Source organism: Trichosurus vulpecula, chromosome 3 (assembly GCF_011100635.1).
Source record: "Trichosurus vulpecula isolate mTriVul1 chromosome 3, mTriVul1.pri, whole genome shotgun sequence".
NCBI classification, from domain to species: Eukaryota; Metazoa; Chordata; class Mammalia; order Diprotodontia; family Phalangeridae; genus Trichosurus; species Trichosurus vulpecula.
This window is the reverse complement of record NC_050575.1, coordinates 259,246,498-259,383,712: the sequence shown is the minus strand read 5'-3', so window position 1 is coordinate 259,383,712 and position 137,215 is coordinate 259,246,498. Positions and strand designations below refer to the sequence as shown.

The window sequence follows — 137,215 nt, the reverse complement described above, 5'->3', positions numbered from 1 at the left end:
TTTGAACATTTGTATACAACCTTTTGGAAATACAGTTCTTATATTAAGGAGAAAAATGAACTGGATTGCATTTGAATCCCAAGCTACTCCCTGAAATAGCACATCTGATTAACATCTAATGACACTATATCCAACTGCTATCCAACATTATATCCAAAGAATCAAAATTTTACATTACCCAAAAAGCAATATTGGTGGATATAAATAGGCTACAATATATTACCAACTCAGACTTGCATGTAGAAAATAGAAGAGAAATATATGATTAGAAAAGGAGTTAAGCATTTTTTTTGGCTGCATTTTTGGTGGACCTGTAGGAGTCCCCACTCAGAGACTGGTGAGAGAATATGCTGTAAAGGGAGAGAGGCCTTGGGCCTTTTTTCTGAGACCAAAATGTGGCTCCCTAAAAAATGGGACTCAGTCCTTTCCCCTCTGCATTTATTCTTTCCTGCTAAGTGAAGATTAATCTGTACATTTCAAAAGGTCAAGTGAGTGAGCCTACAGGTGTCTGGAAATCTTGTGGTTAGTCTGGGCCTGCTTCTGCAGATAGTCCAGATCAATGCTCTCCAAGATACAAAGGGTGACTTTCTAGACTTAGGACACTGAGATTGCTACATCTGAACGTGAATTTGGTAAGATCAGTGTTGTAGGAACTGAGCTAAGTTGAATCTACTCCCGGTAAGACTAAGGTGGTTCAGAGAAGGGGGTGGAGGTGGGGAAGGAAGATGGTATTTTTGAATTAAATATCCCTTTGTAAAAGCTTTAATAAAGGGATGTGGAGCTGGTCATACAGTAAAATCAAGGGATAACTTGTATAGCACAAATGCTACACTGCTATCCACAGAATATTGTTATTTTTAAGAGGTTAAAAAATTATCAAGTATATCTTTACTGATCTCTTCACCACATATAAACTTCAAAAAGAAAATCACCAAATACATAAAAGAACATTTTTTTGGTGTTTTTGGACTCATATTTTGGAGCTTATAATGGGGAGACTAGATAAGAAGTGAAAAGCCTGATTTTAGGTAGCTAGGTGAAATGATGAATAGAGAGCATTGGGGTTGGAGTCAGAGAGAGTGTACAATTCGTGTCTCAGACACTTACTAGCTGTGTGACCTCTGAGCAAGTCATTTAACCTCTATTAGCCTCGGTTTCCTCATTTGTGAAATGGGGATAATAAGAGCACTTCCCGCCAAAGGTTGTTGTGAGGGTCAGATGAGATAATACATGTACAGCACTTTTGCAAACCTTAAAGTGCTATCTAAATGCTGGTTTTGTTTCCCAAGATATATAGATAATGATATAAATATGTGACACTAAAAGCCATTCCCCCACGGATAAGTGGTCAAAGGATATGAAATGTTTTTATATGAATAACTGCAAGCTAAAAGTGATCAAATAAAAACATGCTCCAAATTACAAAGAAAATGCAAATTAGAATAACTCTGAGGTTTCTCCCTACACCATTCAAATTGGCAAAGTTGATGAAAATACTTAATATTGAGGAACTACCAGAAAGTAGGCACACTAATGTACCTGTGAATTGAAAATTATTCAAGAAAAGTGTCCAAATAATTCATAACTTTCGACCCATTAATCCCACTATTGGGAAGTCCAAGATAATAATTTAATCAATATGTGCCAGGGATCCTGTTAAGGACTTACAATAAAGAAAAAGGAAAAATAACTCCTTTCAAGGAGCTTATGTTTAAATGGCAGAGAGAACTTATACCTATGTAGACACATATGACACACATATAGTAGATACAAAATTGCCTTAAAAAGAAGCACAATAGCCCTTGGGGGGATCAGGAATGGCTCCCATTTGAGCTGAGTCTTGAAAGAAGCTAGGGACTCAGAGGGGCAAAAGTACATTGAAGGTCCAAAACATATGAAAATATTCTTGGCAACATACTTTGTGGTAGCAAAAAACTGAAAACAAAGCTATCTGTTGATCAGACAATGGCAGCCCAAGTTAAAATGTCAACTTCTACAGGGAGCCTTTCCTGTTCACCTTTAATTCTACAGCTTTCCTTCTGATGATTATCTACAACTCATCCTGTATGTATCTTCTTTGTACATAGGTGTTTACTTGTCTCCCCATTAGACTGTGAACTCCTGGAGGGCAGGGACCGTTTTATTTTTACCTTTCTTGCATCCCCACCACTTGGTATGGAGCCTGGTAGACAGTAGGTGCTTAATAAATACTTATTGACTGATTCATTGATGGTATGTGGACGTAATAAAACATTAATGTGCAGTAAGAGATGATGGTTATAAAGAATTCAGGGTACATATCAAAGGAAGATTCGCATCAATTGAAAGAGAGCGAAATGAACAGAGCCGACAAAACAATATACATAACAATTAGACAAGATCATAAAGAAGAGATCGGACTAATTTTTTTAAAGAAAGCAGAGAAGAGAACAGATAATGAGATATTTTTATCAACTTAAGAAGAGATAGGGAATGACTAAGAGACCACACAGTATACACTGTCAAATGTAGTGACTGTATATATGTTTTTGCTGAGCTGATTTTCATTGTCATAGGGAAAGGTTCAATTTAGAAGGGGGAGCATTGAAATGACTATATTTTAAAGACAACAAGCATAGATAAAACATATCTGAGCCATTTCCTAATAGATAAGTGGTCAAAGGATATATACAAAGAGTTCTCAAAAGAAGAATTGCAAACTATCAATAATCAGAAGAAAGAATGCTCCAAATCAAAGTTGACAGAAGATGGGAATAGTCACATAAATGAAACACGTCACTGACAAGAAGAAATGGAGGGTGTTTTAATAACTTCAGAAGTATAAATGCTACAAACACAAAAATATTTAAATATCTAATTGTTTAAACTTCTTTTACACTCATTTAGTTTTGTGATTTTTGAATAATACATTTAAAATTTTAATTTCAGTATGAGTGGTATCATGCATTGCTTCTGTGACAGTTTCTGGATTGCATTTTTTCAAACCAGTGGATCAGTACGGGAGGTTCTTTTCTTTGGCCACCTCAGTTACCTGATCAATCTCTATTAGACTTTTTCTTGGGGAGTCACATCAAAACTGTCATGAATTCATCAAAACCTCATATTGGAAGGTTTGACCCTTTTCACCAAATGCTCGTTAAGGGATAAGAGCGGGGAAGGGGAGCTGGGCCCAGTGTGACTTTAAGAAGAAAGTCTGTTAGAAGCTAAACAGGAGGAACAATGAAAGCTAAAGGAGAAAGCCTTTCGGTTCAAAATAGGTGTTCCCCTCCCTAAAAAGGGGGATGGGCTGCAATACCTTGATTGCTAATGAAGAAGCCAGCAAGAAAATGAACATCTCCAAAACATAGAGTGCATTCACATAATTTTCCCTAATCACTCATCTATATAAGATTTCCAAAGAGGTATTGGGAGGGTGTGTGTGAAAAATACTGCTCACCCTAAGGAAACATGGTCTTCTTTAAGGAAGGAAGGAGCTTTTGAATTATCAAAAAGCAAAGACATTTTCTTCTATCACCTTCGCAAAAGGGATAGGCCCAGAGCTGAGGCCCTGAGAGTCAAAGAAGCTTCTGTGGATACTCAACTAAGGGTCACAGCTCTATTTGAAAGAACTTTGGTAGCATTCCAGCTGAAAAGATCCCAATAATATTAACTGAAGAAGACATAACCTATCCAGAGGCTGAAGAAGGAAAAGGATTGTAGCTGCCTATGGAAGAGGGAGCACAGGCTGAGCTGAGTGGCCTATCTAACCCTGGAAACAAGCTTCCAGATATAAGCTATGTATATTTGTGAGAAAATGTACCCTTGATGTTGGGGGAAATTAGTTGTAGTTACTATTCTTCCTATGCCATTTGAGTAAATTGCCTTTGCTAAAGATGTAACTCAACCCATCAATAAACATTTACTAACCACCTATTATGTTCCAGATACTGTGCTAAGCTTTGAGGATACAAAAGGGGGGAAAGGAATAAGTATTTGGGTATGCCTACTATGTACCTTCAAGCACTGCTCTAAGTGCTTTCAAAAGACATTCTCAGGGCTTGGAATATGATATTCTGGAGGTCAAAGGAGCAAGGATTAAATCCAAGAATCACCTATCTGGCAAAACTGAGTGTAATACTTCAGGGGAAAAAATGGACATTCAATAAAATAGAGGACTTTCAAGCATCTTGATGAAAAGACCAGAGCTGAACAGAAAATTTGACTTTCAAATACAAGAATCAAGAGAAGCATAAAAAGGTAAACAGGAAAGAGAAATGATAAGAGACTTATTAAAGTTGAACTATTTACATTCTTACATGGAAAGATGATATTTGTAACTCATGTGACTTTTCTCAGTATTAGGGGAATTGAAGGGAATATATATGTATATATAGACAGAGGGCACAGGGTGAGTTGAATATGAAGGGATGATATCTAAAAAATAAAATTAAGGGGTGAGATAAGGATATTGGGAGGAGAAAGGGAGAGATAGAATAGGGTAAATTATCTCACATAAAAAAGGCAAGAAAAAGCTGATATAATGAAGGGGGATGGGTGGGGGTGGTGAAAGGGAATGAGTCAACCTTACTCTCATCAGATTTAGCTTAAGGCCATAATAACATACACACTCAATTGAGTATCTTACCCTACAGGAAAGTAGGGGGGAAGGGGATAAGAAGGGAGGATGACAGAAGGGAGGGCAGACTGGGGGAGGAGGTAGTCAAAAGCAAACAGTTTTGAAAAGGGTCAAGGTCAAAGGAGAAAATAGAATAAATGGGGGTGGGATAGGATGGAGGGAAATATAGTGAGTCTTTCACAATATGACTATTTTACATAACTACACATAACAACCTACATTGAATTGCTTGCCTTCTCAATTAGGGTGGGTGGGGAGGGAAGAAGGGAGAGAATCTGGAGCTCAAAGTTTTAAAAACAAATGTTAAAAATTGTTTTTACATGCAATTGGGAAATAAGATACATAGTGCATGCCATCTTGGGGTGGGGGTAGGGCATAGGTGGGGGAAAAATTTGGAAATCAAAATCTTGTGGAAATGAATGTTGAAAACTAAAAACTAATAAATAATTTTTTTAAAAAAGGCATTCTCTGTCCCCAAGGAACTCACAATCTAATGGGGAGCAAACCAATATGTTCAAACAAGCTATATACAAGATAAATAGGAAATTAATAACACAGGAAAGCATTAGAATTAAGAGAAGTTGGAAAAGGCTTCATGTAGAAGATGAGACAGTAAATTGGCTGATTTTTACATCAGTAGGCGCTTGTGAGTTAGTGTTTGGGGGGATGGTCCCTCTAGAACTCTGCAGTACCCTATTCAGACTCAGCTAGTAAGTGGGTTTGTGAGTTCAGTGAGTGAGCCGTAAGGGGGGCGTCACACTAGTTTCACAAAATACCATCACAAATGGAGAATAAATCTATTTATCCAAGTAGATAGCAAACAGAAATCAGATAAGTTATCCACATTAGACCATGCCTGACACAAAATGAATGAGTTCTCCACTAGAAATGCAACATCTCAGCTCAACCAAGAAAAAGTACCTAACCTTACTGAAGGTGAAATTCAACAAAGCCTCTAGAGAGACAAAATGGAAATCACAGGCATGTTGAGGTGCCAATTCCTCTACATGTCTGCTGCTTTTCAAAGTCTTTTCTTCTCTCCAGGTTTCTCCCAAAAGTGGGTCTGGAATCCAGAAATGCACTCTCTCAAAGCTGGAAGAAAAGAAAAAAGATTATTTCCCTCTCCCAAACTCTTATCGCTGAAACACCAGTGTGGTCTAGGGGAAAGAGCTTCGGACTCAGACTCAAAGCAACTTAGTCAATCTTAGCTCTGTTACTAATAATCTTTGTGATCTTGGGCAAGTCATTACACCTAGGAATGTGCTGGTAAATATTTATTTATGGCTCTTCAAAAATGCATGATACACTTTTAAGTTTAACCTGCATTATGAATTCTCCATTTTGTTGAGTCTAGACAACCAATAAAACAATAACTCAAACTCCAATTTGTAGCATATGCCAATTTCCAAGGTGTAAGGACTCACATTGAAAAGTTTGCAATCTGATATTGATGGGGATGGGATCTGAAAAGGAAAAGCCTCTGGACTTTCCCACGTGGCCCAGGTCCCTGGGGTTCAGCTGGGGCAATCAGCCCTTCCCAGTTAATTTACTGCCCTTTGATTGTCTGCACCTGGCCCCACCCTAGACCACCCCTCTCTTAATTCCATCTAGACCCCTTCTCTGTTTCCACAGTCTTCTATATATAAGATCCAACTTGCCTACATGGAGGTGCTCGGATTCCTTAAGAGTCTGGCCGATATTGTAGATTTTTAGAATTATGCCCGCCCTCTATCAGTGTTGTAATAAACTTTGTCTTTGGCTGAAAGAAGCCTTGGGTTGAATTCATCTGGGCAAGACCTGCATGTCGCTATTTTGGGGTCCCAGCACCCCTAAACCTCAGCAATATGATCTGGCTCCAGCATACCCCTGAATTTTACTGGGACTTAGTTTGCTCATTGGTACAAGATGACTAGACATACTAGATGACTTTGAAAGCCCCTTTTAGCTTTAAATCTATGATCCTATTTAATCAGCAGAGAAATTAATATAAAGCCAATTGTAACAGTATCAGCCCAATTCCTGAATAAATACAGTGTTTTTCTATTTCTCGCCAAAGTTTAGGAAACAAGTCTCACACTGATAAAAGAAGGCAAAGGTTCAGTATCTCTCTTTACAGCTGAATCTGTATCTATCTTTCCACGTTTCCCCTGCTGCCATCCCTGTCTGCTCATTCAGCAACCAGTCTCTCCTCCAGACTCCCAAATGTACATCTCAAGGCAGGTCTGGCATTTCTTGCCTCAGGGTGGATTTCCCATTTCTTTTTTCCACATCCAGTTTATCTCATCTCTTAGCTGTGTTTCATGTGGTCACTACTACCACTTGAGGGACCAGAATGAGGCACAAAATTTCTTTAGTATCTGAGATCTGTAGCCAATAAAAAAAAGCAGTCACTGAGGCTTCTCCACTGCTAAGACTACGTGGATGGGTTAGAAAGTGTCTTCCCATAATAGAATGTTACAAGAGGTCACTTTGCTCTCCTCAGAGAGAGGGGGATATTGGGCTAGAATTGTATCTTTCTGCTCCCTTAAATATTCTTAGTTTAGTAATTATGATTTTCAGCTTCAATTTAACTTCTGATGGCCGTTTCCTTAATGGGGGAGCTGGACCCCAAGCTTTACATCTAAGGCTTGACCCCTTTCCTGACAAATAACCAATTCCACCATGAACACACATAGCATTTAGCAAGAAACCCATGAATCCAATTTGTAGCAAAACAGAAACCAAAGAAGGTATATGTAGGAGAAAATATGCCAGGAAAAAAAAACAAAACAGTAAAGGAGTTTTCTCATTGGTTCTGAGGTAACTCAGCTGAACCAGTCCTGTATCTTACCAAAGAGGAAGCTCTCAAAATCTTTAGTGTAGTGGATATAGGGACATGTTGGAGACTGCCAGCTTCTCTTACGCTGGCTTCTTTCCAGTTTTTTTCTTCAGCCACCTGAAGTGGTGTTGGCATCTTCTATCTTCTCTTTCAAAGCCTGAAGTCCAATATGCCCAGAACACACAGTGTTCACACATTCATTTCCATCAGTGAGGGGAGAATATCATGCCAGTGGCTTTGGGACTAGGGTTACACAAATACTAAACCATTTTATCCTTACGACAACCCTGGCACATAGGTACTGTCATTACAATTTTACATGTGAGAAAACTGAGGTAGCTAGTGATTAAGTGACTTGCCCAGGATCACAGCTATAGGCTGAGGCAGGTCTTGAGCTCAAGTCTTCCTGACTCTAGGTCCAGATCCATTGGCATACCTAGCTGCCTCTATTTCGTGCTTTATGAGCAGAAAGTAATTTTTAAATGGTCTAAATCAGCAGTTCTCAAAATTTTTGGTCTCGGTACCTCTATATGCTCTTTAAAACTACTGAGGATGCCAAAGAGCTCTTGTTTATGTGGGTTATATCTGTCAACATTTATCATAATAGACATTAGAACTAATACTTTTAAAAGATATGAATTAAAAATAACAGTAACCCCATTGTATATTAACATTAATAACATATTTTAATGAAAAATGACTGTATTTCCCAAAACAAAATATTTAGTGAGAATGGCATTGTTTTATAATTTTGCAAATCTCTTCAAAGTATTGAATCTGTGGTGGTAGGTATGTTGCTTTGGTTGAAGTATATGAAGAAAATCTAGTTTCACACAGATAAATAGAAAAGGTAGGAGTATTTTAATAGCCTTTTTAGAGAATTGTAGATATTCTTTGGTACTACAACAAAGTGACAAATGATGGTTTTATAATGGTTAATTGCAATAAGGAATCTGAATCCCTATCAATAAACTTTTGGTGCTCTGTTACATTAAAATTCATTGTATAGACCTATCGGCAAGATTTCTATTACGCAGAGGGGTACAATGGATAGAGTGCTGGGCTTGGAGTCAGGAAAGTCAGATCTGGATTCAGACACTTCTTAGCTGTGAGACCTTTGGCAAGTCCTATTAACTTCTGTTTGCCTCAGTTTCCTCATCTGCAAAATAGGGAGAAGAACAGCACCCACCTCCCAAGTTGTTATTAGGATCAAAAGAGATAATATTTGTCAAGCACTTAACATAGTGCCTGGCCATAGTAAGTGCTACATAAATATTAACTATTATTATCATATTGAACTTTGAATGGATCTTTTTTTTTTTTTATTTTATTTTTTATTTATTTATTTTTTTTTGAATGGATCTTTTAGCCATGCATGATTTAGTAACATCATCCAATGATTATTTGGAAAATATTGATTCACTGTGTTATAGAGATCTTCTAAATGATGATATATTTCCTTTTATAAATATCTATGTCCATATACATATACTAATATAAAGCATGATATCAAAACAATTCAAAATCCAGAAATCACATTTGTTAATATCACCGCCTGTCTATTCAGGAAAGTCTTTAAGTGTTAAAAAGCTATCAAACTTAATGAAGCAGATACAAGTTTTTCCAAAATTCTAATTTTCCCTTGAAAGCTCACATTTTTTATCACTGGCAACAAACACTGTCAGTTGTTTTCTCTGCAGTGACAGACTTATTTTTCATTTTCAAGAAAACATCTGCCAAATCCTCAAGTCTGAATAACCATAGTCAGTTGTACATGTAGAAAGGTTGGCTTTAGCAAGGAGAAAGACCATCTCTTCATTGGACACCAAAACGAAGGAAGGTATAGTGGAGGATGATGTGAAGAGGTTGTGAAATGAAGAGAGGAGGCATCTTGAATAGCCTCGGTTTTCTCAGTCTAAGTGGTGTTGTGGGATTCTGGAGGAAAGAACATTGGAACAGCTACTGTGGTGAATGGGATAATTAGAAAGAAATAAAAAGACTGCCTTGCTGAAGTGAGGGTCCAGTGGATCTAGTTAGCACAGTTATGTGTCCTTTTCTAGATTGACTTAGTAAGGTGACTTCTTTCTTCTTCCCTGAGTTGAGGCACAAGATTAAATTAATCCAGGGTTGAGATTCAGCAAGGCATGAATGCTAAGTGCCTATATGTTCAGATCCTTTTGCTTAGATGGCTTAGACACTTACTAGCTATATTACTCTGGGTAAGTCACTCAGCCTTGGTTTGTGTCAGTTTCTTCAACTGTGAAATGGGGATCATAACAGCACCTACTTCAAATGGTTCTTGTGAGGATAGAATGAGCTATTATTTATAAGTACTTAACATAGTGCCACATATTTACTTCCTTCCTCTTCCTATGGCTTTGCACATGCCTAGAATGTACTCTCACCTCTGCCACCCAGTACTTCTAGTTCCTTCAAAGTCCATCTCAAGCACCACTTCCATCATCAAGCCTTTCCAGATCCTTCAAGCTGCCAGGGCCTCCTTCCTCCCCCATTCAAACTACTTTGTATTTATTTTGTATCTTCCTACATGTCTCCCTGATAGACAATTCTTTGACAGTTGAGACTATTTCCTGTCCCATCCCCCTCTCCCCAAAACAAACAAAACTGTGCCTACTGCCTGGCACATACTAGGGTTTCATAAATGCTTGTTGATTAAGAGGGCCTGATACCTATGAGAAGGCGGAGTACCTTCCATTCCTTCCCTTCTCCTTGTCCTAGATTTATAGAAAGTCAAATCTGAAAAGGACCTTCGGAATCACAGGATCATAGATATATAAGTTATTACATAGCCCCTGGTTTTACAAACGAGGGAATGAACCCCAGAGAGGTTAAGTAGTTTTCCCAACAGGACACAGTATGTCTCAGAGGTGGAATTTGAACCCAGGTCATCTAACTAGATCACTCTTTCCATTGTCCAGCTACCTTAGTTTGCAAAGGAGAAAACGGAGATCGAGAGGATGAAATGTCTTGCCCAGAGTGGGGACACCAAGCAGTCCAGATCTCTGCAGATCAGATAACATCTGGAACACTGCGTTCAGTCCTAAATCCCGGTAAACTGATAAGTAGCAAAACATCCGGCTGCAGACGAGGAGGACAGAGTAGGTCTATGCACGCCAGGCGAGGATTAGTGGAAGAAACCAGGGATGCTTGGGCTTCGCAACTGATGAACTCTCGTGAACTGGAGCCTCTTCAAGCACGTGAAAACGAAGAGGGATTGAGCTTGATTTGGTCCCAGACGGCAGAATTGGGAACAATGGGTGGAATAGGACAAAGGACGATTTAGGCAGGAGGAAAGGGAAACACTTCTCTCCACTTAAAGGTATCCCCAAGAGGAACCTTTGGCCTCTGGAAGTGCCTAAATTTCCCCTCTTGGGGAGGCTTCCCGCCGAGGCTTGAATGATCACTAGAGGAGTAGGTAGCAGAGAGGATTTTCAGGGATGACCTGGAGATGCCTGGCAACCATCACGAGTCCCTGATTGCGGCTTTGCTCCCTATCTTCTCCTTGGGTCTCTTCTTCTGCCCAGTTCTTTGGTTATAAAGGCGGGAGGAGAGAGCTTGGTTTAGTGTCCCGCCCCACCCTAACTAATCCCACCAGCTGCCCCTCTTTTTTTCCTTCCCAGCTCCGCACCTGCGTCCTCTCTCTCCCTCCGCCCCTTCTTCCACGCACCTCCGCCTTCCTCTTAGCCCCACCCCTCTACTCTCTTCTCCAACGGCCAGGTCCTTCGTCACCCCACCCTCCTCTGTGATTTGATGAACTCATCCCACGGAGCTTCACATTTGAGGCTGGGAGCCAAACGCAGCTGGAGCGTTAACTTTCCACGCTGCTTTTTCCACCTGTGCTCGAACTTTCCCCTCCTCTCATTCTTCGCACTCCCGTGTAAGGGTCGGGGACCCGGGGTTAGTTGGGTTCCTTCAGTTTTTCCCCCACACTCTTCATTCCCTCTCCTAAGGTACCTTCCCCGCTCCCGTTAGCCGAGGGTGGGGACTGCGTGCTCTGGGGAAATCCTTGGAGGGGGTTACCGCTTCCTGGGGACTGGGGGGGTGGGGGGAAGGGAGGGCGGTGAGGGGCTACGGGCGGGCCGAGCCTCTTCCGCCCCCTGAGCGCCCCGTCTTCTTTTCCAGCATCCTCTTAGGTCCAGCCGCGTTTTGCAGGTTCTGGGACCCTGGACCCTCCAGAGGCCCCTCTGGGATCTCGAGTGGACTTCTGTAAGGGTCAGTAGAGGTCTCCGCCCCCACCTAGTTCATTAATAGACCTACCTCTCCTGGGGTGCTGTTCTCTAGTAGTTTGCTTCGTATGTGTCGTTTGCATGTTGTCTTGGCCATTCGATTGTAACCTCTTTGAGGGCAGGGACTGACTTTTGCCTTTTTTTACATCACTCAGTGCTTAGCATAATGTATAGCACACAAACGCTTAATGTTTGCTGAATTGAATTATTGAAATACGGATAATTTGGGAAAATATATGGTCAGAGGCCTAGGGTTCCAGGCGATGTTGTACGACCATGTTGTGGGCATGTTTCCTGTCAAACGAGTCCTTTACAACAAGTATGATTATGTAAATTAATACATACATATAAAATAACATAGTCATACTTGTACCAATTAGTTTTAATGACTGCTTTTTTTATAATAATAGTTCAAAGTCTAGTAGTGCTAGTTCCCTTTTAGTGCTGTCTTTTTTCTTTATTTACTTTGATATTCTAGGTCTTTTGTTCCTTCAAATCAACATTATCATTTATCTTGCTCTGTAAAAATATCCCTTTGGTAGTTTGTTCGGTATAGCATTAAATCTGCAATAAACTTAAGCCATTTTTATTATGCTATAACAGCCCAACCATGAGCATGGACTATTCATTCAGCTATTTAAATTTTCTTTACTTTTTCCCCCCATGCCTCTTTTTAATATAAAAATTTTTTACTTTTCTCAATAAAATCAACCCCTTTTCCTCTTACACCCCACTTCCACCTTTGGGGAGGGAAAAAAGGATATTCTTGTAACAAATATACATAACCAATCTGATCATATTCCCTCGATTATGGCTACCCCCAAAAATGTTTTATTTATTTTTATTTTACCCCCTTAGTAGACTGTAAGCTCTATGGGGGCAGAGAGTATCTTATTACTTTTGATCTTACTGTGCCCTTTACCCTATCCATTAATTAGAATCTTGAGATACGTTGTATCTTGTCTTAAGTACATTTAGAAGAAAGCACTGGGCTAGCAAGAAGCTCTGCCACCAGTAGGAAATTAGGCATCAGTTTAACCATTTTAGGTGCTCTCTAAAGCTCTATAATAGGGAATTGACTGTTACTGACTAGTGGTCTCTCCTTTTCTGCTGACAGGAATGCCAGAAGGGCCTTCTCTGAGGAAGTTCCACCAGTTGGTGGCTCCATTTGTGGGACAGCTGGTGGTCAATGTAGGGGGCAACAGTAAGAAGATAAACCTTAACATGCTAGAGATGCTTCGGCTCCAGGACTCACAGGTAGGTGGGTTTATAGGACAAATGTTTGATGTCATTCTGATACCTCATGCTGTCAGACTAATTGGCACAAGTACTTGTCTGCCAAACTGTTTTAACCTTAAAGGCTACTCTATTCCTACAAGTAAGTGCTCATTAATTGTTGGACACTTTGCTAGGGATACAAAACTGAAATGAAACACAGCTCTTGACCTTACATTCTACTGTAAATTCATAGGCTATTATCTCCCTAGTCATCACCTCTATTCTCATGTTTTCGCTTCATTTGGGAAAAGATAGTTGTAAAAATATTTCATACAGTATTATTTCTTTTAAACCTAGATTTTTATTACCTATTTCATTTGGCTGCCCTGTTCCCATTTATAACTCAGGTTAAAAGCTCACCAGGATGTCATGGTGAAGCAGTTTATACATGTATCCTGTCTTCTTGACTTCTGCAGCATTTGGCAGTGATGACCACTATCTTTTCTTTGAGTTTTCTTGTCGAGATTCTCTCTTGGTTCTCCTCTTATCTTTATCTTATTCCCTAGTTTCCTTTAGGACACACCTTGGGTACCACCTCCTACATAAGGCCTTTCCTCCAACTGATAAGGTCTTCCCCTCCCCCCATCAACTTTTATGACTTTCTATATGTATGTGTTCTTTTCTGTAGCTAAACTGCAAGTATCTTGAGGGTGGGAGTGTTTTCACACTTTTCTTGGTTTGCTCAGTGCCTGACACATAGGTACTTAATATAATGCTAGCTGGTTTTTAAAATGTGTTGTATATAGCTTAGGACTTTGTTTTCTTTCTACACATGGGGAGGATAAAAGTACCATGTTTCTTTGGAACTTGTGGGGTTCCTTCAGCATGAATCCTCTGTATCCACATACCTGCTACCCTTAGAAAGAAGAGGAGCATTCCTCTAACCCTTTTACCTCCTTGAAGACAGAGGCTAACTGGTACTTTGTGCATACGTAGGTACCAAAAGTACATGTTATATGGGTCACCACAAACCTCTCCTTGCCTTTCATACTTGCTTGAAGGCATGTTCTCAGTCTTTTTCTCTTTTAATAGTTCTCTTGGCTAATCCTTTTGCCTAATTTCTGTGTTGATATGTTTCTCATCGTTGTGCTAAGGTCTCATTACCTGGAGTTTTCTGACATAATTGTATTTTTGGTAGGCTTTTATCTTTTCATTAAAATGGAGAGGGAAATCTTCAAATTTACTTTTAATTGGCAGGCTATATATTCTTCTTTAAATAGTAGTTTATTTTTTCCCCAATTATATGTAAAGACAATTTTTTTAGTATTCATTTTTACAAAATTGAGTTCCACATTTTTCTCCTTCCCTTCCCTTCTTCCTAAAATGGCAAGTAATTTGATAGAGATTTTATCATGTGCAATCATTTAAACATTTCCATATTAATCATATTTGTGAAAGAAGAAACAGACTGAAAGGAAAATAGTATGCTTCGATCTGCATTCATAGTTAATCAGTTTTTTCTCTGGGTGTTGATAACATTTACCATCATGAGTCCTTTGAAATTGTCTTCAATCATTGTATTGCTGAGAAGAGCTAAGTCATTCATAGGTGATCATCACACAATGTTGCTGTTATTGTGTACAATGTTCTCCCGGTTTTGCTCATGTCACTTTGTATCAGTTTATATATGTCTTTCCAGGTTTTTCTGAAATCTGGCAGGCTATGTATACTTGTTGTACCCTAATAAAAACAGAAGCTCACCACAACAAGGAATTCATTTATTTAACTTAGCCCATCTTATATCCTTGCCACTTGTCTCTAGCTATTTTGTTGTATTTACCTGATCCTTTGATCCTGAAAATTTTAGGAATAATTGGATTATTGTCAGTAGGGAAATGTTATCAAGTGGTAAGACTCAGCATGGCAGGGTTTAGAGAAGGGGGGTCATACCAGGGGTAACTGAAGAAACTGAGGTGGCAATAAGCTGGCTTAAGTGTGGACTTATAGTGAACACACTAATCTGAAGTCTCTTAATAAGCATTTGTTGATTTTCCATGATGTTAGGCATGGCCAGGGCAAAATACAAATGAAATGTAAGAGAGTTACTGAAATAGTAATTTAAAGGCAGTTCTGACTGTAAGTAGAACATTCATAAACACATTGATAAAGCAGGCTATCAAATGCTGATTGTTACATTACTAGGAGCTGAGGAGACTCAAAGAAATGATAGTTGGGTTAATCTACAAAGAATTTCTGGATTGAGGAATTATTTTAATTGTGAAGTCAAATTTAAACAAACCCTATCCAACTCATATTTCAACTTTTTAAAAGTTTTTAAAAGACTTATGTGAACCTATAAGTTACAGATGTCACAGCTTTAGCAGTTGCTTCCCATTTCCTTATCCATTTGTATTTTTTTTTCCTTTTTGTATAGTTATAATCCATGAATAAACTGTTTTTCTGTTTTTTCTTGATAATTATCTAGTAGCCTGTGTTACACATAACTTTAAATTTACTTATATTTTATTTGATCCTCATAACCCTGTGAAGTAAATGCTATTAATATCCCCATTTTGCAGATGAGGAAATTGAGGCTGAGATATGTCTTGTTTGGGGTTATTCAGCTACAAAGTGTTTCACGCTGGATTTAAATTTAGGTCTTGACTCCAAATTCATTGCTTTATCCACTATGCCACCTAGCTGCCTCAACAGAGACTTATTTTACATAAATGTCTTTGCACAATAATATTCATAGGATCATATGTTTATAACTGACTGAGGAGGAACTTTGAGCTTTCCTAGGCCAACTCCTTTATTTTACAAATAAAGGAACTGAGTCTCCAGAGGTAAAGTAGCGTGCTCAAGGTTATGTAAGAATTAAGGGGCAGAATCAAGATTTTGAACCTAGGGCAAAATAAATTTCTCTTTATCACAATTCTTTCTATTCTTAATTAAATTGTAATATTACATTACCAGTTTCTTTAGCTGTTCTGTGTTTGTTAGGCATTTAGATGGTTTTTCACCTCTTTCCATGACAAGAACTGAATGATGGGTATAAGCAGACCACAGCATGGTACCAATAATAACTTGGATGCCAGAAGTGGTGTAAAACTTAAAATTAGGCCCGTAAAGGTTCATACCCTTTCGACCCAGTAATGGAAGAAAGAGAGGTCCCATGTATGTAATGCAATATTTATAACTGTACTCTGTAGTAGCAAAACAAGAAATGGAAACTCACTGTCTAGAGGGAAGCTGAACATATTGTGATATGTGAATGTTATTCGTTGAGAAATTTATAAATACAAAACAGTCAAAGAAATATGGGGAGACTTAGATGAACTGGTAAAGAGTGAAGTAAGCAGAACTTCTATTCCAAAACTCCTTAAGATCATCTCTTTTATTCCATTTTGTGATAATGAGGGAATCCCTGTTGTCTTGTGGAATGATTGCTTTCTCTTTGGCCCATTCTAGTTTTCAAGAAGTCATCCAGTTCGTGGGTAAAGTTTATTATCTTCTGTTCTAAGGCATTTTCCTTTCCATTTTTGTTTCTTAGCTTTGATTTAACATTCTATTTGAATTTTTTGCTTCATTTCTTTCAGGTACTATCTTAGTCCTTGTGTTCAAGTCATTCTTTTCTCTGAAGCTATGCTTGGACTTTTTGTGGTATTATTTTCTTCTGGGTTTACCACTTGGGCTGCTCTCGATACTTAGTTGTACTTCTGTTTATTCACTCATATCTCCAGCCTTAGTTTCTATGCTGGGGCTGTGTGACTGGGTCCAACTCTTCTACCTCTTGGATGGTGAAGGCAGGCCTTGCTTGCTCCTGGATGTGGTAGTGGCCAAGACTAAGTTGCCCCACCCTCTATAGGAATTCTGGGTTTTGGCTCAGTGTCCTAGTGGCTCAACTTAGGTTTTGGCCCTTGCCCCTTCTCAGCATAAATGCTTGCTGTTTGAATATGCACTGGGCAGCTGACCTAATTATGATCAGTTTTGGTGTCAGAGAACAGGTAATAAAACATAGCTTTCTCATGTTGGTAGAGAGTTAGGAAACTAAGTGTGGAATGTTGCATTTGCTGCATTGCTTGGTTTACTTAATTGTCTTTGTTGCATGGTAAAGATTCATTGGGGTTACAGTTTTATTGGTGAAATGATCATGGTGTTTAAAAAAACCCCAAAGCATAAAATTTAAGTAGTAATGTGAAAAACATTGTTAGACTTGTATAAACCAGAAAGGAGTTGGGCTGGTCATGTCTGTAAAACAGTACTGTTAAGATTTGATAACCTCTAAGAGTCCTACCAGCTCTAGATAACAGATGGAGTTAACCATAAAATAGTCATAAATTTAGCCTTTAATTGCATTATTAAATCCTCCATGGAGAATTTAGGGAAAGATGTAGACAGGAAAGAGCGCACAGGAAGGGAATCTGGCTATCTTGCCAGCTACACCTATGGAAGATGTACCTACACCAGTGTAATACTAGATATGGTAAAGAAAACAGTGCTGCTGGAAATACTTTGAACAGGTAACTCTTGTATTCTTTTTTGATAATATCCCAACAATAGGACTTTGGGCTCAAAATGCTGTTTTTTTTTTTTGGAGGGGGGAGGGCAGGGCATTTGGGGTTAAGTGACTAGCCCAAGATGCTAGTAAGCATGTCAAGTGTCTGGGGCTGAATTCAGGTCCTCCTGACTCCAGGGCCATTGCTCTACTCACTGCACCACCTAGCTGCCCCCAAATGACCTTTTAAATATAGTTCTTACAACATACTACCAAACTGCTAGAATCCTTTTGGAGAAAAATCTGCCTAATGTTAATGCATGAGAACATCCTTGTAGTTTTATTGTTAGGTGGAGGAGGACTGTATGGGTAATGTGAAGTCTCTCACTGATGAGGTGAACTTTAAATAAGGTTTTACAAAAGAGGTATAGGGAATGGCACATACACTGGTGCTGATAGGGAATTTCAGTTCAACAAATATTTTTCAAGTTCAAACTAGTATCTCTTTAGTGCAGTGCCTGGAACATAGTAAGTGCCATCTCTTGTAACAAAGCTAAAAAAAGCAGGAGGGTTAGCAAAACTTAAAGTACATGCCATGTTCTCAGCTCCCCCCTTCCAAAGTGGCCCCTCTTTACTCATCTCCTTATGTTCTTGCTGAAATGTTTTTCTAGCCACAACTACCCATTTTTACCTCTTTATTCCAAATGAGGCTCTCTTTTCAGTCCTGCATACTTAACCTCTCAAACTTGTCTACCCACTCCAACCTTGCTCTTCTTTGATGATTCATGAACTGTGGCCTCATGTTAATTCTGTTAATACATAGATCATTCCAGTTGAAAATGGACTTCAAATGTGTTTTCATTGGTCTCCTTCCCTGTAAGCAAAAGTGATTTACGATTTAAATCGTGTAGATCTCTTAATTGATATGTAGATGGCCCACAATTCTTTAAGCTACAGTCTTAAAATCCTGGTGGTATACATTAAACTTCCATCTCCCCGCCCCGCCCCCCCTTCCATCAGTGGAAATTGAGAACAGCTTGCTCACCATTCTCCATGTAATATCCTGTTATTATTTCTCCTAAACCAACTAATCCATTTTCCTTTATCTTTACCCATCCTGTTTTTCACAATTTAGACACATTTTTTGCTTTCTCCTGTAGTCTGTACAAGTTGTCTGATGAATTGAAAACACAGTTTTCTCTTTCATATTTTAATGGATCTGTGATTCTATTTCTGTAGGTGCTGAACTCACTCCATCGTTGCAGATTGCAACCCATCTTCATTTTGCTGTTGCTAAAAATTTGATCATCCTGTGGCTCAATCTCTTCATACCTAGTTGGGCTGCTGCTTAAATTTTAAGACATAAGCCTGTGTTCAAAGCCTTTCCAATTCATCACCTGTTAGAATTTTGAAGGCTGCAGCCTTCAATAACCCAGAGTTACCTTCATACTATTATTGAGTACTTCTTAAAGACCTTCCAATCTCAAGTACAAGTGGACAGATTAACTTGTTAGACTTTTCTTTCTATGCTCTGGTGTTGCCCTCTCTGTTGTATTGCTGAAGTCTGTTTGAGTTGTACCAGTTGATCAGCCAGCCAATATTGATCGATTGAACCTTCAGTAGAAAGGACCTGGGCAGAGTGAAAGATCATCCCTTCCCTTAGAATTAATCCTTGTTTAATTCAACTGCTTAGTAAGAATCTAAAGTAAAAAACAGAATGATAATTCCCAGAAGACCTAATCAGGGGAGCAAGGAAGGAATGATACTACTATTCCAAATTCAGACTATAACTTTTCCCCTAAATCTAGCTTTTACAAATCCTAGATATGTACTATAGTATATTGATTTTATTTTGGGTGCAGCCTACATTTGGACATATGTCTACCAATACAACTGCTTTGGTTCCCATATAGAATTGGGAGGGAAGGGGCACATGGTCTTCTGATCATACTTCTCTTCTGAGCAGCAGTTAGGACATGGGTGGCTAAATGGAGAATCCTGAGAGGAAAAGGAAGGTCCTTGTTTTGAGTGTAGGAACCTGATATAGCCATACATTCTAAAAATGCAAGAAATAAATAGTATTTCATTGCAATAACAGAAGGCAGTATTTGATTAGTTCCAAAATAAGCAGAAAAGGCAGTATCTGCTGCAGGAACTCAGAGTAAGAGTGAGACAGAGGATGCTACAAGATGTGGGAAAACAAAAATTCCACTGGGATACATTCCCCAGACATATCATCTCTAGAGTGTTGCAAGTTATGGCTAGTGAATTTCGACTGTTCTTCCTCCGAGGTCCACGGAAAGAATTTGTATCTTAACTTTGGCCTAGCTGAAGATCTGGGACTTCCTGACAGTTTCCTATTGCCAAAGCATCTCCAAAAGGAAGTGAACCTCCCGAAAGAGACTAGTGACCATAAACTTGAATCTACCTCAGAGCTAGATGGACAAGAAGTTCCTGGCTCATCTTCACCCATTAAAGCCCTCGAGCTTGGGGAAGAACAAAAGGATCCTGTTAATAAGCCTTGGTGGCTAAATACTTCTGAAAATTCTGGGCCTTGGCTTTGCTTCCATTTTGGTATGTTTGGTAGTGTTCGGGCAAGTGAATTCTCCAGAGCCACAAAAGCCAACAAGAGGGGAGACTGGAAGGACCCCTTGCCCAGGTATTAGTTTAGTCAAAGTGTTCTCAAAACTAAGAGGGCATGAGATGTCTGAGTGTCTGACTTTTGTCTGTATGTAAGTATATGTTTTATTTCCTTTCACAGAGGAGGCACTTTTTTCTGGGTAGTTTGAAATGAGGTGCTGTGATTCTTTATCCTCACAATGTTTTTAGGTGTGGGAGAACAGATATGTATCCTGGGGCCAGTTGAAGTTAGTGGCAGAGCTGAATCTAGACTTTAGGTCCCTCTTTGGTCCGATGGAAAGAGCACTGGCCTAGCAGGGCAGACAAAGTGGGGTTGTCTCAGAGAGCAGTAGCAGGATCTCAGCTTTTAAGAAGGCCTAAGTGCTCCTGTGGCTAGCACTCCCAAAGCCAGGCCTTTTCCTACAGCATTCCTCTGCCTGTTTTAATTTTTAATGTTTGTTTTGATTAACAGACATCAACAAATACGAACAAGAAAAATTGCACGTGAAATGTCCTGTGTTTGTTACATAAAGTTTTTGAGTAACAAAATTGCCTTCTTTGTGTCCCCTTCTGAACTTTTTGTTTTTTTTTCTGTGTGTTTTTAATGTTTAACTGATTTTATTTTTTCTGCCCATGGTTCCTTGTTTCATTCTTGTATCCCTCCACCAGACCCTTTTGTATGTAGTAAGTCTCCAACAAATACTGCTCTGTTTTGAGCTCAGCTCTGTTGATGGTCTGCCTTCTACTGTGCTGATAAATTCTCTCTTGTCATCTTCTAGGTTGGTTCTGCACTTTGCAAAGGGTTTCCTGGCATTTTATAATTGTCGGATATACTGGTGCTTGGGACCCATGGTCAAACCAACTTCAGATATCCTCTCTGAGGAGTTCGATCGAAAGCAAGCCTTGGAAGCTTTGAAGCAGGCTAACCCTGTCTGCTATACTCTCCTGGACCAAAGATACTTCGCAGGCCTGGGTATGGCTGGCCAGAAGGGATTTGTGTGTTTTAAAATGTTTAACTTTTTTATGCCATGTTCCCTTTTGACAATTTGGTGAAGCCTTATGGGTCCATTCTCAGAGTAATATTTCTAAATGCATAAAATAGGATTACCAAGGAAACATGTGCCCTAGAACAAGATGTAATAAACCATTGCAGAAGAAGAAAAGGCTGTCATGGGAATGAAGGGAGGAAGAGTGCTCCGGGAGCATAATGTGATTTGCCACATTCTGGTGGCATGTGCTTAGAGCTAATCATTATGCTGCTAATGGGAGCAGACTTGCCTGGTTGCAGCCACAGCCAATGTTTTTTTTTTTTTATTTCATTCTTATTCTCCTGTTATTAATAACTTGTTTTGGGGCTGAATCTATGCTATCATGATACCTCTGAATAAAGAAACCTCCTCTAATTCTGCAATTTAAATCTGAGGTGTCTAGGGGCACTGAGGTTAAGAGACCTGCCTGTTGTCCAATGTACTGTATCAGAGGCAGGAATTGGATTCAGGTGGATTTTGAATTTGGCCCTCTCCACTAGGCCATGCTGCTTCTCTCTGTGTTAAGTATTATAATCTCATATGGGCAGCTCACTACTAACTAGCCCTTATATTTTAAAAATTGCTTAGCTGATCTCTCCTTCCCTCCATGAGTTCAGAGCATCAGTGCTCTAGTTTCAAGGCAAGAGTCTTCCTCAGGAGAGGGGCTTCTGCTGATCACTCCAAGCAGTTCTCATTGGGAGGTGAGATGAATTAGCAAGTCCAATACCCTTCTACTACTATAATTTGTAAATTTATTTGTATACCTGTGTTTCCTCATATTTGTCTTTTTTTTTTCTCCTTTCATCTTCTTGGTCTGTAGGAAACATCATAAAGAATGAAGTTTTATACTTGGCCAGAATCCATCCCCTCTCTTTAGGTTCTTGCTTAACTGCTTTGAACCTTGAGTGCTTGCTGGATCATGTTGTGAGTTTCAGTGTTGGTTGGCTTCAGAAAAAATTGGAGGGGAAATCACAGCACCATCTGATCTACCAGAAAGAGCAGTGCCCTGCTGGACACCAGGTCATGAAGGATAGCTTTGGGTCTCCAAATGGTTTTCAGAGACTCACCTGGTGGTGCCCCCATTGCCAACCCAAGGTGACACCAGAAGAGCCTAATGTAGTTCAGATCACTCAGGAACAGCTTCCCTAATGTACTTTGTATACCTGTAAAAAGGCATTCCTTTCCTCCCTTTTCTTTGGTGCTAATTGATCTATATGTTAAATTGGGTGGGTCTTGCACAAAAGGGAATGAAAGAAAGTTCAGACAAGATGATGACAGTTTTGAAGGTAAAATGTGGAATTATATACTTTTTTTTTTAAAGCAAGCAGTCTGAAATGTTGATTTACATTTTCATACAGTTCTTTTTTTTGTGCCCTTTCTACATGGAAATACTTCTTTTTTGGTATTTAAGTTCAAAATAAAAAGATAAATGGGGTAGGGCTTATTCAAGAAGTTTCTAAGGTGTTTGTTTGGATCTCCTTTTCTTGAGAGGCTCCCCTTTTTGAAATGTCAGTGATTAATAAGAGGTGCAGGCAACTGGCTCCAAAAATAATGCCTTTTGCATGTAGGAGTTTTTTGTTAAGAAAGAGATACCTAGTTAATTTTTCATATTTCATTTTTACCCTTGAAAGAGGAAAAGGATATATTTTGACAAGTAGTTAAAAGAAAAATCTCCTAGGGTCAAAGTTCTGCAATTAAAATACAGACATTTGAAAAATCATCTGTGAATATAATGGATGTATTTGTGAGAAGCATTTTCTTTTTAAGCATTCGAGGCACAACAATGAGAGGTAGTGACTTGAAGCTGTTGGTTCCAGGAGCTCTGGAGTTGAAGATGGGGGCAGCACGCCATAGACAGAGCTCCCATTCCTTTGAGGGTTTTTTTTTGTCCTGATTGATGTTATTTAAAAATTGAAATGTTAATATTTACAAAGCCCCAGTCAAGTTCTAGTGCCTATCTGATATTGATGCTGAAAGACAAAAATAAAACTTAACCCTTTGCCATTGACTATCTTGTTTTTTCTCCGGTAAAACTTGAAGGTAATGTTGTGTACAACTTGAATTCCAAAGTGACCTGTGTTCTAAGCTTATTTTAACCTTAAGTCCCTTATCCTGAAAGCCTTTTCTCATTTTAAAAATGAATTTAATACATGTACTACCTTCTCAGCATTGCTGAACAAATGGAACTAATGCATGGGACTTTATAGTTAGTTAACCAAGAGTGTATGAAAGAGTAAGGCAGTAATAATAATGTAGATGATAATTGTTAAAATGCCTATGTAGTTCTGTATCACAAAGTATATGAGACTCTCCACATAGAAGGTAGAAGTAGTAAACCATTTATTCAGACACCAGAAAATCATATCCCATAACCAAATGTTCAGCTCTCACAGCCAGTCAGCCCACTTTATCATAACAGCAAGGAACTTAAAACACCATATCAGCCTGGAGGCTCGCCATCCCAAAACCTCTCTGACCCCCTGCTACGGTCTTCCCCAAAACAAGCTAAGTCAGCCTGTTCAGTTCTAACCATCACGATGGCGGCCATAAGCAGCAATTAGCAGCCATAACTGCTCTCTCTCTCTCAACATTTCCTTTGACATAACTTCCTTTTCTTGTCAGGAAGCTCCTCCCACCACATCTTAGGCTTCCTGTGCCATAAGCAGGTAACATGGCCTATTAATGGGTGGGAAAGATCTTCAAATACAAATTGCTACTACGGTATATTATAAAGATTCCCTATTAAGGCTTGCATGGAAACCTCTAAGCCTGAGTTACCCTATCCGCTTAGTAAGTATGTAGGGCTTGGTCATATCAAGAAGGGAGTCTGGTTACTTAAACTACACCTCCATTTGAAGAAGCGGGACTGAAGTCAGCTATTCTCATTAAATGATCCGGTTGATAAAAAGTCAATTCCTGCTTAAAATCTCTGAATTTCCTATATTATTATCTGATTGTTATTGGTGAGTAATGTAAAGACTTCTTGTTGTTCGATTCTTGTTAAGACCATAAATGTCCTTTGGAGGTCAAACCTAGTATGAGCTGCCTGGTACTATCCTTGATAGGAGTGCCAGAGAGTACTATCTTTTCTGACCTTAAAAATTAGGGTTACAAAGCACTAAATAATCTAGATTTCCTTAGCTCATGTATCCAGGCATTCATCAAAACCGTTTTTGAATCTTGTGTGAACCCTAGTTCAGGCCCTCTTCTCACCTGGACTATTGCAATAGCTTTTTAACTGGGCTCCCTGCCTCAAGTTTCCACCCACAGCAATAATCCATCTTCCACTCAGTTGCCAAAGTGATTTTTTTCTGAATTTTGAATCTGACCTTGTCAGTTCCATTCTCATTGAGCTCTTAGGACTCTCTTTTACTACCAGGATCAAACATAAAGTCTTCTGTTTCGTATTTAAAGTCCTTCATAACTTAGCCCCTTTCTAGAAACCATTCCAGGCTTCTTAGATTTTATACCCTCCACAAACTCTACAGTCTAGTTGCATTAGCCTACTTGTTCCTTAGACATCACCCTCTATTGCTCATCTTTATGCCTTTGTTCTCTCTGTCTCCTAGGCCTGAAATGTTCTGGCTCTTAGTTTCCCTGACTTCCTTCAGATTTGACTCAAATCTCATGTTCAGCAGTTGGTCTTTCCTGGTACCCTGAGCCGCTAGTGTGTCTTCCACTCTGAGACTACCTTCCGTCCACTCTATGTAGCTTGTGTGTGCCTTGTTTTGTCCATGTCTTCCCTTAATGGAATGAGCTTTTTGAAGGAAGAGACAAGTTTTGCCTTTCTTTTTTTCTGTCTGGGTCTTCCTAGAAACATTCCTCTTCAGCCTGTACTCTTGACTCTCACCTTTCACTACTATGCCCCCACCTTCTTTTCTTTCTCCCGCCCATTTTTCACTTCCCTTTTATGTGTTGTCTTCCTTGATTACAATGTAAGGAGCATGAACTTTTTACTTGTCTTCCCGACTCCCAGTAATTTGCACAGTTTTTGGCACATAGTAAGCACTTAATGTCTACCTTGTTGGTTACTCCGTCAGCCTCTTTTTAGAGTATAACCTAGTAGCACAGGCCAGTTTCCTGTATACACACATACGTACATAAGTAATTAAAAAGGATCATATATATCTATCTCCCTTTATAAAGTATTTTCCTCATAACAGCCCTGTGAAGTAGTGGTAGGATCCTAATTTTACAGATGATAAACCAAGGTTAAGTGACCTTCTCAACCAGTAAATGGTTGAACCTTTCCAGGGTTCCTTCTACTACACCACACTGCTACTTCACTAGTCCTCAGTCATGAAATCATGATTAACCCAAGTCCTTCGTGCTACAGGTTAAAGGCCATTTCTTTTTTTTTTAATCCTTTCTTTGTACAATATGCTTAAAACCCTTTAAGTTGAACTTTTGTGTATCTCCTTTGCAATTCTAAAAGTAACTTTCTTTGGCCTTTCCTTGAGACCTTACTTTCTTAACTCTTGAGGTGGTGGTGTTGCTTTTCAATAAATATTCTCCAAATTTTCCCAAATTCAATTACTCAGACATTTGTTAAACCCTTAATGTGTTCCAGGAACTGTGCTAAGTGCTGGAGATACAAAGAAAGGCAAAAACAATGTCCTTACTCTTCAGGAGTAAGGACACATTTTAGTGGGGAAACCAATCTGTAAAAATTTGGTGATTTCAGGATATACAACTGTGGGCTCAAGTGGACAGAGTGTACTCCAGGAACATTTTGACAAGTTCCAAAGAAATCACCTAAGTCCTGAGTATATCTAGGGCCACCCTTGGCTTCCATTTTGAGGGAGTTTGGCCTATAAGACAGTATATTTGATCCATCAAACTTGTGAAAAAGATTCTTCCAGCATTCTTTAAAACAACTTTACTCCCCAACCCCTCAAATCCTTTAGGATTAGCCAATGAAATTGCCACCACATCATTGCTGATCTTGTTAAATGCCCCAATAAACTTTTGTCTCCATATAGATAATATGGAATGTGGCCCTTCCCAAATATTAGTCACACTTTTTATCCTTTAAAAAATAGTTCTTAACTCTGTAATTGTCAGAAACATTTAAATATATTAAAGAAATGAAAAAGCACTTATTAACTGAGTACTGGGGATACAAATAGAAAGGAGACGGTCATTCCTGCCCATAGGGAGTACACATTCTCATGGGAAAGACAACACGTTCATAAAACTGTACATTTTTTAGGCACACAATAAGGTAAGTAACATGGGTCTATGCATTTTTCTGAACTTTGGATTTTGGGAGATTATGTTGCTAATAGTAATAGAACCAGTATCAGGATCAGGAAGGCTTGGGTTCAAGTACTCATCTCCACCCCCCCACCCCCCCAATGCTCTGGCATTGAGGCACTAGGCAAATTACTTAATCTCTCAATGTGTAAGGCAACTCTATAAATTGTCAATAAAGTTCTGATCTGCATTGATAGATCCTTCCTGAGAGTTCTCTATGTCCATGAAATCACAGGCCTTGTTCCAAAAAAGCAGAAAAAACTAACCAAATTATTGACATTTATCAGTGTTTATGTTGGTCAGAGTTTGCTTTCTTTATTGTGTATCATTTCATGTGTCCAAGTCTATTCCTGTTTGTCATCATGGTACAAGTAGCATACCCCTATTTATCTACTTCCTCCTTCCCTCAACTATCATGAGAATCCAGTGAGATTTGAGTACTCAGTACTTACAGGGTGTTTTGCAAATGTGAAGTGGCCTTATTCCTTTGCTTTGTTTAATAACAAAAACTGGAGGTGTCCTCATATCCTTTCTTGGAGAGAGTTCCTTGTGATCTTATTATAGGTGACACTAGGTCTGGAGTCAAGAGGACCCAAGTTAAAATCCAGCCTCAGATACTAGCTGTGTGACCCTGCACAAGTCACTTAACCTTGTTTGCTTCAGTTTCCTCAGCTGTAAAATGTGAAATAACAGTACTTGTCTTGCAGGGTTGTAAGGATCAAATGAGATCACATGGCACACAGTATGTGCTATATAAATGCTTATCCTGCCCTATCAAAGAGAATATGCTTTTCCTTCAAATCATTATCCAAAGTTTAAAGAAAAAAATAATCAGTGTGACCCAGTGGATAAAGGTCTGACCCCAAAGGAACATCTGGGATCAAGGGTAGCCATCCCCTGACACAAACTGGCATTGTGACCCTTGGCAAGTCTCTTAAATGTTTCAGTGCCCTAGGCAACCCTCTCAAGGGAGGTAGCATAGTATGGTAGAAACTGGATTTGGAGTCAAGTTTTAAAGATCTACAGCTGAAATGGATCTCAAGAAGTCATCTAGATTATTAGCCCCATCATTTTATTTTTTTACATACAAAATTTTTATTTTTTTCTCAATTACATGTAAACAAAATTTTTAACTTTTTAAGTGTGGAGTTTCATATCCTCTCCCTTCCCTCTTTCCTCCTTGAGAAGGCAAGCAACTTGATATAGATTTATACATATACAGTCAGGTAAAACATTACTATATTAGCCGTAATGTGATAGAAAACACAGTCAAAAAAACCCCCAGAATATTAAAGTTTAAAAAGAATGCTTCAATCTTCATTCAGACCCCATCAGTTCTTTCTCTGGTGATAGTATTTTTCAAAGAAAGTCCCTGGGAATTGTCAGATCGCTGTATTGCTGAGAACTAAGTCATTCACAGTTGATTATAATACAGTATTGCTATTACTGTGTATAATGTTCTCCAGGTTCTGCTTACTTCACTTTACATCAGTTCATGTAAGCCTTCCTAGGTTTTTCTGAAAGCATCCCACTCATCATTTTGTAGAGTACAATAGTATTCCATCACAATCACATACCGCAACTTGTTCAGCCATTCCCCAATTGATACGCATACCCTCCATTTCTAAATCTTTGCCTCTATAAAAAGAGTTGCTACAAATATTTTTGTACAGACAGGTTCTTTTCCTTTTTAAAATTTTTTTTTTGGAGTAGAGACCTAGTACTGATATTGCTAGGTCAAAGGGCATGCACAGTTTTATAGCCCTTTGAAAATAGTACCAAATTGCTCTCCAGAATGATTGGATCAATTTACAACTTCACCAACAGTATGTTCATGTTCTAATTTTCCCATATCTCTAACCTTTGTCATTTTCCATTTTTGTCATATTAGCCTGTCTGATAGGTGTGATGTGGTACCTCAGAGTTGTTTCAATCTGCATTTCTCTAATCAATAGTGATTTAGAGCACTTTTTTTCATATGGCCATCTGAAAATTGCCTGTTTATATCCTTTGACCATTTATCATTTGGGGAATGACCTGTATTTTTATAAATTTGACTCAGTTCTCTATTTGAGAAATGAGGCCTTTATCAGGGAAGCTTGCTGTAAAAATTTTTTTCCCCAGTTTTCTGCACTGGTTTTGTTTGTACAAAACCTTTTTAATTTCATGTAATCAAATTATCCATTTTACATTCTGTAATGTTCTCTATCTTTTGTTTGATCACAAATTCTTATTCATAAATCTGACAGGTAAAATATTCCATGCTCCTAAAATTTGTTTATTCTATCACCCTTTATATCTAAATCATGTACCCATTTTGACCTTCTTTTGGTATACGTATGAGATTTTAGTCTATACCTAGTTTCTGCCAAGCTGCTTTCCAGTTTTCCCAGCAATTTTTGTCAAATAATGATTTCTTGCCCCAAAATTTTGGCTATTTGGGTTTGTCAAACACTAGATTACTATGTTCATTTACTACTGTGTATTGTGTACCTAATTTATTCCACTGATCCACCACTGTATTTAATTCCAGATTATTTTGATGATTTCTGCTTTGTAATATAGCTTGAGATCTGATACTGCTAATCCACTTCCTTCATATTTTTTCATTGATTCCTTTGATATTCTTGACCTTCTGTTCTTTCAGATGAATTTTATTATTCTTTATAGCGTCATAAAATAAAATTTTGGTAATTTGGTTGTCATGACACTGAAAAAGTGAATTAATTTAGGTAGAATTGTCATTTTTATTATATTGGCTTGGCCTACCCATAAGCAATTAGTATTTCTCTAATTGTTTAGAGCTGACTTTGTGTGAAAACTGTTTTCCCCCCACCTAACAGTATTTTATTTTTCCAATTACATGTAAAGATATTTTTCAACATTCACTTATAAGATTTTGAGTTTCAAATTTTTTTCTCCCTCCTCTCCCATCCCCCTCCCCCATTCCCAAGATAGCAAGCAATCTGATATAGGCTATACATGTACAATCATATTAAATATACTTCCACATTAGTCATGTTGTGAAAGAAGAATTAGGGCAAAAAGGAAAAACCATGACAAAGAAAACAAAAAAAGAGAAAACGGTACGCTTTGATCTGCATTCATACTCCATAGTTCTTTCTCTGCATGTGGATAGCATTTTCCATCATGAGTCGTTTGGAATTGTCTTAGATGGTTGTATTGCCAAGAAGAGCTAAGTCTATCAAAGTTGGTTTGCTGTTAACGTGTTTAATGTTCTCCTGGTTCTACTCACTTCACTCAGCATCAGTTCATGTAAGTCTTTCCAGGTTTGTGAAAAGTATTTTGCAATTGTGTTTATATTGGGTTTGTATTAGCAAGTAGACTCCCCAATATTTTATGTTTGAAGTTATTTTAAATGGAATTTTCTCTTTTATCTCTTCTTGCTGTTTTTTTGGTAATATATAGAAATGCTGATGATTTATGTGTAACCCCATCATTTCAGAGATGAATAAGTCCTGGGAGGTTAAGTGAATTGCCCAAGGTTGATCTTGGAGGCAGGATTTGATCAAACCCAGGTCCTTTCTAGAGCCAGTTTGCTTTCTACTTAATGCCTGTGGGCCACAGGATCCTCATCTGCAGAAAGAGGAGGTGACTGATGTCTTATAAGGTCCCTTCTAGTCCTAAATCTTTGATGCTGTGACTATAGTATAACAGTTGCACATGGTATGGTGGAGGGGAAGAGAGAAAATGGGAAAGGTTTTAAGCAGGAGATGGCTCCTTGAGCCCTTGAAACTAGGAATTCTTAAAGGAAAATGTGAAGGTATGTATTCCTTGCATGAGGAGAAACCTGTGTTAAGACATAGTGACTATCCTCTCTCTACTTCCTTTCAAAGCCTATATACTGGATATACCCAACTAGATTTTCAACAGATATCTCAAACTGAAGTCCAAAATAAAACTCATTCCCAGCCCTCTCCCTCCTCAAAGCACGAGAAAACAATAAATCAACCTGCTGCTTATAGTAAACTTTCCTATTTCTGTCAGAAAGTACCACCCTTCTAAATGCTCAGGTTTATAATCCCAGCATTATTTTTTACTACCCCTCTTCACCTCCCCCACTCTTCCTATATCCAATCAGTTGCCAAATCTTCTGGAATCTACCTCTACCACATCTCTTGCATCTACTCAGTCACCACCCTAGTTTTGATTATCACCTTGAACCTGTACTATTGCACAAGCCTCTGAATTGGTCTCTGCCTGAAGTCTTTTCCCCTCTCTGTCGTTCTTCATATAATTTGCCAATGTGATACTCCTATACCATCCCACAGTGTCACTCCCCTGCTCAAATTCCAGTGATGCAGCATCTCCAGAGTCAAATACAAACTCCCTCTTTTGAGTTAAAAGCCCTTCCCAACCTGGCTTCAACTTTTCTTTCCAGAGTTATCATGTGTTGCTCCCCTTCATTTACTCTTCAGTTGCTGTTCTACACACATTACATCTTTTTCACTGAGGCTTTACACAAACTGTCACCCGTGCCTTGAAGGGGTACTCCCTGAGACACTTGCTCTTAACCTTTGGCTTTTGGATTGGAATTCTTATTTTTTTTTCAAACTGAGTTCAAGTGCTACCTACAAGAGGCCTTTCCCTAGTTGTAAGTGCCTCCCCCTGACCCTAAGGACTCTTCTTGCCCTAAAGTTTTATTTTTCTATTTGGGGAATAAGTGAGTCCTTAGGGTCACCTGTTGACTGGCATCATCATTCTTTGGAGGACAAGTTGCTGTTAAGTCCTCAGACTGTTCAGTATCTCTTTCTGTTGGAAGGAGCTCATTCCTTTAGCTTAGCTCCACAGCTCAATTATCTTTCTTCCCTTTCTTTACTGTCACATTCTTCCACTTTGCATATTCCTGAAGCTCATAAAGAAGTCCTGTTTGCTTTTTTTCCTTGTTTTTACCTCTAACCCCTTCTTCTGCTTTTGTTAAAGAAAATTTTACCTAAAAATTGAGGAGGCTTTCCTCTAGTCCATTTACCTTCTCTTTAAAAAGGAAGACCAACCTACACTTTGAGCATAGGGCATTTACTTGTCAATGGAAGAGAGATATTCATGGCAAAATCTGCACAGATAAATGCAAACTATTTCTTGTCCTCCTTAAGAGACTTGCCCATGGTCAGGTGGCTATTAAGCATATGAAACAGGATTTCAACTTGGATCTTGCTGACTACAGGCCTAGCTCCCTATCCAGTGAACTACTTAGCTGCCTCAAATGTAGAATCTTTAGCTTGGCCCTAAAGACCTCCACAAACTTTCTGCAGATTGAGGATGATCCCAATCTACCATTCCAATAGTATTACACATTATTATTTTACAAATGGAAGCAATGATACTTTCATGAAGAGAGATTTTGTTGTTCCTACCATTAGCTCTTGAGTCCTATGATAAACCTTGATCACTGTAATGAGTATAACTTACATTTACATAGCGCTTTAATTTTACAAAGTACTTTTGAAAAATTACTTTAAAAAATTAATCCTGCAAAGTAGGCAGTACAAGTGTTATTTTTCTCATTTTTACAGATGAGGAAAGTGGGGCCTGGAAATTTTAGGTGGCTTGCCAATTGTAAGGGGGGAAATATCAAAGCCAGCACTTGGACCCACATCTCTTTTAGCCCAAGAAACCAATTCAGTCTTTTGACTGCATTTAGAGAGGCAAGATGTCTGCAACAATGGAGGGAACAGTCTCACTCTACTTGTCCCTGGTGATAACACCTCTATAACACTGTGTTCAGTTCTCAGTGCCACATTTTGGGAAAGGTATTAACAAAAAAATGTGTTCAGAGTGGGATTAGCAGGTGGCAAAGATACAGGAAATTGTGCCTTATGTGCATTAGTTAAATGACCTTGGGAACATTTAGTATAGAACAAAGAACAGGTGTCCTGACTTAAGGTACATAATAGCTGTCTTCAATTGCCTTAAAAGCTATAGTATAAAGGAACTATTATAATTGCTCTACTAGTTGAAGGCTGATCTAGAAGCAGTGGGTGGAAATTGAACAGTTAGATTTTGGTTCAGTCTAATAGAAAATTGCCTAATAAAAGCAGAAGAAATTGTCAGGAAGTTTTCCCTTGCTTTTTTCCCCTTCCTATTAAGGAAACTCCACCTATGCAGATCAGTACCTTTGCTGCTTCATCCTTACAAAGGGGCCTGGGGCACTAAGAGGCTAAGCTACTTGCCCTATTACTTCCTTAAATTATACCGCAATTGTACTGGCTTAACTGGAGGTGTGGGAACAAAGATGCCAATGAGGCCTTCTAGTAGTTCCTGGAGTTCTCCTAGTTGACATTTCTGCCATGCTTTTCCTAATCTCCTAGGGACAAGCCACCATTGGCTATAAATAGCCAAACTAGCTAAAAGGCTCTACTTAGTACTCAAGGGTATTTCGGGAATGCTTTGGTTGCTATAGAAAGATGGGTCTGTTTGGATTTCTTGACTTGTGAACTTACATAGTGCAAGGAAGGGTAGTTTGTGGCAGATAAAAAGGGATTTTATGTGTAGTGTCCCCCTTATATACGTCTTTCCTTCAGAAACTCTTTGGCCCAGCCAAACTGGCCTTGCTCTTCTTCACTAATGACATTCCAGCTTTGGCTCAGTGCCTTTGCACAGGCTGTGCCTCCATACCTGGAATGCACTTCCCTCTCAATTTCCCCTTCTTAGGTATCCCATAGTTCTTCCTTCAAAACGCAGCTCAAGCACCATCTCCTCTATATCCTTTCCTGATCATTCTCCTCCAGCTGCAGGCGACTCTCCTCTTCTCCCCATACTTACATATTTATTTTGTGTCTGATCCATATTAAAGGCTAAAAAATGCCTAAAAATATTTTCTGTATTTGTAGATTTGGGCATATATGCAAATTGTATATAATTTGGACAAATTATGTAAATAAATATATATAGAAAAACACATTTGTATACATATACACATGTATATACATATGCACAAATATAGAAAGAATGTATATGAATACACAAACACACTGAAGTGGCTTAAGATCTAGTTTTGAACTGAGAAAAGATCTCAGTTCAAATCCTCCCTCCAAAACCACACATGACCTGGCAAATCACAACTTTTCCGTGTACTAGGGAAACTTTTTAAGATTAGAAATTTAATAGCAATTGGCAGTCTGCACTGAGGAAGTGTCATTTGGGATTTTCATTAAAAAAAAAAACATGCCAAAATGGCTTAACAAATTGTATTGTGAAGGTAATGGAATATTATACTACGCTGTAAGAAATTATATATTCGATGAATACAGAGTGGCATGGAAAGATCTCTCTGAACTGATGCACAGTGAAGTAAGCAAAGCCAAGAAAACATCATATGTAGTAACTACAACTTAAATGTTAAGAACCATCGCAAAACAATCAAAAATGAAAGTTTCTAAAGCACAAAGAATAATTTTGACTCCAAATAAGGGAGAGGAAAAAAGTCTACGAGTAAGGGGCACTGCATATAATTTCAGATTTCTTTCAGATTTTTTGGTAGGGCGAAGGCAAATGTTTTTTTCTCTTTAAAGAATTCGTTAAGAGAGATGGCTCTCTGGGAGGGGCTAGAGAGGGGATACAAAGTCGAATTTAGACTATGTGAAAACAAAAGGTAGCAAGTATTTAGGAAAACAAACTCCGTTTATTCCTTTTTTGCCCCTACTGCTATGCCTGCATCTCCCCTTACATAACGTCTTTGAGGGCAGGGGCCGTTTTCATTTTTGGCTTTTATTTTTCGCGGCATCTAGCATTCACCGTTCCTGACTCCTAGCGAGAACTTAATTAAGGCTGTTTGACTCAGGGCAGCTTGGGGTGATGCCAAGCCATACTGGGCATAAACTGAGTGGCGCTGGTTGCTCGGCCGGTGAATTACGTAGTGGGCAGGGCTGAGCGGGTGCGAGGGAAAGACGTGGAGGGGTGCTGGGGAAGCATCGCCACTCAGCAATAACGAGGTAGCGGGCTTGGAAATAGCTCCAGCTTTCAGTGGTTCAGGGTTACCCGAAGCTCGGCTCTAGGCGGTCCTGATTCGGACGCCCAACCCCCGCCATCGCCACGGAGAAAAAAAGAGGGTGCTGGGAACTCGTTAACACCCTCCCTCCCCGCGAACGTGGAGCTTTAGCGCTGCACCTCGGACAGCCGGGGCTAAGACCCGCGCGGGGAAGGGGATCCAGGCCCGGTTAGGGGGTGGGGAAGCTTCGGAAGCCAGCACAGCGCCTCGAACTACCAGGCTGAGATTAAGCAACTCGCCCGGTACCACTCAGAACATACGTACAGTTCCACCCTCACCCCAGCCTCAGCGCCGAATTCCGCCCCGCCCCGCCCCCCTTCCTCCTCCAATCCGACTCACAAGAGTTCAGACGTAGGACCCCAGAGGCTTCGGGTATAGAAGCACAAGCTGGCGGTCCAATGGGCTTTGGGAAGGCGTCCGTCACACCACACCATCCGGCTTGCCCATTGGCTAGCGTCTTCCTGGTGCGAGCAGCGTGGGCCAATGAGCATGCGTCATGCCACCCGGTGATCTCGGTTGGGGGCGGGACCTCTAGCCTTAGGCACCAGTTGGTGGCTTGGTGATAGAAGGGGAGTGACTAACGGCTTCGAACCTCCTCCGCCCGCGGTTCCTTCCTCGGGGCTCCGCCCCTTTGACTTTAGTGTATTAGTGGTCTGTCAGTCAAGGCGCCGGCGGTAACCAAGGTAGGGAAGGGAAGCCGGCTACTAGGCTGACTGACTGACTGACTGACTGATCGATTGACTAACTGACTGACTGGAAGAGGAGCCCGTTTGCAGCCCCGACATGGAGTTCGTGGAGCTGCTCGGGCACCCGGAGGAGCTTTACAACCTCCTGCGGTTCAAGATGGGGGGAGCCAGGAAGATGATGCCCAAACTGGACCAGGTGAGTGGGGCGTCGCCCAAGGGCCCCGCCGGGCCGCAGCCCAGGTCCATTGGAGCCTTCCCCCTTCCCTCTCTTCCTCACCTCAGACCAGCCCTCACCTCTGGAGCCCCTTAGGCCTGTCAGCCCGCCCTCAGCCCCGGGCAGGTGGAAGATCAATAGCTGCTTCTCCCTAGATGCTTATTGTGCGCGATCCGCGCGCGGTGCAGGGGATGGACCGGTCTGTGCCGCCCCTCCCCCCTCCGCCCCCAGCAGCCCTGGCGTAATCCTGGGGGCGTAGTAGGCGCTTAATCAATGCTGATTGTAGTGAGTCCCTAGCTTTCTTAGTCGGAAAAGGGCTTGGAGACCATTTAACTCCAATTTACCCTCTGCCTCTACATCCCCCACCCTATTTTACCAAGAGGGGAGACAGTAAGCATCGTAGTGCTGCGAAGGTCTTCAGAAATCATCTAGGAATAGGAGGGCCTTCAGACTCAAGGTCAGCTACTCTCATTTTACAGGTGAGGTCAGGAAGTTTTGAAGCCAGGTCCTGACTTCATATCCAGAACTCTGGCCCAGGGTCACTGTAGTAGGAGCAAAAGTCATGATAAAATGAAATTTTGAAAGTGAAATTGAAAATAACTGAAAAATCTTCAGATAAAGTGGGAAAAGCCTTGCAAATGAAGACAAGACCTGTTTTTCCAACACAAGTTCTCCTGAACATTTACCCTGGGTCACAGTTTCTTCCTCTGCAAAATAAATGGTGTGAGCCAATTATTTTTTCTTTTACTTTCTTTTTTTATTTAGCAGTATTTAATTTTTTCCAGTTATAGGTAAAGACAATTTTTAGCATTTAACCAGTTAATTTATAAATCTCTTCCACCTCTAAATACTACTAAGCTAGCAGGTTTAGGGCTGTTGACCTAATACTGGAGCATGAAAATAGAATTAATTATTTCCTATGAATTAGTAGGAGAATTGGTTGTCCTAAGGGATTGGTCACTAGTTGTGTGATCTTGGGCAAATCTTTTTCTCTGTTTCTCCCATCTTCCCTAAAAAGAAAGGGTAGATTTGAGGATGTCCAGAACTGGGTGTTTGAGAGAATTTGCTTTCGAAATGCTAGAGTTGCTCTTGGTTTATTTTACTCATTATTTACTCATTACTAGCTTAGGTTTTTACAGGAATTTTTTGAAAAAGTCTGTCATAGTCAAATGAACTGTAGCAGAAGATTATCCAGAACATGTTTAGCATTTACCCTTTAGGAGTTATCTTCTGGTACGTAAGAGAGTTACCAGAAACAGCCATTTACTCTTTGTCAAACCACAAGATAAGAAATTGCAAGCTTGAGTGGTAAAGATTATGATTACTAAATGAATTAAAAGTGAGGGAAATACTAAGTTGGTTTTAGAGAGCTGGTTTTTATTTGAACCTTAAAAGTTGGGCAAAATTTGGATTGTTGGATAGGAGGGCAAAGGGCATTCCATTAAGAGCATGAGAAAAGATATGGATTGATATTGGCCTGTTTGTGAAAAAATATGGATACCACTGGATTTGTGAGGAAGAGCTCTAGGACTCTTGAGAAGGCTCATAGAACATGAATGGAAGGTGGAAGATTTTTGTGGTAGGCGAAGCAATAAGAAGTTGCCAGTTGGGGAGTGATGTGATGAAAGCAGTTGGTCAGGTTGTTAAAGCACTTACTTTGTACCAGGCATGGTGCTATGCAGTGAAATACAAAAGGAAAAGCAAAAACAATCCTTAGTTTTGATGAGCTTTCATGCTAATGGGGAAGACCACATATATAAAACATAACATAAATGCAGAGTAAATAGAAGCCAACCCCAGAGAGCATGGCACTGGCAGCTGGATATCTAGAATAAGCAGAGCTTGAGATGAGTCTTAAAGGAATCCAGTGATCTAAGAGGGGGAGATTAGTAAAGTGGTGGCACAGGGAACAGACTGAGAAAAGTCACTGAGATAGGGTATGATCAAGGAACTGCAAGTTAAGTTAGTGTTACAAGATAGTAGAGTCTAAGGAGGGAGGAGAATGTAAGAAGATAGGAAAAGTAGGGGCCAGGTTATGGAGAGCTTTAAATGCCAAACAAAGGGGTTTATTTTTGACTCTGCAGGTAATAGGGCACCACTGGAGTGTATGTGACATGATCAGACCTAAACTTGAGAAAATTTACTTTGGCAGTTAAATGGAAAATGAATTGAAATAGGGAAGAGATTTGAGGCAAGGAGACCAATTAGAAAATTACTGTAATAGTATAAAAAAAGGTTATGAGGCTTGAACCATGGTGCCAGCTTTTTGATAGAGAAAAGAGATGAGATGTGAAAGTAGAGACAACATTTGGCAACAGATTGGATACGTGGAGTATTTGAGAGAGGAGGTAGAGATTACATAGAGGTTGTGAATCTGAGTGACTGGAAGGTTGGTGTTTCCTTTCAATAGTAATAGGACAGTTCAGAAGAAGGCTAGGGCTTGGGAGAAAAGATACTGTTCTGTTGTTGAATTTAAGATGCGAAGTGAGAGTTGGGAGTTAATGATATTGAGGTGTTTAAAGCCATAAAAATGGGTGCTTGTTAAGGAATTCTTGAGAAATGCTTACCTCTGGAGAGCAGTGCTAGAGACAGGAAGACTGCAGGATAAGCACTATTACTGAGGCAATTTGTTATTAATGGGGAAATTTACCAAAATACATGTTCTTAGTTTCTGATCCTTAAAGTATTTTTCCCTCATACAGGGTGAACAAAGAGTCAAAAATGATTCCGGTTGCAATCCTGAGTGACTAGAAGGATATTGGTACCCTCAACAGAAATTGAGAATTTAGAAGAAAGAATAGGGGGAAATAATGAGTTATATTTTTCACATGTTGAGTTTGACATGCCAATGGGACATCCAGTTTGAAATGTTCAGTAGGCAGTTAGTGATGTGAGAGTGGAGCTCAGGAGAGAGACTAGGGCTGCATATATAAATCTGAAAGTAATCTACACAAAAATGGTAGCTAAACTACTTTGAGCTGATGATGCTACCAAAAGGGTAGAGAGAAAAGGGCCTAGAACAGAGCCTCGGGGGTAAATCCATATTGCTTTGTAAGTGTTTGAATGGATAGGTGACTTCCATTAGATGACCTGTCTAAAAGACAGATTTTACAGAGTTTTTACTTTTATAATGAAAGGGTCCTCTTCTCCAAAAGAAAAGTTCCACTTGTTGCAGTGGTCCATTAAATAGTGACCACAGCTAGACTGCTCCTTACTTTCGTGCTTTCTGATAGATCATCAGTGTAGCTAACTCCTTCTACTTGTGCTTCTACTCCTTCCCATCCTTTGTGGTTCTTGTCCATGTCCTCCATTTATCCAAGACACTGGAGGCTTTCTGTTAAGTTTTCAAGGAGGACTAGCACCTCTGTTGTGAGGCCTTGCTTTTCAGGGCTACTCATCCACCTTCGTTGTCTGCCTAGCACTTGACTCTCACCTGTGGCTCCAAGAAGCCATAGCATGCGGACACACCTTGGTAAATCATCTCAGAAGACAGGCTAAACCAGGTTGAAGAAAACCAAGGGGCCTCAAACTGGTCATTGAGTTAGAGGTATGTCTACCTCAAGCATGTGAATATTTCCCCTGGTGGGATGGGCAAAAAAGAACAATTTGTTCCAACAGCTATGAAGACTGCTGAAGCAGGCACTCTGGAGCTCCTAGAGCTTGGTCAAGGCGTCAGAGATGCCAAGGTCATTCACTGTATACCCAGCCATTTACTAGTCATCTTGACTTTTCTCTTGCGACTGGTCTTCAGTGACTCTGGAAGAGTCAGTGAGGCACAGAGAGACTGTGCAACTCTGCCTCACTTGAATCCGTTTCTTGAATGAGTCAAGACATCACTCCATGATGTCATTGATCCTCTTCGAAAATGAAGGACAAAAAATATTCTGAAGATGCAGCATTGTCTCTCCATCTTTGTCACTACGTGACCACACAGACCACCTCCTTTTCTAACAATAATATTGTGGTGAAATCTTTTGTTTCATTTCTTTGGTGTTTTCCACTGCCATTTGGGTGACCTACAATTTTGATTCTTTAGAACTTTTGATGTTTCTTGATTTGCAGCCAATAGTTCATCACTGGGGAAATTATTAGAATTAGAAAGATAAGCTTTGGTGGCAATGAGCATCATACTATACTTGAGAACATTGCATATTTTCCAAATGCAGTCCAACCTGTTCTTCTCTTGTTTGATTCTGGGCCTGTCTTGTCCATCTACAGTGCCTGCCCAAAGAATGTACTGTTGGTTTCCTATCCAGTTGTATCTTCTTATCTGGGCAATATCCACTACTTTTCTACTTTGTTTTTTCTATGTGAATTATTAAGCTAAATAGCTGTGGATCTCATTGAAGGATCCTTATAATATTCTGGGACACTGAAGCAATTGGCACAGTATTGTTACAAAAAGGAGCATGTCCTCCCTATTGGATTTTAAAAATTCTCTTCATATAAAATTTTTAGAACTATATTCACTGTGCTGTCTACATTTTTAAGCAGTGAAACTATCAGAACTTTAATAGAGGGGTCTTTTGCTCTTTTTCTTTTCTGATACATAGATCTTGTCTGACAATGCATGCAATATTTAGTCTTAGAAATCCCTCATCTTTCTACACTGAAGATACAGATTTGTCTCATCTATAATAATATCACCTACCACATAGGGTTGTGAGGATCAAATTAGATGACATGTTAAGTGCTTGGTAAACATGCTAAAGCTCAATGTGAATTCTAGGTGCTATCATCATCATTTGTTCTCGAAGACCTACTGTGGTTTCGCATTTACTCGATCTTAACTTCCTTTTAGAGATACTTATGTTATTGTAGCCATTCTATATATTGGTCTTTTTGGGGGGGGGTTGGGTTCTCCTTATTTTGCTTTTTGCCATTTCATAAAGATTTTTTCTATGTTTCTCAGGTGTTGTTTTCTTCAGTGTAGTTTTCAGTATTTTTCTGGGTCTCCTTTAGCAAGTCATTGACTTGTTTTTCATGGTTTTCTCGCATCCTTCTCATTTCTCTTCCCAATTTTTCCTCTACTTCTCTAACTTGCTTTTCCAAATCCTTTTTGAGCTCTTCCATAGCCTGAGACCAGTTCATGTTTTTTTGGAGGCTTTTGTTGTAGGCTCTTTGACTTTGTTAACTTCTTCTGTCTGTATGTTTTGGTCTTCTTTGTCACCAAAAAAGGAATCCAAAGTCTGAGACTAAATCTGGGTGCGTTTTCACTACCTGGCCATATTCCCAGCCAACTAACTTGACCCTTGAGTTTTTCAGTGGGGTATGACTGCTTGTAGAGTTTAGAGAACTATGTTCCACGCCTGAGGGGATGCGCCAGCTCTGCTACACCAGCACTCCTCCTTCCCCAAGAACCCCCAACCTGGACTGGACTTAGAGCTTCAGCAGGCTCTTCACTCCTGCTCTGATCTGCCACTTAATTCCTCCCACTAGGTGGGCTTGGGGCTGGAAGCAACTGCAGCTGTACTTCTGTAGTTGCCCCACCTCTGCTACCCCTGTAGCCGAACTGCGAACTCCTTCCACTCCGGCAGCTTTTCCCTCTAACCTTCTCTGTTGTCCTCGGTATTTGTGTGTTGAGAAGTCTGGTAACTGCTGCAGCTCACTGATTCAGGGCGCTAGGGCACGCTCTGCCCAGCTCCTGGTCTGGTTAGTTCGAGTGCTCATGCTGGGCTCCGCTCTGCTCCCAGCTCCGTGAAGGATAGACCTCACCCAGAGACCATCCAGGCTGTCCTGGGCTGGAGCCCTCCTTCCCTCTGCTGTTTTGTGGGTTCTGCAGTTCTAGAATTGGTTCAGAGCCATTTTTTATAGGTTTTTGGAGGGACTTGGCAGGGAGCTCACGCTAGTCTCTGCTTTCCAGCCGCCATCTTGGCTCCACCCCCCTTTCCATGTTTCTTAGAATTTCGCATATTATTCACTTCTTGCTGCACAAAAATACTTAAACATATTCATGTGTAAAGCCTTCATTCTATCTGCTATTCCTCAGGCAATGAGCACCCTCTTTTGTTTAGTGTTTTTTTTTATTACCTCAAAAAGTGCTTTTATGACTATTCTGGCATATAAAGTGCTTTTCTTTCTTTGATCTTCCTTGGGGTATATGCCCAACAGTGAAATCACTGGGTCAAAGGATAGGAATGGTTAGTGGCTTCTCTCTCACAATTTCGGATTCTTTCCCAGAAGAGTTAGACTACTTCATGACTCCCTTAACATTAGTATAATCATTTTGCTGTGGTCCCTCCAGGATTTGTCATTTTCCATTTTTGTCAATTTTGTTAATCCAGTGTGTATTAGTTGGAATCTCAGAGTTGCTTTAATTTGTATTTTTCAAATTATTTGTGATTTGGAGCATTTTTGTGTATTGTTAACTTGGATTTCTAACTTCAAAAACTGCCTGTTCATATCCTTTGACCATTTATCAGTTAGGGATTATCTCATATTACTGTACATTTGAAGTTCCTATATATATTTTGTTCCCTATATATTTTGGAAATAAGACTTTTACCAGAGAAATTTGCTTCAATTTTACCGTTACCTATTTTCTTTTGTAATATTAGCATCATTGAATTTGTTTTCTTATCTAGCCCTAACCTCTCTTCTGACCTCCATTCTTGTGTTTCAACTATTTGTTAGACATTTTGAACTAGGTGTCTGTTTCAACAATCCAGCTAGCAGCTATTGTGGGGGTGAAAGACCAACACAAGCCCAACAATAAGAACACTACCAGCAAGCTGCAAAAGTACAGGTTCTTTTGATCTGCTTTAGTAAGGAAAGCAACATTAAGGGGTTGACAAGCTTACTTTAATCCAGCATACAAATATCATTCACTTAGTTCAGGGGAAAAAACCAGCACCCTGAACTTCAGAGCAAAATACAAACAAAGTACAAACATCGACAGACCTTGTCTGATTCAAATCCCAATACAGTTACCAGAGTTTAATAAAGTCTCAGCATCCGGGTTACAAGCCGGAGGGCTCTTAGCTACGGCTGCCTGGAGTCTCCGCATCAGCACCACCGCGAGTGAGAGCCCCTGCTCAAATAGCTCTGTCCTCTCTTCTTATACCATTTCAGATGTCATCAAACGTCATCTGAATGACCAGAACTTAGGCTCCTATGATTGGCCCTTGAGTTACCACCTCCCCTTAGTATCCTGGGAGCTTCACACCCACATAGGTTTAGCACCTAATAGGGGTTTGGGCCTGGGGCTTAGCACCTAGTAAGACTAAATGAAATACACTGAATTACTCAAAGGAAACAAAAGCCAAACTCTTCAAGGGCACTTGGTTGAAGTAAGTGCTAAGAGCCCATTTTGCTTACCAACACAGTGTCCCATAGATAACTTAAATTACCATGTCCAAAATTGAGCTAATTTTCTTTTGTCCCAAAACTTCTCTTCTTCCTAACTTTGTAATTAGAGGATACCATTACCTTCCCGGTCACCCAGGCTAGAAACCTAGGTGTTATCCTTGACTTCTCACTCTCTTTCACTTTCCATATCCAATGTTAGTTACCAAGGCCTTAGCACTTTTATCTTTGTAACTTATATTCTATAAGCTTTTGTCTCCCTCTGACATTGCTACCATGATAGTTCAGGCCCTTATCATCTCATAACTGGACTATCAAAATAGCTGAGGCTTCTCCCTGCTACAATTCTCTACCTACTTCAGTCCATCCTTCACTCAGCTGCCAAAGTAATCTTCTCAAAGACAGGTCTGACTACATCACCCTCTTTTCTCCCCCTTACTCAGTTAATTCTGTTGGCTTCCTACTCAATAAATTCTGTTGGCTGGCCCCTGTCACCTCCAGAATCAAATATAAACTCTTACTTGGAATTCAAAGCCCTTTATTACATTCTATTTTTCTAGTTTGCTTATATTTTACTTCTTTTATTATGCTCTACAGTCCAGTGACTTTGACCTCCTAGCTTGCTATTCCTCCAGATTCCCAACTCAAGGTGTTTTCCACTCCTGTATTCCTCTCTCTCCACATGCTTGGAATTCTCTCCCACCTCATCTCCTGACTTCCCTGGTTTCTCTGACTTCCTTCGAGTCCTAGCTAAAATCCTACCTTTTGCAAAAATCCTTCTGGGATCTCCCTTAATGCTAGTACCTTTCTTTTGTTCATTATCTTCAATTTATCTTGATTATATCTTGTTTGTACATAGTTATTTATAGGCTTCTCTCCCATTAGACTATGGTCTTCTTATGAGTAGGGACTTTTTTTTTTTGCCTTTCTTTGTAACCGCAAGCCCCTTAGCACAGTGCTTGATACATGGTAGGTACTTAATAAATGTTTATTGACTGAACAGAAATTTTAAATTTTACACAATCAAAATTTTCCATTTTATTTTGTGTGATCCTCACTGTCAGTTACTTAATCATGACGTCTTCCTTTCTCCAAAGATCCAAAAGGTAATTTCTTCCTTGTTCCTTTAATTTGTTGATGATATGATCTTTTATATCTGTCATGTATCCTTTTAGAGCTTATCTTGGTGTATGGTGTGAGCTGTTGGTCTAAGCCTAATTTCTCCCAGACTGCTGCCCAATTTTTCCCAGCAGTTTTTGTCAGATAGTGAGTCTTTCCTCCAGTAACTTAAGTCTTTAGGTTTATTAAATACTATGCTACTCTGTGTTTGCTTCTGTATATTGTGGACCTTTTTTGTCCCATTGATCAGTCTTTTCCTAATCAATACCAAATGGCTTTGATGCTTTTTAGTATACTTTAAGATCTGGTACTGATACATAGTCCCTTCCTTCCCACTTTTTTTTTTCCATAATTACCCTTTAGATTCTTGACCTTTTGTTCCTCCATTATTTTTTCTAGTTCTATATAAAGTATTCCTTTGGTAGCTTCATTAGTACAGCATTGAATAAGTAAATTTAGGTAGCATTGACATTTGTATGATATTGGCTTGACATAACTGTGAATTATTACTGTTTTTCCAATTATTTAGGTCTGTCTTTATTTCTGCAAAGAACGTTTTATAGTTGGATTCATACAGTTCCTGAGTAAATCTTGGTAGATAGCATTCCCAAATAGTGTATATAGTTTCTGTTAAGTTATTGTCAGCACTATTTTAATCAGTGTTTTCAAATCATCTCATCCATTGTCCTTTAATAAGACATTACAGGCAAGATAAAATCCATCCCCATGTAATTGAATGAACAATGGATTTGGATTTTTAAAAACTATGTATCTTCATTTATTTCATTAAGTATTTCCCAATCATATGGAAAAAATTAGCATTCTTTTTTTTAATTTTGAGTTAAAAATTCTTTCCCTCCCTTCTACCTTTCCCCCCTCCTTAGAAGTCAAGCAATTTGATATTGATTATACATGTGAAATCGTGCAAAACATATTTCTATATTAGCCATGTTGCAAAAGAAAACAGAAAAAAAAATGAGAACAATTAAAAAAATTTAAAAGTATGTTTCAGTCTGCGTTTAGAGTTCATCAGTTCTCTCTATGGATATAGATGGCATTTCCTCATCTTGAGTCCTTTGGATTTGTTTTGGGTTTTCCCAGAGTAGCTAAGTCTTTCACAGTTAATCATCCTTAAAATACTGCTGTTACTGTGTACAATGTTCAACTTGGTTTTTCTAATTCACTTTGTATGATGAACAATGGATTTGAAACCTTGATTTGGGTTCAAATCCTAAGTTAGTAATTTACTACCTGTGTGATCCTGGGAAGTTGCATAGCCTCTCTGGGTCTCAGTTTTTTTTATTTCAAAAATAAGATCACCTCTAAAGTCCCATCTGCCTCTTAATTCATATGATCCTACTGAAAATAAGGGGGAAAGAATAGGCATAAGAGATATAGCAAGAGAAAGAAGTTCAGTCCCTAGTTCTGGAGATGTAAGATATATTATAATGTGGTATAAGGAAAAGTACAGCCTAACATAAGAAAGTGGTTTTTAGATATTCATACCCTGAATCCAAGTGACTATAACTAGATAGAGTTAAGGAATAGGTGAATTTACTATTAAAATAAAAATGAAGACTAGTAGATTGACCTTAATTTGTTTATAGGAAAGTATTATCAAGCTGATTTTTTTAAGTGAATCAGAAGTTGATTTCATTAACATTCCTACCCTTTCTATTCATTCTTCTTTGCACTATTGATATGAGGTAGAAATAGTTGATGCCTGGAATTTTTAAATATCCTAAAAACTAAAGTTACTTTAAAAATGTGTGTATGCATATGCGCACATACATACACACACATACATACATATGTTTCCTAAGACCAAAGTTACTTTGAAAATATGTTTATACATATACATACACACATACATAAATACATACCCCTCCCAGTCTTAATTTTTACTAGGAAAACATTTTGTTTGAGCAGTTAGGGTAGATGGTTTGAAATTCTTTTCAGATTCCTCGCCTCCCCTTATATTTGCGCCAGAAAAATTGATAGAAAATACTTTTTCCTTTGTGCAATTTGCCCTTTTCTTTTTGTCGTTTACTCGTGTCCGACTATTAGTGACCCCATTTGAGGTTTTCTTGGCAAAGATGCTGGAGTGGTTTGCCATTTCCTTCTCCAGCTCATTTTACAGATGAGGAAACTGAGGCAAACAGGGGTAAGTGACTTGCCCAGGGTCACACAACTAGTAAGTGTTTTCCAGATTTGAATTCAGGAAGATGAATCTTCCTGACTTGGAGCCCAGCACTACTGCCACCTAGCTGCCTCTTATTTCTTGTTTAGGAAGGGTAAATAGTCTAGTGATCTACATACAGTTCAGCTAAAAGGCCAGCCTGAATTGTAGTCAGAAAGGGAAGGTAGCTAGATACTATAATGGGAATATCTAGCTTTCCAATAAGTTCAAATCTTATTTTGTAGGGAGTAGCAGCAACCTGGGTTTAAGGAAATGGAAGTATAGACATTTTAATTATTCAACCAAGTACTGAACTTTTTGAGAATAACATGTGGTATTTTTTATTTTATGAGAATAACAGCATGATGTATCATAGATTAATGGAGTTTTGTTTTTGGAGTTGTGAGACCTGGGTTCAAATATGTGACTCTCAGCAAAAATTCACCTATTCTGGTTCTCCTTTTCCTCTTCTGTAAAAGAGGTTGGGTTAGAGAACTATCTCTAAGGACCCATCAAACTCTAAAGTTGTGAATCTCTAATAAGGAGGTAATAGTGTTAAAGTTCAGAGTTAAAGGAACTAGGACTGCTAGGTCCTTCAATGGGTTTTTAGGGGTTAAGGAAGTGGGCACTTGTTATTCCATGTGTGGGGGCGGAGCATGGAGTGGAAGTGGGTGTCCCAGGGGCCCTTGGCTGTTTATCTGGTCGAAACTGGGGAGTGCCGTGTTTGTTTTGGTGCTGGGAAATCAATACCTCCCTACTCCCAATCTGTCGATCTTCTCCCTCGGGCCATGGAAAGGAACTTCTGACTGTCTCTGCACTGAACCCCGCCTCCCATGGCTGCTGCCTGCTGCACTAAGGCTGGGGCTCTTTTCAAGCTCACTTTGGGACTGACTCCTACAGCAGCACCCAGGGCTTCTGGGATAGGGGTCGGGAACTCCCAGCGCTGTTGTGTCTTTACTTTCTTCCCCTGGGCTACTAGGGATTGGTGCAGAGGGGAAGGAGTGTGTTATTGGGCCCCTACTATCCCTCGCCTGCCCCAGTCCCGTGCCGCCTCAACCTCTGCTTCCACCTCCACCTCGGCCTGTCTTCTCTGTCCACAGGATACTCTCAGCGATGGCCTGAAAACTTGTTACAAGTACTTGAACGAGACCAGCCGCAGCTTTGCAGCAGTTATCCAGGCACTCGATAGCGAGCTGCGGTGAGTACTGGCAGCTACAGCGCACTTCTTGGAAGGAGAACCTCCTTTATGGGGTAGTTGACTCATCTGATTTATGTAATATGGAACTGAGATTGTTGTGAAAAGTTGACTTGAATGCAGCCTAATAATATTCCATCTTTTCTGCAAGGTGGCTTGTGTAAATTGTTTTCCAACCCATATAAAATGTCCAGAGTTGAAATTTCTACATTTTAGATGGGAATGCCCCTGGAGGCACCTTAACATTTAATGAAGTTTGAAAAGGGGACTGACAACAGTTCACTTTTAGGGGATAGTGGCAGTTTTATTCCTGCAGGTTTTGTAAATGAATTTTTTTGATCAGTGCCTCTGTGTACATGCCAGATGTTTAAGATCCCTTTCTCTGTGTCCTGACTATAAAATATTTGTAACGTTTTGTAATGCCAACCCTGTATATTTCGCTTTTTAGTTAAATACAACATTCTGTGGGGATAATGGTGACAACCAGTTGTTAGTCTGTTAGAATCAATACACACGAATAAGGAAAACTAATACAGGTCCAGTTAATTATAAAGAAAACTTTAGTTGGATTGTAAATTTTCACATGGTGATCAGAGGGTGTCGTTGCATGTAAAGGTAGGGGTTGTAAGCCAGGAGGTACTCATGACCTTGACTATGTGACATCCAAAGTTTATTTATCTTTTGTTCAGTTTGAAATCTTTCTCTGTAATCTGATTCTTACTATATAAAATGTGCCCATTGGTAAACCAAACACAACTCATGAAGAACGAAGTTCACTGTTGAAGAAGAACTTAACTGCTTTTTTGAGGGAGTGAGTGGTATCTTCTTTTTATGAATTGTCTTTGAGTCATATGAGTATGCTTCTTTAATATTGACATATATGTTTGAAAATTGTATCATTCCGTCGCTCTTTACCTAAAATGATTAAGAAGTTAATTCAATTTGGCAGACACTTGTCGAATAGAGTATGATGTGTAGAGCATTCTGTCTCTACACTGAGGCTGCAAAAAGAAAAAGGAAACAGCCCCTGCCTTAAAGGCGTTTACATTCTAAGTTAATAGTTCAGTTAGCTGAAAGTTGTTCATATCCATCATACATAGATTACCGGTTTTTCAAAACTGAACATTAGTGACTCCTTGATTCAGAAAGCACTTCAAGAATTTTTCAGTACCTCGTCATCCACTTGAACTAATGCAATAGTCTCCTAAAAGATATTCCTACTTCTGTCTTTTTCCTTTTCCAGCCATTTTTTTACACATCTACCAGACTACTTTGCTTTTACGTAGATTTAGTTTTGTTATTCCTTTGTTCAAAGCTTCTCTATCAACTTCTGAGTAAAGTGTTTACTCCACTGTCAGGCATTGGTGGCCCTGGGAATCTGGCCGCCTCCTACTTTTACTGACATTTCTTTTTTGTTAACTTATTTTCTTTTTCTCTTGCTCCTCTCTTTTAAAATTTTAATTGATATATTTTGTTTTAACATCACTCTCATTACCATAACATCCCATCTCCTTTCCCCCAGAGAGGAATCTCTTATAACAAAGAGTGAAAAAAAGAAGGGGGGAAGGGGGTAGCAGGGTAGTGAGTAGTGGTTCACTAAAACTAGAGCATCAATTTAATCTTTTAAGTATATGCAAGGTTCTCCCCCCCACCCCCAGCCTCCATCACTAAAAGAGGGTACATGTCCATTTTTCTGTCTCTTTTTCTGAACATGCTTCGTGGTTATAAATATAATCATTGAGATTTTTTTGTTGTTCTTTCCATTTACATTGTTCTGCTGATTCTATTTATTTCACTTTGTGTTAGTTAATACAAGTTCTACCATGCTTTTCCATATTCTTCATAGCCAGCCTTATTTCATGGTACTCTGCTCTAATCTTCTCTATGCTTCAGTCTAGACACCCAGTACTTCCTCACCTTGATAACCTCTGTTTGCCCTAGTTCTTATTCCTAAAAAGTTCTCCCTTCCTCTCTTTTGGGAATTCTTCCCCTTCTTTGAAAGCCCAGAAGAAAAGGTGGGAGGGGAGAGGTATATAAGAAGTTTCAGGAACATGACTTATCCCAAGGAAATTGCTGGTAAATCCCCTGGTGACAAAGCAGCCGCTCACAAGAATGCTCCCTCTACTGGAGAGGTAAAGAAACCTCATCACTCTATGCTGGGTACTGTGACTTTCTGTGAAATCAGGCATTATCAGAATCCCACTTAACTTAAGATGGATACATTTCTCTTCTGGCCTTTGATGCATGAAATTGCTTAGAACTTCAAAACAAATCTGTGCTTCCAGAGTGCAGCAGTTGGTGCTTTGCAGGAGGCAAGTGAAGCCTCTCCGGCTGGACATTTGAGGATACCTGCCTCACGTGCTTTCCAAACCAAGTGTCACAGTCATGCCAAAAGATAGCCAGCATGCTGCATATGTGAAGAATGTGCTTAATTCCACTACATGGAAACTTTCTACGTTCTCAAAATAGAAAAGAAAGACCTCTTCTTCATGTTATTGGTAGTTTTAAACATTAGATCTTTCCCCCCATGGCATCAAAAGGTCCTTCAGCATATGATTCTAAATGGGAAAAATGGGGGATAGAAATCAAGTATCGGTAAGATTTTTCCGTTTTCATTTTGTGCAAATTTTGAGTATAAATGCAAGGACATAAAGCACTAATGCAGCCAAAAGTGTTTTCATGGAAAGTTTCAACAATTCAACTTTATAACAATTATAAATAAACTTGTTAACTTTTTATGGACAATGCCTGCATGTGGATTTTTTTTAAACAAGTAAATTTCTTATTGGTGGCAACTGAAGGGGATTTGTAGCATTTTTATCATACGATAGATTCGATCCATTCGTTATATTTTTCTGAGCTGTTTTACATGCAAATACATGTTTTTAATATGTCTGACTTCTGTGCTGTTCTTGTAACTTTGCTATTAAAATATATTAAACTACAAAAAAGAAGGATGGAAAGAAAGTCCAAGTCACATGCTTTCCCCTCCATAAAACTTTCCCAGATTTTCCCAGTTAGTAATAACTTTTATTCCCTTAGACCTTATGTAGCACTTGGCACTTCTATAAACTGAAGGTGTCTTTTTATTACAGTTTTTTTCTGTGTGTGTATCATTTCTCCCTACAGGTCTATAAGTATCTTAAAGGCAAGGGACTATGTCTCCTCAAAGTTCTGTCTCTACCCCTAGGCCCTTATAAATGTTCATTGAGTTGAATTTATATAGTGTTTTTACTTTACATACATTATCTCACCTGAGCCTCAGAGCTAGGAGGTAGAGTAAGTATTATTTTTCCCACTTTACAAATTAAAGCTCAAAGAGAGGTTAAGCAAGTTGCTCAAGATTTTATAGGTAGTCAGTAATCATGTCAGATCTCAAACCTTTGCCCCTCTGGGTGCTCTAGTCCAGTACTCTTTCTGCTAAACATGTATAGGTGTAGGACATAGTATAGAATTTGTACTGAATTCCTGATATAGTTTACAGAGGGTAGTGTGGTATGGTAGAAAGAATAGTTAGTTTGGATTTGGGAAAGACCTTGATTGAAATCTTGGCTCTGGCTAAGTCATTTTAACACCCTCTTCCCCCAACTTCAGCTTATTAACCTGTAAAATGGAAAATAATTAAAGCTAAACCAAAAAACAAACCAACTATGACCTGTGACAGTTATATGTATCACTCAGTGCCTGTAGTTCCCACCTTTTCACCAAGAGGAGAGAAACATAAATTCATCATAAATTCTCCAAATCTGAGATTGTTCATGACAGTTTGATCTGAGTACCCCTTCCTTTTAGTGTTACTTATGTTTAAATTTCATTGTAGATAGATTTTTCCTTGTTTCACTTTTTTCCCTCTTAATTACTTTATAAAAGTCTTCTCATGCTCACCTGAATTCTTCATAGTCTTCTTTCTTGATCTCATTCCATTGTATTCATATACCACTACTGAGCCATTTCCCAATCTTTGGGCACCCACTCTGTTTCCAGTCTTTTGCTACCAAAGAAAGTGCCGAATGAATATTTGGTGTCTATGAGACCTTTCTGTCTTTAAGTGCCTTGGGGTGTATGGCCAGTAGCAGAATCAGTGGGTCAGGGGATATGAGGCTAAGTGTTTAACTGGACATAATGCTGAGCCTGGAGTCAAGAAGACCTCAAATCCAGCCTCAGACACTTACTAGCTATGTAATCCAGCAAGTCACTTAACCTGCATTTGCCTCAGTTTCCTCAGTTATAAAAAGGGGATAATAATAGCTCCTACCTCCCAGCTATGTTGTGAGGGTCAAATGAGATGATATTTGTAAAGTGCGTAGCGCAGTGCCTAGCACATAGTAAGTGCAATGTAAGTGTCAGCTTTAGCTATTATTAAATGAAGCTAGTCACTTTCTTAGCACAATTTCACAATATTTTACAGAAGGATTAGAATAGTTTCAGGGTTACAAACAAAAGTATGAATATGTCTGTATTTCTTCCACCTCTCCAACAGTAACAATTTGTCTTTCATTATCTTTGCCTATTTGGATATAAGGCGAAATCTCAGTTGTTTCGTTTGCTTTCTGTCCCCACTCCCGATCCCCCTCTCTCAAATTTTTATTGACTATTTTTTGTTTTTATATTGCTCATGTTTCCTCATTGTATCCCTTTTCCTACCTCCCTCCAGAGAGCCATCTCTTAAAACAAAGAATTATTTAAAAAAAAATCCAGTCAACACAGATTAAAAAAAAAACCTGACATACGCAAAGTCCATACCTGTGGACAACCCACCTGTGCAAAGGAGTGGGCAGAAGTGTCTTCCCACGTCTTCTTTGTGTCCAGCCTTGTTCTTTAATAATTTTATATCATTTATCTTCAAATTTTTTTGTGGTGGTTGTTTTTTCCCATTTGCATGGTTGTCGTTGTGATAGTCACTGTGTTTGTTGTTTTCCTGGCTCTTTGTACTTCACTTTGCATTAGTTCATGTAAGTCTTTCCTGTGCTCTTTTAAATTCATCATACTTATTGTTCTCGTCATTTTTTAGAGCATTGCATTTTTCTTATTAACAATTTGCAATATATTCTTCATATTGTTGATCATTTGCATTTCTTTGGTTGAAAACTGTTTATAACCTTCGAGTACTTATCTATCAGGGAATGACTCTTGCTCTTAAATGAATTTGTGTCAATCCTCTATGCGTCTTTTTCAGAAATATTTGATGCAAGGGTTTTGTTTTTGTTTTTTGGCCAATCAGCAGGTTTTTTTAGTCTGGTTCTGTCCTTGAAATTATTTTGAATAAACCGCCTCTATATATCAATATAAATTTGTATAAATTTGATTTATTAGATTAGGTTAGATTAGAATGATTAATATAGTATGAAAAATCTTGGCTATTTTACCCTTCCTATTGTTTGAATTTTGAATAAATTAATTTACTATTTTAAATGATATTGTTAATATTATATACAACATGTCACTGAAATATTTTGTAGCTTGTGAAATACCCTAGTAGATAAATTTATACCTTGAGACATAAATATTGTTTCTTCTTTTTTTCAGCAATGCGGTGTGCATATTTTACCTGGTTCTTCGAGCTCTGGACACTGTGGAAGACGACATGACAATCAGTATGGAAAAAAAGATCCCAATGTTGAGAAATTTTCACTCCTACCTGTACCAGCCAGATTGGAGGTATATGGAAAGCAATCAAAAGGATCGGCAAGTCTTAGAGGACTTTACAACGGTATTAGAACTAAAAATAATCCTCTTAGTTTTTTTGACAGATGATTAGTGGTTGCCAGCTAGTAGTTGTCAAAGGCATGAACCAGCTCTGTAAGAAATTATACAGGACTTGGGGGCAGCTAGGTGGCACAGTAAGTAGAGCACCAGCCCTGGAGTCAGGAGGACCTGAGTTCAAATCCAGCCTCAGACACTTGACCTTGGGCAAGTCACTTAACCCCAGTTGCCCTGCCTTCCCCACTCCAAAAAAAAAAAAAAAGAAAGAAAGAAATTATACAGGATTCAGAATTGATTTTTATCATTACAGTAGGATGGGTCTCAATTTACCAGAATGTCCTTTTCCCATTAAAAACAATAAAATTAATATTGAATAAATTCTCAGGCCACAAGAGCCTGTTTAATTATGTAGTTGAATGTTTGTACTAATAGCCCTGAGTACCTTCCTGAGTGGCAAGTAGCTTCTGAACTTCACTTTCTTCGAGTCTAGTAAGCAGGGCAGCTTTAGGTAAGTGCTTTTGGGATAAGAATGGCAGCCCTAGTAGGTGAAAAATCCAGTGGCAGAATAACAACGTTTTGTAAGATGGCAGCAGGGAATGGGGATATAGTCAAATACTTTATATATACAGTTTTTTTTTCTTATTTCAAGTTTCAGATTTCCTGTATGTTGACCAAAGGCTAGGGTAATATCTATTCTTTAAAATGAGAACTTTTCCACTGATGATATACTTTTAAAATGTGGAGGTGGTTAAATTGTGTTACTTTAGGGAATTCTTTTCCTTATTCTTTCTTGAGTCACTGTTTTTGTGATCACAAGTCATTTTCTTATTGTGGAATTTCAAATCCTTTGGGTTTTTATTCAAACTGTAGGACAAAAGTTCTTAACCTTTTTTGTTTTTAAATATTTTGCTAACTATATTTTGGTATGATTGGTTTCCTTTGTAATTTTATGTATTTCATTTTATGCATTTATAAACACTCTGACAAATAGATATATAGACTCGCCGTCGTGGTCTGGTAATACAAAAAGGAATTTGGGGTGAAATGACAAGTGGAAGTAAATTTGAATGCCTTGGGGAAATTTTTGAAGAAAAGGGACAGGTGGTTATAAAATAATAAAGTTATGTGTTTCTTTTACTAGGGTAGAGCAGCACTAGATTTTCTTCTGTTATGTCTTTATACATCCTTTTTCGTATTCATAGTATCTTGAGTTTGGGTTAACTAAAAGACTCGACCATCTCTCTTAAATCCAGGAAAGAAAATAACAGAGCTTCCGTCACATTAGTATATTCATTATATGTATAGCCAACTTTGAATTAGTTGAACTTTGAACCTTTAGAAAATCGATTATTTTTTATACTTAAGTACCTCAGTTGTGGACATTCCCTCCAGTGGTATAGATGGCCACCCATTCGTACCTTCTTATGCTTTTCAGCCCTTGCCTGAGTTCTTCCACAAAGGTGCTTTTCAGCATGCGTGTTAGAAGGCACCTTTTAGGTCTTTAAACATTGCTTGAGTAGCAGTGTAGCATTCAAGCTATTCTATTATAGCTTGCCATAGTTACATGGCTGTCCTACCTTCTCTGATCAGATATATTCTTATATGCTCAACACCACTGTTATAAGATATGCTACTTTAGCAGGTTTTTTTTGGAGGTGGGAAGGCAGGGCAGTTGGGATTAAGTGACTTGCTCAAGGTCACACAGCTAGTAAGTGTGTCAAGTGTCTGAGGTCGGATTTGAACTCAGGTCCTCCTGATTCCAGGGCTAGTGCTCTACTCACTGCACCACCTCGGTGCCCCAATATACACCAGCATATACACCTTTCTATTGTCCTTTGGATTATCCTCAATTTTTATTCTTCATAAATTGTTTTATTTCATAACTCGGAGCCACCAATAGGAAATTTGATTTTAAAATGGAGTTTTGTGTCAGGAACAGCTTGAAATCATTAAAAGTGCTGCATGATTATTTTGAAAAAAAATCTTTTTATATTTGATTTTCAAATATATCCCTTCTTCTTCCTGTACCCAGAAAGCCACCACTTTGTAGCAAAGAACAAAAATGGGGGAAAAAATCAGTTCAGCAAAACTAACTTATCAGTTGAGTTCAACAGTACATGCAGTGTTCCACCCTCATAGTCTCCCTGACCTCTTCAGGGAAGGAAGGAAGATTATATTTTTTCATCTTTTTTTTTCCTGGTATAAACTTGGACATTATAACAACATAGCAGTCAGATTATTTCTTTTTCAATTTATGTTGTTGTAGTCATACTTTGTTTTCCTGGTTCTATTTATTTCACTTTGCAGCAATTCATATAAATTTTCCTATTCTTTTTTGAATTCTTCATAATCATTGTTTTTTGTGGTATAGTAATATTTCATTGCATTGATGGCCTACAATTTGTTTAGCCATTCCACAATTCATGGGTATTGATTTTGTTTTCTTTGCCATGTATTCCTTCTTTTTAAAGAAGAAAACTCTTTTTCTAAATTATTTTTCTCCATTTACCCCTTCCCCCAGCCATCAAGAAGGCAAGAAATACGATACCCATTTTTACATATGAAGTTATGCAAAACATAGATCCACATAGCCCTCTTTCAGGGAAAGGGGAGAAAAGTAAGAAAAATAAAGAAGGGGAAAAATATGCTTCAATCTGCAGTCTTGCATCTACTTCTCTTTTTGGATGTGAATAGCATTTTATATCATGAGAAACATGAGTCCTTTGGAATTGTGGTGGATCATTGTTTTGATCCAAGTTATTAAGTCCTTTACATTTGATAATCCTTATGGTATTGCTGTTATTGTATAAATTGTTCTTGTTCTGCTTACTTCATTTTGTGTCAATTCATGCAAGGCTTCCCAGATTTTCTTTTTTTTTTCTTTTTTTTTAATAGTTTTTTTAATTTTTTTTAATTTATTTAACATATTTAGTTTTCAGCATTGATTTTCACAAGAGTTTGAATTACAAATTTTCTCCCCATTTCTACCCTCCCACCCACTCCAAGATGGCGTATATTCTGGTTGCCCTGTTCCCCAGTCAGCACTCCCCTCTGTCACTCCACTCCCCTCCCATCCCCTTTTCCCTTCCTTTCTTGTAGGCCAAGATAAATTTCTATACCCCATTGTCTGTGTATCTTATTTTCTAGTTGCATGCAAAAACATTTTTGTTTGTTTTTGAACATCTGTTTTTAAAACTTTGAGTTCCAAATTCTCTCCCCTCTTCCCTTCCTACCCACCCTCCCTAAGAAGTCAAGCAATTCAACATAGGCCATATGTGTATCATTATGTATAACCCTTCCACAATACTCATGTTGTGAAAGACTAACTATATTTTGCTCCTTCCCAGCCCATCCCCCTTTATTGAATTTTCTCCCTTGACCCTGTCCCCTTTCGAAAGTGTTTGTTTTTGACTACCTCCACCCCCATCAGCCTTCCCCTCCATCATCCCCCCCATTTATTTTTATCTTCTTCCCTCTTCTTTCCTGTGGAGTAAGATTCCCCATTGGGTGTGTATGGTATTCCCTCCTTAGGCCAAATCTGATGAGAGCAATGTTCACTCATTCCCCCCTCATCCACCCTCTCCCCTCCTCCCACAGAACTGCTTGTTCTTGCCTCCTTTATGCGAGATAATCCACCCCATTCTATCTCTCCTTATCTCCCTCTCTCAGTATGTTCCTCTCTCATCCCTTAATTTGATTTTATTTCTTTTAGATATCTTCCCTTCATCTTCAACTCACCCTGTGTCCTCTCTCTCTCTCTCTATATATATATATACACACACACACACACACACACATATATATACACACACATAGATATATACATACATACACATTCACCCATATATATACATAAACATATATGTATGCATATTCCCTTCAGCTACCCTAGTACTGAGGTCTCATGAATCATACTCATCATCTTTCCATGTAGGAATGTCAACAAAACAGTTCACCTTTAGTAAGTTCCTTGCAATTTCTTTTTCTTGTTCTTTTTCTTGATTACCTTTTCATGCTTCCATTGATTCTTGTGTTTGAAAGTAAAATTTTCTATTCAGTTCTGGTCTTTTCACTGAGAAAGCTTCAAAGTCCTCTATTTTATTGAAATTTTGTTTCAAATTTTTTATTGATATTTTGCCTTGGAGCATGATAGTCAGTTTTGCTGGGTAGGTGATTCTAGGTTTTAATCCTAGCTCCATTGACCTCCGGAATATCGTATTCCAAGCCCTTCGATCTCTTAATGTAGAGGCTGCCAGATCTTGGATTATTCTGATTGGGTTTCCACAATACTCAAATTGTTTCTTTCTGGATGCTTGTAGTATTTTCTCCTTGATCTGGGAGCTCTGGAATTTGGCAACAATATTCCTGGGAGATTTCTTTTTGGGATCTATTTGAGGAGGCGATCGATGGATTCTTTCAATTTCTATTTTGCCCTGTGGCTCTAGAATATCAGGGCAGTTCTCCTTGATAATTTCTTGAAAGATGATATCTAGGCTCTGTTTTTGATCATGGCTTTCAGGTAGTCCAATAATTTTAAAATTATCTCTCCTGGATCTATTTTCCAGGTCAGTGGTTTTTCCAATGAGATATTTGACATTGTCTTCCATTTTTCCATTCCTTTGGTTCTGTTTTATAATATCTTGATTTCTCATAAAGTCACTAGCTTCCACTTGCTCCACTCTAATTTTTAAGGTAGTATTTTCTTCAGTGGTCTTTTGGCCCTCCTTTTCCATTTGGCTAATTCTGCCTTTCAAGGCATTCTTCTCCTCATTGGCTTTTTGGAGCTCTTTTGCCATTTGAGTTAGTCTGTTTTTTAAGGTGTTGTTTTCTTCAGTGTATTTTTCAGTATTTTTTTGGGTCTCCTTTAGCAGGTCATTGACTTGTTTTTCATGGTTTTCTTGCATCCTTCTCATTTCTCTTCCCAATTTTTCCTCTACTTCTCTAACTTGCTTTTCCAACTACTTTTTGAGCTCTTCCATGGCCTGGGACCAGTTCATGTTTTTCTTGGAGGTTTCTGTTGTAGGCTCTTTGACTTTATTAATTTCTTCTGTCTGTATGTTTTGGTCTTCTTTGTTAGCAAAGAAAGAATGCAAAGTCTGAGACTGAATCTGGGTGTGTTTTCGCTGCCTGGCCATATTCCCAGCCAGCTAACTTGACCTTTGAGTTTTTCAGTGGTGTATGACTGCTTGTAGACTAGAGAGTTCTATGTTCCACGTTTGGCGGGGAGGTGCCAGCTCTGCCACACCAGCACTGCTCCTTCCCCAAGAACCCCCAGCCCGAACTGGGCTTAGATCTTTGGCAGGCTGTGCACCCCTGCTCTGATCTGCCACTTAATTCCTCCCACCAGGTGGGCCTGGAGCCGGAAGCAGCAACAGCCGTAGCTGCCCCACCTCCGCTGCCCCTGGGGCTGGAAGCCGAACCGCGAACTCCTTCCACTCCCTCCACTCCCGCAGCTTTTCCCACTAACCTTCTCAGCAGTCTTTGGTGTTTGTGGGTTGAGAAGTCTCGTAACTGCCGCAGCTCGCTGGTTCAGGGTGCTAGGGCATGCTCTGCCCGGTTGCTGGTCTTGCTAGTCCATGCCGCTCAGGCTGGGCTCTGCTCCACTCCGTTCCCAGCTCCCAGCTCCATGTGGGATAGACCTCACCCAGAGACCATCCAGGCTGTCCTGGGCTGGAGCCCTGCTTCCCTCTGCTGTTCTGTGGGTTCTGCCGTTCTAGAATTGGTTCAGAGCCATTTTTTATAGGTTTTTGGAGGGACTCAGTACGGAGCTCAAGCTATTCCCTGCTTACCAGCCGCCATCTTGGCTCCACCTTCCCAGATTTTCTGAAACGATTCCCTTCATCATTTTTTAAGCACAATAGTATGCCATCATATTCATTAACCATAACTTGTTCAACCGTTCCCCAGTTGGTGGGCATCCCCTCAGTTTCCATCTCTGACACCACAAAAGGAGGTGCTATAAATATTTTTGTACATGTAGGTTCTTTTGCTTTTTCTTTGATTTCCTTGGGGTATAGACCTAGTAGTGGTGTTGCTGGGTTAAAGGGTGCATACAGTTTTATAGCCTTTTGGGCATAGTTCCAAATTGTTCTCCATACATAATTAACTACAGTTCAGTTCATCTCAGTCTTCTTATTTAATTCTGCCCCCAATTCATCTTCCAATGTCAGTGCCTGTTCATTTTTAATTTAATGCCAGCATGTGGTCTTAGAAATATAAGACATGAAAAATGGTGGTTGTGATATCTTAAAGAATAGTTATTTTCCATTCTTGGTGAAATAATAGTTCACATTTAACTGATCTTAGGGTGACTGGTGGCACAACTGATGGAGCACTGAGTCTGGAGTCAGGAAGACCTGAGTTCAAATTTGGCATCAGGTACTTTTTAGCTGTGTGACCCTGGGCAAGTTACTTCTATTTGCCTCAGTTTCCTCATCTGCAATATGGAGATGATAATAACACCTACTTTGCAGGATTATTGTGAGGATCAGATGAGATATTTATAAAAGCATTTAGTACAGTGATTGGCACATAGTAGACAATTTATAAATACTTATTCCTTCATTTTCTTTCTCCTTCTCCTATATACCCAGTGCATATTTCCAAACATCTGCCAAAGTGTTAGGAAAATTTAACACGGAGGTCTCACCATGTCACCCCCTTAACTCAGTAAAATTCAGTGACTTCTTGTTATTTCCATGATCAAACATAAACTCTATTTTTAGTCTTATTATGCCAAACTGGCCTTCTTACTCTTACTCATACATAGTACTCCTTGGTACACCCTTCTCCACATCTTTGAACTGGCTATCCCCATTCCTGGAATGTACTTCCCCTTCTCACTCACTTCCCCTTCTGGTAGGTCTCATCTCATCACTTTTATATGAATCTTTTCCTGAAAGTCTATTATAAAAGACCTTCACTTTCTTCTCACTCTGTTCTAAACCTGTTGCAGTTGGGCTTCCCATCTCATCATTCCACTGAAACCTATCTCCACAGTTGCCAATTATCTCTTAGTTGCCAGATAATCCTCATTTTCCTTGACCTCTCTTCAACCTTCAGACACTGCTGATCACCTTCTTTTCTTTGATATTCTCTTTTCTCTGGATTTTTGAGATATCACTTTCTCCAGATTCTCCTACCTGTTAAAGCACTTCTCAGTCTTATTTGCTGGATTCTTATCTGCATCATGCCTTCTAACCATAGGTGTCCCACAAGGTTCTGCCTTGGGCCTTCTATATTGTTTCACTTGGTGATCTCATTATCTCCCCTAGACTTATTTACTGTTTCTATGCTGTTGATTCACAGATTTACCCTAACCTTTCTCTTAACCTCCAATTTCACATATTCCACCGCTTGTATGATATCTTGTACTGGAGATGCAGGAAATTTTTTAAACCCAAAATGTCCAAAACTAAACTCGTTGTCATCTCCTAGAAACCCTCCCTTCTGTTAATTATATTCTCCATTACTGTTGAGGACAACACTATGCTCTCAGTTCCTTTAGGCTTGTAGCCTAGGTGTCACCCCCAATTCCTCACTGTCTCCTACCTCCCATATGAAATTTGTTGCCAAGACCTATTGATTTCTCATTTTCAACATCTCTCTAATCTCTTGCCCTTCTCTCTGATAATGCTGCTTCCCTGATCCAGACCCTCATTACCTCATATTTGGAAAGTCTGCCTGCCTCAAGTCTCTCCCACTTTAGTCCATCTTCCATTCAGCTATGAAAGTGATTTTCCTAAAGCACAGGTCAGATTGCCACTACCCACCCCCTCCCCGGACTTTAAACTTCATTGGCTCCCTGTCACCTCCAGGATCAAATACAAAAATCATCTGTTTCCAGTCTTCTTTTACCTTACTCTCCAACATGAACTCTTTGACCCAGTGACACTGGTCTTCTTGCTGCTACCAGAACAAGATACTCTTTCAGTTCTGAGCATTTTCTCTGGCTGTCCCCCATGCCTAGGATGTTCTTCCTCTTCATCTCTGCTTACTGGCTTCCTTTAAGTTCCAACTAAAATCCCATCTTCCACAGGAAGCCTTTCCCAACTCCTCTTAATTCTAGTACATTCTTTTTAATTATTTTCTATTTATCCTGTATGTAGCTTGTTTGCACGTATTTGTTAATTGTCTCCTCTGTGAGATTGTGAGCTTTTTGAGGGCAGGGCCTTTTACTTCTTTTGTATTCCCAGCCCCTAGCAAAATGCCTGCCACAAAGTAGGTGCTTAATAAATATTTACTGATTGATTGGCCTCAAATGCTCTTGCTTTCTTCCCCTTCCCACAATAATCTTATGTTTTGCATATATCTGTATATATACATATTGTCTTTTCTAGCTAGACCAGAGGTTTGGAAACCTATTTGGCCTACTGTCCCCTTCAAAAAAAAATTGCTGAGCCCTGCCATCTACTTTTTTTAAACCTTTAACAGTTTTTTTTTTTAAATTTGCATCATGTCAAAAAAAATATAAAATATATTTTTTAAAAAGGATACATCTTAAATTTAATAATTTATTGTAAATTAGTGTTTTTCCCCCTGCATTGAAATTTTGATGATGGCAATATTTCATCATGTAACCAAAATAGTTTTGTAAACAAGTCATTACATGCACATATTCCTGCCAGTGCATGCTGGACTTCCCAACAGTGCAGGACACCCTCACCTGCCAACACTTGCTTTTTAAGACCTCTCAACAGACTTGACCACTGATCCTGTTACAACTTGCATTTTGTGTGTTTATTTGGAAAATAATGTAATCACTATGACTCTGTTAGACAACATATGAAATATATACAAATAGTTTTTCAAAATCTTTTTTCTTTTTTCCTTATCCTTCCACCGCCCCCTTCCTTTTTATTCAGTGCCCCCCAATTGCACCCAACTACTACTGCCCATCTGGATCAATTCAGCTCCCCCTACCCAGGGAAGCAATATCACCCACTTGGGGAGCCTCTGAGCTAGAACATATGTTATGCAATATGTCTGAAAGTTTGGGGCTGTTTCACTTTTTGTCTTTGTGTCCCCAGCACCTAGCACATAGTAGGTGATGGATTTATTTTATATAGTGTTCTATGATTTCCAAACTGCTTTCCTCAGCGTTGTGTGAAGTAAGCAGCATGAGTATTATCCTTATTTTAAAATTGAAGCCATTAGAGAGTTTACAACTTAGTCATATTCCTTGCATGTGGTAGATTTGAAACTTGGAAATTCAATTCTTTTTGCACTAAATTAATTGCCCCTCTCAGTATCCTAGTAAATGGCCCTTTTCTAGTTTTTTTTTGGTAGTGTGATATGAGATCTAAAATGAGGGGGTTGGAGTAGATAACTTCTACACAGTGACCCTGTGAAAGAGAGCAGCTGTGGTGGCATGAGTACCTTTGGGAGTGTGTATCTTGTGACTGTTCTGCTCTGATCTGGAGTTTTGCAGGCTCAGGAACTCTTTTTTATAAGTTTACCCACTGGTGATTAGGCTCTCCAGAACGGACTAACACTAAACAAACTCACAGTCAGGACTGATAAACCAGAATTCCAGTTTATTACTTTGCAGAGGTTGACATACCAAGAAAGAGAACCAATGCTGAACCATGTTGTGAGCTTATTTTTGGTGGGTAAATCCACTGAGGAAACCAACTTTAAAAAAATTAATCAAAAGTTGGTAAGCGTACAATTCAAACAACCAGAGTTAGACAGTCTTAAGAGAAGTTTGCATGATTAGGAGAGTTTAAATTTCCATTCTCTAGGGATAATTCTGTTTTTATAGTACCCTTACTGGTTGCCTGGAAACAGCATCCTCTCTCCTAAGCAGTGTTAGAGAAACACTGATGTTCTTTCTCTAGGATCTTTTTTTCTAGACTCATACAGGCCACCATTCTTTATTATGACAGCATTTCCTTGAGTGTGCTATAATAGCAATTAATTATATGGCAGTGTTATATTAGTTATATTCTTATTCATATCCTTTCTGAGAAGGTTATGGAAGATAACCTGGTTCTTCTGATTGGCTTTGGAAGACTGAATTTTTTTTATTGGTGTCACAACACATAGAACAGTACAAAATTAGAGTGGGTTTTTAGGATATTGGCTGATCAATTTGCTGTTAATTTTTGTTGACATCAATTTTTTTCTTTTTGAAAGTTTTATTGATGTTCTTTTCTTTTTTTTACATTATTAATACTTCTCACTGACAATCTCCTCACTCCACTCTCCACACACCTGTCAATGAACCTTTCCTTTTTAACAGATCAATATCATACTGACATCTTAGAGTCCGTTTCTTAGACATTTACTAACCTCTCCAGTTGTGGGACATATAATATGTTTGGAGCTTGCAGCACCATGATGGCACAAGATTCTCTAAGGAAGCTTGCAGATAAATAATATGTAACAAAATTGTTTCTATAATTATGGCCCAGAGGCACAGTGCTTTTGTTTTTATCAATTATAAGATCCCTACAAGAAATTATCCTTTTACCAGATGTAGGTAAATTTTTATCCCTGACTTTGTTGTATATGTTACTTCAGGAAGGGAAAGTAGGGGAGATGTGCTATAAAGCTAAGATCTTTATTTTCTTTGCTTTGTAGTCTAAAAGTAATTAATTTTCATTACCCCTCAGCTCCTCTCAAATATGTCAGCTCCCTTAAACTACTTGCTGAAATAAATATACGCCAAAACAAAAATAACTAGGAATCAGGAAGAAGAAACTTCCAGGAAAAATATCTACTACTGGATGAAAAACCCTTCCTCAATTAAAATATTTATTGAACTTGTTAGGTACTGTGTATAATTGAAGTGAAGTAGAAAACAGGGTTTCTGACCTTAACATATTCACATTTTTCCTAGATAATATCTAAACAAATGAAACATGAACCTCCTAAGAAAGAATATAATTAAGTGCAAAATTTGGGATTCACACAGGTGCTATAGAAGGGATCAGCAGGAAGCAATTCACTTTGTCCAAAAGCAGTTTGACTTGTTCCTGCCACAAAATGCAAATATTTTTAGTAGTTATTTATTTTGGAGTTTATGAGGAATTGTATATAATGGGATTTTATCTGAACTAAAGTATTAGTTCAGTGATTTCTCTTATCTCCCTTCTCTCCTCCTCCCCCGTCCCACACCAACCCTTTCCAAAAGTGAAACTCAGTTATTTAATTCAATAAGTATGCTTCCGTGGTAGGATGCTAAGTAAGATGGCATCCCTGACCCATAAAGGGTTTGTAATCTAGAAGGGTAAATGATGCATTTACAGAAGAACAACTCTATGGTAAGTAATACAGGGGAAAGAGTGCTGGATTTGAAGGTCATTGTTATATTTTTCACTGGTTAAAGATCATGATGGCTGTTGTCTCCTGGTCCTCAGGTCATTCTTCCCTCCTCAAGGAGTTCAGCTCCTGGCTCCCTGACTTCACTCTTTTCCCTAATTCATGCCCTTTACACTAGGGGACTTCAACAAACCCCAACCTTCCTGTTCCTCAGTAGCTTTTTCAAATCCCACAACTCCATTGCACAGGGAAGGTTACCCCCTGGAACTTAACATCACCCACACGTGTTCTTCATCCTTGATTAAAAACTGATATCCCTCTATCTGACCATAACTTATCATCCAATCCCTCCCTTAGGCTCCACCCTTCCTAAGTCTGTTCTTTTCCCTCACTGAGGACCCCCAATCCCTCCATTCCTCAGTATTTTCTCAGGCTTTGATTCCTGCTCTGTTTTTACATTCCTTCTTTCCTAAACTTACAGTTAACCAGTTCAGCCCTACACCATCCTCTACTTTTAATCTTTAGCCTCCTTGTCCTGTTTCCACTCATCCCTTGCCAACCTCTTGTCCACAGTGACTTCCACCTTCAGCTCCCTCTGCCTATTCTCATGCTGTTGAACTCAGCTTAAGGAAGTCACACAGTGTCAACTACTTAGAGTAAAAGTTTGTCATCTAACTTCAGTTGGGTCTCTCTAATTGATTCCCTATCTTATTCCCTCAGAAGTTTTTCTATATATCTTAAGAGATAGCTAAGTGGTGCAGTGACTAAAGTACTGGGCCTGGAGTTAGGAAGTTTTGAGTCCAAATCCAACCTCAGTACATGCTGGCTGTGTGACCCTGGTCAAGTCACTTAACCTGTGTCTGCCCCAGTTTCTTCCATTGTAAAATGGGGATCATAATAACATCTACCTGTTAGGAGGATCAAATGAGTTAATATTTGTAAAGCACTTAGCATAGTGCCTGGCACGTAGTAGGTACTTAATAAATGCTTATTTTCTTACCATTTTTTCCCTTCAAGCCTCCCACACCTCTCTCTTCAGTTGAGAATATCCCCTTACTTTGCTGAGAACATTGGCTATGAGCTCCTGCTTCTCCCCTTCTCTTTACCTCAGAAGCCCTTGAAGTCATTCTGTACTCTTTTCCTCTAGCTTCTAATAATGGGGTGGCCCTTCTTGTTAAGGCTAGCTTCTCTCTCCATGTGCACTTGTTCCCATCTGCCTCTGTCCTCAGTCATTCTTTGCACTCTCTCATCTGCAGCATCTCTCCGTCTACTAGTTCTTTCCCTGCTGCCTTCAGATCTGCTATTGTCCCCTGTCCTTAAGACAGCTACACTCTTCACTTGACTTTACCGTGGCTTCAGACAATTATCTTTTCTTTCTCCCTTTGAGATAACCAGAAAAAGCTGTTGATTCTCCTTGTCTCTACCTCTTCTCTCACCTCTCATTGCTGTTGGTGGTGATGGGGATGGTGGATTAGGCATTTCCTCAAGGATTGGTCTCTGTTTAGCAGCAAGGGCCACACAAGAAGTGGGGCCAGTAGTCTGTATGAGTGCTCTTCCAGGGTGAGCAGTTTGTTTTTCTCTTAGAGGCAGTAGGGAGCCATGTGGAATTGTGTACTCTCTGTGCTTTGGGATCTCTATTGAGGATGGATTGGAGAAGGGAGGAGTCTGGAAGCCTGGAGTCCAGTTAGAAGGCTGTGGAATAGTCCTATTGATGAGTGAAGAGGGTCTGAACTAGTGGAGTAGATGTGTGAGTTGAGAGGAGGGGATAAATGGGATATATTTTGTGGAGGTAGTCTAGAGAAGGTGTTGTAAGGGGAGAGAGAGTCAGGAAACATTTACTGAGTACCTTATGTGCCAAGCACTCTGCTAAGCATTTTACAAATATTATTATCTCATTTGGTCCTTACAACAACCCTGGTAGGTAGGTGCTTTTATGGTGGAAGCTGAAAGGAAGAGGTGGACCACCAGAGGTTACCTGGTGCGGGGGCATGATATTCCTGGAGTAGAAACCAAGCAGAGCAGCTGGTGATAATTGACATCTGTCATTTTATACCCCACCCCAGTCTGAGACTTTTTGTAAGGGAGGATGCTCAGGAGGCTGAACTAGTCTCAATGGGAGAGGCATGATGTTCGGGAGTTGAAACCAACAAGAGAGGCAGAGTTTTTGGAAAAGAGTGAACTCTCTGCAGGGAATAGGATGTGGTTAGCGATATTTTAAGTGTATCCAGGGGCATTTTGTAGGTAAAAGAGGAATAATAAACTCCACTTCGGAAATGTTGCATTTGATGTAGCCTCAGGACATCTGTTTATATGTTGTCCCTCTGAAGAAAATGTTGCAGTATTTTGGCCTATTGTATATTGTATGACCTTACCCCAAGATTATAGGGATTGATTATTCAAGTCATCTTTTCCTTTGTATATGTGAACTCTGCAGCAACTAATTTAAGCTCATGTAAAGCTTTGCTTTGCATTGCTGCTGGTGTATAACTTGTGCTATGGGTACATATATGAAACTGAAGGCTGATGCTGGTCTTGACTATATTTAAGGAATACTTGTGTCATCCATCGATCGACTCCTTGGTTGGGTTGGGATTTTTAGAATAAACATGCAATCCCAACTGTCAATTATCTCAAGGTATTTTTGGTGTATAATAGCTGCTTCAACAAACTAAGAGTTTATTGAATTGACTGACATGTATAAGTAGCTAAAAGGTAATGATGTAAGGAAAGGATTACTTTTAGGGATGAGTGAAAGAAAACCCCATCCTAACAATATCATTTTGGAAACTGTTCCCAACCTTCCCCTTCTCCTGTGGACTTTTCTGTTACTATAAATAGAGTGTCTTAGCCAGGAAAAAACTGGAGGAGAATAGTTGAAGTAAGAGTCAGTGAAACTAATAGACATATTTTATTCCCATGGGCAGCAAGAGCCAACTCTGCTTGAGATACATGTCTCCTGAAAGATTGAATAAGCTGAGCTCATTTCATGATCTATTTGGGGTTTCCAGTTGAAAGAAAATTATTTGTCCTAAATAGTCCAAATATTTAAATTTTTTTAAAAAAACCCTTTCTTCCTAAAAGCACAGTCTGAGTTTGTACAAGTTATTTGTTAAACAAGGTCTATTTCCTATTTTCTAATTTGGATAAATAATCTGTTAATGTTTTCTAACATTTTATATAAATTTTTCATGTTGCTATTGTGCAAGTTGTTTATAAGTATTTCAACTGTGTTTTTAAATGTCTGTAGAAGCAACAAACCAAACTAAGATTAGCACCAGAATATATACCAATCTAGAAAGAAAGATATTTGGTGTGCTCTATAGTCAAGTGGATTTTTTTAAAAGTCAGGTCGGGCAAAGAATCCAAAATTTTAGTTCCAATTAGAAAATAGTATGCCATGCTTAATGGTATTTAAATATGGAAATCAGTAGCACGTACCCTGGTTTCAGTTATAGAAAAAGGCATTCTCTTTTAAGGTAGGTGTGGTGGGTGTGTGGGTGTGTGTGTGTGTGTGTGTGTGTGTGTGTGTGTGTATCTGTCTGAAGTTGTCATTTACAATACCTTATATTGGAGAAATTAATTGTTGAGTGTTTGTTAAGTATTTGTTGAGTGTTTGAATGTGTAGAAACTTTAGCCTGAGCCAAGTTGAACCCTTATTTTAATAATCGGTCTGATTTCAAAAAGTCATTTCTCCTAATAGCCCTGTAAGTGTCATGCTGGTTCTCATGGTTTCTACTTTTATGGATTCTGTTACAGGTCTCCTTAGAGTTTCGAAATCTGGCAGAGAGCTATCAAGTGGTGATTAATGACATTTGTCAAAAAATGGGGCATGGAATGGCGGAGTTTTTGGAAAAGAAAGTGAACTCTGTGCAGGAATGGGATGAGGTTAGTGATGTTTTACGTATGCCAAGGGGCATTTGTAGGAGAATGGTGTTTATACCCAATGCCAAGGACTAGGAACAAAACTGGCCATTCCTATCTGTTATCTGCCAGTTTTACACACACACACACACACACACACACACAATCTTTATGTATATTTACATATATGTGTATATATTACACATATTAATCTTAATCATAATAATAAAAAAGTCTCAAAAGTGAGTTTCTGCATGTTGTTGTTCATGCCCTGAGATGTTATATATTTATTTGGTCAAACTTGATGTAGCTTAGCTTGGTTCAGGCGTCTAAGCATTAGATTATAAGAGAGCCATATGGAAGTCTTAATTATTACTAGGATCTACTGTTAACTTACAGTGTAGGTAATAGTAGCTTTCACATTTTTCTTCTCTCATACCAGTTTAGTACCAAGTACTTGTGTTGCTTCCTTTTCTAACTCATTTCTAATCACACCCTTCACACAAGTTTCATTGAATCTCATGGGGTGCTGGAACCAGTGTAAAGCTATTGGCTTTTGAAGAATAGATTAAAATGTAAATCCTATTATGGAACATATAAATGTGTTCTTGGCTCTCAGCAGAGAACAAAAGAAGTGAGAAATGGACCAAATCTGCAGATTGTATGAAGCAACTAGAACTTTTGACTTTCTTCTCTTATGTCACCTCCTTCCCCTTTTATTTTTTTTTCTAACACTAGTAAGGGATATGGTGGAAAGTGGCTACAGAAGTAGGTGTTGAAAGACAAGGAAGGAGTTAGGGCAATTATAGACTCCATCCAAAGGGAGGGAGGCAAAATAGATTATTTTGGAATAATGAGTGTAAGAGAATTATGAACGTAGGGGAAACAATCAAAGCTTTTACATTACATGATTTGACCCTTGATAGGATGGACCATCTTTGGTCCATCCTCAGCATTTGAATGAACAAGATGTTGAATGAGTGTTTTTTATATAATAAAGTTTACAGATGTGAAAGAGTACCAAAACACAACCTTGTAGAATAACACACATAGTGGACTGAAGTAGCTGATAGATGTTTGAGGTGTGTGCATGTGCAATTTTCTGTGTTCACCTAATGTTTTTTGTGGACAAGGTCATAAACAAACAACTGTGAAGGTAAGTGTTATGCTCAAAATGTTCCTTTAATATATGAATTGTCTTGGAACAAATTTATGTTTTCAAAACAAACATAGCAAAACTAACTGTACTTTTCTCCTTTGCATAGTGTTGGAGTCACATGAATACTAATATTATATTTCAACTCTCCTTTTTCTGTATTCCATATGGATTTAGGTAGCTTTACTTATAATTTCCATAGCACAACCTAATTTTATTACACTTTTAACTCTTTTCCAATTCATTCACTCTTGGATCTCATGCATGTGTTATAATCCGTTGCTTTTGCAATGTGCCTTCTAATACTGTTCTACAGGTTTGTGTTTAATGTCAGCCAGAGAGATTGTTTATTGTTTGCCCTTTGCCAGATTTACTGACTGCCCTTTCTGTGGTATGTCATGGAATCCACTTTACTTTGGCTGTTATTTACTTCTGAGATTTTTAGAGTGGGAGGATGGGTGTTGAGGTGGGATGAGAGAGAGAGAGAATATGAGTGTGTGTGTGTGTGTGTGTGTGAGAGAGAGAGAGACAGAATTATGTAGTGGTTTTCACACAGTTTGGGAAAAAGGATTTTTTTAACCAACTTTTACTTATATAAATAAGATTTTTCTTTGCTTAGCCAGCCGTTATTTAAAATAGAAATCTGTTGATTGTTAGTTCCTTCTTACCTCCTTTACAATGATGATTACGATTGAATTTGAATTTGTTAAAGATGTAACTTCAGTATAAGTTAGTTTCTACTAACAAGGATATTTGATCATAACTTTGCATTTACTGACAGTGATGAATAACAAAGAATTTACTGTAGCTCTTTAAAAATTGATCTTTTACAGTACTGTTACTATGTTGCTGGACTAGTAGGGATTGGCCTTTCTCGTCTGTTCTCGGCTTCAGAGTTGGAAGATCCTGTTGTTGGACAGGACGTGAAGCTTGCCAATTCTATGGGTCTGTTCCTACAGAAGACAAACATCATTAGAGATTATTTGGAAGACTTGATGGAGGGGAGAGAGTTTTGGCCACAAGAGGTAACAGAAATCAGGAGCTATGAGAGAAAACACTCTAGAGACTTAAAAAAAAAAAGGATTGTTGCCCTCATTTAAAAAAAAAACACTATTAGGAAAAAATAATAAGATTCAGGGAAGTTATTTTCTAATTTTTATTTGCTCAACCTTTTGCCTTCCTATTGGCTTTTTAAAAAATAGGTTGTATTTAAAGCTAAGTTAAAATTTTATCATATAGAATTTTGTGGATTAATGGAATATAGACTATACAGTTGAAGAAGGTTAATTCTTTTGCTTCAGAAATTCTTTTGTGAAAATATGTTCAATTGAAGATTCTCATCAGTAATGTGATTTTTAAAAATTTTTAAATTGTCACACTATAGGAGGTTTTACGTAGTTTAATACTATAAAACTGACTAAAGGCATTACATTCTGGACTTTCTTAAACTTATAATCCGATAAGTTTCTTTTTTTTCACTCTTGTCTGATCATACTCAATGTTTAGTTTTACAACTTGTTGGAATACTTTTGTGTTCAGGAGTCATATTGTGATGGAGCAGTTAAAGGGAACAATTTCCCTTTGATTGAAATATCTTTAGTAGTCTCACTTCATATCACAACTCTACAAGAGAATAAATGATATTTGAAAGAGAATATTTATGCTCAGTTGCCATTTTTCTAAGTGAATGTGTTCTTGGATCCAATTTCTTTACATCTGCATTTCTGTGCACTTTGTTTTAAGTATAAAATTGCTTTAAAAAAACCCTGCATTTTAAGTTATTAAATTTTGGCTAACATTGAGAAGACTTCCTAAGACATTGACATCTATAGCATCTTTTCTAGAGATCTTGAGGATACAAGGATAAACATTAAAATGCCTGGGATGGTTAGATACTCTGTGAGTTTAACTTATTTCCCAAGACCTCTTTTAGCATTATGATTTTTTTAGGCCAGGGTACATACTTACTAAATGAACTGCTGATAGAACTCAAAGTATTTATTAGGTACAAACTAACAGGATTGGATAGATTTGAATTCATATGGTAAAACTGAGTAAGGGTGAATTGTAAAGGCCTCAATTTAGGTTCAAAAACACCACAGTTACACAGATACAATTTTCATTCTCAGGTTTACTGGAGGATTACTGAATTATAGCACAAAAAGGAAATTCCTGTATTTTGGGGAAAACTTTAAATAACAGGGTAGGAAAGACTCGAATCCTATTATTTTATTTATATATTTATGTCAAGGTTATGAATTCATTTTATTTTATCAGAGGAAAAATGGAAATTATTTTCATAGGAAAGGTCCAGCTTATAATGCCCACATCTGTTTGTTGTATTTCCTTGAAAAGCTGAATTGACATGTTGATGACTGTTTGAACTTTTGCATTTTGGTGAACTTGTTTTCTAGAATTGATTTTTGCTTACAATACTGATTTAGTAATTGCTATTCTTTAGTATTTTTTCAGTCATTCTTATAGAGAGCACTATCCCTTTAGGGTGAGTTACTTTTAGAAGGTGCATTTCTACTTGTAGTGTACAGTATACCAAAACACTAACTTATTAATGTGGTGTCTAGAAGTAGTTATGTACTTTCTCTAGGCACCTACCTTACTTGTCAGGGCATAGTTTACTCCAGAATGTAATCCATTGAGACATCACCTTTGTCTGGCCTTTAGGTAGCATAACTGTCAAATGAACAGACTTGAGTTTTAGCAAATATTCAGTATTGTTGCATAGACTCTTCTACTCTTTCTTAATTTTTTACCCGTGTAATGATAGTTTTTGCACCATTTGTCTCTAGGTTTGGAGTAGGTATGCCAAGAAGTTGTCTGATTTAGCCAAACCAGAGAATATTGACTTGGCTGTCCATTGTCTCAATGAGCTGATTACTAATACTTTACAGCACATCCCGGATGTCCTAACTTATCTTTCCCGAGTAAGAAATCAAAGTGTGTTCAACTTTTGTGCTATTCCACAGGTATGTATGGGGTATATTTAGGTGGGGGTTGGAGATGGTATTTTGCCTGGGTCTGCATTTGTTCATTTCTTTGGTCTGGATTTATGATTGATTCCTTTAAAAAAAATGACAGTAACTTGTTTTGCTTGTGAGGAAGACTCCTATATATCTGTCCTTTTCTTCCCTTCTTTTTTCATAAAGATCAGGTTAAAGTGCAAGATCTGGTTCTATAGGATCTTCTTTATGGCTCTTTAGATTATGAACTTCTAAACTAGAAGTTTTTACCTTTTGAATCAGAAACAAAGCAAATATTAAATAATTTTTGGGTTAAAATAATTGGAACATATTTACCATGTTAGAGTACTTCACTCTTCTTGTCCTCAAGACAAAGAAACTTGTCCTCCCTATATATTGCTCTTAACTTTGCTTTCTAAGAATTGAAAAATCTGGTTGAAACTTTTTTGTTTTAAATAGATAATTAGGTAGGAAACTACTTGTGTAATGGACTGTTTAGACTGATTTTTGATACTTAATATATTTTGTTTTAATACTTTGCTATTGGGTGTGAGTGAGGGAGTTAACTAGGTGATAAGAGTGACAAAAGTTGCCTGTTTGGTCACTTCAACATTTGTCTGCCTTTGGTGGTTTCAAATGACAAGGTGGGGATACAGTAGAGAGTAGGGGGAATGAAAATTGCACTCCTGCCTCCATTTTCCATTTACTTTAGATACATACATACACTCACACCCACACAAACACATGTACACATACATGCACACAGTACACATTTATATATCTCTATGCTGTATATTTGGTTTTAGTATAAGAAGCATGATTCCATGTCCTTTCTAGAGACGGGTGAGTGGGGAAAGAAAAGGGATAAATCGTGATGAATATTAATTTTGCTTCTTGATTACTTTTTTCTTGACACTGATTTCAGAGGGTGATCTTGCTCTTTCAATAGAAATGACTCCATTGGCTTTCCTTGTTTCTTCCTGATTTTGAGTTACAGAATTGATTAAGAAATTTCTGAGGGATGTTTTTGGTTTATCTGTAGGTGATGGCTATTGCTACTCTGGCTGCCTGTTATAACAACCAGCAGGTGTTCAAGGGGAGGGTAAAGATTCGGAAGGGGCAAGCAGTAACATTAATGATGGAAGCCACCAACATGCCAGCTGTCAGAGATATTATGTATCAGTATATGGAAGAGGTAAATTTTGTTTCAGACGCCTTGGGTAACTTTTATCTTCAGGGTGTGTGTGGGGGGATGTGTGTGTGGGGGGGTGGGGGGTGTGTGGGTGTGTGTGTGTGTAATTAGAGATAGAATGGTGATTCTAAAAGTTTGAGAACTTTTAGAGCAATAGAACAAATTAAGGCCCACTTTAAAAAAGAGAAATTATAATCTGCTACTCAGTAGATTTAAATTTAGTATTTGCTTGCTTTAGCCTGTATATTTATAGGCTATTTCGGGCCTTTTCACAGCTTTTCTCATTGGTAATGATAATGTTTACATTTCTATAGCAGTTTTCTTTTTAAAACATTTAAAAAGTTTTTTCTGCATTCAAAAAAAATTTTTTTTTATTGAGAGGTACTGAAGTGTGGCAGATAGAGAGCCAATCATGGAACCAGGAAAACTGAATTCTAGGTCTTACTTTTGACACATTCTGGCTGTGTGACTCTGTGAAAGGTATTTAAACTTTTACTAATCCAGGAAATTGGTAGCTCAGGTGGCTAAAAAGGCACTTAGCTCTCTTGGTAGAGGAAGTTTTCTATGCTAGTAAAATAATAGGTCTAGTGCCTATCTCTGTCCTTTAAAAAAAAATGAATTGAAGATCATCAAGGAGCATAAATATTTTTAGACAAAAAGGAAGCCGGAAAATAGGGATTGTATGTGAAACTTTGTATCTACCACATACAACTTTTCTTTCAGGATATTTTATATTTAACATTTAACAACTTGTCTGGAATCCCCTCAGATCATCTTTATCTATTTTAAACTATAGTTTCATTGAAACTTTTCTTCAATCTCTTCCTTTTTTTTCATCACTATCATTACCCCCCTGCTTCTTTTCTCTTCCCTTCCTCAACTCTCCCAAACTCCCAGTTTTTTTCCTATTTTTATTTTCCTATATTTGTCCTATTTTCCTATTTTCATCTCATTTTATCGTGGTAGCCATGAAGGAGGCTTTAATCTCCATTTTTACATTTGAAGAAACTGAGATACAAAGAGTTAAAATGAACTTGCCTGAAGTCATAGCTGTAAAATAATAATGCTTATCTAACATTTTGTGCTTTATTTACAAATACAGTAGCAACTTTGAGGGAGCACATAATTATTCATTTTAGTTGTGAGAAAATGAGGCACAAAGAGTGATATAGTAATCTAGTGGAAAAGTAATAGTGTAGGATTTGGGAACTTGGATCTCTGGAGCATGTTACCCATAGACATCTGCTTAGGTACTTAAAACCATCATGATGCAATTACCTCTGTTTCTGTCATCCTTATCCATTATGGGAAGACTTGGTTACTCTTGGCTCAACTGTAAGACCTTGGACAAGTTACCTTTCTAAGTCCTAATTTTTTTATCTGTAAAATTGGGGTGGAGGGGTGGAGGGTAATACTTGCTATTACTTAGAGCAGCTACTACTTGCCAGGCACTGTGCTAAGCACTTTACACATATTATCTCCTTTGATTCTAACAACACCCCTGTGAGGTAGGTGCTATTGTTATCCCCATTTTACAAGTGAGTAGACTGAGGCAGACAGGGTAAGTGACTTGCCCAGGGTCACACAACTAGTAAGTGTCTGAGGCCAGATTTGAACTCATCTTTCTGACTCCAGGCCTAGCACACCCCTGCCACCTATTAGCTTACTCAGCACTCTGTAAACTGAAAAACATTAGAATGTCACCAGTCTTGAGGCCTGAAGTTTTTGAGCCTAGGCTCTGACTCCATATGACTGGGTAAATCACTTAATCACTTCATTTCCTCATTGTAGGAATTGTAGGGATGAAGATAGTAGTTCTTATATTAACATCACTTCACAGGGATTTGTAAGGAAAGCAATTTGTGAAACTTAAAGTGCTATATAAATGTGAGCTGCTATTATTGTTAAGTAATAATATCAAGACACCAAAATTCCCAAAACACTTTACAGAGTCTTGTGTCTTTTCCTTCACTCCCTTCCACAAGGGGAAATTCCCTCCACCTATCAAAAGTTCTAGGCCCTAAGAAAGAGTGGGTGGTAGGGGGAAGAGTGTGGTATATGAGTATATTTTAAGTAATTACTTTAGAAAGGAGCCTTAACATTAATCATATTTTATCTTTAACCTGCAGATTAGGCATGTGATTTCTAATGATGTATTCATTTTAATGAGGTTTGTATACAGTACTTTAGAAACATTATGGAGCGCAGCACAATGGGATTTTCGGTGACCTTTGTACCAAAGTTTCCATTCCTCCTTTTTACTGCCCTTTGGTTAAATTGTTTTTAGACACTATCATCAGCATCTCTAGCAGAGAGCAATTATAGAGGGGAAAGGAGACCAAATGCAAAATAGTCAGTTTGGCTACATTAGTTTGTATAGTTCTTTCTAGTGAAACAGGTGGAAAAGCAGTGCTAGTCTGTTACATATACTAGTTCATGGTAAACACAGCACACACAGACCAATTTTCATTTGTGGGGCTTAGACCACAGCCTTCTAAATTGCTTAATAGAAAATTTAGCCATTTACAATTGTGTTTCAGAATTAAAGTTTTTAAATGCTGCTAAACAAATAACTATTTGTGGCTGCGGATTGTCTTATATTGATTAAATGAAGAGACTTGAGCTGAAAGAAAGAAATATCAACTTGCTTCAAAGACTGTTTTGGTGTTCTGATTTTGTTTTGGTTCAAGTTTTAGAAAAATATTCTTTTTCCTACAGATCAACCTAGTTTACTTTTTTTAAGGACAACTTTTGTTTTGGTTTGCAGTTAAGAGAGAAAAAATGATTTGAGTTCAGCAAATTTGTGTAATTCATTCTGGGTTTTGGTTTGTAGTTTAGGTTAAGTCAGATGACTGATTCTAAGGTTCTATGAATGAGTTATCCTGACATCATATGGTTGGTACCTAGACTTGATTGTTATTTCACTGTCCTCTTTAGGACTATTTTCAAGTAAAACCTTTTAAATTGAAGCTTAGCAGATGCCTGACTTTGAGCCAGTTCTAACTCCATAATTCAATCATTATTGATCTGGATTCTTTTTATACTGCCCAATTCACTTCCAGGTACCATAGAAGAAACATTTTTTTCTTCAGATAATTGGATATATACTGGTTGTTGGGACAGCTAGGTGGCACAGTGGATAGAGCACCAGTGCTGGAGGACCTGAGTTCAAATGTGGCTTCTCCTTAGTACCTGTGTGATCCTGGACAGGTCACTTAACCCAGATTGCCTCCTGTGTAGAGAACTTAGTAGCTTAAGAGAGAGAGCCCAGCTATATATACTAAACATAAACAATTTGTTATATCACGCAGTTTTCCCTTGGAAAAGGATCATTCTGGGCGATGACAGGTCCAGAAATATTTATGTCTCGTTACCTAATTTTTTATCCCTATTTTTAATTTGTTGGAGGTTATTCCTCATTTAATTTGAATGATCAATACTGGACTAAGTGTACTCTTCATTGGCTGTGAGCACAGGGGCAGGAGATCAGTCTGTCTATAGGACTGATCTCATTCTTCAGTTATTTTACATGATACTATTCAGAGCAAGAACCAAGAAGCCAGACATTCTCTGAATGTGTGCCTATAACAGGTTGCACCTGGCTTAGCTTCTTGAGTACCCAGCCACACTCCAGAAGTGCCTGGGACTAAAAATAGTCTGGATTCCTCTGAGCTGATTAAAAGTAACCAACTGTTTGAGGACACAAATTTTCAGACACAAGGCCAGAAACCTTATTTTCCTTTTTTCTGCCAACCTCAACTCCTTAGAAATATAAGGCTTTTTTTGCATTATTTTAAAGGAAATACTATTAAAAATTTTCTTCTGGTGCTTTATTTTGGCTTGGCACTGGCCTTTGCTTCTCACAGTTTATGCTATGGCAGAGCCTACCAAGCTGGAAAGGTTTTTAGTACAGGCCCAGTGATGGGCTGTGTCTGAGGATCAGCTACCGATATCTAGTCATGTTCATCATCAGAAGGTTGGCTATGAAGTAATGAATCCTTTTGGCCATGCCAACTGATAAAACTATTAAGCTGTGGAGGGATTACAGTCTTTATCAGTAGAGGGAGTACCCACACAGATGAAAACAGATCTATTGAAGATCTGTATAAAGATCTAAAGGAGTCAGTCAGCATTTATTAAGTGCTTACTATTTGCAAAGAATTGTGCTAAGTGCTTTTTGCATGCAAAAGCAAAAACACACCAAGCTTTCAAGGACCTCACATTCTAATTAGTGAGACAAATGTAAACAACTAGGTGTATATGTGCAATGTAAATGAGGATGTACCTGGAAGAAAGAGCTGATCCTGTGAAGTGAGGCATTTCAGGTGAATAGGAAGAACATTCTAGGCATGAAGAACAGATGGTGCAAATGCAGAGTCAAGAGACTGAGGGTTATAGCAAATAGGCCAGTATGACTCAACGTGGGGTTGAGTATTATATAAGAAAAGCAAAAAAGATAGGACAATGAGTGAAGAGTTTCAGTACCAACCAGAGAATTTTATATTTAAAACTTGAGTTAATAGGACACTGGACTTTCAGAGAATCATGATGACATGGTCAGAGCTACACTTTAAGAATATTGCTTTGGCAGCTTAGTGGGGAGTGTATTGGAGAGATTTGCAAAGGTGAAATCAACAGGCCTTGGCAACACATTGCATATGGGAAGTGAGAGATGGTGAGGAGTCCAAGGTGAATCCTAGGTTGCAAGCCTTGAGGAGCTAGGAGGAAGGATGTTTGCCCTCTACAGAATTAGAGAAGGTAGGAGAGTGGTTGGAGGGGACAGGGTGGGAAGTTTAGGAGGAAAGATAACAAGTTCCATTTTGGACATGATGAAGTTTAAGATGTCTGCAGGGCAATTGGAAACTTGAAACTGGAGGTCAGCCGAGAGTTTGGGGCAGGATAGGTGGATTTGAAAATCATCAGCATAGTGATAAGTAGTAAAATCCATGGGAGCTGCTGAGATCACCAAGTGAAGTAGTTTGGAAGAAGAGGACCCCAGGACAGAACCTTGAGGGACATCAATGGTTAGAGGGTGTGATCTGGAGGAGAATCCAGCAAAAGAGACAGGAGTGGTCAGATGACTAGAATGAAAGCAAGGAGAAAGCTCAGAGAGAAGAGTATCAAGGAGAGAATGATCAGTGGTGTCAAAGGCAGAGAGGTCAAGGAAAATGAGAATAGCAGAAAACCCCACTGGATTTGGCAACTAAGGGATCATTAGTAACTTTGGTTCATTGATATGGTCAGAAGCTGGATTGTGAGAAGAGTGAAAGGAAAGACCGTGGAGGCATCTATTGTAGATGGTGTTTTTGAGGCATTTAGCTACAAAGGACAGAAGAGATTAGAGGATGATAGTGGAAGGATCAAGAAAGGTTTTTTTTTCAGGATGGGGAGACAAAAGCTTGTTCATAGGCAATGTGAAATGAGCCAGTAGGTGGGGAGAGATTGAAAATAAGTGAAAGAGTGGGGATGGGGGGTGGGGTATGCAATCTGTTGGAGTAGACTGGATGTAATGGAATCATTTCAGCAAGTAGAGGGGTTAGTCTTGGTAAAGAGTAAGGCCATTTCATCAAGTGAGACAAGGATGAAGGAGGAGACAGTGGCAAAAGACACCTGAGTGATAGGAGATGAGAAAGAGGGGAGAGGAGGGAGTTTACAGAGAATGGCCTCAATATTTTCTATAAGATATTAGGCAAGGCTCTCAGCCGAGAGAGTGGGGAAGAGAACCATGGGAGGCTTGAGGAGGAATGAAGAGGTTTTAAAGAGCTGCTATGGACAATGGGATGATAAGGGAGGTATAGTAGTAGAATTGCCTAGCAGCAGTGATGGTCCAGTTGAGGTTGTGTAACAAATTTGTAATGGTCTCAGTACAGTTACTTTGATTTTTCTCCATCTTCATTCAGCAGCATGTGTGTAGGAGTGAAGGCAGCAAAGAGTAGGAATGATTTAAAGCTCAGACTTGGCCCAGTGTAATCAGCTATATTTATGATAAGGAGGTAGAGATTGAAGAAAGGAGGACTAGAAATTGAAGAAAAGAGGACAGTGTGGTGGGGTGGAGGAATAGCTCATGGGAGGTGAATAGGTTGAGAAACTGAGTGGTTAAGGTGTTTGAGGGAGAATCAGTATTTACATTGAAGTTTCTTAGTTTGAGGGCAGGAGTTGAGAAGCATACAAAAGCCTGCAAAATGCTTTCACATTTGATCCTCACAACAGTCCTGTGAAGTGGCTAGGGAAAATGGGTAAATGTTATTCCTATTTTTTAATAAGGAAATGGAAGCTTTTATTGGTTAAAAAAAGACTGTAAGGTAAAGGCGACTGGGTGGGTAGTATAGCACTGAGCTTGGAGTCAGGAAGACCTGTGTTCAAATCCAGCCTCGGATATTTTCTAGCTGTGTAACCTTGGGTAAGTCACTTCTGCCTCAGTTTCCTCAACTGGAAAATAGGAATAATAATAGCATCTACTTCCCAGTGTTGTTGTGAGGATCAAACGAAGTGTTTGTTTTTCTAGTATTTCTGTTTGCCAAGCACAGTCCTTGGCACATAGTAGGTGCTTTATAAATGTTGGCTGTTGTTATGAAGGGGTGTGACTAGCTCCTACAGATTCGCCCAGGGTCAAAGGACCAGTAAGTGGTAAAATAAAACCTTGAACATAGGTCTTTTGGCTCCAAATGCAGTATTCTTTCCACTATACCTTGCCTCCTCTCTGCAGTGTTTGTAGTGGGGACCCTCACTGTGCTTTTTATTTTTTCCAGAATAGTTGGAATGCTTATTTCATGGTGCAGGATCTGTTGTATATAACTGTATGAATCTTTTGTGTGTGATACTAGGTAGATATCCATAATGATTAGACTTGATCATATTTTGAATCACGTTTCTGAAGCAACATAAAAGGAATACATCTAATCTTGGGGGACTAGGGTGGGGCCGGAGAGTCATCTGGACTTGTTCTTTTAAAACAGCTTCACATTTTGTGGTTTTTTCCCCCCTCCTTCCTCTGACAGATTGATCAAAGAATTCCAAGCTCAGACCCATCTTCCAGCAAGACAAAGCAGATTATCTCCTCTGTTCGGAAACAGAATCTTCCCAGTTGTCAACTGGTGTCTCGGAACCACTATTCCCCGATTTACCTGTCATGTGCCATGCTTTTGGTTGCACTAAGCTGGCAGTATCTCAGCACCATGTCCCAGGCCACAGAAGAATATGTTCAAACTGGGGAACACTGATTCAGAAGTCAGCCCAAGGCTAAAGTTCAATAAGTTCAATATTCAATGGAATATTTTTAAAGGAGTTTTTTTTTTCTTTTATCCTTTTAAAACTACAGTGGCATAAACCCTTAGAAACTGAAATACTATTGAGAAGAATATAAAAATAAAAAGTGGATGACCTGATCTGTTATTCTACTTAGCTGGCAGAGTTTCTACAACTTTGTTCAAATTATTATATTTGAGACTGCCAGAGATTTGTTTTCATAGGAATCCTTCATGATAGGATTATAATGAAATATATTTAACTGGAAGTGACCCTAGGACTTGGAATTTTGGACAGCTAATCTAGTAAAAGATTCGTGTGCGCGCGCGCACGTGCTCACTCTTGCATTTGTGTTTTTCTGTTTCCTGAATGCACAGTAGACTTTTTTCCTCATGACTCCCTTTTGTTTTATTCTTTTATTGGTTTGAACATAGAATGAATGTCATTAATGTTTATTAAGATAAGTAATCTTCATTGCATAAGGGTCAGAGGCTAATCTGTGAACCTTCCTGATTTTCTTTCTTTGAAGGGAGTTTTGTTTCAAAAGAAAAACAATGGCTAATTCCTGTATAGTACCTGATCCCATTCTAGGAGGTAAAAGAAGAAAATCTGCTTGCCTCTAAAAAGGCTAAAATTTGTAAAAGTTTGTATAATAAATATTTTTAATACCCTATGAGTTTGTGAAAAGTAAAAACTAAAGGTTAGGATCCTACAATGGCACTTAAAAATTTTCACAACAAAAATTAGGGAATGAGATTATAATTTGCCTTCAGATTGCTCAAAGCCAGTCATGTACCAATGAAACAGAGCTGCCAAATACCAGTTATAGAAATCTTTATAGTCCTTGTGATGTGAGAATTCGTGTAGAAAGTTTACTTAGACCAGTACTACTTTGGTTCTTAAAAGATTGTGCTTTCTTTGACGTGGTTACTCCCATAGATGAAAATTAAAATTCCTCTAAAAGTTGGCATATCTTAGAAGAGTTGCTATGGCCTTGGAACCATGGAGTATCTAATTTGTGCTGCTATGACCAAGTTAGGGGAAAGCTATACCTCACAGATCTACCATGTCTGACATCTAATCTTAACTGAACCCTCACAAGGAAATTCCTCTTCTACCATCCTTCCAGTGTCTGTTTTGCACTGTATTTGCCTTAAGCCTGTCACACCATAAGTCTTTCATTCTTGCTACAGAGGATCTCAGTATACATTTTTTCATATCCGCCCAGTTTCCTCTCTTAATGTATTCTACATCTATCTTATCCTGTTATTTTCTCCTGTTTTGATACTTGAGGAAGAGGCAACTTGAAGGCCAATCTCTCTAGTTGTATTCCTTCTGATGTTCAATTGGCTATCTATTCACAATTCCCTACCTGGTATAGGTGCTCCTGCCTTTCAAAACTGTCTCATTCCTTCTCCTCCTCTGGCTTAGGATATCTAAACTTGCCTTGGCCAGTTAAATGGAGCAGTGGATAGTGCCGGCCATGAAGTCAGGAAGACAACTTTGTGAGTTCAATTCCAGCCTCAGACACTGTTAGGTATGTGACCCCAGGCAAGTCACTTAAACCTGTTTGCTTAATCCACTGGTACAAGGAAGTAGCAAACCACTCCAGTATCTCTGCCAAGTAAATGGGGTCACATAAAACTTTTCATTTCCCTTTAAATTTAACTGGAACCTAAGGTAAAACTAAACAATACATTAAAAAAGGCAGATGCAGTGTTGCACAGCCATAGTCCCCCACCTCTACAACTTTCTATGTATGGTGGGGGATGTCATTTACTTTGGGGCTAAGCCATGTCATTTCACAGCATTGTTTAGATTTTTGTTTTCTCTCATTTATACAATTTCCTAGTTCTACTTCTGTATCATATTCTAATCTTAGTATTAGAGGTGGCAATAGGTCCACAAATGACTGCTAGTTTCTCTACCATAGGGTAGTTCTCATTGAAACAATTGCCAGCTCGCATAAATGCAAAGAACCACAAAGCAAAAAGTGATAAAAGACATGCCTTTCTTGCTCCCCCCTTTGCAGCGATGGTGTTCGTGGGTGTAGAACATTGAATAAACTATCAGATTTGGTGGGTGGCTGAATTGATCATTCTGTTGCAGAATCTGAAGGGATGGCTTTTGAGGAGAAGGATGATACAGGCAAATTTAGGTCACAAAAGATAAAAAGTGTACATTGTTATTTAGTGTACCTAGGGGAAAAAGATTGTCCTTGGATACCAGTGGATTTGGGGAAATTGTAGTGACCTTGGGCAAGTCACTAAACCTTGATTGGCCAGATTTCCTCATCTAAAACATGAGGGGGTTGGGCTTCATGGTATCTGAAACCCTAACTAAATTTGTGATCCTGTAAAGTAGTACAGGAAAGTTGATGAGGTTCATGAAGGCTAGCAAAAAAAAACCTTTAAGAAGAGTACAAAATAAGGATATAAAAGCATTGTGCTTTTTATATTGTATTTATACATTTATATTATATTAAATATTTATATTTTATGCATTTGAAGCAAAATTCTAAGAGGAATCCTTGGGCTTCAGGCCCAAATGGATCGGATCCCAAAAGAATCTGTAACACAGAAAATACTAAGAACTCTTGGCTAAAGCACCTATCACTCCAGTTTAGGGAGAAACACCCTCCCCCCCCCCCACCACAAAAAGAAAAACCATCAATGAAGTAGGAGAAATCTTTTATTGGCACAAGGGTTCTGGGTTCCATTCAGTCACTAAAACCAACATTGAGGTTAAATTGCTTGACAGGATAAAGAAGAGTAAGAGCTTGTTTCTGCCATGGATATCAGCAATCCTGCTCATTCTCCACCTCCCCAAGGACATCTGCAGAGGGAGTATTGCTCTTGGGGTAGTAATCACCCACTCAGCTTTTCTTTTAAAACCAGAGTCAATAGTATAATTGATCCTGGCAACTCTTCTTTGTGTGATTAGCCAAGGTACACTAACAAAAATAGAGATTTATTTGTATCTTGCCACAAGAAAAGACCTAAGGGTGTGTGCAATACTGCAAAACTGGATAGCTCTGGGCTGACTGGCACTAAGTGGCCTAAGTAAGCATAATATGGAGTTGTTAGCAGTGAGGATTGGGGCAGATTAGGATTCAGAAGCCTTGTGGCCTACCCCACAACACTGCTCCCCCCCCCCCCCCCCCAATAAAGTCATTTGGGAGTCATGTTGATTTCTGAGCATCTCTACCTCCTTCCTACTCAAGGCATTAAGAAAAAAAAATCCTTGTTCACCTTTCCTGTGGGATAAAACCTTAAAAAAATATCACACCCTTCATTCCCTTGAGTCATTGTTGGTTCCTGGCTATTTCAGGTTTCTAAAGGATGGGGGTGGAGGGTGGGGGTGGGAAGAGTTGCAGGAGTCATGACAACAGGGAATTGGGAAACAGTCATGGAAAGAGACCTTTTTAAAGAAAGCATCAGGGGTCTCAAGTGTAGCAACAAAGCCTGTTTGCCAGCAGTGCTATGTGCTATTCACAGAATTACTTAAAACTGAAATGGCATGCATTATTAGGTGGAGTCAGACCAAGAGGTATGTACTTATGTTATTCTTGATGGAGCAGGCTGACCACAAGAATTCAGCTCAACCAAATTCTCAAAGCCCAGTGATTTGTCTGAAGTCTCCCCTTAACCTTCCTGTTTAAACATGTGAATTACAGAGCATTTCTCTTCAGCTCCAAAGTCTTTTAAAAGTATTCATTTCTCCCATTCCCAAGTTATTTTTTCTTTTTCTTTTTTTTTTTTAAAAAATTGAAGTTGGGCAAATGACAACAGGTTAGTTCTTCCGATATCGATCTGTTTGGGGAATTCCAGCCACAATTTCAGATTCTATTCCACAGTGATTCTTTCCACGGAGGATTTTAAAGAAGCCTGAAAAAAAAATTATCAAAAGCCTGAGATCTATCCCAAGAAATACTTCTCACCTGATTGATTGACATACTTCATTCTCACTTAACAATTTAAAATTAAACCATCCCAAAGGAGTACCTACCTCTCTCCCAGTCCCTTTTTTCTGGGATACAGTTATAGGCCAGCTATCCATCTCAAGTCACTCAACCCCTTCCAGCTACCTTCAGAAAGTTCTGTACAGCAATCCTTTTGAGTGGTAATGGTATGGGAATAAAATCTTTGCCCTGGGTTTTCTCTCGAGGACATGGGGACTCCACCTCCCTCCTCCCATAAGCTCCTAGCTGGCTTTCGCTCCTTTTTGGCAAGATGGTAAACAGTGTTGTTTTCCAGAGCACCCTGGTATTCTTTTAGGGCCAGACCTATAATAGAAGCTAGGTGGGGCTAGACTTAGAATACTTCTGGACTAAATGGGCCCCAAATGAGACTGATACTTGGATCTGCACTGTTAAAAACCCTCGGAGAAGAGAACAGGCATTCTCAGGAATACATAGCATCTAGCAGCTCTTTTTACTCACCATTATTACCCCAGTCTGTGTTCCAGGAGTTAGCAGCCAACCAGTAAGGGGTATCATTCTCCACACCCCAGCCTAGGATACGAATAGCATGGCCTCCAAGCATTTCCCCAGTAACATGCTGGTATATTCCTGGGAATGGTACAATGGGGGGTGGTTGATTCAAGACAATTATTCTCTGTGCCTCCCCCCCATCTACATATCACCTTCCTCCTACCTCCTGTAAAGGACATTTGTCTTCAGAAGTAGCTGTTAACAAGTTTTTCAACAGGCTCAAGGTTCTTTAATCAAGCAACATTTATGAGCTCCCATTCTTTATTTATAAAGGGAAGGAGCTTCCTTCTAATAAGGAAAAGCATGCAAACCGAATGGAACAAAGAAGGAAGCCCTAGCACCTTAGAAGTTTGTGGGCTGAGGCCTTAAACTTGTGAGGACATTAATTGTGTCTATTTGCCAGAAAGCTTTATCATTAGGAAAAACAATGGGGAAGGGAAGAATAGAAAGAATACTGGATTTGGAACCATGAGATGATCTGAATTCCAGTTCTGTTAGTTAATAGATGTGATTGTGAACCAAAGTCACGAATATTCTTGTGATTGAATGGTCACTTCTACCACACAGTTTACCTGACAGCCTCTCTAGACTTATCCTCTACCTTCTCAACTGGAGCAGGCATAATGAAAACAACTCACCAGACTTGTACTGGAGGAAGTCAGAGTACACAAGAAAAGCTCCCTCCACGGGGCCATTCTTGTAGATCTCAGCCATGATCTCCTGCTCACTTGAAGGTACGCTGTAAGAGGTTGATCCTGAAAAAAGACAGAATGGGATTTGGGTTTTGCCTGTCTCAGATTCAACAGGGAAAGGGACCTGAAACTCCATTCCAGCTGCTCCCTGCCCCACTTTCACCTAACTTCAGCATCCACACAGTTTTGTGCTGCCAGCTGCTGAAGTCCATTTCAAACCACTGAGCACCTTCGGCAAGGGAGGAGGCTGTGTGTATGTTCTGAAACCTTAACTTCTGTCAATATAGACCAGCCCAACTACAAGAGCTACATGGGAGACATAAAATTTGGAGGTCAAGATGGGTCTGCCTTTCCCTTGTTTTTATTGCCTTGAGTATGCCTAGTCAACCTAGCTGCTGTAGGATGCAAAAGATTTATTGCTGATTCTGGCATAGGCCTTCATATAGACCCTCAGTCCCGCTCACCATAATGTTTGTCATCTTTGTAGCCAGTAGAATAGCCTGCTTCACACTTCTTCCTGCATTTGGGGGTGTTTCCTGTCTCTCCAGTACAGGCAGGGCGGGAACCATTCACATGGTGCTCACATGGAGGGATGGAGTAAGGTCGGCAGCCTGATAGAACCAAACAGCAATGGGGTTAAGATTTTAGTCACTCTCCTCCTGCTCTGGGCCTTGGGTCCTGGGAAAGGCCTTCCTGGAACTAATGTATCCTACCTGCACTGTGTATTTTTCCCATGCTTCCCTGTATTTCTCCCTTGGGCTCATAAGCAAGTTACTACAGTACTAGAGTGGAGACAACCATAATACTAAGATATGAGAAGAAAGGATACATCCTTTTAATCTTTTCATCCACCCCATTTCATTAAACTGGGAAAATATCAACCTAAAATATTGATGCAAAGCAAGCTTTTACATTGGTTCTGTTCTTTACACAATCCTGATGCCTACTTTCATAGGGCTTTTTTCCTTTAGTTTTTTCTATCACTTCCATTTCCTAATGTATCTCTCCCCACTCCCCTAAGAAATCATTTCTTCTAACAAAGGGGAAAAAAAATCAGGGTAGATACAACAATTCTAATTCCTGCACCTCAGCAAAGAAAGGAGGGAAGTAGATCTAGAATCCCACCGACCCTAGGGAACCAGGGACAGACATTACTGCCATTTCATAGTAGAGAAAGATGGGACTTGTATGGGGCTATAGCTAAAAACTTGTGGTCTATCTATGCTGCTGTGCATTGAAGGACCAAAGGAAATCTTACTTCTCTTCCTTAGAAAGTAACTCAAATAACCAGAAGGACAAACCAAAGTTCCTTCCCCCACTATCACAAGCAAGGCCAAGTAAAATGGGTACTTTTAATGCCTGCAAGAAAGCCACTCTTGAAGATCCATAAATATACTTTAAGGCAGGGCTTCTGAAATTTTTTCTACTCAAGACCGCTTCAGCACTTTCTTAAACTGTGGGTCCAAACCCCATATGGGGTATAAGAAGTGCTGCTTTAAGGAATGGGTACTTACCTATATGGGAATCATAAAGGCCACCAGATACAAGGCCTTCCTTGGTCCAATACCTCCAAGCTCCAGAAGGAAATCCGCCGTTACAGCTGGGAGACAAATCCAGATAAGAAACAAGCTGATTCAGTAATTAGAAAGGTGCCTGTCACTAAAAGGGTAAGGTTAGATGAGATGACACTTGAATTCTGATACTCAATGGGCAACTCCTTCCTCTTATCCCCAAAGCCACTACCATACCCCTATATCCCTGCTTCCTGGTTCACTTCCTCCATGAAGAAATACTACTACTCTAAGTCAACCTGAGGCCTTCAGATACCCATTATCTTTATGGGGCTTAAAAAAAATCCAGGCAGTGCCAGGTGAAAAACAAGAGGATCTAATCTGCAGCAAAAATCAGATTCAGAACATCAGAACTTTAGATTGAAGAGCATTAGATCTAACCCCATAGGAAAATGTCAAGCTCTGAAGAATTAGAAGACAGACCAATCATGGAATAGGGTTGGGATCATAGGATCCCTTGAATCCCTCTGCTTGAAGACCACCAGTGACAGTGATCCTACTTTTGTTAGGAAGTTTTTCCTGAAATCAATTGCAAATCTATCGTGAACTTGCCCATGGCTCCTAGTTCCACCCCAAGGCCAGGAAAAGTAAGTCTAATCTCTCTTTCTATAAAGGACCTTTACACACACACACACACACACAAAAATATGTATATACATGTATATATGTGTGTGTGTATATATATATATATGTGCATAAATACACAGATACACATATTATAAATAATTATACAATTATATTGTGTAATTATATATAAATTACTTGTGTGTGTGTGTGTGTGTATGTGTGTATACACATAAAGGTCTCAGCCGAACATTCCTAGTTCCCTGAACTGATCTTTGAGTGACATTTCAGTGTCCTTCCTTAATGGTGTCACCCAGAAGTAAATACAGTAATCCAAAAGCATTTTTTAATCATAGTGATCTATAGAAAGGAGAGTGAATCTCTACCCCTGATGACAAGGTTGCTGCTCTCCAGCATATCCACCTCAGAGCTGGTGAACACCATATCAATGCAGGTGGGTTTCTTTAAGAATTAAGTGTTCCCAAGGAATGACCGAAATTCTAATGGTCATGAATTACATAGCTCTTAATTCTTTCTTTCTTTTCCTTTTCCCACTGGTTCAAAGCTAGTGGTTATGCTTGGGCCCCAACCCCCACTGTCTCTTAAGAGCAAGACTCACCCTTCCCCACATTCCAATCCACAGCAGCTAAGCAGGTCTTCAGCAGACACTTCTACATTAGCATTTCCATCAGTGTGCACGCAGATCCTGTCAGAAATAGCTTCCACAGCTCCAAATGCCTATGGGAACAAATCCAAAGATGAATCCAAGAAGCAGAGACCAGCAACAAGGAGTGCAAGAAAAATCCAAATGGATGAGTAAGATACCCAATCTGCCAGTTAGATTTTACTTGAGATTTCATGGAAGTCATTCAAGGATCAATATCTAAGGGTGATAACTGGGCAACCACATCTGCTACCCCACAACGTGTATTGTGCCTAGACAATTTGGGAAGAGCCATTCTGCTCTACTGGTGTTGAATTTAAGTGGCTTCGTTGTTCAGCCTTAAAGAGGACTACGCTTTGGACAGTAAAGCCAATCTTTCCCTCCTTCCCCTCAAACACCTTCTCCCGGTAACTTTTCCTGATGCTAGAATAGGATAACAAAGAAGGTACTCTCTTATAGAACGATATAGTGGTCACAGCTTGTGGTACAGGATGTCTGGCCTTGATAAGTAAAAGGGAAGTTGAAAGAGACCTTAAAGAAATCATCTATTTCAATCTCTTTAGTTAACAGAGGGGGAAAAAAAATCAGACCCTAAGAAGGGAAGGGATTTTCCAGGGTTACTGAGGTGTAAACATCTCATGTTTACAAACTTTTTACACATTTACAAGCATTTCCTTTACACAGTGACCTTGAGAGGTATTAATTCACTTGGCTGAAAGCTCAGTTTCCTTATCTATAAAATGGGAGTAACCTGTCTAGGAGAACCAGGTCTCTCCTTATTCCAAGTCTGTGGTCCATGTCTTGTTTCTAGGCTGTGCTGCCCCCCCCCCCCCGCCCCACCCCCATCCTTACCCAGCAAGAGCCGCAGGAACCCTGGTCTCTAATTTCCTTGATGGTTGGGCAATTTGGCCACTGTTCCCTGGCATCAAAGTTTTCTGGTAGTTTCATGCCATCAGCCAAAGACACTCTGGGTAAAGAACACAACTTTGTTTCAAGAGGCCAAATGGGACTGTTCTGCCTCTCTCCATGTCCCTCAGATTAAAAAGGGGTGAGGGGGATGAAGGGGAAGTTAAGTCTTAAGACTAAATAGCCAATCAGAATCAGGGTGTCAAAGAGGCAACAGTCTGCCTTAGACTCAAATGCCCCTAAGACCTGGCAGCCTTCTCCTGGTCTCATAACTATATCACATTGGCTAGCCTGAGTTTATATGCGAAGTTAAAAACTTCTGAGAGACTAGTGCTCAGAATAATCAAGTTATAGTAGAAATGGAGTAAATAAATATCTAGATAAAATCTTGGGGCCCTGTGCTCTGAATGCTTAAAGAAGATGGTCATGATTCCCCCCACCCCCTACTCTCCTCTCCCTCAGGTTGTGCCCTTCCCATGATTCAATACCTCTGAGGTAGTAGTTTGGCTCCACCCATTAAAGTACCACAGAGTTTCTTTACGTAGCTCATGTCCACATTACGGAAGTTGTGTCCAGCCTAAAACAAAGTTTATTGGTCATTACTGAGCAACAGGAAAAAAAGAGTCCCTCCCCTCCAAAGAAAACACATTACCACTAAGTTGGTCATGTTAGTTAGTAGTCATTGCTGGGCCACTGAGTTTGTCCCACTGGCAGACAATCATTAGGCATATATTAACAAAATATTATTAACAAAAAAAACCTTTCTCTATCAGCTTCAACCTTCTAGTAATGAGTCCCACACTCTCAGAACATCGGCTTCAATAACCTCACCTACAGAGACTATAGAAACTGTTTAAGAGGATTTGAAATTTTGAAGAGTTAGGGTTAAACTGTCATCCTATAGGAAGACTGGAAGTTTAATGGTCATTCTGGAGAGAGAGGTGATGACTGGTTGAGAGACCAAATGAGGTTATCAGAAAGACAATGAAAATAAACTTTCAAAGTCTTAATGGCTGAACAATGAGATACATACATTAAGTAACTGCTTATGGAAAAAAGTTTCTCCAATTTGTTCATATTTAATAGGCTGGGGTGGGGGCTTACAGCTAATTGAATGGCAGTTACACTTTTAGTTATAAATGAGGAAATTTTCTTGAATTACTTGGAACTCAGAATCAGAATGAATACGGTGAATAAAGGAGGGTAAGGAGCTAAGGAGCAGACCCCATATGCAAGAATAGTTAATTCTGAAACTCTGCTAATGCAGTTCTTTCCTACTGTCTCCAACAATCTTAAAAGTGTCATTCTGATAGGGCATCCACATAAGCCTTAAATAACTTACATAATAACAGCTTATATTTCCATAGTGCTTTAAGATTGTTTTTAATACGAAAGAGCTTTTCTCCCAACAGCCTAGTTAATGGCTCCTTATGAGCTACACATTCCCAAGACAAACCTGCCATGTAGTATTGAGCTTGTTGACATAGTTGACCATTTCATCTGAAAGAGGAGGAAAGGACAATCTGCTCCAAGCACTGGTCAGTACAACCAGGCTGCACAGAGTGGCCAAGAACCGCCACATTTTGGGAACCGAATTCCTGATTTACCTGGAAAGAGAGAAAAAACCTCATGAAATCTTTTGTTGTCTGACTTATACATAAGCCACACTGCTTCTAACACGGGAATAGAATTAAGACAGACTGGGGGGCGCAGTGAATAGAGCACCGGCCCTGGAGTCAGGATGACCTGAGTTCAAATCCGGTCTCAGACCCTTGACACATGTGCTAGCTGTGTGACCTTGGGCAAGTCACTTAACCCCAATTGCCCTGCCCCCCCCCCCAAATAACAACAACAAAAAAAGGCAGACTGGGAGTCAAGAGACCTAGGATAGAGACCCAGCAATCTAAAAGTACTGTGACTTTAGGCAAGCCCCCTTCCCTCTCTTGACCTCAGCTTCCCCTTTGGGAAAGTGAAGCAAAGGTAACTCTCTAATTACCTCTAGATGACCTTAAGTGAGTCATTAACTCTCTGAGCCTTCTCTGTGAAAGAAGGATTATATTAAGTTTCCTAGGGTCACTTTCTGTATCCAAGATCACAACATCTGAAGAAAAGAACTTTCAGAGATCATCTGGTCATTATTCCATAGATTAGGAAACTGCCTGAGGCCCGATTTAAAAATACTCTTTTTGCTATGTCAAAGGTCAAGCAGGCAGAAAAGAAGAGCTGAAAGTCGAACCCAGGTCTTGACTGCAAATCTGATATATCATCTAAAGGCTTACCATCTGTTCTGACACTGGGAAAGGGGAAGAGGGAACAGAGAAGGAATGAAACCTTTATAAGCACCTACTATGTGCCAGGTACTCTGCTAAGTGCTTTACAAAGATTATCCTCATTATAAAATGTAGATGTTATTAGTTTTACCACTTTACAGTTGTGGAAACTGAGGAAGACAGAGAGTAAGTGCCCTTGCCCATACAGCTAATAAGCACCTGAGGTTAAATTTGAACTCTCTAGGCCCAGGGGTCTACCCACTGGGCCACCTAGCTGCACCAAGGAAATGTCTTCTGATCTAGCAACCCTTGGGGGCTTGACATCAATCCAACCACTGTACCCTTAGGACTTCTGGGCCCTTCCCCCTGTGCCTAAACATCAATCTGCCCTGTGGCTAAACTTTCTTTGAAGTGTTGCAGTCTCCTCCAACTGGATGAGTTTCTTGAGAGCTGGGACTGTCTAGCCTTTTCTATTTGTGCATCATAAGTCAATCCCTTTTCATCTATTTCTTCAGCCCCTACCCTGGGCAATCTCTACCTCTCAGAAGAGCCTAAAGCCAAGTCTGAATTTCAGAGAAACCAAAGCTGGGTGCGTGGCCCTCACCAAGTCTGTTGTAACAATTATGGCTGGCTTCTTGCCACACAGAAGAAGCTTAACCCGGTCTGAGCGGCTGCTGAAGAGGAGATGAATGTATCAGTTTGCTCTTTTATAGGACAGGCTTACTAACAAAGTAACATGATCTGAAAAACCTCAGACCACTAACACACTGCAGAATTATCTTGGTCTCTGGCTCTATTGCTGGGCCCTGGGATGGCAGAATGATGTTTCAGGACACGGATTCCCAACCTCTTTCAGTACCCCTTGGCTTTCAGGAAACCTTCCTGCATCCCCTATTCAATATGAAAGGAAATGTTTACTATACAATAGTAATTAAGAGTTTAAAGTACTAAGTTTTAAAGCTCTTTAATATTATTATGTGATTGGATCTTCGTGGCAAATCTGTAAGGTAGGCGCTGTTTATTGCCATTTCATGGATAGAGAAACTGAGGCTGAGAAAGTAAGTGACTTGTCCAGGGTCACACAGCTAGTAAGAGTTAGATGAGAAATAAGGTTCTATCCACTGTGCCAAATATAATTTGAAGAGAAAACTCAAAACTGAATGCCATGCAATTAATAAATGACCAAGCTTGGCCCAGAAGAAATAGAAATAGATTAAATTTGGCTGAACTGCCTCCCCCCACTTTAAATCAAAGGTAATGGCTCCAGGAGTTGGGGTTGTTGTTCAGTCATTTTGGGGGGTATTCTTGGGTTTTGGCAAAGATACTGGAGTGGTTTGCCCTTTCCTTCTCCAGATCATTTTACAGATGAGGAAACTGTGGCAGAGACTTGTTCAGAGTCAAAGCTATCTGAGGCCAGATTTGAAATGAGAATGATCGAAAACAAAAAATAAAATATTTTCAAAAATAAGTCTTCCCTTATGGGGCCCTTTAGTTCGACTGACTCAGCTCTCCAAGGCCTTTTCCAGCTCTGACCTTCTACCTGGGCCAAACTGTTTCCCTGACAAGGATGGTAGTTTCCCATTCATGGGATGGCTTATGTTTAACCCATCTGAATTTTAAGAGGTGGCAGCTAAGTAGAATACTTTGTATAAAGTCCTGACAACTTGAGTTCAAAACTCAGACCTTGTGTCATCTCTTACTCTGAGTTCCTTTTCAGAGCAATGAAAACCATCTACCGCACAGGGCTGTTGTGAGAATCAAATATGTAGACCCTAAAAACATTAACCCATGGATTCACTGGCCTCCAGAATTATTCCTGCAGTAGTGCAATTTCCTACCTTTAAATCCCAAGTCAAATGCTACCTTCTCTTAATCAATTGTTCAGTTGTGTCCAATTCTTTGCAACCTTGTGAACCATAGCACACCAATACTGTCCATGGAAGTTTCAGGGCAAGGACACTGGAGTGGTGAGGCAAACAGAGGTTAAGTGACTTGCCCACAGTCACACAGCTAGTAAGTATCTGAGGCCAAATTTGACTCCAGGCCCAGCTCTCTGTGCAGAGTCATCTAACTCCCTCTTCCTCTTCTCTAATCAATCAGTATTACTAATTATGCACTGACTATGTGCCAGGCAGACATAAAGAAACAAAGTCACTGCCCTCAAGGAGCTTACACTCACAGATGGGAGACAGGGCAGACCTTTTTATCTTGTACTTCACTCTCCTTCAGTCATCCCAACATACAGGCAGCCTGAAGCCGAAGATCGACTGGCCTTGCAAATAAGAAAAACTGGGTTCAATCTGGGCTGCTCCTGCTTGTTGATATAACACATCTTTTAAGAGTTCCCGACTACTGTCTAAGACAGTTACAAGGTAGCTGTCTTTTCATAATGTTGAATTCCTCATGCCTATCAAGTTAGAGGTGCAGGACCTCCTCTACCCAACCCTCATCTGATTCAGTGAGGTAAAGTGGAAAGAACAGTGAATTTACAGTCAGATGGCTTGGGTCAGTTCTGGGCACTACTCATTACTTATTAAAACTAAGAGCCAAATTCTCTGGCCTTCAATTTCCTTGTCCATAAAGAGGGGTCTGAATGGACTAGATTCCTTCTGAGGTCCTTTCCAGCTCTAAATCTAGTCATGTGTAGAATCCTACAGAGTAGGTAACTGAAGCCCGGTGATTTGCCCAAGATCACAGAGGTGAGATGTGAGAGTTGAACCTAGGACCTTTGACCTCATAGCCATTTCTTTTTTTCTATTTTATCACCTGTATTCCCCTACAAGACTGGGGCAAAACCTTATCTCAATTTTATCTCCTCCAAGGTCTAGCAAGGTTCTTAATTGCTAGGTCCTTAATAACTCAAATCAGTAAACAAACATTAAGTGCCAGGTGGGCATCTAGGTGGCTAGAGGGCTGGGCCTGAAGTAAGGATGACCTGAGTTTTTTTGACCCAAGTGAAGAAAATGGCAGACCACTCCAGGATCTTTGCCAAGAAAATCCCAAGTGGGGTCATAAAGAGTCAACACAACAACTGAAGAACATGTTCCAGGAACTAACCTAAGTGATGGGAATGCAAAATGAGGCGAAAAACAACCCCTGTCCTCAAAGAGCCTTACAATCTAAGGGTGGAGACACTATGCAAAGCAAATATATACTAAGTGAGCCATATGCAGGATACAAAGAAAATGATTAGTGAAGAAGGCAGCTAGGTGGTGAAATGGAGAGAGCTGGGCCTGGAGTCAGAAAGATGTGGGTTCAAATTTGACCTCAGACACTTACTAGCTTTGTGACACTAGGCAAGTCACTTAACCCCATTTGCCTCATTTTCTCCTGTGTAAATGAACTGGAGAAGGAAACAGTAAACCACTCCAGCATCTTTATGCCAAGAAAACTCCAAATGGAGTCCCAAAGAGTTGGACACAACTAAAATGACTGATTAGCAGAGAGAAGACACTGAAATTAAGAGGTGGATATAGAGTTGATATCATATTGCTTAGCTTTTCTATGGGGGTGGAAGCAGGAGGGAAGAAAAGAATTTGGAACTCAAATTCTTTTTTAAAAAACGAATGTTAAAAAATATTTTTTAAAAGGAGAGATCGGGCAAAGATTTTAGTTGGGTCTTAGAGGAAGCCAGGGAGGTCAGCAGTTGAGCTGAGAAGGAAGACTGTTCAGCCCAGTTGTTTTGCTCCTGGTATTATGGTAATTGTTTGTGGGGATTGGGTCCCAAGGCCTTTGCTGACTAAGCAGTGGCTGGAAGTCACGAGGTCTCTACTGCTGATTCACAATGTGACCTTATAGCAAGTCACTCAAGCCCTTTTGTATTTCAACACCTAATAGGTGGGAGGTTGGGGAAAAGACTAGGTACCTAAACCTGAATTAAGTTGTTTGGGTTCACCAGAGAAAAGAAGCTTAGCTTATAAGCCCTTTACCTAAGGCTTCTTGTTAAGACAGTTATGTGGATTGACTCTTTTTTCCCCTATAAGAAACTTCCCAGAACTGACACATAGCCACCACCCCACACCCCCCAGCCTGAGAAGGTAGTTTCATTTTCCTCGTGGTGTGCTAAGGCACTCATGTTCTCACAAAGGTTATATCCAAAGTTAGGTTTAGTATTTTATAGGACAGAATAGCAGCAATCATAGTAATCAATCCCCAACCTCTCAAAGTGCCTAGAGAAAATGCAAGCTCTCTGCCACCACCTTCCCAGACTTATTGCTGGACACAGGACTTCTACCTGCCAGAGCCTTGCACATGACCAGCAGGTCCTACCCTTGCCAAGCCATCTTGGGCCTAGGGCCTGATGAACTCCCCAGAACAGGTTTTCCCCAGCTCCTGAACCATCCCACAATGACTTGCCAATCCGGCCTCAGATACTTGCTAAATATTTGTTTGCCTCAGTTTCCTCATCTGTAAAATGAGCATAATAACAGCACCCACCTCCCAGGGTTGCTGTGAGCATCAAATGAGATACGTGCGTATGGCCTGTAGAATGTGCTATGTAAATATTAGCTATGAACTTAAATATCAACAAAACACAAACAGCTCAATTTACAAAAAACAAAAACATTCTAAAACTTATGCAGTTCATATATTTATGCAAACTGTCCTGTTTGTATCCCCTTGTGAACTTGTTTTCTTCTGTGGGTTAAAAAATGTTTGTTTTACTGATGTGCTTTACTGTATCCTCTCTGCTTTTCTCTGATTTGGGCAGACTTCTTACTCCTAAAGTCTTCTTAGCCTTTAGCAATGTCGTCCTTCAGGGATGCCCTTTCTAGCCACTGAAACCAGGTTTGTATGAATTCTTTGGGGAGCAAGGGGTAAATGATTTCCTTCCTTCCTAGGAAGGGCACTTATAGGCAACACCCCAGGGTGGGTACAGGCATATTTCTGATAACAAGTGTTGTTGTTTGGTCATTTTTCTGTCGTGTCCCACTCTCCATGACCCCATTCAGGGTTTTCTTGGCAAAGACACTGGAGTGGTTTGCCATTTCCTTCCCCAGCTCATTTTACAGATGAATCTCCCAAGCAATGCAGGGAGTTGGATTCCTTCTCCTGAAGAGGACAGGCAATTACTTCCCTATGCTCCATGAATCTAAGAGCCATAGACACAAAAACCACATTACTCAACTGAGGGAAAAAGGGTGAAGTGATTTGCAGGACTCACACTGCTAGGAAGTGACCGAGCCCAAATTAGAACTCAAGAAGATAGTCTTCTTGACTCCAGGCCTGGAGGTTGTATCCACTATGCCACCTAAAGGCTGCCTTCAATGACAATAGGGATATAGTAACGAGAGCTAGAAGGGACCTGAGATATCATCTCACCCAACCCCTTTTTTTCCCCCAAATAAGCAATGAAGCCCAAGGTAAGTAGCAGAGTCAGGATTTAAACCTAGATCTTCCTACTCCAAATCCAAATCATCATTTCCGTAAGGTTTGCGAGTCTTCCAAGTCAGCCTGGATGTTGGCCCTTTGTGAAACTCTGCTCCTCTTTAGGATTCTGATTTTTTTTTTGTAAGGTAAGGTTATCATACTAGAAAAATCTCCTAAGTCTCTATAATGTGCCAGCTGACATTCCTTTTCTTGGATCAGATTTGTGACTTTTTTATATAAGAAGCTCCAGGTGCGGCAACACCTTCTCCCAAGGTAGCACACTACTACATTAGCTCTGCCAGCCTACTACTATATTAGCTCTGACCAATTCTTAGCTGAGACACTAAGAAATTAAATGATTTCCCCAGAATCACACACCAGTTATTAGGGTCAGGTGAAACTTGGAACTCCCTTCATTATACTGACACCATGCTGGTTTTTTTTTTTCAGGTTAATCTAGGATTTAAAATTCAATGAATTGAGGGAAGCAAAAGACAAACAAGGGAGTTTAATGGCTACAAATTAGGTCTTGAGCTGACCTAACACCAACCACCTGCAAAGTCCAAAAGGAAGGACTTTGTGTTAAAAGTGTTATTTCTTCTCTATGCTCCAGTTTCATCGATGTCAAGAAAGTCAACTTCAGTGGATGGGTTTTACAATAACAAAGACGAGCCCAATAAGTGAGTGATCTGGAAAAATTAGAACCAGATAATGTCAGGGCTCTGTAGTAATAAATTCACTCCTCACCTCCTTCCCTTCTCTCCCTCTCTTTGCACACTGCCTACCACATAGTAATTCCTTAAGAAGTGCTTTAAAAAAAAAAAACCAACAAAAAACCTAATAATGCAAGTCTGCCTTGTCACCCTGCTATTTAAACTCCAGTGGCTCCTCTTCAACTCCAGGATTAAAATATGAATGTTCTTGTTGACATTCAAAACCCTTTATGTTCCTCTTACCACCACCTTTCCAATCTTCTACTGACCAGCTCTGCAGGGCATGCCAGGGGCTTAGTAACTTCAAGGGGTTCCTCTGTATAAGTGTCTGAGACTAAAGATTTTCTAAGATATCAAAGATACCCCTGAACTTTAGAGGGAGCAAGGTGGCACACTTTGGAAAGTCTCACTGGGGCTAGGATGGGAGCTAGCCCAGACTATTCGATGCTATAAAGGAGAGGACATTTTTAGGCTTCCTTATACCACCTGACCCCTTTGTCTTTAATGCAGACATTAGCTTCTTTGTTGTTCAGTTGTTTCAGTTAGGTCTGACTCTGCCAAGAAAACCCTAAAAGCGGGGACACAAAGATACTGGAGTGGTTTTCTTTCTCTAGCTCATTTTACAGATAAGGAACTGAGGCAAACAGGGTTAGATGCCAGGGTGGTCACACAGTAAGTGTCTGAGGTCAGATTTGAACTCATAAAGAGGAGACTTCTTGATTCCAAGCAAAATGCTCTATCCACTGTGCCACCTAGCTGTCTCCTTACTGTTCTTCAAACAAGCCACTCCCATCTCCTGATGCTGGACACATTTTTGTTGTCTATCCCTCTCCCTTCTCATTTCTACCTCTTGGCTTTCTTCAAGTCCTGGCTAAATCCCCACCCTCTAGGAAGCCATTCCTGATCCCTCTCAATTCTATTGCCTTCTCTCTTTTGATTATTTCCAATTTATCCCATATATAGCTTGTTTGTATATAGTTATTTGCGTGTTGTCTCCCTCATCAGACTGTGAATTCCCCAAGAGCAGGGCCTGTCATTTTCCACCCTCAAGTGGTTAGCACAGTGACTGGCAATGATGCTTAGTAAAAATAATAAACAAAGTTTGATCAAGTTATCTTTCACAAAAAGCCAAAAACCCTTCCTAAAGTACAAGTCTGAACTATATCAGCAACCATCTCAGTCTTTTGGCAGTCATGGATGCCTCTGGGTTAACACACAAAACTTCCGCATCTGGTATTTATGTCCTTTCACAACCTGGATTCCCTCATCTTTCCAATCATACTTGATATACCATGCACACTAGCCAAAATGAATTACAAGAATTTCCAACCTGATTGGGTACAAGTTTCTAATTCCTACTTTGTTGAATCTTGTCTTCATTTAGGGCTCAGTTCAGCTGCCACCTCTCAATTATAAAAGTCCTCCTAGATTCCCTTGGGTGAGGTGAAGTCTCCTTCCTTAAACATTCCTAGAATACTTCGATTTATTCTTTGGCCCTTTCACTTCTACCTTGTATCTGTGTTTGTTATCTGCAGAAGTACAGATTTAGCTACTTGAAGGTAGGGATGAGTTTTAAGTTCAGCTTAAAGTTTAAGTTAATTTAAGCTCAGGGCTGAGCAGTGTGTCTTAAGCTTAGGATATTTATTGTATTGAAAAGTAGTGTTCTGTTTGCCTATGCTTCTAAGAGAGAAGGCAAATTAATTGGAAGTGATACATGCAAAAGAAAAAAAAATCATCATGAATAAAATATTTAAAAGATACAAAGAAAAAAATTTCAGGACACAAACAGGGCAATTGTTATCACCTTATTAAATTTAATAACATTTTATAACAAAATGACAGAAGCTTGTGGTTTTGTATACAATCGTTTTGAAATTATTTTTGTATATAGGAATATTTGCTGATTGCTGTAAAGTTCGTAAGAAAAAAAGTCCCCCTCTCCCCCAAAGTCATGGCACTTACTAGTTGGAGGCCAGATAAACACATGGGTTCGGCATGTTATAAAGCAAGGTCAAACAGCTCAAAACAATCATGGAAACCATCCAGGAGGCAGACAATGATGTCATACATATGCCTGATTATAGCTTTATATTATTGTAGCCTAAAAGGGTCCCCCCCCACCCGCTTTTGCTTTAATTAGCTATTTAAACAAGGTACAGTAAAAACACCCAACCAGGAGGCCAAAACAAAGTTTCTAGTCCAGTCTCTGCTACTTACTAACTCTGCAAGGCATGCCTGGGGCTTAGTAACTTCAAGGTTACTTTAAGGTTCAAGGGTCATTTGTATAAGTGTCAGAGACTAAAGATTTTCTAAGATATCCAAGATACCTCTGAGCTTCAAAGAGGGCAAGGTGACTCAGTTTGGAAGGTCTAACTGGGGCTAGGATGGGAGCTAGCCCAGACCAGTCAATGCTATAAAGGAGTCCATTTTTAGTCTTCCTTTAACATATTTGGTTCATCCTCCATGCAAAGGAAAAGATTAAAGCCTTAGAAACTGCTTTCACAGCATTAATTAGAGAAAACTTAAGCCACCCAACTCAGAGCCATTCTTAATTAGCACCTAACTAGGTTCCCAAGCCTTTTATTTGCTGGGACCCAGCCACTTCAGAGTTCCCATTATTCTGAAATGATCAGACAGGCTTAGCCAGCTTTCCTATAACCTCACCCCCAACTCAGGACAGAAAGGGGCCTTAGTGGCCAGAGTCTATAATTTGGCCCCACCAGTTTGTTCCTTACAACTTTAATACCACCCCCAATGAATTACACTTGCCACACAGACCTCATTTAAATCATGGTTGTGGAACTCATTTTTCTTTTAAAATTCCAAACTTCAAAATAAAACACTTCAATATTAAAAGAACAACAGAAGGAAGATTGCACAAAAGACCTGATTCTCTGGCATACAGCCTGCCTTTTCCTTATAATTGAAGGAACAACTTTCAAAGTTCTTCTGCTTGTCTGTTTCCTTCTACTCTTAAGTACATCAAAAAAACATCATTTATCTCTCTCAACTCTAACACCAGCCTTTCTCCTTCCTACTTCTCCATGGGGGAGGGGGGAAACCTTGTAACATATACATGTGGAGATACAGTCAAGCAAAACCAATTCCCACATGGGCCTGTCTGAAAACATAGGTCTTACTCTGCATCTTGAGTCTCTAACCCATTTTTGCAGCAGGGGTTGCTGGGAAGTGTAGTTTTCCCTCCTGCTGAAGGAAGGATAAACTGAAGGGCAGACAGAACTCAAGCCAGTAGTGGGAGGCAATTGTAAGTGAAGAATGCTACTGCCCTGAATTGAGCAGCTGAAGCCTCAACTGCCTTGCTGATCTGCCTGGACATAACTTTTCGTATGCCTGGCTTGCTATACTGTAGGACCTGGTGAATTTACCATCCTTCTACTACTTCCCCTTCCCCGCTTCATGCTGCCCATACACAATTTGGAAACCCCTGCTCTTCATACAAACTTTGTTTATTTGCAGACTGCTGTTTTTGTAAGAAGTTGACTCTGATAAAGATAAGCCAACGTGACTAAACTCAAGAGTTGCCTGCTTGCTTTGGAGGAACGAGTAAGAAGGGGAAGAGTGAGGAAAAAGGAACCTGTGAGGGCCAAACAAAGTGAGCTCACCTACTAACAAAAAGAAGGCTTTAGGCCCATTCCTTCTGTAAGAAGGTGACTAGCATGCACTCATTAGGCCTTTGGAATCCTGGTTCATCATTTCATTGGCCAGAATTCTTTCAAGTCTTTCAAGGTTGTTTTTCCTCAAAATGTCATTGTTATTATAAAAATTATTCTTTGGATTCTTTTAATTTCACTTTGCATCAGTTCATACAAATTTCCCCAGGTTTCTCTGCATCTGTCCTTTATGTCACTTATGGCACAACAGTGCTCTGGATATTCCCTATATGTATCATAATTTGGTTGGTTACCCCAAATGTCAACTTTTGTCCAAGAAGGTGACTTCATTGGTTTAGGTAACTCCCCAGGTGGTATAAGTCTTTTTAGAACTGCCTGGAGCACAGAAAGGTTAGATGAATTGCCTGAGGTCACAAAGTCAGTTTGTGTCAACAGCAGGACTTCAATCTAGGTCTTCTAGTCTCTGAAGCCAGATCTTTTTCCACTATACCTAAATGCTTTGGAATCTCAGATTGTTTCTGAAAATAAATAGAATGGGAGCTATGGAAGTCTCTGGCTGCTAAAGAATCTGTCAAATAAATTAGGAACTAACAATCAATTTATAGCTGTGTGACCCTGAACAAGTCTTTCTGAGCCTCGATTTCTTTGTAAGATATGAATAATGAGATACCTATAAAAATCTACCCACGTCATGGCATTACTGAAAGGATAAAATGAGAACTTATGAAATGCTTTGCAGTCCTTAAAGCACCAAATAAAAATTGGCTACTACTATTATAGCAAAGTGTTTCACATCTATTATTTCATTTGATCTTCAAAACCCTGTGAGGTTAAGGGTAGGTTTTATTAGTCCCACTTTACAGAAAAAATCTTTTGGAAGAGGAATCTTGAAATAGACTAAAAGAAAAGGCCAGGGGCAGGATTCAAGCCCACAACTTCTAGTGCTAAATCTGGTGCACTTTCTGCCATACCAAGACAAAAGCTTCCATCTTGAATGCTGAAGGAAGAAAAAGTCTCAGTAGACCCCATCCCTTTACTACCTATGCCTCTGATGATCTGCCTTGGTTTCCCTGCCCATTCTGATCCCATTCTGGCTCTAGACTACATTCCCATACATTTATGAATCTGGAAAACATGGAAAGGAGAGACAAAAGACTTCAGAGTCAGAGGATGGGCATTCAAATCCTGCCTCTGACAGTTGCTAGCTGTGTAACCTGAGCACATCTAATATCAAGTTACAGAGCAGGTTCTGAGCCATTTTAGTAGAAGTTCTTACTCGGGCAAATTCTAATTCCAATGAAATTGCAGATCCAGGAAAAGGCCAGTGTGCCATGAGCTATGCTGGAAATAAGATGCCAGTCATTAGGACCTACCACACCACACTAGATTCAGGTGGTGCAAGTATTATCACTTTTTCCAGTTGAGGAGAATGAGAGAAATGACTTGCAGAAGGTCACTGAGTTAGAAAGAAACAGAGTTGAACTTGAACTCAGGTCTTTTGGCTCTACTTCTATCACTTTCCCCACTATACTCCATTAATTAGCAAGCATTTAAGAGCTTAATATCTCCCAATGACTGTGCTAAAGTGCTATGAATACAGAGAGAAAAGGCCCTGTCCTCAGGGATCTTACATTCTAATTGAAGAGAGACAACCTATACACAAATAGCCTGGTGTGTGTGTATTTCTCCTATTTCTAGAGGTCCTCTGCATAGCATCTGAGCCCAGGGTCTACAGGGTCCCCATTTAAATCTTCTCTCAGGCTGCCCTACAGATGGTAGAAATCTTTTCCTAATCACTATTGAGGACAAGTTTTTCATCAGAGACGTCAGAGGCACTACAAGGCCTATAAAAAGAAAGACCAACTTCTACCACCAAGCAGAATGTGACAGGAAAACCACCAACTCCTTCACCTGCCCTCAGACTGAACCCCAAACCTCCACACAGGGCCATGCATCTGCCCAAACACAACAGCTACTGTCCACTGGCACCATGGATCCCAACTTCTGAACACCACCCCCTGAAAGCTGCAGCGACCTACATCCAGTGCAAAGGTCTCCTTTCCCTAATCAGTTAGGACAATGACCTTGCAGATCTTGCTTCCTGGCTTCCTCACCCCCCACCCCCCACTCTGATCCAGTCCAAGGAGGTATCTATCTAGTCACATAGGAAGCCTATGTAAGTAAGGAGACTGAATAAAAACACAGGTTTCTCAACCTCCTGTTTAGAAGGCCCATGCTACTTCTCATTAGAAACATTACTGTTCGGAGCTGGAGAAGAGTGGGTACTTAAGATTTCAAGGAGCCATCATTTCACTGGTGTAGGTACTTCTCCTAAGGACACAGACAGCTGAAGTTACATGAATTGCTGCAACTCTTCCAAATTCATACCTGCTAACAATCCTCTCCAGGCTTGGCTGGATTGACCCTCAGACACCAGGTACACAGTCTACTCCTGGGCTTTCCTAGCTTGGCACAACCTGCCAAGACAGCACATTCTAGTGGAACTGACCTGGAGAACCAGGGTTCCCTTCATAACACATCAGGAATTTAGTGGAAGAATATATATAACCCAGAAAATTATAAGCTATTCCTCACTTTCCAAACATTCTGGTAGGAGAAGCTTTCCCTGATTACCATTAGGACTTTCTTCCTCCTCCAAATGATATTGCATTCACTTGTAGGAATAAAATGCTTTAAAAGCCTGAGCATTTGTAGAAGACTCTTCTCACTGATGGAGAGAATTACTCCTCACCTGGTGCCTATGTGAAGGACACAACAGTAAACTGTAATTTCTGGAAGCAGAGATTTCATTTTGTGGTTGCCTCCCTAAGAGGTAGTATGTAATAAGTGCTTAGAAATGCTTGTTGAATTGTTATATTGATTAATATTAATTGTTATATTGAACTGGGAATTGACAAATTGCAAAGAGACAAAATTTAAGCTTGATATGAAGGAGAATTTCCTAAATCAAGTGGGCTAACTTGAGTAGTGGGTTCTTCCTCTCACTAGATTTTTAGAAATTAAATATTAAATTTATTAAACTTTTTAATTATGCACTATGTGCCAGGTGTGCGACAAAGACAAAAGAAAAGCACCAGCCTCAAGTACATTCTACTAGTCATGCACATGAATAAGCAAAAATGAAGTATATACAAAATAATTGCCAGGGGATGAGGGGAGGGGGGAATCCTGGAAGAAAAGAAATAAAGGCCTAGTGTAAGAGTTGATCCTTGAAAAAAGGTAGGAGTTCCAAAAAGGGATGACAATGAGAGAAGGAAAACCCATTCCCTATAGCTATGAAAGAAAACTTGGAACCTCTCCTTTCACACTCAAACTCAAGTAAAAGCAATGATCAAACAAATTAACTGAGGACAACTCACTTCTGCCCAGAAGTAAACTAGTCACAAGTTCCAACTCTGTGCAAAAAGGGCAACTGGTACCCTCTCATAACTCTCATTTTCTCTTGCCTGGGTAAACACTTCCTTCTTTTTAGTTTCTTACTCTTGCTTGTGTTTCCCAAGACCACCTGCTAAAGCAGAGGCTAGGATCAGGTGAGGAGCTTCGTTTCCAGAGAAGGAAGTTCCCTTTGACGATAAAGAAGTTAGCTGCACAACCCACTCAGACTCTCCTTCCCCCACCAGTGGCTTTTTAAGCCATAGTTTGTGATTAGTGCACCCGTCGTGCCAACTTTAAATGGGATGAGCTAGGTTCAGCAGCATCTGTGAGATCCCTATACCTGGTCTAGTTCCTTTAGCTACTTCCTATAAGGGGCAAATACACATGTTCTAGAACACCAGCTTTGATTAGGAAAATGTGTTGTACACCCAGGCATATCAACACCTCTGCTGGAGGAAGGGGAGTGCAAGAAAACTGCAATGAGCATTGTCTAGGCCCTGGAAATACAAATAGATAGAGGAAGGAGGCTTTTACACAAATACCAAGCACTTCCTCTACTCTTCTTGTCCACTGACCGTCTCGCCATCCTCCTAGTCACCTAGTTCAAAACCTCTCCTTCCCATTTCTGAGGATTCGACCACATCTCTTATATGCCTTTCCAAGAGCAGCTATCTTTAAAAATGCATTTGTTGACTGACAAACCACATACTAGTTCAGCCCTTCATTTCATGCCTAGGGTTGAGAAGAAGATTCTCTATAGTATTTTAAGCACAGGACTGCCATTCTAGTATAATTCTAAACATTTCTGCTTCAAGGTCAAAAGAGGGGCAGTAACCTCATTCCTCTGAAGACCGCCCCTCCCATTTTGGGGTAACAAATTTAGTATTCTTAAGCAACAAAGTCTCGAAGTCAACACTGAGCAAGAGTTCAGAGAATAGTTTACTTCACCAAAAATAGTCACTAAACTCTGGATAAATCTCACTGAATCATCTTTTCCTAATCCATTCAATCCCAATTCAACCACTTTTTCCAAGGCTTTCCAAACTGAAATCAATAGATACCTCATTAATTTAAGAAATCAAAATCTTTTTAGTCAAGGCTTGGCAGGGGAGGTGGAAGGGTTTGAAGGGAAATCCATCAAGATTCTTAATTAAGATAATTACTCCCAAAACTTTTTACCCAGTTTCTTCAAAGAAATTTGTTATGCCTCTGGGTAGGGGGAGGGGAGGAAGGAAATTAGCACAGCACCTACTCTCAGCTGGAAAGAAGGATTTAATTCATGGCATAGTTTCTGAAATGATAAAGAAAAGTGGATAAGACTTTAGACTAGGATGTGAAGAAAAATGTGTGAGTATACGCCCTCCCTCAAAAAAAAAAAAAAGTGGGGGAGGAACATCTTAGTGTGGTTCCACACTCGAAAACAGCCTTTTTGCTTTTAGTTTTCTTCCCTTTACTAATCACACAGTTACCAACAATCTCCTTATATAGCAGAGGCTTGGTCAGGTCTAGAAGCAACACTAAATCTCAAGTGATGTCAGAGGTTCAAAACACCATTCTGCTGGTCACTTCTCTCTGGGTTTCCTTTTCCTCTTGGTATAGAGAACGAAATTTGTGATTTTTGGCTGAAAATCCTTCAGTGTCTCCACACTACCTCTAAGATAAAATAGAAACTCCTTATAGTCTGGCTTAATTGAGGGCTCTGTATATAATTCGGCTTCAGTCTAAGACCTCAGGCTTCCACAACCTAGCACCAGCACCACCTTAGGGTACTTTCCACAGAAACTAGAATACCATCTATCCCCAAACCCAGTCTTCTTCCTGTATCTATTTGTACAAGCTGTCCTCTATGACTAGAGCATGGCTCCCTACCGCCAGTACCTCTTACGGTCTTTTGCTTTGATATCTCCTTCCCCCCATCACTCCTTAGCTAATACTGGTACTCACACTATACTTGCAGAATGTAATGTCGAATTTCCAGGGCATCATCTGGCACATGGTAGAGCACTTAAAATCAATCGGGTCTGGTATTGCGTTGCCCCTTTTGGCCAATGATTAACCATGAACCAAAGATGTCCAAGAAATCTAGGAACCATCTCAGTTCCTAGAGACTCAAGGGTAGAGACCAGAAAGCAGTATGTTACTTGATGTGATCTACACATGTATCACATCTTTCTATTCCAAAGGAAATGCAAATTTTCATTTGTCCTAGGTTAATGTCCTGGACCAGGAGGTTCCTGATCAAAAACACATTCTGCTCCACGTGTGTGACACCAAGGAGGTTTCACCCCTGCGGTAGCTTTCCTTCCTAGGAGAGTAAGACCCGCATCTCACTAAATGTAGTCCTGTATTCAGCAAAAGGGCTTTTTACAAATATTTGCCTTATCATGGATTAATCCCTTCCACTTTTCTCTTATACCCTCTTTCTGAATACACTACCAGAAATGTCATTTCAACTACTTAGTCAGAAAGCACTTTAACCCATGTTTACTATGAGCCAGGCATTCTATTAAGCAATCGGGAGCCAATAAGAGAGCATTACAGGACACCAGGGACAGTCTGTGCAACAGCAAAGTGAGAGTTGTGTGTGTGAAGAATTCAAGCAGTTTAACTGTATTAGACAAAGTGTGGAGTGTATGAAGAGGAAAAAAGGTAGTATATGGCTAGGGTATGAAGAGCTCAAAACGCCAGAGAGCTTTATGTTTGATCCTGAATGATCCTCATTATAAGAGACAGCCCCTAGAGTTTACTGAGTAGGAAGAGGATGGTGTGGTCTGACCTATGTTTTAGGAAAAGGTACTTTTGGCAGCTGTGTGGAAGATGGGTTGGAATGGGGAAAGTTGGCGGGTGGGGGGAAATTAGGCTATCTTATAACCCCAACTTCCCATTTGCATTTTTAATCTGGTACAGGCAGTATCATGAGCTGCATGTTTGGCACCTCTGGTATTGGGGAAAGGCTGTCAAGGATAAGAGGAAATTTGAGAAATTCAAGATTTAGACTCCAAACCCTGGACTGACACAAATCTCTTCCCCCATGTATTCGCCAAAGTCCTGGTGGTATTCTGATACAATTATGTAACATTTATATATTGAAGGCAACTGGCAACTAGGCAGCACACTGCTTAAAGTGCTGGCCTGGGGGGATGGGATGGGGGGGTGGGGAGAAGAGTTCCAATCTAGCCTCAGGCACATATTTGGCAAGTCACTTAAAACTCTCAGCCATATTTTCCTTATCTGTAAAATGGGGATAACAACAGCATCTACCTCAGAGGGGGTGTGAAGATAAAATGAGATAACCAAGTGCTAGGCAGGTTTCTGGGCAATAGATAGAAATCCTGTTACAAAAGTACAAATTGAGATGAATACCTTGGTAGGATGGAGATGACCACATCTTGGTAGATGCAAATTTCCCCCTTTCCCCTCTGAGGCTGCCTCTCATTATTGCTTAGCAAACATTTTACAGAGGGGGAAATTGAGGCCCAGTAATAGACTAGCCACCCAGATATGACTCTCCCATCTAGTGCCCCCTTTCCATCATTCTGCATTGTTTTTTCCCAGAAAAGCAAAGTTTCAGGAAACAACATATTTTTTATTAAGCTAAAAACTAATGTATTTAGGGCAGTTAAGATTTCAATTTCTCAACTATCCTATGATTTCTCTGTAATGTCTAGTAGCTTCAGGGTTTCAAGTCCTCACCAGGAAAAACAAGATAAATGAGCACTGCCTTGAGTCAAAAGAACTGGGTGACCCGTAAGTTCAAAAATATTTAGAGCGGCTCTTTTTGTAGTAGCAAAGAACTGGAAATCAAGGGGATGCCCATCAATTGGTGAATGGCTGAACAAGTTGTGGTATATGAAGGTAATGGAATACTACTGTGCTATAAGATACAGGGAAGATACGGACTTCATAATAACCTGGAAAAACCTACACAATATAACGCTGAGTGAGCGGAGCAGGCAGGAGAACATTATACACAACCACAGATATATTGATTCTGTGATGACTAACCCTGATAGACTTTGCTCTTCTTAGCAATACAAGGTTCAAAGACAACTCCAAAGGACTCATGGTGGAGAGAGCTATCTACATGCAGAGAAAGAACTATGGAGTCTGAACGCAGATTGAGAACAAACTGTTTGCTCTCCTTTTTTTTTCTTTTTTTTTTGGGGGGGGTGTTGTTTCTTCTTTGTCATGATTCATTCCACTGGTCATAATTCTTCTTTACAATTTGACTATTGTGTAAATAAGTTTAATGCGAAGTTATGTGTAGAAGATATATTGGATTCCATGCCGTCTTGGGCGGAAGGAGGGGGGGGAAGAAAATCTGGAACTCAAAATCATGTAGAACTGAGTGTTGTACACTAAAAATAAAAAATCTTAATTAAAAAAAAAAAAAGAACTGGGTGACCTTGTGAAAGACAACCTTTCTGGACCTCCATTCCTCATTTGTAAAATGAGTTAGATCCATTTCCCCCCTACCCCCACCCTGAGGTCTCCCCTTCAGCTCCAAATCTACTTTCCTATAAACCCTCGATCTGCTCTCTAAGACATTATCAACTTGGAAAATGATGTTCTTTCTGTGACATCTAAATGTTACTGGCCAATCCAGTTCCTTCCTGGTTTTCTAGAGCCAAGACAAATTATTTATAAGTAAAAGAAACCTTTCCACTTTGTCTTCTGGCCTAGCTGTACTTTCTGATACCTGAAGATCTCAACAGGATGCTCCAGGATTTCTAGGTCATGTAACTGGGCATCAAATGGCAGCAGAGCCCTAAACTGCATTGCAGCCAACCCAGAGCTTTCTCTCCTTCAGTTCAGAGAGCACCAGAGGCAGGTTAGTAATTTAAAAAGCTCAAAGGACCTGATTAGAAGCTCATCCCTTCTGTGGGAAAAATGAGATATTAATGCACTGTTGGTGGAGTTTTGAACTGATTCAGCCATTCTGTAGAGCAATTTGCAACTATGCCCAAAGGGCTATAAAAAAACCATGCATACCCTTTGACTTAGTAATACCACTACAAGGTCTGTATCCCAAAAGAGATTAAAAAACACAAAGGAAAAGGACCTATATGTACAAAAATATTTATAGCACCTCTTCTCTGGTGGCAAAGAACTGGAAATAGAGGGGATGCCCATCAATCAGGGAATGGCTGAACAAATTGTAGCATGTGATTATGATAGAATATTATTGTGCTGTAAGAAATGATGAGCAGGATGCTCTCAGAAAAACCTGGCAAGACTTACATGAGCTGATGCAAAGTGAAATGTACTGTGTACAAAGTAACAGCAATATTGTAAGATGATCAGCTGTGAATGACATAGTTATTCTCAGCAACACAAGACAACTCTGAGGGACTTGTGATGAAAAATGCTATCCAATCCCAGAGAAAAAAACTGATGGTATCTGAATACAGAGTGAAGCATACTTTTTTATACTTTATTTTTCTTGAGGTTTTTTTGGTCTATGTTTCTTTCACAACATGACTAACATGGAAATGCTTTGCATGACTACACATATATAACCTATATCGAATTGCTTGCCTTCTCAATGAGAAGGGGAGGAAAGGAGAGAATTTGGAACTCAGTTTTAAAAACACACGTTAAAAATTGTTTTTACATGTAACTGGAGAAAATAAAATACTAAAATTTTTTAAAAAGCTCATCTCTTCTGCTCTGGGCCTACAAAATAGCTGAGGACAATCCTAGCCACTGTCTACACACTCAAATTGTGTCTTTTTCTTATTCATTCCAGCCTTTTGCAATCTGGCTTGATTTCTCAGTTTCTGATGGCTAATTTTCATTCACTTCTTTCTTGACCTTTCTGTAGCATACCAGGCTGCTTCTTCTCAGTCTCATATGGAGCATTCACACCCCACTACTAACTGTGGGTGTATAGCTTAGGGCTGTTGTGCACCCCAGCTCCTATGGGTTCAATGATCTGTACGAAGATGATTCACATTTACTACCCATTTGGTCTTTGATGACTCACATAAACATTCTTGAGTCTCACTTTACTTATCTTTAATGTGTGTGTGTGTGTGTGTGTGTGTGTGTGTGTGTGTGTATTGGACTAGATAACTTCTGGGGGCCTTTTGGCTCTTTGATCCTATGATTCCAAAATCTATATTATCTAAACCTAGACTCTCTCCTTAGATATAATCCAACGGGCAAGTGATAATGTAGGATAGGTCCAACTGGATGTCCCAATAACATGCAACAGACAAAATTATATCCACTCACTCCTCCAACCCCAGGACAACTTGAGTCGTTCAGAACTCCCCACTCATTCTCACCCAACATATCTGATCAGTAGAAACTTGTGGCGTCTACTTCTACAATTCTGGTACAATCTCCTTCTTTATAATAACACAAAATCAGCACTCTAGTTCATCTCTTCTTAAGCCTGGACTACTGCAACAGCTTTCTCCTAATTGGTCCTTCTGATTCTAGCCTCTTCCTTCCCCAATCTAGCTTCGAATTCATTAACACACAAGTCTGACCAAGAATTTCCCCTTAAGAATTTGCAGTGGCTCTGTATTTCCTCCAGGATAAAATAAACTCTTACACTGGCTCTTAAACCTTTTACAATCTGGCTCTTGCCTATCTTTGGGGCCTTTCCTCTACCACTCCCTACCCCCCTTACAGGCACATTATTCCCATTTTTTCCCCCACAATCCACCTTGAGGCCAAAACTGGCTTCTCCAGAACTTAGCATCCCCTCTCCTAATTCTCTGCCCATGGTCCCATGCCTGGATTCTAGTCCCACCTCATCTCCACCTCTATAAAGACTTCCTCCAAATCTGAGCTCATGGTTAGCCTAATTCTCTCCCTCCTCAAATTATCCTGTATGTACTTAATCAGATTACTTGTGGCATTTCCTCCAAAGAACGCAGACTCCTAGAGGATGTTTCTTTTGCCTCTGTATCCCTAGCGCCTAGCATTGTTACCTTGCTCATGTAGCTGGGGCTTAATAAATGCCTGTTAAACTGGTTTAGTAGTTTACAGGGATGGGATAGAAAACCTTTCTAGGCACCAGAGCTTTCCTTCACCCCACCCTCATTGCATTAGTAACTCTGAAGCCCTTCCCCGATTCAAAGCTCCTACCCCAACGCTCGGCGGAAGAAGGAAACCAGATTTTCCCAGAGATCATCTTTCCAGCCCTGGCACGCCCAGCTTCGTAGAGCTGGCGCTTCAGAAAGGACACCAGGCTCCGGAAGGGTCATGAATTTCCCCACTCATTTCCCCCTCAGGCATCGAGGCCCATGGAAGCGTGGTTCTCCAAAACCCTTCCCGGTGCCCTTGACTACCACAGGTTATTGCCAGCACGGGCCTCCTCACTTTCTTGGCAGCTCTGGGCTCCCGGGCAGTGTCTGGGCGGCTGCGGGGGGTCCCAGGTTATTGCCCCTTTCCTTTCTCTCCTCTTTACTCCACTGCTGGCACTTAGACCCAGGGCAGAGCCCGCAACCTCCCCGTGCCCGGGGACTCTCTTCCAGGCAGGCAAGGCACGAACACCATGCACAAAGAGGCCTGGGCTAGGAGGTTCGTTCACACTCGCAGCCAACATCCTTCCCGAAAGCAAACCCTTCCCCCTACCCTTGGGGCTCACAAGGGGCTGCGGAGCTTTTACTCCCAGCCTCAGGGCCGACCTTTAGCGGGTTCTTAGGCTCCTGCGAAGCGGCCACAGGATGCCCCAGCACCGCCGGAGGAGAGGAAGAAGAGGGGGAGGGGACGCCTGGCTGTACTGGTTGTTTTGCTCCCACAACAGAGCAACCTTTATTATACCCCTGCACGCCGCAGCTGCGCTCGGGCCTCGCGGGGCCCACCGCACCCACCCCATAGTCCCCGTTGTCCCGAATGCCGACATCCCAGCGCTGTCCTGGAGCCCCTCCCCCAAATTCGGGGGTCCCAGAGCGAACTAAGACCTTCCCGACTAGGAAAGATAAAAATATACCCTCCTGCCCCATGTTTGAAGCCCAGAGGGTAAGGGGGAGGGGGGCGCTTCCCCAAGCAGCAGGAACACCCTCCCTCCATGCAAGTACTCCCGCCTCCCCAGACTCACCGTCCCTCCTACGCGAAACAGGATGGTCCAGTGGCTAGCGGACAGCACCACCACAGCTCCCCAAGCTCCGTCAGCTCCGGGAAGAGCATTTATCCCCAGCCCCAGCCCAGCCCAGCCGGCCCTGATCCCGCCCCCCCAGCCCCGCCCAGCTGCTGATTCATTTCACGTGATTCCAGCCCAGCGGTGGGAGGGGACTGCCCAGAGCTTGGAGAGCGACCCTCTCTCCTTTCCCTCCCCGGAGTTAAAAGCATGGTACCCTATGGGCTCGTTCTGTCCGGACGTACCCCACTACACCTCTCACCAGAAAGCCACATTGTTGAGATGCCTACTAGGAATGCTCCTGGAGTCTTAGGAAGGTTTTCGCTTGATTGGCTCACTCCAGAAATGTCCGAACTCAAGTCAGCTTTTCAATACTTATTCCAGTTGCTTCCTCCAGAAGAGAACTTGATAAATGCTAGTTGAAAGAATGAATAGTGACTCGGAAGAGGACTGTTAATTGACGGACAAAAGGCAGTCTAGCCAACTTTAGGTTCAAAGATGAGGCCTTTCTTCTTGAGTTCAATTCAATAAACATTTATTAAAGGCATTCTATGTGCCAGGCACTGTGCCAAGCCCTGGGCGTACAAAAAGAGGCAAAAGACAGTTCCTGCCTCATGGATATTATGATCTGAGGAGGGAGACAACATGCAAACAAATATATTCAAAGCAAGCTATACACAAGAAATAATTTACAGAAAGAGGGCACTGGAATTAAGAGGGGTTGGGGAAGGCTTCCTTCATGAAGCAGGATTTTAGTTTGGGTTTAAAGGAAGCCAGGGAGGTCAGTATGAAGATCTTCACAGATGTGGCTTAATATGGGAAATACATTTGGAATCATTCCCATGGATACCACAATAAGATTAATGTTAGCCAATAAGACACCTTCCAGTCCAGCCCCCTTTTCCTGACCCCCAAGGAAACTGATGCCCAGAAAACTTAATTGACTTGCCCAGGTCAATAAATAAATCAATTAATATGCCTTGGGGCAGCTAGGTGCTACAGTGGGTAGAGTTTGGGACCTGGAGTCAGGAAGACCCTTCCTGAGTTCAAATCTGGTTTCAAACCCTTACTACCTGTGAGACCCTGGGCAAGTTACTTAATCCTGTTTGCCTCAGTTTCCTCATCTGTAAAATGAACTGGGGAAGGAAATGCCAAACCATTCCAGTACTTTTGTCAAGAAAACCCCTGTAAGCCAGATAAACACAGCACCCAGGAGGGCTACTAGCACAGGTTTACTCTTGATCTGGTCAGACAGGAGGACAGCTTAGGAGGGGTTAATTATCTTACTTTATTCTAGTCTAGTTTTCTCAAAGGGTTGCTGAAAATGGGAGAACCAACACCTACAGCATTGCCTAATCACCCTTCTCTCAGGGCCTTCAAGAAGGAGGGGCAACTACCCCTATGTCTCAATGGGGTCAATTGAAACAAGCCTCAATGGGGGCAAGTTGAGTCACACACATTCCCCCCAAGCTTTAATGAGGACCAATCAAGGCACACACAGCATTCCAGCTTGTGCATTCAACCCTAAGGGTTCCTCACTCATTGACCAGTGCCCACCTGCTTTACAGAGCAACAAAGAAGGCATATTGCCAGCAATAGCCTCACAAGTTTACATCACTTCATTCCTATATCTCACTGCACAGTCACAGTGAATATTTACAATTTAAGCACAAATGTTTATATATATTTTATCATTATATAACACTGCGCAAGCATGGTGGAGACATTTGGAACCATGAGCCCAGGAAATAGAGATTGATATGGCCATGGATCTTGGGAAACTAAACTCTAAGAAAGAATAACAAGAATCTACCTTACATATACTAAAATCCACCTTACTTACAACCCCAAATGGGGTTATGAAAAGTGGACACAGCTGAACAGCAACTTAGGTACCAGGTCCTGTGCAGGGGATGGGGGTGGGCAGGGGGAAGGATTCATATAACATCTGGGTGCCAGGCATTTTACAAATATCTCATTCAATCCCCATAACAAACCTAAGAGATAAGGTGGCATTATTATTCCCATGTTACAGTTCTGTAACCTGAATTAGACAGTTTAGTGATTTGCCCAGGTCACACAGCTACTGAATGCCTGAGACCAGATAGGAATATTGGTGTCCTGACTCTAAATCCAGAATTCTTTCCATCATGCCAGTCTGGCATGTCTTTGTTTTCGTAGTCGTGTGGGTTTTGGAGCTGGAAAGGACTTTAGAGATGACATAGCCCCACTGTCCTCATGTTTTAGGGGAAGAAAGACCCAGAAAGAGGAAGTGACTTTCCCCAAAATGGCAGTCAATCGCAATAAACATTTATTAATCACTTATTACTTTCCAGGAATTGTTCTAAGCACTTGGGATTCTGGCACTGGTGATACAAACTCTGCCAACATGAAGAAAGGAAAAAAACAATCCCCACTCTTAAGGAGCTTACATTCTAATGAGGAAAACAACATGTAAATAAATAGGTAGATACAAAATGGATGGAAGACAACCTTAAGGGAGGTAAGACTCCAGCATCTTGCACTCCATCTTGCATGCCTCTGTGTGTGTGTGTGTGTGTGTATGTATTCGTGTGGGAATGGGAAAGTGCTATACAGGTCGTTTAAGTAACTAAATTAGGATTTAAATTCAGGTTCTCTGACTACAAAACCAATGCTCTTTCCAGCATCTACTTTGCCACCTTTAGATAATTCCCTGCAAGTTCCTGGCCATTTAATTTGAGGCAATGCCCAATTTAAGTCTGACTCTAAGGATATAATCTGCTGATTGTCACTGACACAGATTTCATGCAACCTTTCAAGTCTGAGACTATAAGACCTATTCAGTTTGCTGAAGCCCCAAGAAGGCTGACTTTGGTTCAAATCCTACCTCTGACATTTAAAGTCTTTGTGACTGGGGGGAGGTCACTTAGTGTTAATGATAGACAGCAAATGAACTCCCTGATAGAAAAAGCAGCTATTAAATTCTTACCATGTTCTGGGCACTGTGCTAAGGGACAGGAAGAAAAAAATAGAAGCAGATGCCCTTCAGGAATTTATATTTTAATGGGGAAAGACAGCACATAAAGGGGAGTTGAAAGGAATGAGTAGGATGGAGTGAGAAAGGGTGAAAAGTAAAAAAAAAATCTATCTATCTATCTATCCATCTATCTATCTATCTGAAGGGGTTGGATTAGAAGACCCTCGAGGTTCCTGCCAATTGTAGATTATACAGAATCCTCCAGCCTACCCATAGAGCATCTTTCTAACGTTCTGAAAAATCTCAGACAGGTTGGAGATGGAAGTAAATGAAATGTGAATAAAGGGAGGGGAGATAGGAAGGTAGCAAGGGTTTTCAAACAGGAGCTTTCATTGGTGGGATCCATATGTCATTCACAGTACGAGCAGCAATGACTGTTTAGCTTTTTGGTGGGAAGGGAGACCTAGAGAACAGGAGAGAGAAACAAAGAATGTTTTCCAAGTAACTAAGATTCACGATGTTAGGGTTCAAGGTAATCTGATACAAACCAAAGGAGCAGACTAGCAGCCACGTAACAAAGGAGGGTTTTTGTGTGAACGGTACCTTATGAAATATCTAAGAACCTTTTTTCTTTTTTGCAGGAAGGAAGCTCCAGGCCTTCCTCATCCCTACCAGCCTGTCAGCTGTTTGTCCCCAGAATAAATTCATAGCTTCTTTAAAATTCTATTGGGTAGAGTTTCAAATTTGAGCAAACACTCAAAATGTGGCCCAGTTAGCCCTTCCTCATTCTTCCAGTTGGTCCAGCTGAAAGGAGCTCACAAACCCTTGCTGTGCTTTTATTATAATTTAAAATGCATTGTGTGCCATTGCTTTCCAACATCCAGCCTGCTTCCTGCCTCTAAGAAGCCCAGCCAACAGAATTTTCTGTTTCCTGGCAAAGGAAAGACCAGTTGATTTTCAACAATTTAAAGGGACTTTCTCTCTGAGTTGTTATGGCAAATTATACTGAGAGATGGGAAGTGGAGCAATGGAATTGGGCAATGAATAGATACCAGTTGACATTTAGTAATTTTACATAAAAAATAAATAGCCTTTAAAAAAAAGCATGTAAAATCTCCCTAGAAAGTATGGCCCAGTAGAGTGAACACTGGCTTTGGAGTGAGAAGTCCTGGGTTCAAATCTTGATCCCATAAGGTTATAAGTGACCTTTCCTCCATAACACATTGTATTTCTCCTATATGTTTATTATGGTTTGTTTTGAATTATTGTTTTTTGTATCTACTACTCAACACCCCTACTAGATTTCAAGATCTTTGAAGGTAAGGATAGGATTTTTCTTGTCTTCATAACCCCCTTAGTAACTAGCAAAATGCTCTGCCTAACGCATGCATTTTAATAAAGATGTGAGTGAATTGTTATATCAAAGTCATAAAAAAATTGAAGTCATATCTTGACTTTGTTCATTGTCCTGATGTGCTAGAGTCTAGAAAGGTTGGAGAAAAGTGGATGACTTTCATTCTTGGGCTGCAGCATCTGATTACTATAGTCAGTCATCAGATCAGTTACTCTTCAGTACTGTCTGTACTGGAGAGCAGAACATAGAGCAATGAGTGGAAGTTTAAGAGTGGCAGATTGCTGCTTTGATGTAGAGCAGGTAGGTGGTGCCTTGGATAGAGTGTGGTGCCTGGAATCAGGAAGACTCATCTTCCTGAGTTCAAATCTGGCCTGATACTTACTAGCTGTGTGACCCTGGGCAAGTCTCTTAACCCCGTCTGCCCTAGTTTCTCATCTTTCAGATGAGCTGAAGAAGGAAATGGCAAACCACTCCAGTATCTTTGCCAAGAAAACCCCAAATGGGGTCAGAAGAGTCAGACATGAAAACAACTGAACAACAGCAAGGCAAAATGTCTTTCTCAGAGAATGGACTGTCTCAAGAAAAGTCTGTCCCTCTTCACCTCTTGATGTCCTCCATTCCTCTTTAGGTCGTCCTTGTGACTCTCCTCTCCCAGCTTCCCTATGATGCTCTAGAAACCTCTTCACCCATGGAAGCTCTCTCCAGCCCTGGACTTTGCACACTAAAAGTAGATTCTAATTCTTCTTCCTCCTATTGACTAGAACCTCCATTTTAAGGAGGATGCCCAGGCTACCCTTGTCATCATTCCTCTCCAAGATGAAGGCAGGGATTGTCTTTCTTTGGCTTATATTTATATCCCAGTGTTTACTACAATACCTGGCACGTAGTAAGCTATTAATAAATGCTTGTGACTTGACTTGATTTGACTTCTTTCTTGACTTGACATCTTTCAAAACTCAGCTTTAATGCCACCTTTTGTAGAAGGTCTTCCCAGGCCTTCCACCCACCTTAGTCTTCTTCTCTAAGGCTACTTTCCTTCTTTTCTATATGTATGTTTTATGTTATCTATTTATTTATTTGTTGTCCCTCCTTAGTACAAAAGGTATTCAACAGCAGGACCTTTTCAATATTTTTACTGCCCTTGTATCCTTGCATGGCATAGTGTAAATGCTAGTTGATTGACTGATCGTTAATTATTATAGACTGATCTGACTGTTGACTATAACCAAATAATTGTATCAGAGAGATAATAACTGGTTTTCAGACTAAATAAGGGTAAGATTAGAAAATAAAATTACAAATTAAGTAAATGCAATAATAAGTGAAAATTTGACTTAGTTATTATTTCCTATGGAAATGAGATTACCCAGATGGAGTCTGCCCCAGGTCAGCTGTCACCTTAGAATGTTTGCAGTTTTGACCATAGATTTATTTTGGCCTGGATTCCTACCTTTTTTTTTAACCGGTCCTTTGGTAATTTTACAAATAGCTGTGAGCAGAAGAGCAGAAACAGCATGTGCACATACCCCAATGTTCATACAGAACATTGTCACAGAATTTGAGAGTTATAAGGGACTTCCAGTGTCCATCTACACCTAAAAATAAATCCCTTCTTCAGCATACTTAGACAATTGGCTGAGATCAGAACTAGAAACAACAGCTTAAAGTTCCAAAGAGGCAAATTTAAACTTTCTGTTGGGAAAATCCTCCTGGCAAAATCAAAGCCATACCAAAATGGACTGGGCCAGTTTCAGAAGGGGTAAAGAGGGTCCTTTTTGCTGGAAGTATCCATCAAAGACTATATGAACACTTGTCTGGTAGGTTGTGGTACAAACTTTTTCAGGTATGGGTTGGAACACATGGTGGCTGTAGTCCTTTCCGAAGCTGGATTTCTGTGATTCTGTCACGTACGGAGAGTCAGTAGAAGGGCCTGTGGGTAAATACTGAGGATTCTGAGCTCATAGTCTGCTCTTCTGCCCAAGGCTACCTGCCTAAGATGCCAAAGGACTGAAGAGTAGATATCAATACCAAGAAACATGTATGGTCAAAAGTGCTGGGTGGGGCAGATAAGGCATCAGGGTTACACAACCTATGAGTGGTTTGCCCTGGGCCCAGATAAGAGCAGACTTTAAAGGATCATAGAAATAATTTTTCCAGCAGAGGCTTGAATAAGCCCATTTTTACTTTACTTCAAAGGGTATAGGGAAATGAACTGTTTCCGTCTGTCATACTTCCAGCTAAAGCTCGGTGTATTGTAAAAGGCCCTAGTCCTGGAGCCTGGATGGAAATGCCTGGAGGGGTGAACCTGGGCAAACAATTTTTCTTTCCTGAACTTCAGTTTCCTCAACAATAAAATGAGGGTAAAACACTTCTACTATCTGCTTCATGGAACTATTCTGAGAAAACTGCTCAAAGTATTATAGAAATGTAAAAGAGACTGGTCTGAGATCAGTAAAGTGAGGTTTTGAACAAAGGCTTAGAGAATTATGCATAGAAAGGAATTTAGACATCACTCAACCCCCTCATTTTTAGGATAAAGAAACTGAGGCTGAAGAGGTTAAGTGACTGTGCCCAATACCACTCAGGTAGTAAGTGACAGAGCTGGAATTCGAATCTAGGGCTTCTGACTCATAATCCAGCACGCATTTCACGGTACTATACAGCCTAATGATGGACTATATATGAATGTAGCCACGTATAGAGGTTCTATGGAGGTTCCATTTGCTTTTGACACTACTCCTTCTTTACTTTCTCCCCATTTCTGGTGGTCATCCTCTTTCCACTCTCCTATTGCAATCATCAATACCATAAATATTTATTAAGCCTTTATTCTATGTCTATTTCTTCGATCTTCAAATTGAAATAACCTTTTATGTAATGTACTTAAGGTGTTCTGTTAATGACCTCAACAGAGAAAGGGAGAGAGGTGGGTTTACGGGAAAAGATGATGACTTCTATTTTGGACCTGTTGAGCTTGAGTTCTGAAAGGATATCTGTATAGAAATATGCAGAGGTTAGGGATGCACATATGGATTTGAGATTATCTGCATAGAGATGATAATTGAGCCCATATGTCCTGATGAGGTCATCAAAAAGTAGAATGTAAAGCAGAAGTTCTTAGATTAGATTTCACTCACCCCTATGGGACTATGCTTTCAGAAGATGTGAAAATTTGGTTGTTTTTTTTTATAATATTTGGATAACTATTTCACTATGATTAGTTTTTGATTTTTTTTGCAACCCTATGTATTTCAGGCATTTAAAAACATTATTTATAGAATTTAATAAGCATTTATTAAGTGCCTGCTTTGTGCCAGACACTGGGCCAAGAATCAGTTTTCAAATGTTATCTCATTTCAATCTCACAATAACTCTGTGAGGTGGGTGGTATTATTTTACTCATTTTATAGTTCAGAAAACTGAAACAGGCAGTAGTTAAATGACTTGTTCAAGGTCACACAGCTAGTTAGTGTCTGAGGCTATATTTGAACTCAAAGGTCCATAGGCTTCACAAGACTGCTAAAGAGGTCCATCACAAGTTAAGAACCCCTGGAATGTAGAGGCAATAGGGTCCAATACAAGGGATTTAGGATTTCCTTAGGGGAAAGGATGATTCAGCAAAGGAGACTAAGGAGTGGTCAAACAAGTAGAAGGACAGAACATCTCTTGGAAGCCAAATGATTAGAGAGTATCTCAGAGGAAAGGATAGACAATAGAATCACAAGTTGCTGAGAGATAAAGAAAAACGTGAAATAAGAACAAACTATCACAACTAACAGTAATAAGAAATAATTTGTATTCTTGGAGAGTACTAGGGTCAGGAGCCAGATTTCAAGGGGTTGTGCAATAAGTGAGGTGAGAAGATATGGAGATAATCAATATAAATAGATTTTTTCTAGGGATTGGTCTGCTTGGAAGGGATACGCAATATAGGATGATAGTTTGTGAGGTCAAGATGTTCACATGAAGATTTTGTTTTTTGTTGTTTGGTTTTGGCTGCAGTTTGTTTGTAGGCAGTAGGGAAGGAGCCAGGCAACTAGGAGACAGTGAAGGTGGGAGACTTACACACATCAGATCTCTCACCATTAGAACACTGGGATCCACCATGACCGTATTTCAAATCAATATCCCTTCTAGGTCTTGTGATGGTTGGATTGCCCTCCATTACACTGAGGACCCAGATAATAGATTTTACAGACAAGACCACCAGATTCAGCCCAGCAAGGGAGCCTCATCCCCACCTCCACCCCAGACTGAGAAAATAAAATCCACATTGGAAATGGGGCAGATAGCTGAGCTTGCTAACTGTGGAGGTTGTGGCAATCTATTGTCCTATGGCTAGCTGGCTCTCTCCTTGTGGTCTCTAAATTTCTGTGACTAGGAGTCTAGGTGAAAACTTCCTTCCCTATTGCTTCAGAACTTGCTAAACTTATTTGAATCCATTCCAACTCTATCCCTTCAGGCTCTATTTGTTCTTGTTTTCCTATTGCCCTCTCTGGAATCTCTATTGTTAATAAACTGCCCTTTTTTAAAAAATTAAACCTCTTACTCTCTCACTTCTTCCACATTCTTGCATTCCTGGAAATCTGGATCTTTCCAGAAAATTCTGCATCCCTCTGGTACTGGCTATACCTTCTTTCATTAAATGTTTACCAAGTGCCAAGCATTGGAGTAAATATTGAAGATAAAAAGACAATTGTTTCATTCTTAGTACTTGGATCATCCATGCCTGGAACAGTGCCAGACGCATAGTAGGTCCTTAATAAATACTTGTCAATTGAGTGCTCGACAAAAATTAAATAGTCACTGTCTTCAAAGATTTAACATTTTTAATGAGAGAATGTACTTATTATGTATATTCTAATTATATACTTTGTGTACATAAGTACAATGTACTTATACATGTATTTGTGCACATATGCTTTCAAAGTAGGTACAAAATAGAAAGAAGATAATCTTAAAAGGGAAGTCATTATAATTTTTTTGGGGGTGGAGGGAGGAGAACCACAAAAGGCTGAATGACACTTGAAATGAGTCTTGAAGGTAACTAGGAATTTTGAAAGGTGGTGATGAGAAGGTGAAAAAATTATAGGCATGGGAGACAGCAAGTGCAAAAGCACAGGAATGAGAGCTGGAATACCATTGTGTGTCGTTGTAGTCATTCTTGTTTAGTCCTTTCAACTGTGTCCGGCTCATCATGACCCCATTGGAGGTTTTCTTGACAAAGATACTGGAGTGGTTTACCATTTCCTTCTCCAAATACCATGTGTGAGAAACAGCAAATAGGTCAGTATGACTTGAGTGTAGAGTTTGCAGATGGGGGTAATGTACAATAGGACTGAAATAATAAGAAGCAAGGTTGTAAAGTGCTTTAAAGGCCTAATGGGATTTTTATCTTATAGGTAATCAGAATTGCTGAATTTATTTAGTAGAAGGTGACATGGTCATACCGACACTTTGGGAAAAACTACTTCAGCAGCTATGTAGAGGATTAATTAGAGTGGAGAGAGACTTGGACAGGGACACCAATTAGGAGGCTATTGCAACAATCTAGTCCTAAACTAGGGTGTTGGTAGCATGGTAGAGTGAAGGAGATACATTAGAGAGACATTATGAAAATAGAAAGAAGATTTGGCAATGAGCATATATGTGAGGAGAATGAGGAGTAGAGGATGATATAGAGGTTGTGAACCCAGGTGACTGGATAGATGGTAGTAACCTTGAAAGTAACACAGAAGTTCAGAAGAGGAGTGGGTTTGGGGGAGTAAAGATAATGAGTTCAGTATTGGACATGATGAATTTGAAATGCCTGTGGGACATCCAGCTTGAAATGCCCAATAGGCAGTGGGTGAATGCAGACTAGAACTGAAGAAAGAGATGAGGTGTATCTAGGAGTGTATCTAGGAGTCAACTGCATAGAGACAGTAATTGAACTCAGGGGAAGCCACCAAGTGAGAGCAAATAGAGAGAAAATAGAAAAAGACCTAGAGCAGAGACAAGAGAATCCCAGAGTTAGTACCCCTGCGGCAAGAGGAAGAGCTGAAATATTCCTTGTTCCTCATTGACACTTCTAGACTCTTCCTCTGCACCAATCACTGAACAACCTTGTCTTTTTTGAGGTTCACTCAATTTATCTACATCATCCTGGGCAGATTGTAGTGTTTTCCACTTTTTTCTCAAGGAGTCTAGTACATGATTCCCAGTATTCCTCTCTAGCCCAAACTCTGACCTTATACTTAGGGACTTCAATTAGCCTACTATCACTATGTAAGCACTTTGTACTTGGCATATATTTTATATTTACTTTTCTGTGATAATAATAATAGCATTTATATAGCAACTACTATGGAGCAGCTAGGTGGCACAATGGATGGAGTGCCAGGCCTGGAGTCAGGAAGATTAGGCTTTCTGAGTTCCAGTCTAGCCTCAGGTACTTATTAGCTGTGTATAATCTTGGGTAAGTCACTTAACCCTGCTTGTCTCAGTTTCCTCATCTGTAAAATGAGCTAGAGAAGGAAACGGCAAACTACTCCAGCATCTTTGCGAATAAGCCGGGCCACTAAGAGTTGGACATGGCTGAAAAAAAAACTGAACAGCAATAAAAGTGACTAGATGCTAAATACTGGACTGAGTGTTTTATAAATATCGTTTCATTTTCTCATCACAGCAGCCCTGGCAGGCAGGTGCTATTAATATTCCCATTTTATAGCTGAGGAAAATGAGGCAAACAGAGATGATGTGATTTCCCAAGATTTTTGTCGTTCAGGTTTTTTAGTTCTATCCTACTCTTCGTGACCCCATTTGGGGTTTCCTTGGCAAAGATACTGGAGTGGTTTGCCATTTCCTTCTCCAGTTTATTTTACAGATGCGGAAGCTGAGGCAAACAGGATTAAGTGACTCACCCAAGATTATACAGCTAGTAAGTATCTGAGGCCAGATCTGAAGTCAGGACTTCCTGACTCTAGTCCCCGTACTCTATCCACTGCACCACCTAGCTTTCTGTGTGCATACTATGGCCGCCGAAGTAGAATGTAAGCTCCCCCAAGACAGAGACTTTCATTTTTGTATGTACCCCCAGAGCCTAGCCCAGTGCCTTATATATAGTGGTGCTTAATAAATGCTTATTAAATGGATGAAGAACAGTAATTAAATTAAATTCAGAAAACATTTGAAATAAAAAATTGGTTCCTGCCTTCAAGGATCTTACGTTATACAAGGGTGATACAAATGTTTAATGTGGAAGTAAATCCAAAGTGTTCTTCAGAGTGAGTGGAGAGCATTTAACCATTGGGGAAATTAGGAAAATTGTCATGTAGGAAGTGGAACCCGGACTGAGTTTTAAAAGAAGATAAAGATTCCAAAAGGTAGAAGTGAGAAGGGAGATGGAGCAGAGGGGGAAGGGGATTAGCAAATAGGCCAGTATGACTAGTGCATAAGGAGAATGATGTGAGAGATCTTGAAAGAAAGGCTGGAGCTAGACTGTGAAGAGCTTTATTTTTTTTAATTTAGGATTATTGATGTGTTTTGTTTCTACATTATATTATATTTACACCTTGTCCTTATTCTGTGAGAGGTTTCTTCAAAGTAAAACTAACAACATAATGATCTCATCTGAAAGTGCATACAGCATTCCACATCTATAGCGCCCCCAACTCCTTTTAATTAATCAAAATAAATGTGTTTTTCTTCCTTCTGCCTTCCACCCCATTGACAAAAAATTCTTATAACAAATATGCATATTGACAAATTTCCTCATTGACTATATATGGAACTGTATGCCTCATTATGCATCCTCAATCTATCATTCTTGCAGAAAGGAGATAGTAGGCTGCTCCTCTGGGGTCATGGATGGTCATTTTATTGATCATAGTTCTTTGAGCTTTCAGAGATGTGTGTGTTGACTATGTTATTGTTATTGTGTAAATTGTTCTAGTTACACTCATTTCATTCTTCATCAGTTTATAAAAGTCTTCAAAATTGTTTGGTTTTGTAATAATATTGATCTTTTAGTATAAATTGTTCCCAATGAGAGAAATATTTCTCTCATATCAATAATTGTTGAATCAAGACCAAGGCTTTGGTCCTTTTCTACCTCCTCATCCAGAAATCAACCAGTGTGGGAAATCTTGCTCAAAGACTTATACAGGCTAAGATCTGATCAGAGAGTAGAAGAAATTTTAAGTTTAGGCTAATGGGAGGATCCCTGCTCATTGTGTTTTCTCAGGCATGTCGAGGAAAATGTGTATTCTCCCTTTTGTCAGACAGATGATATGGAAGCTGTTAAGTCTTTTTTGACCAAGACTTGGGTGATCCAAGTCAAGTACCTGAAGATCCTCATTAGAATGAGCCCCCATCTCATTATAATATTCATTTTCTCATTGATTGCTAACCAGAGTTGACTGTCACCTTTAGGAAGACTCATTCTTCCAAGAGTATATGAACTGTGAGCCCACCACCATGAAGGGTCTTTGGCTTCCAAGAGTGACACTGACCTTTTATTAAAATGCTAGCACTGTTAATAAAATGACTATGTAGAAATTATGTGTCGAACTTTTTTTGGGGGGGCAGAACAATTGGGGTTAAGTGACTTGCCCAAGATCACACAGCTAGGACACGTGTCAAGTGTCAGAGGCCGGATTTGAACTCAGGTCCTCCTGACTCCAAGGCCGGTGCTCTACTCACTGCGCCAACTCACTGCCCCTCAAACTTTTAAAATATCACACCTGGTTCTGCTTACTTTACTCTGCACCAATTCATATACATTTTCCCATGTCTATTTGAAATAATCTATTTCCTTATTTCTTATAGCACAATACTATTTTATCATATTCATATATATGTATTGATGAACACTCCTTTAGTCTCCAGCATTTTTTGCCACCGGAGGAAGAATGTATTTTATTCTATAGGCAATTTAACATTTTTTAGCAGTTACTTGGATGACATTGTAGATAATATGCTTATCAAATTTGCAAATGATATGAAAATGAGAGACATGTTGGATGGTAAAGATTTTGGGTTTTTAATGGCCCTCAAGCTCAATATGAGGCCACAGTGTGACTCGCTCTTTTAAGAGGTCTATTCGCCGAATGGGCATTTTCTCACTCAAAAGTGAGAGCTTGAAAAGACCTTAGCTTTAAAAGGCCAAGGTCACCACTGCTTCCTGGGCCATCTCCCATTGTCCTAATGGATATCTGGCTTTTGGACAAAGGTGGCTCTGGAAGAGAAAGTGAGGCTGGTGACTTTGCACAGCCCTCCCTCACTCAAATCAAAGTCAATTTCAAGTCATGTCATCATTTCCCTGATGTCGTGGTCCTCTTCAAGATTGAAGGACAAACCACACACAAGCTCCATGAGGGCAGGGACTATCTTGCCTTTTTTTTGTATCTCCAATCATTAGCATAGTGTCTGGCACATAGTAGGCACTTACAAATGTTTGTTGATTTTATTTTGAGGGGGGAAGGCAGGGCAATTGGGTTAAGTGTGTCAAGTGTCTGAGGCTGGATTTGAACTCAGGTCCTCCTGACTCCAGGGCTCTACTCACTTTGCCACTGTGAGAAATGTGGTTTTGGGGATCACTGGACTTCCCCAAATTGTGAGAAAACGCGGTTTTGGGGGATCACTGGACTTCCTAGGCAGGGCCAAAGTCCTGAGGAAGAACCCTGTGATAATCCCTAGGGAAGGCTGTGCAGACCACAGGACTTCCAGAGGAAGACCAAGTGGTAGCCCCCCTTTAATCTGTGGGGATCACAGGGCCTCCTAGGGGTCAGACCCTAAGGAGAACCCAAGTGATGGCCCGTTGGGACGGTGGTAAGATCACAAGGCTCCTGAGACAGGGCCAGAAGACCCAAGTGATGTCCCCTTAAGAAGGCTGTGCAGACCACAGGGTTCCCTGGGGGAATCCTGAGTGGTAGCCTTCTTAACACCGCAGTGGGGATCACAGGACTCCCCAAGGCAGGGGCAGGAAGTCAGCCTGAGATGAGTTTCTGCTGCTCATTGCTTTCCTGGTTGCATGACCTTGGGAAGATCCATGTGATTTGCCCATTCTCACCCAAAAAACTCAGGACCAGAGTGGGCAGAGGAAGGCATTTATTACACTCCTCAAGAGAGTGGGTATAGTGCTCACTGGAACACTCACACTGTTACAGCTGCAGGAAGGGGTGGGGGGTGGGGTGGGGTAACCATTCCCTCAACTCCTGCTAGAGTTACGGTTAGTTTACATTCTTTACTTTTTACATAGTTTTCCTAGGTTATACAGTTTATATAGGTAGGATATACAGAAGCAAAAGTGAAGTTAATTAGATTTTCCTTGTCTTAGTTTAGGATTAATCTACATTCTTTTACTTCCCCTACCTTCCCTCTTTAACATATACAAATTATGCAAATCAGTAGGCCTGGACTCTTGACCAAGACCAGACCCTAGATAAGCTTGAACTGGTTCAACCGGTTTGGCCTCTCTAATTCCCCTGACTGCCTTCTCAAAAAGCATGCACATGTGTACAAGTCTCTGACCTCTCAGCTGAATGACCTTGAGGCCTGGTTTCTGCTAAAGCTGGGGTGGGGGACAGGGGGAAGTATACCTTTAGTTCTGTGGAAACAAAACTCCTCCTCCCATTTCTTACACCACCTAGCTGCCCCAGTGATTGATTGATTGAAAGTTTCTCCACTTCCGTTCCTCATCTCACTACCAAAAGGTTATAGAGATCATGGACAAATCTTCATTGCTATAAATAGGCTTTGACCACTCAAGGTTAAGCCCTGGAACCCTGAAGTAGGAGAGGCAATAGCCTTGCTCTGGACACTTGATCTCCTACCTAGTGGGAACTGAGAGAGCAAGCCCAATTAATCAGTCAAATATTTATTAAAAACATACTATATCATGGGCATTGTGCTAGGTACTGGGGATAGCAAAGCCTATGTGCTACACTTGAGATATCATTCCATTGTTTAACAATATTAATCTCTAGGAAATTTAGAAGGCTAAACTAATTTTCTCCTTCTGCACTTTTAGTCAATCTATGTGTTTTATTGATGTCTTTTGGGTTTCTTTTTACACCCCAACCATTTGCTGACATACCCTATCACGTCCCACTGAACATTTTCTTCTTTGTAATGAAGAAAAGAGTTAGGTAAAAACAGCAGATAAAATGGCTGTTTCAAAGAATATGCAACATTATACATCCACAACCCTCCATCTCTTTATTGAAAGTCAGTCAACAAGTATTTATTAATCACTCCAAGCATCATGCTAAGCCAAGGGATACAAAGAAAGACAAAAGACAGTCTTTGCTCTCAAGAAGCTAACAGTCTAATGGCGGAGATAACATGAAAGTAATTATATACAAATAAGACATATTTAAGAAGAATTGGAGATACACAAATGAAGGAAGGCATTAATATTAAGGGCTATTGGGAGAAGCTTTTTGTAGAAGGGAGGATTTTAGATGGAACTTGAAGTTACCCACAGAAGCCATGAGATAGATATAAGAAGGCATAAAATTTCAGACATAGAGGATAGCCAGGGAAATTATACACAATAAGAAAATGTTTTGTAGGAGGATGTAACAGCAACCACACTAGCACACCCAGGATGGCTGCTAGTGCAGGTTCTTTTATCTGTTTTACTAGGAAAGACAGCTGTTTCAGGGATCAACAATCTTCTTTAATTAAACAGAAAAAATACAGAGAAGAAAAATAAAGACCAATAGACAGGGCTTTACTGCCCGTATCAAAACAATACTGCTATGTGTACTTTATATTAACTGCTGGATCGAGAGAGCCTTTACCTCTGAGCAGTTGGAGAGCTCTGCACATACAGCCACTCAAGAGTCTTGACCAAGGAATCACAACATCTTTCTCATAAGCGAGCCCCCAAAGTAAACATTCACCTCTCAGAATACATACTCTTTAGGCCCAGTGTCTAATTAGAAATTAACAAAAGGTGTGTGAGCCTTCCCTACAAGCAAGTAAGTTTGACTGCCAAACACATTATTTTATATTTTATCCTAGAAGTGATAGGGAGCCATTTGAGTTTATTGCATATGAGGATAACATGGCCAGACCCATGTTTCAGATAGATTTATTTGAAATTTGAGGGGAAGATGGACCTGAGTTAGAAGAAATTTGAGTCAGGGAGATCAAGTAGTAGACTATTGCAATGGTCTACTGAGAATCTGTAATAATGATGTAAATGATGTGTAGTAACAGTGTCAGAGGAGTAAAGGGAACATATATGAGAGACGTTGCGAAGATAAAATAGATAAGACTTGGCAACAGACTGAGAAGGAATTAAGGATGACATCTAGGTTTTGTGTCTAGATGAATGCGAAGATGAAGGATGGTATCCTCAACGGAAACAGGAAAGTTCCGAAGAGGAGAAAATTTTGGGGAAAAAATAATAAGTTTGGTTTTGAACATGTTGGATTTAAGATGTCTATGGGACATCCAGGTCAGGATGTTTAATGGTAGTTGGAGATGCTATTCTGGAGGGTAGGTGAGAGTTTAGAACTGGATAAGCTAGATCTGAGAATCATCAGTGTAAAGATGATAACTGAATCCATAGGTGCTGATGAGATCACCAAATGAAATGATATAGAGGGAGAAGAGAAAAAGGTGACTCTGGGACATCTATGATAAGTGGGTGTGATTTGGATGTGAAAATCCAACCAAGAAGACTGAGAACGAATGCTCAGATAGGTAGGAGGAGAACCAGGAAATAGTAATGTCACAAGAACCTAGAGAGAAGAGAGTAACAAGGAGAGTTTTCAACCATATCAAGGGCTGCAGAAAGATCAAGAAGGATGAGCATGAGAAAAGACCATTCAATTTGGCAATTAAGAGATCCTTGGTAACTTTGGAGAGAGCAGTTTCAGTTGAATGATGAGATCAGATACCAGACTATAGAGAGTTAAGAAGAGAATGAGAGGAAAGGAAGTGGAGGCATTGATTATATAGAAGGCCTTTCTGAGGAGGAGAGAGATGGGATCATAGATAGTAAAGATAAAGGGATTAACCAAGGGTTTTTTGAGTTTGTAGGAGACACATGCATGTTTGTAGGGAGTAGGGAAGCAGCCGGTAGGCAGGGAAAGATTGAAGATAAGTGAGAGAGTAAGGATAATGGAACAATCTACTCAAGAAGATAGGATGGAATGGGATTATTTGTACATGTAGAGGGTTTTGCCTTGGCAAGAGAACATATGAGATAAGGATGATAGAAGCAGAAGGCATCTGGGTAATGTGAGATGAGGAGGGAAAAAGGGAGAACTCTCCTTGAATGGACTCAATCTTTTCTGGGAAATATGAGGCAAGGTTCTCAGCCAAGAGGATGGGGTGGGGAAACTATGGGAGGTTTGAGGAGGAATGAAAAGGTTTGGGAGCCCTTTCCTTCCCCTCCCTCCATAATGATTTAATTATGTAAGTATAAAATGATTTGCTTGCTGTAGAGGACAGAGTTATGTTCATCATCTTTTTCTGTGACCAAGACAAGTCATTGAAGTTAAGTTGAATGAGACTGTGTTTACATTATTATGGTCATTGTATATACTGTTTTCTTTGTTTTGCTTATTTCACTTTATATCAGTTTATACAAATTTTTCTGAGTTCTGAATTCTTCATCTTTACAGGTTCTTATAGCACAATATATATTTTTAAAGACATTTCCCAGTTGCTAGACACCCACTTTGTTTCATGAACCAGATTACCTCTGGGTACTTGCCTGTAAGCCAAATAAAATGGAATGGAAGAATAGATGCTGTCATCAAACAAGAGATTTTATATACTTTTCATCTAGGTTCAAGACAAAATGCCCCAGCCTGAGATTCAACACTGTTCGAAGTTTTACCCATCTATCTTATCTCTCATTCCTTTCACAGTCAGATTCTCTGATCCAGAAAGGCAATTCTACAGTGTTCCCTAAACTTGTCCACCTGCTCTCCTCACCACTCCAGAACCTTTTCTTTTATCTTTCTGATCTACATCTAGCATGAATATTTTCTTCAGCAGAAGAATTGGGAGGCATCAGACATTATGAACATTAAATAACCTCACACAAAAATATGAGATTGATACACAGGAAATGACTGATTACTGATATGGTAGTCATTTCTAAATTATCTAAATATAATCAGACCATCAACATGTTAGTGTAAAGATTAAAATTAGCATTAGATCATAAGAATAACAATGATAACTATGGTATGCAATTAAAATAGTGCCAACTTGACCTATTTAAAGAAGCTATCAATGACAAAAAAGTGCTAAATGTATAAAAGAATATCGAATACTAAAAAAATTAAATTATCAATGACTATCACTCAAGGAAATTTAGCCAATGTAAATCGATAAGGCACTAAGAAAGCCAAAAGAACTTGAAAACTACCAACAAACATTTGAGTTCTTCACTAAAAGAAGTGACGTAGCAATAAAGGGCAAAACCAATTTAGAATAGAAACTCATTTACAAAATCTTGTGGAGGAGGATGCTGGAAGATTGCAAGAGGTATCATAAAATAGTGAGAAGCAGTGGGATTAAAATGAAGTATATGGAGAGCTTGGTGAGAAATGAAATTAAGCCAGATTGTTTTTTAGAGAATTTGAGGGTGAAACTGAAAAGAGAGCAACAAAGAGGTTAAAAGTGAAAAGAATGTCCTTTTCACCATCAGTGACAATGGAGCCACTAAGTTTTGATTCTGACAGAGGCAGCTAGATGTTGAAGTGGATAGACTGCTGGGCTTGGAGTCAGGAAGATTTTCATTCAAATTCAACCTCAGACATTTACTAGCTGCATGACCTCTGGAAAGTTATAGCTTAAGCTCTTTTTGCCTCAGTTTCCTCAACTCTGAAATGGGGATAGTAACAGAATCTACCTCACAGAGTTGTGAGGATCAAATAAGATCATTTTTGTAGCATGCTTAGTGGGATACCTGGCACATAGTAGATGCTATATAAATGCTTATTGCCTTCCTTTCCCTCTTTCCCTATCACCCCACCTACCCCAACATCACCATTACCAATGCGTTACATGAAGAAGAAGAATTAAGACTACATAAAACAGACTATATATATATATATATATATATATATACACAATATTGTACTATACTACATATATACATATACATACATATATATGTGTATGTATCTATGTATGCGATACTATACCAGACCAGTTATACATAGAATCAGGTCTATGCTGGAAATGTCATAATTTAGAGTCCATGGAGTGACAGATTCTCAAGATATTTATTTTCAAGATTGGTGAGTATCCCCTAGTCCACTATATCTAGCTGGTCCTAGCCATACTCCACATTCTACTCCAACCATCTTCTTTCCATTCACCCTGCTGCCATTAGAGTGTCCTCTTCTTTTCTTCTTGGCTCTGAATCCATAAACAAAGCAATGCTGCCACTGCTACTGCAAAGGGCCTATCAATCACCTCACTATGGATCCACTCACAAGCCCTGTTACTTCTAAAATTGTAGAATTGTGAATTTAGAGCTATAAAGGACCTCAGTGATCACATAATCCAACTCCCTCATTTTATACATGAGGAATTGAAGCTCATAAAGTTTAGGTGACTTATACAGGGTCACAGAATTAATAAATGTCTGATGCAGGATCTCCTGGACTCAGGCTATCCTGACTCCAAGTCAGCACTCTATTCACCAAAACATCAAAACATCCCTCCTTGGCTACCACTACCCTATGTGTGTTATTTTTTCCAATTATATGTAAGCTTTTTAAGGGCAGGAGCAGTCTCAATTTTTATTTGTATCCTTGATGCTTAGCTGAGTGCATGGCACATAGTAATCTCTTAGTAAATGCTTGTTCATTCATTCATCTCTGAAATATGAATGATAGTTTTGGGTACAGGATACTCAATGATTAGGAAAAAACCACAGAAATTATTACTACTGAAAAGGGACAAAAATATCTATGGCTATTGATCTATATTCCTACTTTTCCATTTTTATAGAGTTGTTGTGAGAATAATCTCCACGTTTTAAGGTTGTCCTAGATGACAGTATAAGAAGAGAACAGGAAGATTTTTGTAAATAATATTCGCTAGTAGACCCCCATCTTTATAGTTATATTGTTGCTGATGAAGCACTATAAGATACCACTATATTTATTATCTGTTCAATACAAAAAATGACTAATAGAGTGAATTTCCATTCTAAAGAATCTAACAAGTTTTATCATATGTATACATGTATAAGTAAATGCATATGTGTATGTATACGTGTATACACACATACACAAGAACACACACATATGCATACACACATACATATATATCCCAGGCATGGTGCCCCATTTCGGCACCTGTCTCCTTTCTTTTCCCTCCTTACGATGGCTCACTTGTTCCAATTTGGCCTCAAATGGCAAGTGTATAAATCAGGTGTTTCTGAGACAGGGCCAACCACAGTCATAACCTTACTGGTACAGCTTGCTATCAGAGTCCTAAGGTGTAACCTACCTGCTTGACTCTGCCTTCTGAGCCTCCATTGGTATGTTTTTTATTTACACAAAATAATCACAGTGATACCTCTAACTCTTAAACATGAAACATTCGCTAAATGAGAGGGCAAAGGAACTAATAATCCTAACATAACATTTACTCAAAATAATTCAAGAGCAGGATTAATCAAAATATGTTTACTCAAACTTGGGTGACACTCTCCCAACCAAGATACACAGTGTCTGAGAGTAGAGCACACATAGAGAAACCTAGCAGGAAAGTACATATACTTGAGGCAACTCACAACTCTGGCAGCACACATGGATGTTGATGGTCTCTTTTAGGGCACCTTATGTACCATGAGTCTTCTTTTTCCAGTCTCTCTCTTGCTAGACAAAGTTGCTACTCTGCCACCCTCAGGCCAATGATGCAATGTTAAGGTCTCCTTTAGGAAAGCAGCAGTGTTACATTCTTTCAATGAAACACTAGCTCTAAATCTAGGCTCTGAAGCTTTCCAGGTCTTTCCTTGACTGGCATTGAAGTAGTGTTAAGCTATTTCAGTGTCAGATAGTTCCTTTAAACTGAACAACTGCAAAGCTCTTCCATTCTATTCTCTGGTTTTGAGAAGTTTCTTCCTTTCAAGGCAGAGGAGTCAGTAGAAAGTAACAAAATCAAGCTTTAGAAGGTTTCCCTTTTCTCAGGTTGTAGAAGGTGCTAAAGAGTCCAGTCAGCACTTCATATAGCAAGCAGATTCCGCTTCCTCCCATCAGCTTCCAACAGCTACGATACTGTTTTCCTATCAAACAGCTCCTCAAATAATAATAGCTAATATTTATATAGTATATGAATTACTATTTATCACTTATTAATATTGTTTAGACCTAATTTTATGTGGCTAAAAAAGCTGTCTAACCCAAAAAAGCTTACTGTAGAGGTCAGGTTGACCTCAAAGACATTCCAGGATGGTTATAAGGAATGCTTAGATCCTATCCAGTGCTTGTTTTGGGTCCCCACAGGTCATGTTTTGGATCTACCCAAAGTTTGTGTTATGGGTTTCCATAACCCATCTGCTGATGGGTTTCTGCCGATATATGTTTCAAGCTGCCTTTATCTTGGAGACTACCTATATGAGGGCAATCAGGCAAATGTCCTTATGCCGTTGTCTGAACTTTATATAATGTAGCATCACAAAGGGTGCCATTCCTTCTTTTGGGTTCTCTCTATCAAAATACCTAATGAATTTCTTTGTAAAACTATTTCAGATTTTGTGGTTTGTTCTCTCTAACAACTGATGCTTACTGTGCACCAGGCACTGAGCTAAACACTTCACAATTATTATCTCTTTTGATCCTTGCAACAACCCTGGGATGTTGGTATTATTTTTATTAATTATTATTATATCATTAGACTGTAATGGGCGTGAGGGCAGGGACTATCTTTTACAATGCCTGACACATAGTAGGTACTTACTAAATATTTATTGATTAACTATTATTCTCATTTTACAGATGAGGAAACTGAGGCAAATGCCAGATAAGTGATTTGGTCAGGGTCACACATATGGTTAATGTCTGAGACTGCATTTGAATTTCGGTCTTGACTACAGGCTGGGTGCTCTCTCCACTGTGCCACCTACCTGCCTCCTCAGCAGTAGAGTCTGCCTTTCAGCTGTGCTCAGCTCCTATCAGCTTCTCTTTTCTGTGTTCTATAAGTAGGTTCTCTCTGTCTTCTCAAGCTTCTTATATTCTAGTTTCCTGTCTTCATTTAGCTTCCAGTGCCTCAAATCAGGGACTCTTTCTGAATAATTTCTTTTTTTTTCTTTAAATTTGTTATTGATACCTATTGTTTTTGCACATTTAAACATCTTTACATGTGTTTTTATTTTTTAATTTTAATTTTTTTCTCAATTACATGTAAACAAAAATTTTTAACATTCATTTTAAAAAATTTTGAGTTTCAAATTCTCTCCTTCCCTGACTCCTCTCCCCACTCCTTGAGAAGGCAAGCAATTTGTTATAGATTATATATGTGCAGTCATGCAAAACATGTCTCTAATTATTAGCCATGTTGCAAAAAAAAATCAAACTAACAAACACAGACCCAAAAGAAAGAAAGAAAAAGAAACAAAAATAATAAAGAAAGTTTTAAAAAAAGCTTCAATCTGTATTCAGACTACATTAGTTCTTTTTCTGGAGGTGAATAGCATTTTTCATCACAAGCCCTTCAGAATTATCTTGAATCATGGTATTGTTGAGAAGAGCTAGGTCATTCACAGTTGATCATCATGCAATATTGCTGTTACTGTGTACAATGTTTTCCTGCTTCTGCTCATTTCACTTTGCTTCAGTTCATTTAAGTCTTCCCAGGTTTTTTGGGGGGGGGAATAATTTCTAACTCAGGTCAAAAAACACCCAAAGTCCACCATTCTATCAGCTAAAACACAACAGTACACTGTTTTCCCATAGTCTCTAAACTGTTCTTCAATTTGTACTTTCTCAGCTATCTGCTTTAGAACCCTAAAATCAGTGATCTGTAAAAGGACTGATGATGGTTCCTTCTTGCCATTCCCATCTGTAGTCAGTATTTATGCCTCTTACCTGATTTCACACTGGTCTTCTCAGTATATTTATCTGAGAGCCAGTTTTTCCATAGGTCCTAGGAATGGTCTCAAGTTGCTTGTCTTATGTAAATGTCCTTTTCTGCTCCTTTTGGCAAATAAAATATCTCCATAAAAAAAGAACACTCTACATGTGTGTTGAAATCATGTGTTTCCTTGAAAAGACACAATAGAGATAACTTTGACAGTCCTTTGATTGTTCAGCCATTCCCCAATTGATAAGCATCCCCTCAATTTCCAATTCTTTGCCTCCACAAAAAGAGTTGCTATAAATATTTTTGTACATACAGGTCCTTTTCCTTTTTCTTTGATCCCTTTGGGATACAGACCTAGTAGTGCTGGGCCACAAAGGGTATGCACAGTTTTATGGCTCTTGGGTATAGTTGCAAATTGTTCTCCAGAATGATTAGTCTGGTTCACAACTTCACCAACAGTATTTGTGTCTCATTTTTCCCACATCCCCTTCAACATCCACCACTTTCCTTTTTTGTTATATTAGCCAATCTGATAGGTGTGAGGTGGTACTTCAGAATTGTTTTAATTTGCATTTCTCTGATCAGTAGTTATCTAGAGCATTTTTGCATATGACTATAGATATCTTTGATTTTTTCTTCTGAAAACTACTTGTTCATATCCTTTGGTATTTATCAACTGGGGAATGGCTTTTATTTTTATAAATTTGACTCAGTTCCCTATATGTTCAAGAAACAAGGCCTTTATCAGAGAAATTTACCCTTTAAAAATTTTGATATTACTTCGTTGTCTTCGGTAGTTTTTAGCAAAATGTCGTTTCCTTGCTCATCGCTTTTAATTGGGTCTATTTTTGCTTTTGCCTTGTCTGAGATCATGACTGCTACCCCTGCAAACCTGTGAGTGCTGATGCTCACCAGTTTCTGGGCTGAGAGCTCTGGAAGCTGCTGCCGCCACTGTCACTGCTGCAGCTGTTGCAGCTGCCTCCAAGTTCCACGGATGGGATGGTGCTGCTGACATGCTTTGGGCCAACTCCCAACCTGGTGTTACAGACTTCTCCTGCCCTCCTAAGTTATCTTAGGCTGAA

General features: G+C 39.7%; 3 protein-coding genes and 1 long non-coding RNA gene across 6 annotated transcripts; 3 read left to right on the top strand and 1 right to left on the bottom strand.

Moving 5' to 3' along the window:
* The first annotated feature begins 12,799 nt into the window (after window positions 1-12,799).
* On the top strand, window positions 12,800-22,192 carry NEIL2 (nei like DNA glycosylase 2). The gene is made up of 4 exons (XM_036752766.1): window positions 12,800-12,937; window positions 19,688-20,055; window positions 20,795-20,988; window positions 21,864-22,192. The coding sequence occupies exons 1-4, from the start codon at window positions 12,800-12,802 to the stop codon at window positions 22,190-22,192; spliced, it is 1,029 nt and encodes a 342-aa protein (XP_036608661.1).
* A 12,665-nt stretch (window positions 22,193-34,857) lies between these two features.
* FDFT1 (farnesyl-diphosphate farnesyltransferase 1) lies at window positions 34,858-81,078 on the top strand. 2 transcript variants are annotated; one of them, XM_036750491.1, is made up of 8 exons: window positions 34,858-35,189; window positions 46,911-47,008; window positions 52,532-52,715; window positions 67,730-67,858; window positions 69,824-70,015; window positions 71,798-71,974; window positions 73,011-73,163; window positions 80,159-80,752. In XM_036750491.1, the coding sequence occupies exons 1-8, from the start codon at window positions 35,091-35,093 to the stop codon at window positions 80,378-80,380; spliced, it is 1,254 nt and encodes a 417-aa protein (XP_036606386.1). In that variant the 5' UTR covers window positions 34,858-35,090; the 3' UTR covers window positions 80,381-80,752. The 2 variants fall into 2 exon arrangements, with proteins under 2 accessions (XP_036606386.1, XP_036606385.1); XM_036750490.1 differs by lacking the exon at window positions 34,858-35,189 and having other exon boundaries at window positions 46,450-47,008; window positions 80,159-81,078.
* Window positions 81,079-83,078: 2,000 nt separating this feature from the next.
* CTSB (cathepsin B) lies at window positions 83,079-112,839 on the bottom strand. 2 transcript variants are annotated; one of them, XM_036750488.1, is made up of 10 exons: window positions 112,732-112,839; window positions 90,751-90,901; window positions 89,783-89,871; window positions 89,241-89,355; window positions 88,344-88,462; window positions 87,104-87,189; window positions 86,054-86,200; window positions 85,536-85,652; window positions 84,847-84,975; window positions 83,079-84,292 (listed from the first exon to the last, which is right to left on the bottom strand). In XM_036750488.1, exons 2-10 carry the CDS (start codon window positions 90,874-90,876, stop codon window positions 84,198-84,200), a joined length of 1,023 nt encoding a protein of 340 aa, XP_036606383.1. In that variant the 5' UTR covers window positions 90,877-90,901; window positions 112,732-112,839; the 3' UTR covers window positions 83,079-84,197. The 2 variants fall into 2 exon arrangements, with proteins under 2 accessions (XP_036606383.1, XP_036606384.1); XM_036750489.1 differs by lacking the exons at window positions 88,344-88,462; window positions 89,783-89,871; window positions 90,751-90,901; window positions 112,732-112,839 and having other exon boundaries at window positions 89,241-89,314.
* Window positions 112,840-112,962: 123 nt separating this feature from the next.
* On the top strand, window positions 112,963-116,734 carry LOC118840793. Its single transcript, XR_005009823.1, has 3 exons — window positions 112,963-113,129; window positions 115,107-115,273; window positions 116,371-116,734. It is a non-coding gene; the product is annotated as an uncharacterized LOC118840793 (long non-coding RNA).
* The last annotated feature ends 20,481 nt before the right edge of the window (window positions 116,735-137,215 follow it).

Coding starts and splice junctions, on each gene's coding strand:
- NEIL2 (XM_036752766.1), top strand. CDS start 12,800: ATGCCAGAAGGGCCTTCTCTGAGGAAGTTCCACCAGTTGGTGGCTCCA. Junction 12,938..19,687: donor TTCGGCTCCAGGACTCACAG/GTAGGTGGGTTT, acceptor TCTTCCTCCGAG/GTCCACGGAAAGAATTTGTA. Junction 20,056..20,794: donor TGGAAGGACCCCTTGCCCAG/GTATTAGTTTAG, acceptor GTCATCTTCTAG/GTTGGTTCTGCACTTTGCAA.
- FDFT1 (XM_036750490.1), top strand. CDS start 46,644: ATGGCTGCTGCCTGCTGCACTAAGGCTGGGGCTCTTTTCAAGCTCACT. Junction 67,859..69,823: donor CTGTGCAGGAATGGGATGAG/GTTAGTGATGTT, acceptor GATCTTTTACAG/TACTGTTACTATGTTGCTGG. Junction 71,975..73,010: donor ACTTTTGTGCTATTCCACAG/GTATGTATGGGG, acceptor GTTTATCTGTAG/GTGATGGCTATTGCTACTCT.
- CTSB (XM_036750488.1), bottom strand. CDS start 90,876: ATGTGGCGGTTCTTGGCCACTCTGTGCAGCCTGGTTGTACTGACCAGT. Junction 89,872..90,750: donor AGCTCAATACTACATGGCAG/GTTTGTCTTGGG, acceptor ACTTTGTTTTAG/GCTGGACACAACTTCCGTAA. Junction 85,653..86,053: donor CAAAGATGACAAACATTATG/GTGAGCGGGACT, acceptor GTCTTTTTTCAG/GATCAACCTCTTACAGCGTA.